Source organism: Varroa jacobsoni, unplaced genomic scaffold (assembly GCF_002532875.2).
Source record: "Varroa jacobsoni isolate VJ856 unplaced genomic scaffold, vjacob_1.0 scaffold_656, whole genome shotgun sequence".
Classification (NCBI taxonomy): Eukaryota; Metazoa; Arthropoda; class Arachnida; order Mesostigmata; family Varroidae; genus Varroa; species Varroa jacobsoni.
This window is the reverse complement of record NW_019213558.1, coordinates 88,599-228,604: the sequence shown is the minus strand read 5'-3', so window position 1 is coordinate 228,604 and position 140,006 is coordinate 88,599. Positions and strand designations below refer to the sequence as shown.

Sequence of the window (140,006 nt, the reverse complement as noted above, 5' to 3'; positions counted from 1 at the left end):
CTTTAAAGCCAATTAACTTAGTTTATATGAGTCGCGTCGGCGTTGCTGTCATTTGAAAGTCGAGATTCGACAATAGTAATGTTAAGACGCAAATGTTGGAATTTATTCAAACTTAAAATAGATCGCTTTGAAGATACGCGAAATTTCTCTAAAATTTGCTATATTACGATTTTAATAACAAAGTCATAAATGCTAATGTAAGGCAAAGAGAAATTTGTCCTATCTATGGTCAAAATAAGTTATCGGAAAGAAAAAGCTTAAAGAAGGTTCAGTCGCCCTCGTTCTGAGAGTTTACATGTAAAAGATGCTCCTCATAGTAGCCGACTAATTGCGATAATAACTGCGGAAATTGTTGCGAGAGTTGACACGCGATTGGCTATGATATTGACAAAGGCCAAGGTACTGACCACCAAACAGTCTTAAACCATTTGACGGAACAAAAAGACACTTGACATTTGGATGCCACACGAATTGACGAAAAACGATTTACTCGATCGTGTCTACCTCTACGAAACTGTACAGAAATGCAACGAGATCAAGCCATTTCTAAAGCGGTTGATTACGGGTGAATTTTAGTAGATCATATATGACAATAATGCGCAGAATGGATCATCGTCAAAGCGACGAAAGGTTTTTTAGACTGTGGCGACGCCTGGAGTGACACCAAAGGAGATGGTGTCATGTATTTAACGGCATTGACAAGGTGTCGCGCATTGTAAGCCGCTGCCGTCTAGTAAAACGATTGATTTGAATTTATACTATAACTAACAAGACTACAAGAAGTCACTGAAAAAAATAGACCAAAACTAAAAAAACTCCATATTTTCTACAATGGGAATACTAAACCACATACATTTCTAGCACCTGGCTTAAGGTTCAGTATGTTTATTGTATGACCTGTGTCTTATCGCATCAAAGTATCATCATCTGTTTCAGTATCTGCAGGACTGCTTTAGTAGTGTTAGCTAGGTTTAAATAGATAGATGCAGAAATTATCATAATTTTTTTCCTACAAGTCCTATAGTGACGAGATTACACTGTTACGAAAAAAAATTCAGAAGGTCATTGATCAAAGTGGCACATTTTCCGCATAATAATATTGTTTTAAAATATAAAAAATATTTGTTCCAATTCAGCCTTGAAAGCTCTCATAAAAACCTTTAGAGTGTACCACTTTTAATAGTTACCCCCAAATATACCAAAAGAGCACGAATTCCTAATACTCTTCTTCAGGTAAAGCAATAGAACGACAGATGAAAGAGCTACCGAAGGTGGAGTTCAAAATTAATTTGGATAAATTGGCGCAAGATACGAAATACCACAAGGGTGGCTTCGAGGCGAAAATGTCTAAACGCGAGGCTTGCCTGATTCTCGGGGTTCCTCCTACCGTCAGCAAGGCTAAACTAAAGGTAAGAAAAAGTGGAACTTACCACTTTGCTTTATTTATACGAAAATTTAGTTTCATTAGTTTTCTGATCTATCGACTGGCATCAACAGCTACGTACCTAAGCTTAAGAAAGTAAATTTTTAGTGACAATAACTAGACCCAAAGGCTTTCTAGATGATCTGCCCTGAAGTTAACTTTGCGGGTCCAACAAAGCCTCAACTTGCGTGTAAATTAGCTTTATTAACTTGTCCGTTCGTTCGTTCGTGGCATATTCAATTTCAAAGTTATTCGTTGTGATAACGTAGATCCCAGTCAAATACTGTACAATTTGATACTGTCATGAAATTTTAGCTGAAACTAATCTTTACCGTTAGGCAAGCTTGATACATAACCGGTATAATTACTAAATTAGTATTTTAATTAGCTGATTAATTCATTCATGCAAGTAAATATTCATGCAGTTAACAGCACACACATCTAGGTTCTTAGAAACCTACCCTTTGACATGGCTATCAGAGAAAATGTAAATGTCGTGTAAGATAACCATAGACGCAGTCAGGGTACGAATTGCACGCTGGACACCTCAGGCAATAGCATAACGAGAATACGTAACGATTCAGTGACCTTTATGGTGATTAACTTGAACAGCGGACCAATGTTTCTGTATCTAGTAGATCATAGTAAGTTTTTAGCTCTTTTCTAATGGCACAGTCTTTGCAATTAATAGGCTTCAACGTGCCAGAACGAATGTTTGAAGGTAGTTCCGTAGAGCCTTTTTAGAGAAAACCAGCCGTTCGGTCTTGAAGTCGTTTACTAAATTTAGTGCACATAATTAGTCCGTTTTCTTCTTGGTACCTTCTATCTGTTTCCAGTTTCGTAACTTAAGATATTTTCATATAATTACGTCTTTGATCTGGCAATCGGTTCAGGCTTTAGATAATATGCTCTAACTATTATTATCATTGTAAATATAACCGTTACCTATTGTTATTACTAATGGGATTCACCTATTTATTCCATAGAATTTTTGCTTAACTCTAATTGCCGCTGTGTTCTCTGTTTAATTATCCTCAGGAAGCCCATAAGCGGATTATGCTTCTTAACCATCCCGATCGCGGTGGCAGCCCCTATTTAGCAGCAAAAATCAACGAAGCCAAAGATCTTTTGGATAAATAAATGCCCTTCTGTAATTTTATCTAAACCGTAGAATTCTGGCATACATATACGGATAGACACACATTTAGGCAATTGCAATATTGTATAGTAACGTATAGGCAGAGAAATGTTTTAATATTAAAGTATAACCTAGTGGAAGAATATAGAAGCACAAACAGAGAAAAACTTATATATAAATAAATATTTAATAACATTACGACTACTGATTTTTACATTGTGTTAGCTGTGTATGTGAATATAGATAAGCATGGCGTGGCTTGGGTGGTTAATATAGGTTTTTTAGTGCGTTTCTGTGCGTTTTAGTGCAGCCCTGAGCATGCGGCCATCGCCGGTTCAAACTTAGGCGTTGGTAATTAGGTTCTGGGTATTTTGTATTACCGTGCCACTGGTATTAATTTTTGTTGATATTGGTTACCATGTCATATAAGTGAGGAAAAAAGCTCGGTTGAGAACAGGAAGATACGCAGGCTAGATGGCTGACACTTGGCAGTGTAAATCTATCCTTCATGGGTTCAGGCGAGGGACTGAAGTGGGCCCAGTTATGCTGTAGGGTTTAATCTTATTACTTTAATAGCCTAACTAATAATTGGCTTAACAAATGTACCATTGATACCGACGGGAAGTAAAAGATGTAACAACCAATTTGGCGAAGCAAGCACGGTGTCAACTTAGCAGGAGGACACTTTCTGGTAGGTGTATTTAGTTTTTTCAGGTTTTAGAGAATTTATTATGAAATTAATAATATTAGTATTAGCCAATTTGACAATGATGACTAGTCAGTCCAATATACGAGTTAGGCGCGTATTTCGACATATACACAAGCGCTTTGTTCAAATGATCGTTATTACATTAAATGATCGTCAGAGGCTACATTCAATAAACGAAAATTTGTATTAAAAAACCTAAAATTGGGGGTAATCTGACTACCCGTATAGCTATTCCTCTACTGTTTAGATCGAGCACATGGGCAGAATGAGAGCAACTGACAAAGAAGTATATACTCCAGCTAAATCATGATAAGCCCAAGGAAAGATTCGTGTTTCAAATTTTGCCTGACAATCCTTGCTGTTAGATCTAGATATGGCACGACAAACTGTTAATTCGCTTGAATTATACCTCGTTAATCAATCGGAGAATATTTTATAAGATTACCGTTTCTTAAACAGAAAACTTAGGCAGAATTAATGTTTACGTAAAATTTGGTATGATTTGTCTACGATGATTAATATTAATTGTGAAGTGGTCTATTCGCTTGGCTTAGTTTCAACGTATACGGAGTATACGGAGCAATCATGGTAGTCAATGATGCTGTTAAGAAGAGACATTCTATTTGCTTATACAAGTATTTACGAGCATTTAACCTTAAAAGGTTGATTCACAGATAGCAGGAATTAATTTGTTGAAATGCAAATTCTATCATATCACTCTGTATATAGCGTATGTGGTGGGACTCTAGTTATGTGTACCTTCATTTTTCTAGTAAAGGCTTGACTACTAACCTCACAAATGATGCGCTTATGTCTTAGGTGCAGCCATTTAAATAAACATGTTCTATTTGTTGTAGAATACAATCAAGATACAATCAAGTACGATAGATACATTTATAATTAGGATTAAGTCATAATAAATCTATTAAACTTTATTTTTGGCTTTGAAATGTAAATAGGCCCGAAGCCAGATGACATATATGTATAGGGTGGGACATGTGCTCGCTTGCTATTATTGGTGCTAGAAAAGAACTAATTATTTATATAATTAAAACAGCAAACCTATCATGGCGGAAAGCAGTATAGTTTTCGGTATATGGACAAAGATTAGGTATTATTAAATGTATTTACGCGGGAATAACTCCTATCAAGATTACCCTTTTTGCACAAAACTTATTTTTTTGCTCGAAATGCACTGTTCACCTGATTGCTAATTTCCAAGCGGTTTCTGAGAAATTCAAGAAGGATTTTTAAGAGGAAAACCGAAAGATCCTTAATAGAGTTTAGATTTTTTACCGAAAATGGCCTGAGAATTAATTTTCGTTACATCTGGAATTTTATCCGGAATATACAAGGCTAACGGCCGTTCGAAAGAGTAGAATTTCAACTGCTAATTGGGCCATCCACACAAGTTCTAGCGGACTATCTTTTAGAAAGTCTCTGTTCTTTTCTGCCCCTTTTAAACTTTTTAGGTCTTTGTTGTTTTGGAACCTTTGGTTTGCCTTTGGTTCTAAACTGAGAATGTGATTGCGAAAAATGATGGCTATATTGAATAGACATAACCATCAGAAATTTCACTTCTATTATATGCAAAAAAAATTCACTGACATATTTGTCTTAGGTACTGCCTCATAAGTAATTCTTGAACAAAATTTTATTGATATATATTTGTTTTTACATTTATTGACATATATATTTTATTGATTCATATTTATAGGAATTTAAATGCTCCAATCGGTATATATATATTTTTTTATTATTGCGCGATACAGCCGCTCACATGCTTGCTTTACGTTTACAAATGTATACATAAAAAATATCCACGCTATAATAATATTAGTGTTGAGAGGTTCTTGAATAAGTAAAATATATTTAAAAGCAACGTAAGTAATTTAGAACATATTAAGATCATTTTCAAAGTTTTTATATATAACGATATATATCGACGATGTATATAAATGGTTAAGCATTACTTTGTCAATCTCGATAAATTAACTCTCATAATCTTTGTTATGATTATATACCCAGAAAGTTCACTGCATTGTGTTCATGTGAAAACATGAAAACGTATAGGATATTTTTTAGTAACACCCAAGAAACAAATATCTATCACATTTAACAGAGTGGCTGTTAAGACAATATCAAAGATTGACTTAGATGATCAGCCGATACGGGCTTCGTTACTACATTCTCCCATAAGGCGATCGAACAGTGCGAAAAACGCAGATCAGCATTCATATAAGTCTACGAAGTCAATGTACAGGCCTAAATTATAAGACGGAAAGATCCCGAATCAATATTATAAGAACTTACTGAGCCGGAGTTTTGTCGGGGCGTACAGGATCAGTCGTCATTAAAATGAGAGACACACCACATATCAGAATTATATCCAGCCATTTTTATTACACTAGAGCACCTTAAATGGGGTAAAGCGCCCGCAAAAGAACGCATAATGCATTGCGTCAAGCAGGAAACACAAAGCCTTAACCGGTGCGAATGTCGACGAGCGCCCTGTTCCAAAATGAATGGCTGCTTGTAAGTTTTATATCCGGTACTGCTGTTAAGAGTGGTGTGCTGGTCTGTATAGCTTGAAACATAACTATATATATTCGATGGACGCGGAGTTAAAGGACTCCCGCATACATAAAGGACAGTTTTTCTATCTGGAAGTGTTTTAGCAGCCTTGTTCCCCTGCAAAAAATCGTCGTTCTAGTTAGTTGTTCTAGGAGCTTTCCAAAATCTGTATGGCACTGAAAGCCATTTTTTTTAGGGATCAAAATAATGCATGCTTCCATGCAGGGCATACAGATAGTGGTGTACCACTAATATAGTTGTAACTATCGACGGAGTTGTACGGAATCAACGGAGCAGATATCTTCAATTAACAGGTTATCTCTTGGTGATGGGTCATTAAGATGAAGTATGGCATAATGCACGGCTTCATTGTTGAGGGAAATAGAAGCGAAACGATTTACTACTCCATTTTTTTAATAAGCATTGCGTCTTTCGCTAAATTGTTGCATCGCCGGAATGGCAAAACTTTATGTCCAAGCTAATGTAACAATCTTTTGACAAACTATTTCGTAACAATCACAACTTATTTTAATAACAACGTGTAGTTTCTATAGGTACGTTTTTAAGTTTCCTTCATATCTCCAAATTAAAGTAAGCGAACAGAGAAGAAAGTAAGTTATCGTCACTGACCTACCTCTCTCTGATGATGGGTTCGTTTTCTAATATTGAACAGTATAGTCCAACATATCATCTCCACCAATATATGACTCGGCTCCGGTGTTCGCGTTGTATGTAGCGCTACGCTGAAAACACAACGACTTCGACAACTTTGTCTATAGAGCCGGCTACCGTTGCCTTCAATCTAGCCGTCACCAATGCTTATCTCATTATAAAGAACGTAATGGGTTATAGGGCTATTTGATAACATGTTTAAATTATCCGAAACAGTAATTTTTTATTGCAGGAAACATGTCATAATCTGAGATATTGTCTGAGAGATAATTCTCCTCTAAAAGCGGACCAAATACACACAACGGAACAATACTAACGATAAAAAATATGATGCTCTTTGGTGGTGCTATTCAACTAATAAGTAGGATGCCGATCATCGTATTGATACGCATTTCTTTTCTGATGTAATCGACATATGCCTTTTTCTTATAGAAACACGTTTGAAGGACTCCTGTAACGAATGTGGCCTTCTGAATAACCAAGGGCAGGTATCAATGTTGGCTATTTCATTTTATTGCGGTGTAGATTTCAGTGGCTATTTTCCGTATGATTACCGTCGGAAACGCCTCCCGAAGCAAAGGGGCGTCAATAAATCGCAATGCCTCGTAACTCGCTCGGCGAAACCCTTCATGGTTTTGTATTGCCGTGGTTCACTCGGATAGATTTCATTGTCACTGGTAGAAAGCTAACTAAAGCTGCAGGTCGCACCGTTCGTCGAAACGGCAGTAGTCAGTATTCCGTTTTGAAGTTTCCACAGGTAGACCGATTGGCACAGCAAAACATTTGGGGGAGTTTCACATGGGCCTTTCTTGGCTAACGCGAGCTGAATGATCGTAAGCACAGTCGGTAGAAAAGAATATCTGGAATATCTAGACGGGCTACTTCCGCTGAATAATACTATAGAAGGATAAAGATTTTATGTACAATCAATTCGATACGGCGATAAGTAGCTAGCGAATGGCTTTCGACGCCTGTGTGCAAGCGGAAAAAGGCTCATGTGTATGTGATCACATTGCTGAAGCATGTTCCAGTCCGGCTAGTTTAACCATGAGGCTTACTCTATTGATATGTCTGGATGTAGATTTTTCCCGTTACAGGTAATACTATGAAATGAAGAAAAATTCCAGCATTTTATGACGATGAATAAAACGAAAAAAAAGAGGGTTAATTACAGCTTAAATGCGACAGAGCTGAGCAGACTCTAAGCGCCGGAAATGTGTGCCGCAACGAAAAATTAGATCCCAGCGTAATCTCCTCTGTTGAAAATATATTTACTAGTGGTTGTCGTCCATTCTATGGAATTATCGAAGATGTGGCAAGTCTATCCACATTAAGGTGCCCTGCCATATCCATATCATAACCGATGGTCATATCAATTACGCGGGAAGTCTTAAGAAGTTAGCAAAGTATTAATATGTGGGCCAGGATTTAAAAATATCGCAAAGTTAATATTCCTTTTGTGAGTTAAATTGTGTGTTAAATAACACAAGAGAAAAACTAATTATAGAAGCTTCAGTAGCTTTTGCAAAAAATTAAATAAAACAGCGTGATCACAACATTCAAACTATAAATCGGCAAGCAAACAAGTTTCCGCTTTAGTACATCTGTAAAGAGAAAAAAGTAATGTAAATTCCGATTCATATATAAGTAAAGGCGATTTCAGCAAATATCCGGACCAATGTGCGTCTGTCTCACACTTCCTAATGATTCAAAAATCTCAGCTCTGTATTTCCGCTGATATTACGTTAGGTCCTTTAGGAAGTTGACCTCTACTCAACCTCGATAATATCTTTTTTTAGTTTTTAGCTTTTCCACATGTTTCAGTTACTGACGTCAAATAACACATTACCTTTATATAATATATTTCTTAATTTTTGGGTCAGTTTGGTATTTTATTGTTGTAAATCAATAAGGTCGTAGAGGTCGTAGCTCCAAAAATACGTACGATTAGACTGTCGGAGTGCTGGTCCCCGTAAACGCCTGCTAAAGTCACGACTAGAGACCGACAAGAAACTATGAGTTTTGATATATGGAGGTAATTTTGCTGATCTATAATCACCTAATAATTATATCTAAGAGTACATATCTTTACGAATATAATAGGGTATATCTTAATATCTAAGATGCGTCGTTGCCAGTCATCTACAAGTGGACATCACTGGTTTCATTGTAAAAGGAGGCGTCTCTTTAATGGCCAGGTAGTTGATTCATTTCCCTCAGATTTCCTACAAGTAACAATGTCGACAGACTGCCATTTTGAACTTAAATGTTAGTTAACACTTTGAGCGAATCCATGGAATGAGGGTGATCGTTCTCGTAGCTCTGCTCGTAGTCTGAGCTATACCATCGACCTCGAGCAATTCAAGTTCGCATAAGGCTCATTGACGTTTTTATTCAACACCATGGCGTGCACGTCTATATAGAGCGTATTCGATTGATATTATGAAGTCACACACAGTGTGAATAACAGACAGGCCCGAATTCCTGCTGCTACTGTACGAAGTTTTATAAAAACGGTGTGTTTTCAATATTACACACCACAGGCGTCACTTCGATCCCCTTGGCAACAGACTGTCGACAAACTGTGACAAACACGAGATGACATCAACCGAGGCTGGGTTCCTGAAAAAATCTGCGCTTTTCTGCTTGCTCAACACAGCTGATTCTGTTTGTGGCACGTACAAGTTGTGGGAGATCAGCGAAAAACTGCGCGATTGCTTTTTCTGAACTTTGAAACTATGCCTTCCGCAGGGGCGACCGACTGTGTGCTCAGCCGACCATTTCGTTGTTCTCGACCATATTTAAACAAGTCTTTGTAGACATTGAAGTGACAAGGTAGATTGATATAGATAGAAGCACACGGACAGATCTGACAGTCCCCTTGCCACCTACAGATTGAGCGGGGCGTTGTTAACTGAAGGGCAAACGGCAACTCAGCACGAAATAGAACCACGGAACTGCAGCAGATGGAGGTCAAATATAAGTTTGTTTTGGCCCTGTACGTACTATCTACGTTTCCTGCTGAATATTGAAAAATATTTCAACAAGTAACTACAAGGTTAAGTGAAGATCTACGGGCATAATAGAAGTTAAAAACTTGAAAAAAACGTCAAAAACTAGATGCTAAATAGTAGCTAAGCCACCAATCGTACAACGAGGGTCGATACATTTTTAATCAATGGATGGATGAATGAATGAATGAATGGTGAAATGTAGTACAGATCAACGCACAAAATATGAGTAAACTAGTATAATGTAATGATACTTTGTTGTTTTCGCTCCTTCATACCTATTTTTTTCCTGCATCATGCGGCGTGATGAACCGAATGTTCTCAAATAGCTTCGGCAAATCTTACACAGGAAATAATTTAGTAATAGTGCAGCGATTCTTTGGAAAAGCCTTTTTAATTTGTATTTTCTTGAGTTTACCTCTCTATTTTTATCAACAGTAATAATTATGGACTTTATTTACTGTTCTATGAAGTAAACATTGTACGGCGTGAACCTAAAAAAAGGTTAATGTTTTAATCTAGCCATCCGAATGGCTAAAGATTTGGAGGCATTATACTATTTTTATTTCTCAAATACTCGACGTCATGAGCTCAATCGGTCATGATTATTTCGGTTATCAAATCTCGAAATTTTCCCGTTAGTCGAATCCTTTGAACGAAGGCCTGTTTTAATTACACTAAGGTAACGATAACGTTATTGAAGGAGATTCTAATTTGAATTAGCAAAGAACAATGCAAATTACTATTGCATAGATGGAAATGGGCAACTAAGTTGGGGCATCTATTGCTCTACTTGTTCCAATTTTCTTTGCATTAAAACATTGTTTTATTGCTATAACACACTAGATGTGCTATAGATAGCGTAACAACGATAGTTTTAAAAATGACTGACATAGCAGGCCGATATTTCGGGTAGGGTGTCTTGTGAGTTACTGGACAGTCTCACCTCATAACACGCTATGCTCGATCTCACACCATAGTCTAAAGTACATGCTGGAGGAAATGACTGTTAATGAATGGAAATGAACAGATGAGCTTGTGCAAGTCGTTCTCCGTCTATACCGAAAGTTATAATACTATAGCTTCAGTAGTCTCGTCCTATATAGCGAAATTTGTCTTATTTAATACGCCCAAACGAGTGGCTTAACGGTATCCTTGCACACATTAGCTTCACGCTGTATTGCAGATATGCATACCAAGAAGGAAAATGCCATTTTATAAGTCTCAGAAAGAACTTCATCGATCTCTTAATTTGTCAAACAAAACTGACCAAATTAGCAGGCTTAGACCGACTCTTCGAACACTGAAGTCGAGTTCGTTATAGCAGAATCTTATATAAAATCCGAAAATTAAATCTAATTGACTTGTGTGATCCTTGCAACTTCATTGCTTTATATTACGGTTAAGCCTAAACGCATGCTGAATGCTGAACGTACGCTAGACTCCGTAGTTATTTCGGCAATTATGGAAATGTTTAGCCCAAATAAGAGCGTCAATCTAATGGATGGCGCGATATATGTCATATGAGTGTCCTGATTTGCAGTCCTACTCAGGGTCCACTGTGCGCTGGGATTGTGGAGGGTAGATCATGCGGTCGCTGAGTGGGAATTACCCGGTGGATTCCGTTTTTGCCAGAGGACAAGTCGCACGTGGGATTTTTTCGGCGGATAATCAGGAAATTCGACGTACCTGCTACTGGTAAGAGCTGTATGCTGCAAATGCGATAAACGTTTCAAAATGAATGATAATTTTTGTTTTTTACATGAATAGCACGATAGCTGTAAGATATTGCGTGCAATAAAATTAATGCTGACGTGAAACTTAGTTCTTTTAACGCCCATTTTCAACGAATTTGACATTTCCTTTTGATTTGCTGCAAACGGCCACCCCCTGGAAAATAGCACTAGAGGTGGATTAAATAAGTCGCTGGACGAATCGTTTATGGATTGTTTGTTTGTATTACTAAGCCAACCTCATCTGGAGTCCAAAGTATCATAAGCAAAACGCTAAAATTAGCTTGTTTCATACTTGCAATGCAAATTATAGTCGGAAGAATTGCAGCCAGAACATGGCTGTTAAAACGCCGCTCCATGTGTCCATCCATGTTCAAATATTTGCTGTGCTGTACAAACAACAAGAAGTATAATAACTGCTACGATATATGCTATTAAATTAAGAAAATTAGGATGTGGGCCGCTGTCAGACAGACCAGACCAAGCGGCCGCGTTTGTGACTTTCAACGAGATCGATTTTCTATTGGAACAACTAATTCGAAGATGATAAATGTTACCGAACGTCGTCACGGCGTATCATGTTCCGAAGGGATACGTTGATATTTCAAAAAATTAGCTATTTATTAGTACCGTAAGTATTTGAATTTGTATGATATTCCACGAAGCAATAAAAAATACAGTGAGAATATCTGGAATTAGCGGGGCCAGACAACGGACATTTTGAGATTAACTGATTCAAGTCGTGCCTGATACTGTTCGACCAATCGAACTATGCATCCGTCGTTGAATACATTACCGAAAATTAAGTAGAGCATTAAGATGATTCATGAAGTCGATATAGCTAGAACAGACAGGATCCATCTTGATATTTATTATCATTATATTGTTATATATATTACAAGCTGTTCGAACTATTGAATCCTGATCAAACCCGATCCAGCATGAATATAATATAATCCGTTATATGGTTGCAAGTTGTTGAAGTACTGATGAGTCACTTTGAATCTCTTTAGTGCATTATGTTATTTGCTACGTTTGGAAAAGTTCATTATAATGAATAATCATGGTATTACCGTGGTGATGGGGTTGTTAGCAAACTTAAACTTGTTCTAGGCCGTAATAGAAACAAAAATTATCGAATGCCTACATAGATTCATTGCGAGATCAGGGCAAAACGCCAGGTTCCATACCTGTAAAGCGGTGTCAGCTTATAGTTATTATGAATATTGATATACTAACATTTTAGGACATTGGTAAATCTGGTAAGCGCTAATGGTAAATCTGATACTTGCACAGCAAATGCATGCGGCCAGTCGCAGCTCGTCAAGTTTCCCGCCCTGCTGTAGCGCCAATGCGATTTTCAGTGCCAATGCAAAGGGTTGTGGGGAGACAAGTTTAAGGGATGCTTGGACTAGCAGAAAGCTTCACAGGGCTTTATGATACCTTGAACATGTCTTAATGAGTGGAACTGCTGGAAAAGCATTTTATATATACTCTATGTATTACATCGTAGGCTCGTAAATAATAGACAATTATATATATATATATATATATATATATATATATATATATATATATATATAATTAGACGTAACAAACATATCATGATAATAATAATGTAGAAAGCAACTTGGGTTACAATTTATCTGGGTTAGTAGCAGTTTTTTGTGCTGTTAGATCATAAATAAATAAAAAAATATGTCTGACACTGCTGTCTTCTTTCCACGTCGTTAGGAAAAGTGTTGCTCTTGAGACGGCGAAGGTTGGATTTCAAACGGATTTACGACAAACAGTATCTGACAGCGTTCGCGGGAACGGGTCTAGTGTTTTAGAGCTGGATGTCCGAATTCGAACTACAATGCACGCATCAGGCGGCCGCGTAAAGCCGACGGCCGAAAACCGTTACTTCCACTGTGAGAAAATTGGCCCAGTCCCCTCAAAAAATTTTACACAGCTAAGACAGTCGGCGCGCTATTCTGAACTACCCTAATACCTTGAATAGACGCATATAATTACTTTCGGGGCAGAAAGAAGGATTTTCACACAAGACTGGTAGCAGGAATAAAAAAAATTGTGCACGAATCATCAGGATAAGCTCAAATGGTTAAACTCGAGACAACCCTTCTCAAAATCAACAACAGCCTAAAAGATCTGGTAGGACTTGAAGAAGGTGTTTCATTAAGCTTCTGAAATATAATGGAATAATGGATCCAAAAAGAGAGACAGAAAATTAACTAGCGAGAAGTTCTAGAGAAGCAAAAAAATCGTGCAAATTACTCTGATTGTGTGACAATATTTGACTTCGCTTCAGTAAGCCGAAAACTTCAGACGAATCGAAAGTCTTTTTGCGTCCGGATCTTATTTTCTCAGAGAACGAGGTTCAGATCCGTGCATTATGGTGTAGAGGATATTCAAGAGGATTTTCAAAACAAGAGGAAGAAGAATGAAAATGAATAGACCTCCCTAATTTATCAAGGCGTTCGCCTAGTGTCAGAACAACGGAGAATGGCCAACAATGAAGAAAAAAGGTAAAAAATAGTTTTAAAAAAGAAGTCTAGTATGTTCGAAGAGCGACCAGCATTTGTAGTAAGTTGAATTAGTTTCACACACATGAGTAATAATAATAAAAATATAAGATCGTATCGGCCCGCCCATGTGACTAAAAATGGCATAGTAAGATGCGATCTCTCCGACTTCGCTGCTATTTTATTCCGATCGACAGATACGAGTGTAGTGACGATGATATTTATGAGCTCAAATAGTAGCGTCTATCATTCGATTAGTGTGCAAAATGTCCTCATTTGGTGGTCAATTTTAGAAAAACGATATGTTGCCTTTACTTCTAGAAGATCGCATAGGCTCTACTTTTCCGTTCTCTACGGATAGCTTCGAATTTCTAAGACGTTGAAGGTTTCATCTTTTCTATATTTTTAAAGCTTTATTTTTGTACAATCTACTCATTGCTTTATGCCCATAGTAAAACTTCTCCCTAATCATTTAACCGAACCTTACTTTGGCTGCGTACTAATAAGGCTACATGTAATTTGACTTTACTACTAAAGACAAGTCAGTACAAAAACGACCAAGAAATAATAAAGATGACGAAATTATTTAGACATATATATATATATATATATCTTGGTATAGATCCTATAGTTAAAAAAAGGTATTAACTACATTTAAAGTAAGCCACTTGGCTATTGAACAGAGCTTCAGCTAAGTACCTTACTAAATTGATAAGGTGACTGCTTCGAAACAGTTAAATAGTTATGGCTTAGTAGATGTTATGTAGGTTATTTTTATCTATACTTTCGCACCACTCAAATATTGCCGTACTATTCAAGAGACTCGGAGCTCATGGATAGTTCCAGATGTCAAAAAGCACTCAAATGACTGAGATCTCATCATCTGTCTCCGAACCACCTATAGTTGACAATTTTACCTGTCCTAAGAGATGTACGAAATCAGAGCATACGATTTTCTATTGCATCGAACAGCCAGCTGATTTTACAGAACGGAATAGAATGGCAACACGAAACACACGATTAGTAGAAACTAAGTAAACACGTTCGTACCCGTACGATAAAGCCAAATCAGTGCCTTTCTAGGTAAAAATTAATATTAAACCTTGTTCGTATATAGCGCTCGCGGTCACATTGTTTTCAGGTTAACTTCTTCTACCAGCTGCTGCTCTACAAATGCGTTTGTTTAAAAAGACGAATTTCTTGAGCAGTATTGAATCTTTTTTCTAATTCAGATTTTTCAGTTAAAGCAATTTTAGCAAATTATATATTGAATATTTGCGATGGAGATTATCTTCACCAAATGATGGTTAACTGTAAACAAGAAGATGAAGCTGTACAAGTCAACTGAATAGATATGCCAGATATCAATTTCCCACCAGATAACGAATGTCATTTGCTCATTAGGTGTTTATCTCGGCAAAGCAAAAATCGAAATCAGCAACTACAAGTTTCTTTAACCTAATAGTATCGATTGGAATACGAAATATTGACACAATTCAGCCATACACCCTATCTTATAATTAATAAAATATAAGTGTACCTGTTTGTCAATATGTGTTCAGTCATCACGAGAATATTTGTAAGAATTACTGACGAAGTCTAACTTAATATCAAAGCAGAACGTATTCCCTCCCCGAGATAAATGCTTGCTCTCCAGTGGAGTTGCAGAAGTAAAAGCTTTGTCTAACTGAAAATGTTCCGCCCATTACCTTATCATTGTATGTCGGCTGCATATTTGGCTTATAATTGAGGGCCGCAACGCCTTTAATACCGTTTAGTATCGTGATGCAAAATATTGATTATAGCGCAGTAAGGACTAACATTGAATTTTCGATTTGTCGAACACTGAACTTTGAACAAAATTCAACGTAGTTTTATATTAATGCCGCATGCTGATATATAACACTTCAATTATTTGATACAAATTACTAAATGTAATAAAATATATCTCTTTTTTTTCGACCTTATTAAATTTTTATTAATTTTTCCCATCTGCAAAGCAGCTACCATTATCTGACCGTTTTCTTGTACAAAAACGAATTTATTACTCGTTGGAATGAACCATATACAATTGGTATTGATGACATTTATTTCGGAAAATGATTATTAGGTACATATTTATACTTATGTCAATGTAGGTATATTTAATAAACAGGTCCTGCGAACGGCCAGAGACACAGAAGGAATATCTATTAGTGCAGGCTGTTATTTTATTCTGAACTTTCTGATAATTCTGAGACAACATAATAAAATGTACGTATATACTTTTTCTATAATCAAAACCCAGTTGGGATCGACTGAAAATATAACTTCTGTTCCAATGGATTAACCAATGTTATTAAACTAATGAATTAGTTTAAAACACTAATTTATTAGTTTATTTTAATTTAGTTTTGTCCAGTGCAAAAACTTGATGTCTTACGTAAAATTGGTTGAAACTACTTGGTAGCTTGTTCCACTGATGCACGCTTACCTTAGAAGGGGTCGTACGAATTGTTGGGTGACGCGTCACAGTCCGACCGACCTAAAGCCTCGCGTACATCATCAGTAACCTTAAAGTTGCAATTTTCAGAAATAGCACGCTACGTAAGTTGCTAAAAAGCGTATTTCCCTAAAAGTGTGAAGAACCTCGTACAACCTTAAAACCCTTCTTTCACATACAATTATCTAACATTTTGAAACGTTATGGGTTTCATGCTACCGAATTCTAACGTCAAATTATTTTGCGCAACGATAGAGGGGGCTAACAAAAATTTATAAAATCCCGATGAAGAATCTCCGTATTCACTATGTGGACTCCATATTTTGTTGAAGAAACAGCGCCGGCACATATCAAATGGTGTGTAAGGGACGCCTTGCAATGTATGGCAGCATAACGAACTGCAAAAACTTTAGAAGGCACTCAATGGAACAGTTAAAATAGAGAAGCTTAGCTAAATTGGGTAGCTAGACTCGTGATGTACTTTACCAACATTCTAGGACGAAATTTCCCCGACAACAAAATAACAGTATGGCGACGTGGCTAACTATGTTGTACTGCTATTTGATACGAGCGAGGCACCAAGATCAAAAAGAACTAGCAAACTGATCTATCCCTTAGAGAACATGCCTCTCCAAAATGGAGTCGACATTAGCGATATGGATCGTTGGCCATTTCTGGAATCAGAAATAACAATATATAAGCGTCTCTCCTACGCTTTATATTGTTATTTCTGCTCTCCTACGCCTATATATAGATAATATAGGCGTAGGAGAGCAGTAACGTTTATGCGACCTGACAGAATAGCTTCGATAACATGAAGCGAGTTCCTCAAAAGCAATGGACGTTCTGGGCACTATATGGCATATAATACGTACAAAATTGGGGTTGAAATGGAACAAGATTGCGAAACAGGCCGGATTTGTTGAAACGCACTGTGATAATTCGTATCGTAACTGGTTCTGACATAACAGAAGTTAATGGAAGTCCAACATCTTCTATCGAACACTACGTTTGAGTTAGTTAGGAAGAATCCCTTACGTCGAGCAAAAGTGTTAACTCAAAAACGCAAGTATAAATTTGGGCGATAAATAAATTTTATTTATATATATATGTACAGACGAGTTGCTTGGCTTACAATAGAATTGATCAAATGAAGTCGCCCCAACCCAGTAGTGCATTTAAAGGTTAATGTTTCATTGTTGCAATATATGCGTATGCCTGCTAAATGTTTCCTGTATTTATATTATGAACATTCCTTTAACCAAGTGCGCGTCTTTGTTTCATCATCTTGCTTCGAAGCGCGTTTGGCTTTCTTCAACAATTTCTCGGTTGTATTTGGCAATAGACACTAATTTTTCACCGACGTTTCCAGTTATTGAAAGAGTAATAGTGCAACATAGTCCAGCCTCCCTATAGTATCTTGGGTGTGCGTCTATACTTCTATTATATACACGAATTTAATTGGGCTTTTTTTCCCCCCACAAAGTGATAAATTTCCTTATGTCGAACCGCGCTCTACAATTATATCGAGTGAAAGATGCCTCAGAACAAAGCGCAAGGGGTGAGGGGTTGATAACAATATCTTCTTGTAAAAACCTGGATATGCCTGCTTCGCTAGCAAACGCATAGTGTGACACGGCTTGGACGAGCATCGAAAAAAGTATGACTTTGTTCATTTACATTTGGTTGACTTGGACGCTATGGAGTGCGACACAGCATGATGATGATGATCCAGAAAGTCATTGTTATTACTGTTTCAACCATTTTGAATTTTTTTTTTTTTTTTTTTTTGTTATCTGTTAGTTGCAGGCCTTCTTCGTATCGCCAGCCATATCATAACTGGTGTCGGAAATAGAAAAAAGTGAGTAAAAAAAAAAAGTCATCACAATTGACGTCATTGCTATAGTCATTATTATACAGTACTGAAGTCGTAATTCTATGAAAATGAAGTAGCATTGTAATGAACAGGGAGAATTAATTATTTTTTTAGAGAATTTCGGGTTTGTATTACAGTTCTTTCACGTTCGACATCTTCGACAAATATTACATCTATATCTCTCACTCAACATTAATTAGCCTATATTTCAAAAGTAGTCAACCGTATCTATAAGTGATCAGTAGTTAGGTAAGAACGTTGGATTCCTTTTAGCAAACACCCATGTCGGCCACCGCGCTTGTCATCTGAGAGACCTGATATTTGTCACAAGCAACGGCAAATATACGAAACATGATACTTGTCCTGGCCTTTACTAGTATGAGCGATCTTTTTGAAAAAGGTACAACATTATCAGACAAAATTCAACTGCTACTTAAATTACTTTCGTCTAACGAACTCTCCAAGTTCTTTCTGTTTCTAGAACAGTAGTGCGGAAGCCTTGATGCTAGGGATTTTTGTTCCAGAGTTTAGATCTTATCAGGCCTTTATACAGAAGCATGTCTAAAATTCACTACGGGGTATACTGGCGAATTTGGCAAAGTTGTACGTCGAACTCGAGTGGGCCGAATTGCATACAAAATCTTGTGGACGTCGTCAGTACACTTAGTTTGCGTTCCAATGATGTTGCCTTAGTAGAGGGGGTGATCCGTGTTCTTTGCCGACAGCTTGCCTTAACAGGGTTAACCTAAAAAGTTACCAAAATACCATACGACCGGCTGGTTAGAGTACGCATTGTACCTTCACAAAACAATTTCCAATTAATAGTATTATCACAGAAATTCAATTGCAATTAAGGAACGATTTAAACCTTTCTTTTGTTGTTGCCCCGATCTCGCAGAAACCTTACTCGCACGCATTCCTTCTTTCTAATTCGTTTTGTATTTTATTAAATATTTCGTATTTAAATTGTCCTTACTTTGTATTTAAATAAAGTCCTGTCCAATAAATGTGTCTATTTTCGAACTCATCAATTGCACGAAACAAAAAAAGAGCCCGTTTTGAAACTGAGTCGCTTTGAATAATATAATAAAATTATACCATACGTTGGTGATAATTCTTCCATCAGTATACTCAATACAATTGATATACTTTCAGTGATATTTAGTTAGTGCATAAAAAAGACTACTCTATTTATACACTATATATACTAATGAAAATTGTCAACTAATATGCTTTTATACGTAGAATTAACTTAATTAGTATTAAAACCGGTTACAAGCCAATTTCCTCTCCGTAGACTTTTCAGATGCCCGGAAGTATTAGTAACATTACTTTGTATTTATATTAAATTGCTTATCAAGTGTACTAGGTATTGAGACAGGAAAACATTAAGCTGCGTTGTATCTACTGTATTTGAACTGTACATATATATTTTTGATTATCTCTAATCGCCCAAAACATATATTGGTCGTTATCGCAGAAACGCCCTTCGCCGTCAAGACGGTAGTGAAACCTCTTATCAAGGTAAAGTAGAACGTAAACTTTTCAATTCAGACGTTGTTCAAAAATACATGCGGCTATCATAGCCATGATTTAGTCTTACTCCATGCTAGCCTTTAGACTACAAAGCACCCCACTCGAAGTACTACAACAAACAACAGGTGAGCCTAATCTGGAATGGCCGCCTGTGATAGGGAAGTGTTGATTGACATCGATTTGAGCATAGTCGTATCGCAGTTTCATCGACAACTTTTTTCGGCCGAAACAGCAGATAACTAATCATTGCGCAAAGCCAAGCGACAGGTAACAGAAATAAAAGTTGCCCCTGGTTACAGTTGCGCAGCAGCAGCAGCAGCACGATCAGGACCCAACAGAAGCAATGACAGAAACCCAAAACCGCGGGATCACTTCAGGATGAACGACAAAAGAGTAGCGGAAGATTAATGGCGCCAGCAAAAAATGGCTATCGAATATTTGTCCATAGCGTCTGTTTCTGCCGCCGCTGCTGACAGGTTTACTGCTGCTGAAGCCTTTGCTCTCCGTGAAGTCAGGTGCCGAATCTTAAGAAGTCCCATTCTGCGCTATGATATTATTCTCCAGACTGATTCGTAGTGGCGACTCACTATACTTGGTTTTTTCTGATAACGTGAGCCAGCGGCTCTGTAATGGGAACGCAATGTCGTCTGGATCGGCTCAATCGAAATCAAGTCGACAACGGCTAAGCGATGAAGAAGACCAGTGGCCAGTCGTACGTCTGCCGGTCAATTCGACTCAATCTGGTATAGCTTGTTGACTTGTTGTGGGCTGCATACTTGCTGGCTGGCTGGCTGGCTGGCTGGCTGGGTCGCTCGGTCTTTTTTCAGGCGACGGACGATCATTCGTCGTTCGGCCTGCAGAAAGAGACAGCGCCATATCATTCTCTCCCCTTGCTCCGCTGCCAGCGCCCCCTGCGGCCAAGCACACAAATAAACGGCTCAGCTAAGCCGCTGCTGGCGCAGCGGCTTAGCTGAGCCGGCAGTATCAATACTAGCAGTGGCAGCAACAGCAGCAAAAGGAACGCAGCATCGCTGCGACCACGAGAACTGGGAGCCGAACTGACGACTGAGCGTGTCGTGCCGGTCGCGGCCGATAGTGTGTGCTTCGTAGCGGCCGCAGTAACAGCATTGACAGTAGCCTGTAACGTTGGCGGCGGCGGCGGCGGCGGCGGCATCGAAGCCGCAGAACAACAAGACACGGCGACGAGGACAACGACGAACAGACAAAGGACGGCCGGAGCATATTCTCGTGGCGGTAGTGTGCTGTCAGCCAAGAGCCGCGTAGCAGCAGCAGCAGCAGCAGCCCAGAGGCGGACCTATAGAGGGGTCGGTCGGTCGTTGTCTGTTGCCACTGGACGCAGGAACGGCGGTCATAGAGCCAAGAAGCAGTCGAACACAGACAGACGGATTGCGACAGCGATAGACACATAGCAGAGGACAAGCGGCCAACAGCATTTGCATCCGCTTCCCACTTATACCGGTTGACAGGCCGGCAAATCGGCGGACAGCGGCAGGCATAGGTTCAGGCCCAGGCGCACGCAGCACACACCAGTGGCATCCCGTCGTGCCTAGCCGCAAGTGCCGCGTTGCTTCTATTTCTGCTCAAGTGAGGCACTGTATCGACCTGTCTGTGAGTATGTCTTTGTGAGTGGTGCATGTGCAGCCAAGGCGGTGGCAGCGGCCACAGAGAGTGAAATTGGGCTGGTGACCAAATCGAGTGGTCGAACAGATTCGAGCAGAGCAAAGTGGAGTGGAGCCTGCATCCTCGGTGACAGTCGCTTTCATCGTCAGTGCCGCGGAGACCACAACAACTTCTTGTTCAACGTATTCTAACAGTATTGGCAGCAGTAATCGTTTTACGTGCGGAACCGCCGTCGTGCATTAGTGCCTCTACCGCTGCTCTGACTAAAATCACCAGACTCGTATTAATCGAAGCTGGTCGACGTCTTTCATTCGCTCGCTAGTTCTCTCTCTCTCTCTCTCTCTCTCGCTCTCTTCCGCAGAAAAAAGAAGTCTTCGATCCGTTCTATTCTGTGCCGTTGCGAGTAAGCGGCGTTCATACGTCAGAGTGACGGACGGACCTCATCGCGTTCGGCCTGTTGCTGCTGGCTGGACGCAAATCAAACAAAAGTATCTAACAGCAATACAAGTGCCGTAGTGCTCCGGAGCCAGCGTAGTCCGGAGCGTCTGGAAACAGAAGGCGAAAAGTTCTCTCAATTGTCGTCCATTAACGGATTGTTGTTTACGTACGAAGATCTTCGAACCAGTCGTGAAGTCAGAGGAAATCTGTTACAAGTACACTAATTTTTAGTGGTTTTGGTGACACGAAACGACACCACAGGATCAAAAGCGAGGCCCTACTACGGACAAAGTCGACGGTGCCGCCGACATCGGCGTTGTCGTCACCCGCAGCCGTCATCCTGGCCGCTTTCGAAACGTCATTCTATAACGTTTGTTGTGTCAGCAACATCCGACCAAGTAGACGTTGCTAACCACTTTAGCCTGCTGTGGATTCTGTTGTGTTGGAAAAAAAAACGAAGACACCGGCAGAGGCAACGCCGACAGCAGCATCAGGATCGATGTATGTGTAAGTGCTACCGTCATCCCTCTTCTGTAGTTTCCTATCACGTGTACGGCAGGGACCCTATCAACGACTGACTGGCGGCCACGAAACGATTGCAGTTTCAGGCTGCAGGGAAAAGAAACAAAGTTGAACCCGACTTCTCCCCGTCTACAGGAAGAAACAGGTCTCTGCAGTGCAGGCAGACAAGTATCAACCTTTACTATTAAAAGTGATAGTGCCCCTTTAAAAAGAAAGGCGCGAACGTTGCTTGTTTAATTGCTTTTGAGAGACAGAGATCGGCACTATATGCGAGCTCTGTTTAACCAATCCCTCGAAAAAAACAAAAGAAAAGCTACCCCCTTCGCCAAGACTAACTTCAGTGAATTCACAGTGCGTGTTCGCCAAGTCATTAGTCATCGGGCAGAATCTATAGTGATACATATCTGATCATGTTCTTTTTTATTTGGTGGAAAACGCAGCAAAAGTAGGAATAGCGGGAATATATATTAAGTCGTCAGAGAACATCTTTTTGCAAACGAGGCTGTTGTCGCCGGTGGAAACAAACCGGTTCGAACAAATCTGGTGTCAAGTATACCCCCGTCACCCTCCTCGCAGCCACCTTTGAGAGTGCACTTGAACGAAATCGTAGAAGTCGCGTTGGTTTCATCAGCAACAGCGACGACGGCGGTGGCGGCGGCGGCGGCGGCGGCGGCACAAGAAGCGATTCACATAAAAAAAAAAAACATCTGATGCTTACTGTATCCTAGCTACACGCTGTCTCGGGTCGAGTTGAGAGCTGAGAGCGCGGCGGCAGGGATACGGCAACCAGACAGACAGACAAGCGGGAAGGCTGAAATAGTACCACTAGTTCTTCAGCTACTGGTGACAAAGTCAGAGATCCCGTTGTTTTTATTAGTGTGTTTGTTCGAGTGGCTTTGTGCTTTGTTTTCGGTGGTGATCAATATTATTATTGTTTGTGCTTCCTCACGTTCTTGGGTTGTCGTTGTTGTTATTGTGATAGAAGTTCTTGGTGGGAGTCTGGTTTTCGAAGTTGTTATTGTTTTTATCGTCGACGAAGGAGGCTGTCAAAGCCGAAGGCAGCCAGGCCAGTGATGGCCAGCTAAATGCTGTTGGCCCTCGAGGATCTGGTGGTTTGGCCACACATGTTGTTCGCGCATTAGTCCTTCGGAACGGAGTGACCGAGATTGTTCGGTGTGCATGGGCCCCGGCCTAACCATGGATTACAACATCAGCCGCTGCGCGCGGCATCTCTGGCTTGCGGCTTTCGTGCTGCTATTAGCCCATACCCCATTGACGCCCTCAGTGGAAATTGGTAAGTACCTATTGAGCACAACTATATACAGCTTACGATTTTCGGGTAGCTTTGAGTGCCATCAGTGTGCCGGAGCATGTCTAGGAGATCTGTTTATGCGTGTACGCATATTTGGGCGCTGCGATTTGCTCATTCGATAATTGTATGCGCTACGGAATATGTTTGAAGTTGGTTGGGGCACGAATCGTTATAAAATTCTAGACAGACAGAGAGATCGAGCCAGAAACAATGATATGTGCCTTAAATTTTATAATCACTAACCCTGCATAAGCATCTTTATCAAGTGTCAATAGGGATAACTGGCCTGCATAAAAAGCGGCAGACGAGAGCGCTATTTAAAACTGTTTTAACAGCCACAGCAGCGTACCGTTTAAGTGGCTGCATAATATTTCATAAACAGAAGCGCTACCGACCAATAGATATTTAAACACTTAGTTGAGTGGCGACTATGTATCTAAGTAAATCTGACTAAGGGCGAAATGTTCCGCCAAAGAGCGGCCATAGAATCTACAGTGTTTTTGACGAAATGGCTGTTGAATGGCAACGAAAAAAGCACCGTTTTCTAATAGTTTCCAGCTTTCCTTTATAGTTTAGCCTCTATGGTAAAAAAAAAACAAAACAAACAAATAAGCGACCATGCACTGTTTATTACCTGATTTGCTCGATTATTGTTGAACTTCTTCAAATTTGACATAAACGTCTTATAAGCTCTGAGTGACGACACCGTCCATTACTGACGACGTGAAACCGTCCGTAGTCTGGGTCGATGAAACAGCTCAGACAGATGATCAATTGTAAACAAGGACACATGTATATTCATTATTGATTGTACCGAAAACGATAAGATGTACATATGCTATCAAATATAGACTAACTTATGAAGTGCATGAGCGAACGATAAAGAGATAGTGAAGTGATACAGACAGCGTTCTGCCCTGAGAAGAGCACTCCCCAAGATGTTTATCGATATGGACTATGAGGAAATAGGAAATTCAGCAACATTTTAAAAAGTCAAAACATTAGAAGTTTCTATTTTAATAGAGAAGAAATATGAATGGCAACGCTGGCTCGAGTACTTGTAGGAGTAGGTCAAGTGAAATGGACATTATGCGAACGATGTCGTATTGCGAAAATCAAATGAGTCTGAGTTATTTGTTAAAAAAAGGCCCTATAGAAGCCGTTGCCTCCACCGGTCCAAAAGTGCCACGTTTCCTTGGGCATAGCGTGTAATCTTTACTGAACTTGGCCAAGCTGTCCAATTTCTGGAGGGCACGCATTTCCATACACTATCTTTACGGAGTAACTGCAGCATTTGCTTATGTAGTTGCGCTTAAATGAAATTTCTATTGACTTTTTCTGACTCTTCAGTAGGAGTTATTTCATCCGAAAGCTTTGATCATGACGAGCAATGCTATAGCCAAAAAAAAAAATGCTGCAACATAACGTGGTGGCAAAGAGACACAATTGTGTTCTACTAGTATAGTATACAGGCCAATTTATGCGCGGAAAGTAATATAGCACAATATGTATATATTGTACTTCAGTTTTGTCATCTTTGGTGGAAATGGAACACTGTATCTGTCTACATGTAACATTGTAGTTGTAAATTGTGCTGATCGAAGGGCGTATTTAGATCATCCGCTTGCGCTATCTGTAAGAGGACCCCTAGAAGGACACGCGAAGAAAAATGTGTCTATCGGTACGTAGCAGTCCTGCAGAAGGACAGTTTTGAAGACAATAACTGGCTGATCAATTATCGATGTAGGGAGGAAAGAACGAGGATTTCCATGACGAGTTGCAATGCTGAATGCCCGAGTGCCATCATGCGTAGTACTGCTGCTGGCGCCATCTTTGCCTGGGAACGACGTTACGACAACGGCAATAGCGGTCTGGCGACTGTGGTTGTGTTGGATCTCGGTCGTCACTGCTGCTGTTGCTGACTCTGACGGCACTACCACCACAGCCATTTTCAGGAATCGTTAGGCTAAAGATAGGCAGAGAGGCAGGGGAGTTACATGGCGAGTGGCAAGCGCCAATGAAGACGAAGAAGCTTCGACCGCTCCACCGGTTTTCGGCTTCGTAAACAAGCGAATACCAACGCCAGTGCCGTGGTGCGGGGTTGCCGGTGGATCGAGTTGTTGCGGCTGCTGGCTAGAGTGGCGTTGCTTCTGGCGTCGTTTTGGCTTCTGGTGTCGGTGTTCGGGCATTCCTTCCGTTTCCAGCAGCTCCGACTGCTCCCTATGACAAGCACTTGCATTAACAACGCGACCACGAGCGCAAGTAGTGTTGACGCTGGTGACAGCGAAATAAGCAATCGTAACGCACCAACGAGGAATGCAGTAAATGAGTGCGTCACAACCATGCAAACATGTATAGTGTATATACACACAGCTATATGTATGTATGCACGTACATGTGTACATATATATATATATATAGCAGCTAGTTGAACGACGTGCGTGGACAAAAGCACGAGCGGCTTTTCTACTGCAGCAGATAAAACACAGATGCAATATGGACGCCACCACTATGAGGAACGCATTTGCAGGTGTTGTTGTCTATAGCAGCAGCGGCAGTAGCAGTTCGCAGGAAACTCGCTTTGCTGCTGTTATCATTGGAGCGGAGCTGGTATCTGTAGTGAGCCTGCCGTACCGGTGTGCAGTTACCGGGTACTCAACTCGTTAACTGGTTGCCTCCTGCCATTCGGTTACTGCAAGCGACTATTACTCACAGTAAACGGAAAAAAACTCATCGTAGCAGTGGTAGACGAGTAATCGCCAACGACGAAGTCGATTCTATGACGATGAAAGAAGATAATGCAGATGAAAGAAGGGCAGGCAGCCACGAGTTCTTCGCCACAGGCAGAGGTAGGGAGTCGGGGGAGCGAAAACGCAACGGCGGCACCGGTTACAACAACAACAGCAGCATCGATAACAGCCCTAGTAGGAGACACCATTAGCAGAGTATCCAAGCGTACTGCACGATATCAGCGAGTAACGCCGAACTAAACCGTTTCGAAAACAGCTGCGTATCGTGTAGAAAGTGATATCCGTATTGTCTAGTTCCTACCGTCTGTAGGACAACACTGCTGCGTTGGCCATCTGAACTGAGCACCAGGTAGCTGATTGTTCCAGCCTACGAGTCATTCTCGATTCTAGGATATGGTGATTTCACTAGGGCCATATGTTCACAGGAATGAAATGTAGTGACCTCTTATCAAAAACTAGCTTTTTCATATCGCACTTGTATTGCTAATCGGCTTGTACGTGAATACTTTTTTGAGGGCCAGCCGCTGATTAGTCGATCATTTTCGAATAAGCCCCGGGGCAACAACAATTTGACCATTTAGCCATCTACATCATCGATGTAGAAACACGTGTTACTTGCCATACACCATAGGTTTTTGTTTAGTGTATACATTGTTTTCTATTCCACATAACAAGGGGTCGGCAATATGACCTGCAGTAGCGACTACTTCAAATAACGGGTCACCTCGACCTGAAGAAAATTCTAATTAAACGGATTTTTTTTTAGTTTCGAGTCGACATTGATGCCAAAAAGGTTCCTTTATATACTACAATAGGAAACAACTTTCTACGTCATTCTCGGGCCGAACTTACTGACTTGAATTTATTGTTCTTCGCTGTCTTCAATAAGCGCCACCGCTCAACATGATACATGTTGTGGCAGTTTAACATCACTGTCCACAAGCTGCTTTTGTTGTTGCGTGGCTACCTGTCAATGCGGCGTCGGGTCAGACGATTGTCTATCAGCTTTAACCGGAACCGTGTGCTACCTTTATTAAAAGCGTTCAAAGCTTCAATTACGTTCACTTCAACAACACCACCAAAATCAATGTCCAGTACTAGTATAATTTTTCGCCCGTCCGTATACGTTGATAGCCTCACTGAGAGAGCTATGGCAAAGACCGGTGCCAACTACTTGACGCCTGACACTTAAAATTGCAAAAAAGCCAAAATAATGATAGTGGATTAACATTTTGAACAAATCAATAATAGCGCATAATCAAAGTCAATGACTGCTATAAGGCATCTTTCTGTACCTCTACGGAGTGATATGTACTTGATAGTAATGCCAGCGCTACTAGTAGGGGTGTGGCTCTAAATATGAACCTCAACCAACTATAATGACGTTTGAGACTTTCACGCTGTCTGTAATTGTTCCCTCGGACGTCATATGACCTCACTGGATAAAACGGAAATACCCTTCTACCTTATTTTCGATACTCGAAAAGCTAGCGCGGCTCATTTATAATGTGTGTTGTGTATCACATCACCGAAACTCTTGAGGAAAAACGTCTGCGGGACATGGTAGCTTAGAGATATTAGTGGTATCAAAGTAAAGATTTTATACCAAATAAAAGCAGTCCCGTGAGTTTGTTGCAAATGTGAGATAAATCAAATGTTTATTGCACTAAAGACGCAATGAAAGCCGGTATAGTGCGTCCAATTCAGTGAAGTGGTTTTTCCTCTTGGATGCTGGCCTCCTACTAACGAGTGGCTAACGCCACCGCAGAACGACACTATATTTAATAGCAAGATTAACTGCAACGGGTAATTCTTCCTGTATTTAATTTATCTCGGAAGGGTTGCGAAAATTCTGCTACAGCTTACGATTGCTTAGGTGAATTTAGACATATCAAAAAAAAAGTAGACATCGCTCTCAGTGGGATACCTGGTTAACCTAAATTTCCTTCCTGATCTTTCTACTTTGACTTTGAATTAAGTCTTATTACACGTTATTGACAAATGTTTTTTCATGTGATTATCTGTTGTATAAAAATGCACTTGTTTGCTGACTTTATTTTAAAATTCTCGTTTTCGAATTTCTCACGTCTAACCTTGATGGCGCAATGAAAGCTGCCTGTAACTAAACAAGCATGGCCTAAGGGATGATATAGTTAATTAGAAAGCTGGGGAAAAAAGTAAATAATCATAGCGGAACGGCCACGTCTAGGTTCAGATAGTTTAGCAATCATTTAATGCGTGACAAATCAGCAATGATGTCGGTATTGCGGAAGTTTCTCGCGCTGTCGTTTAAACAAAGCCGTGATCCGGCCCAGTGTTTTGCAGTAGCTCTGATGTGTTATTTTCGCATCGTTTTTTCCTATTGAAATATTAATCTTTGTCGAAAATTATTATAATTAGCCTAGTTCTACTAAAGCAGTAACGAATAAGAGGAAATAGAATTTTTTCGTCATCCGTCTTCTTCTGAAGGCAAATTAACCAGTTAATGGTAATGACTGTATATTCATCAGGCACCTCGATGCATTCATCATCAACGACTCCCACTAAATTAGTTTAAAAAATCGAGGTTCTTATAATAATACATGGTCAGTTGCGCAAAAAGACGAAAAATATCTTCAGCATTAGCTCGTTAACAATAGATTGCTAGGGACAATATGTTCTACGTAGTCCATTTCTTTCTGCACCACGTTTTCCTTCAAGCATAATAACTATGATACTACACAATAACATTGCAGTAAGCCGCAGTAGACATTTTCGGCTGTTTTTCCTCGGGCCAAAACAAGCGAAATTTTCTTTCAATAATAATTGACGTTTGATTCGTACTTTAAACCTTTAAAACAAGGAAACTCATCCGCACAGCAGAGTACCAGCGAATCTTGGCTTCTTTGTTACCGTTCACAACCACATGTGGTTGGTGTACGCATTTCAGATATTTTTTCAGGTACAAATTCGGTACAAATGACGTTCTATTCGTTGTTGAACAGTCAGATCAGAGCGGCTCAATTAGCTGTTACTTAGTTTTGTACGTCATTTTTGCGAACGCCAATGGTCATCATTCGAAGCTCAGGAGTTTGGTAGGTTAGCAGTTGAGTTTGGGTTAACGCCGTCTGCCTGCTTCACTGAGTCACCTGGATGCTTCCATATAACTCATCTGTATATATGTACATATGGGTTAGCGTAAGACAATGGTGTCTAACATGTCCGTCGCGTCTAGCTACAACCTATATTGTTCGAGCGTCCCTCAAGGCTCTAACAGAAACTGGCCGTTTGACGGGGTCTTATACAGTATAATAGTGGTGCGTTTTCTGATATGTAAATAGGTTGAGTGGCATAGGCGTTCCGGGTGCTAGGGTGCCTCGCTCAAGCGCCAAAGGTGCCCCTGAACTCGCTAATGCTACACGGAGACAAAGACCCGACGGAGCGTAGAGAAAAGAGAAAGAGCGTCTTTAACGCGTCGCCGCTGCCGCTGCCGTTGCCGTTAGTTAAAAGCAACACTTTTTATATTCCGTATCTTGAGCTTTACGAATCGAGCGCGGCAGCCAGCTTAAAGCTAGGATTCTCACACAGTGCCAGGATCCAGAGTAACTCTTTGTTAGCGTTCCTAACTAGAAGTCAGGTTGATTAATTAAACAGGGAGAAAAACGCCTTCGTATACGAAACGTTAACCTTGAAGCTACTGTCATCTGGACAAACGATTTTATCGTATATCAAAGCAGATAGTAGCTGTATGGATTGCACCTGTCGTAGGATTGAAGTACAACAATGCTGAATTTACTGTTCTGTTTAATGGAACGACACAAAATTCATGCTCGCATCGCATTGTTGTACAAAAGTTGTCTGGGAACGCGTCTGTTTTTGTTTAGAATTTGTTTGTAAAAAATGGTCGCTCTTGGTCGTCATGCGGGGCGGATTTTATACTTTATTGATTGAAACATTTACAATTACACATTTTTCCTTTGCCTATTAGTGAACTGTCAGAAACTACTAATGTTGCTAAACAAATTGACTATTTTTCAGTAGAACAAACATTCTTTAATGATCGGTTGGAAAAGAGAAATGTGAGTCCATGCTGAAATCGGGGAACCTACCTTGAGCCTTGTAGCTTTGGATCGCCTCTGCATAGATCGAATCCGCGAAGAGTGAAATCCACGTGCGGACACTTGACCCAACGTGACAGAGCTATAAGACAGGTCTTCCTTTTCCAGGCGAAGACTGCTAGAAACTGACGGGGTGAACGGGCTTAGTCAAAACGTATATTAACGCAATCTTCACATAGATATTCCATATGTGTATAGGTAAAAGACAGAATTGAGGAGATTAGCACTTCGCGGAACTGCAAGTATGCACGAGTGAGAAGTTATGAAGAATAAGGCAATGGAAGACATCGGTTAACTGTGAAGCAATAAGATGTTACTTAGATAGATCCCCTTGTGCGTCGCAGTGAACGAAGGCATTCATTCCGCTATGCAAATCTGACGTTAATTTTTCCAGACGCCTTTAGGATGCTTGTCTCTATAATATATCTGTATAGCGGGAACTAGGAGTAATTAGAACTAAAAAACCTATTTATTATTTTTTTGCTAATGTCCACCTCTGAAGCACACCCTATGTGTGCCTTAGTCATAGCTTATCGATATGAAGCTGATGCTGCATGCGTTTCCTAAACATCGGTAACGTGCACCCTGGCGATGTGTTATCTAACTTCTCTATACAGATGTATCTACGGGCTCATATTGCGATAAAACTAACAGATATATTAGAACTTGTTTTATTTGCATTCCTTCTTCACGCCCGCAGAAATATCAGCGGTCCACTAGACAGATTCGATTAGCATTTATAATAACATCTACTGGCAGGCGTTCGAGTACGGGCAAACATTTGCTGCTCAATGACGCGTTCTCAATTTATTTGTCAATATATATGAATGTCTATGAATCTAAGCAGTATCTTGTCTATAGGTGAGCTGACGCAAGCTATACAAAATATATTTCTAGTAATAATAAATATCTGTAATATCAGCGAGGTACAGAAGAGATCAAAAAGCTTTTTGCTAGCCACTTCTGTAATATGGATAGATAGCTATCGTCATAGGGCTATTGTGAAGCTTACAGTACAATACAACAAATAATCATTGAGACATTGTACGTTCAAACTTCGAATGGCACCTGCCCCGTTATTACTGTAAAGTTACTTCTGTTCATTTTGCGGCACAAAAAAGTGTGCCTTTTAGCGTTGCAGTATATGATAATTTAGAATCAGAGCTAGTTACTACTGTAGTGATTTTCGATATTCTGCTTGGTTGTGTGTATATACATTTTAATAACTACTATTATCTAGTACAATAAGGACCAAAATTAATGGCAGCTACACCAGCAGCAGCAGCAGCAGCAGCAACCGCAGAGTCGTAGATCGGCCTGAACTAGATCGGCCGTTGCGCCGCTAGTCAACAATAAAATCTCTGGTAATGGTAATGCTATTGGTTATTTATTCATCGTTATCTTTCGTCGCTGGATTGATTGTAGTCATTAGTGGCATTATAATGGTCGCAGCGTCGATGACAAAGCGAAACATGTACTGGCGGTGCAGCAGCTCCTGTCTTGAAATCCTGACAACGATGGAAATGAGCCTGGTGTAGCAGACCAGTCTACTATTATGAGCGGCAATGGTTATTGCTATAAGAGTAGCAGCCTTTCGACGACAATTGGGGACCTTCCTCTTACAAATTTGGGAATGGGTTGGTAATAACGACTACCTGCAACACATTGGAGACGAGTGTATGCTTAAGGCATGCTAACCGCAAGCCGCTATGGGATATTAGAAAGAAGCAGGAATAGGCAAGCAGGCGTTTGGTTCGATCTCCATCGCTCGGATTGCTACTACTACGACTCTCCTTACTTTTTCGGATTGCCGCCAGCGAGACACTAAGGACAGTTCGACGACGGAAAAAACAAGCGTCGCGAGTGTAATCGGTCAACGCCAGCTGTCGGTCATGTGTGCTGCGGCGGCAGTAATCGGTAGCGTCAAAACCGCCCCGCCCTCTTCCTCACTGCCGCCCACAATCATCACAACTGAAGATGAATACACACGATTCAATTTCCCCTTGTCGATGCGGCGCTGGACGCACAGTTGACGCCTCTGGCGGCACTCGTTCATCGCAGATATAATATAGCACATACGTACATGTAGTCATAGGGTTTCGTTCAGAGAAATAGGAAACGACGACAACAGCCATCACCCGTGGTGGTCAGCGGTGGCTGTTGCCTCCGTGGACGGCATTACTCGGCTAGAGGATGAACAGGCAGAGAGGAAGAAGAACGACAAAGGCGACAGCAAAACGAGACAAAAAATGAGGGACGAAACAAATGGTATAATTCCGAGCGATCAACGTGGATCACTGGAGAAACAGGTCGGCAGAGAGGAACAACCGAAGGGAAACGAGAAGGCTTTGTTGCAACGTAACGTGACGCGCAGCAGCAATAGCTACCAGCGGTAATGGGACGACTTCTGGTGTCTGACGATGTCTGACAAATATTACCAGCTTACCCAGGCGGCCCTGTGCAAAGAAGCGGGTGGCACATTGGTACTGATCAGAAAGCCACAGAGCCAGTCAGCCTTTCATATCCAGTTTCATCATTAACAGTACTAGCAGATACGTGCACAAAAGTAGCGGTAGGTTCCATACCATCAGATCTGTCTCACCTGTTGATTCTTCTTGAAGCTGCACGCGGATCACGAAAGAGGGCGATACAGAGGGAAGAAGAAAAAAACTCAAATAATTTTCTGTGGTAATCCTTTAAATCGACTGTGCGCCTGTTATCGATGCTGGACCGAACGTTATAATGAGGACGGCCGAAGCGTATCCATCGACGATCTGTCGCCGACGTTCACCATCCTCGCGTCAACGTCAAACGATTTGTAAGCATCTACGGCAGAAATGACGAGGTGTCAATTTGAAACGAGGCTGTGTATGCCTATACGCAGGGAAAAACGATGCAAGCGCGAACATGTTATCTTCTCCATTGACGAAAACAGAAATACGAGTCAACGGTAAGATTTGTGCTCATTAGATTTACGCTCTGACGGCAGCGTCGACTGTCGGCTTTCTGTTTGTTATTAATAATTGGCTCGCTGCAATTATACGCATGATCCTATAGGACATTTTATACTTTTCTACACGGTCGTGATAACTAACCGTTGCCATGTGATTGTTAATTAATTGATTGTTGTCACTAGGAGCTGTAGTTCAGCCAGTTGATCAGCCAGAGTAATTTTGAGGATATGATTGTATGCTGCACTAACTAATATTATGTAATACAGTGTCATCAAAAAAATACCCACACATATCTTAAATGGACGCACAGGAAACGTAGCGTCTGACCAACTGAATAATATGGCAAAAAAAAACTAACAATGACAACAGAAGGAAGTACTGCATAAACTGATTGTTCTATATCCAATGCGTCTGGCTAAAGTAGAAGTCAAGGTTAATTTTAAAAAAAAAAAAAAAAAAACTCCTATTTATTAGAATATTAATAGAAATCCAGAGGAATTATACCACAATGGATCGGCACGAAACAGACAATCCATCTTCAGGACCGGTTGCAGTTGTTAGATGCTCGAGACTATTGATCGTACCTATAAAAGTTAAGCCCGTTAAGAATTTGAAGAAGCAATTGAAACACATAAACAGTTCGAATCACAACCAATAGCTAATGGCACAAATAAGGAAATTAATGTATATGACAAAAAAGTTGACTTGACGCCAGATCGCTAGATGAAATCTTCCGCTAGTACCTGCTTGCTTTAAGTGCGTTGTGTGTTCGTAATAATAGTAACGATTACCTATTTCGTTGGGATCGATCCTCGAACATAGAAGAACCACGATGGTGGAGCACACAGATATGGCGTTCTTTGTCAAGGGTTTCGCCACCGAACATTTCGTACAGATGGTTTGACGTATGAACGGTAGATCACGTATGAGTTAACTGATAACTCTGGCAGCAGATCACGCGTAATCGACGTAAACAAAATGCATAAAGCGTTGTAGGCTTCTGGAGGATACCTTTAGCCAATAGTAAACTTGGAACGTACGTAGGTTCTTAACAACGTACAGGAACTCTGCGCGAAAATCTGGTAGATTACTAGGGCGTGATGTCGTCTGCTGGAACCGTACGAAGCTCCACACAGTTAGTTCCATCGGCGAGTCGCAGTTGAGCGAATCGTTACCAATATACAAGACTGTGTATTGGAAATCCCGGTTTAGGATGTCGTGAATGGCGCCTATGTACACATAATATGTTTTGCTACTGCTATAACGTTTTAGTAATGACAATGGATGCCTGAGGTACGCGCTCCTTTTACCTAGTTGAACTAGCAAGTCCATATCACATGCGTAGTTTTTGAGATCCATAGTAACGCCGACTACGGCGGACTGCTTCGGCTCTCGCTAGGCGTGTATATATTGTCGTGTTACAGATTTGTCCTATTTAGACCAGGAGTATTGGGTTGAATAAACATTATATATGTAATACTAGCGGTAATTCTACCTATTCATTATGCCTATGTGCGTACACAGGTATAGATCTGTGACAATACAAACGGGGAACCGGCAAACGGCGGTTCGTGGCTTAATGCGGTTGTGGTGCGCAAACGCAGGACACGTATGTGTAAGACTCCACTGCTGCGGCGGCGGGAATGATTTAATTCAAAGAGAGAGTTCAACTTGATTTTGCTACAGCGGCCAGATTTGTCAATCTAGAAGTTTTAGGCTCGAGTGTCGTGTCAGAATTGCGTTTAGCTTTCTACTGCCGTCCTATGTCCTGCTGACAAACGGCCGTCCAGTCAGTTCCATTATTCAGGTGAAGGAAGCTCTAATGGGCAAGATGGCGGGAACAAATTGTAGAAAGAGGCATCTTCATAAATAGTAATACAAATAACGAGTGTAAAAACAATACAGCGTTCGCAAACGTGCTATCTCTTCAACCAAGTTGGCGGTTCTTCCTGTCGAACATTGGGTTTGACATGTTTCACAGTGTTCTACTGTTGGTTGACTAATGCACCAAGGACAATTTCGATATCGCAGTGCTAACAAATAACATTTTACCGTAGTATAAAACGTACAACTATTATTACCACCATTATAATTTTTATTACCAAACAAAACAGGATGCCAACGATATGGGCATTTGCATCATTTTTCATTTCTCCGAAAATACTGTTTAGCTTTTCAATTCACTAAACCTCAACGTGTTGTCCGCGTCGACGATAGCGCTTCGATGATAAGATAGCTTTTGTATATATATGGATGCCTTTTATGCAGGTGGTTTCAATATCTTCTCGTACGACTATTCTATATATAATATACTTGCAATGAGATATTGAGCTGCGGGTCATTTATAGCAAGATGGTAACGTCAACGGAGAACGAAAATTTCCCAACAAGAAGCATTTAATCATGCTTATAATACGTATATATATATATTTACGCTTCGCTTTTTTGCGCAGATTATTATTATCGATGCTACGACCAACTTGTTGTGTCTATTGCCTATTACCTAGCATCTGTATATATATATATTTTTTTTGGTTATTCTGGCTGTTCTAACAGTAGAGGAATACATAATAAATGTTCACACTAAAAAAAAACAGCTTAAATCCGCGATGCAATCATATAGTCGAGCGAATCAATGCAATACCAAGCGAGCTGCTCAACCACGAAACTTTAACATATAAGTTTCACCAATGTTAGTTCATTGCCTATCCTGGTGATTGTCTAAAGCATGGTAAGTTGCAATTCGACGCATGTAGTTCCAAGTTATTCGCTTTTTTTCGTAAGAAGCTGAATAGAGCGGAATAGAATGAGGGTCATCACAGGCCGCACCCAGGCCAATTCGATGGAAACAAAACAAACTCCGTCCCATGTACATCTAGTGCATACGTAGGATATGTTTTATAAGGTACCCTCTATAAAGAGCTACTGAAATAAGAACAAAGACGAAATTAACAAATAGAAAAAGTGGCACACATTTCGGTTACCGACGCACAGAAGCCATTTAGCTGACCTTTTAGTTTGCCTACTTGAAGTAAACGTGTCTATGCTACTCTAAGATAATGAGAACTCGGACCTCCATTAAACTACCGAGAGATAAGTTCATTTTTTTCTGTGTGACATCTAAGACGCGTACTCTACTTCACATGCAAAGACACTTTGCAGAGCTACCATTATGCTACACTAATTTTCGTCACCGTTACGAATCGGTGCTCACTAAGACGGAAAAACTTGACGGAGCTATATGATGTTGAAATTATAGCATTGTACTGCACGTCAACTAAAGATCATATTTGAAACCCCTTAAACTTTTTGAGCAATGTTGTGCTCGATTATGTTTCGTTTACAACACTATAAAATAGGCCCGATAAAGATGAAGGCGATAACGAACGTTCGATTCAACCTTCAAGTTCACTCAACGTGTCCACAAATCTCTCTTGTTCTAATATATTATAGTTTACAGAGACCGAATGGTCTCCACTAACATATCCTTGCGCTGGATAATATAAGTGTCCACTCTAATTTCCACCCGTATCAGAAGGCGACAGTGACTTCAGATTAGCACACGTCCAGCTAAGCATGATTTCTATTTTATGCTTTTCCTTCGTCACGATGTGGTGCAGCTAATGAACTATGAAATCTGTCACGTTAATCAAAATCAACAATAAAAAACAACCTCGTCAATACAAACGGTATTGCAGCAGAACAGTTAGCAGACAACAGGGCTAAGCGACGGCTGCTGTTAGGCCAAGCTACCCTGATCGTGAATTCTAAGCGATTTTCATTGAGGCCGTAATATTTGACGCCGTCAGCTCAATGGAATAATGAAAGCAAGACAACGATCGCCTTGTCAATTGGATATTACTACTGCCGGACTGATGCCGCACTGATCAGTAACGAACAGCAAAATGAGAGGGAGAGCTATAGCCCCCGCTCAACCCCGACCGCAGTGATAATTGGTAGTGCAGCATCGGCAATGGCGGTTCGGTCTGTCTTTTGCCCAGCTCCGTTGCATCCAGCCACGCGAATCATAGTATAATGCCACGAAACAAAATTCGGCTCGACCAGATGCGTTATTTACGCAGCGCTGAGGGATGCCGGCACCGATGATACGGGTGGTTAGGCGGTAATGGCAATGGCGGACCGCACTACTGAGGCTAGCACGTAAAGGGCAGCAGCGGAGCACGAGCTGCGCCGTAGTTACTATAGCCCGGACATTGCCTATGCCAAAGCTGAAATATGTTTTGATATTGTTTTCTCTTTGATAGAAACTGGAAACGGGGCTATCACTACGCCGTGATAGTTACTATTGCCTAGTTTTATTTTGTAGGTGCTTGCGGGAGCGACCTCGGTGAAGGCAGCATGTGTCTGTGGCTGAGAGCATGTGTCTATGGTAGGCATTACACAGCAGACGTAACAAATGGGTTCACACTCACATCTAATTGATCCGTAACTATAGCGGAAGTGGTAGTTCTGGTTGTGATTGACCCGTTCCATTCCGCCATTTAACTGCCCTTACAGAAACCCCAACCAACCAAGCAGACATCTAATTTTAACAACGATTCCTGGCATACAACCACCATTGTAGCTTTGCGGCAATAAGTAGATACGAGCAGACGAACCGGTGATGAAGCTGACGAAAAATTACAAAACAACAACGAAATGATAACGTCGATGCAACGACGACGAGGACAGGGTGAAGGGCCGCTCGGGAAGGCAGAGACCGAGGCATGAAAAGGCTAGAAGAGATGAAATAATACGTGTCGTATGAACGAATTCGAGCGCTGATCTTTACTGATCATCTTCCTCTATTCGACTACATTGGATTTTTTATATTTACTTCAGGTTTGCTCGTGTCTATGGTGCTGATATTTTAGTTTGGCCAGCAACAGCTGTAGAGCTGAAACTTGTCCATGCCATTGTTGTTTTCGCCGTTACTATTGTTTTTGCTATTGTTTAAGCTCAATTTGCATTGTGAGTTGATATTCCATGCCACAAGGATGCAGTGTCTGTAGCGATGCCACCATTAAATGTTTTTGGTGGCAAGCGACCCGAACCAATCTACCCAGCTACGGTAGTAGCGCGACGGTCATGATGACTTCGTTAGATGACGTAGGTCTAACTTCACAAACCGGGGGGAGGGGGAAGGGGTACTACAAATAAAAAACAAAAACCGAGGGACAGTAAAAAATCCATACGACGCCTGCAGAAATGCCGCCGGAAACGATTAACAATGTTCCGTAGGCATACCATACACGTTATTCTATACCAAGACCTGTTCGGTCCCATCGGTGAGTAAATCCCTGTTTCTTGGAAACGTCATCTTGCCATTGCAGCCAACTGCCGTCGTCGCCGGTAGCAACTCCGATGCCTTTGCCCGTCAAGAATGGCATGACTCATGCAATAGATGCTGCTGCTGCTGCTGCTGCTATTAATTTTTGCGATTGCGGCCGTCACTTCTTACCTCTTCTTCGGAGATGAGCCGCTCCGAGCGGGCCGTAGGTGTTGCTGGTTGAAGCTCAACATTGGTCCATAGCTGCTTCTGTTAGTTGGCCTTTTACCTATAATATTTCGCGCTGTCTTCGTCACTGGTTTCCAGCGAGCTCGAAACCGCCTATGACTGGTACAGCTTATCGTCGTCAGCGACGTTACTATCTGTGTTTTCCTATGGCTCTTATTCGTTGTGACGCCGCTGTTACCGTGTTTGCCGCTGATCGTAGCCATCGATATTTCCACGACCCCTGCATCTGCTGCTCGCTGTTGCAATGCTCAGCGCTGGCAGCGATTCGAGTCGCGCCCAACGTTGCTAAAAGTGGCTCGCGTTTTCCCCCATATTCCGACCACGACAACAACGGCGGTAGTAATGATGATAATGGTGGTTATATTCCACGTGCTTATCCATGACCAGTCGACGATATAGTTATAGTTGGTGTTATTCATTTACTCGTTATCATTCGCTGGTGCTGCGTCCGGCTCACACCGTTTTCTATAAGAGATAGCAAAACTAGCAGGCTATCACGCCTATGGGTTATTTGCTGCAGCTGGCGTAGGAGCTGTCTCATATTATTCTTTGACTTTTTTTCCATTTCCCTGACGTACCCGATGTATACGGCAGGATCACAAAATGCTGTGTTATCGGCGTCTCTGTAGTTATGTACTATCTTCTAATATCGTATGTTGTTAGTTTGCGCGGCCGCTATCATCAAAACGCGGGTGGAGGCGGCGGCACTGGCGCTCGTGACTGGGACGGTAGTGACGAATATCGCAGCATTGAAGGGTCGCCATTACTTCGTTTCCGAAAATAAGAAGTTCAAATCGAAGAAGAAAAAAAAAGTCCGTTATTGAAGCTTCGATTTGAGGAAACGGGGGCATTTCCCATTCTTTCATTCCATTGGACGCAAGCGTTCAGGACGCCTAATCGGCAAAGGCCGATCGCCAGAATCGATGGAATTAATTATCCAAATAGCGGACGGCTGCACCAGGGAAAGAAGTGAATAGTATAGGCGGCAACGACGGCTAGAGTGGATGCGCGTACATATGTGCATGTCCATTACGTTCTGTGTTGTTTTTATCATATAAGATATATTTGTTCTGGATATGCTACTGCTACCATAGATAACTAGAAAATGTAAAACAACGAAATAACGAAAATGCAGTCACTAGTCAACGCAGATCACGGCAAGACGCCCGTACATTGGTACCTATGGTGTTGACATCGATGAGGAGCTCGACTCGTGCTGATATCGACTTTATCAACCTGACTGATGTGAGGAAGGCAATCGCAGAACACATAGTTGAACCACATAGAGAGATGTAACAACGGGCGTTGATCGAACCGTTGCATATTGGCAGCCAGATGATGTACGACACGATCATCAGTTGCATTACGCGATACACGCAGAAGCTGCACAGATATTGGGTCCATACAAATGAGCCACACTAAACTTAAATGAATCCAATTGTTCTAAAGAACTTCTCCAATCGAATGATTTGCCTATTTTATAGAGGGTTTTTGCATTTTGACTCGCTCATAAAGTCTTAAATACTTCCTTCATCAGATCAAATACTTTACGTGTGCACATATTTACTTGCGATATATTTATGTATACATAAAAATTTCCACGTAAATATTTACTTTGTCAGTCCCGTTCGTTGTTGCTGTGTGGCCCGCGACATCGTTCGAAAGCATTTACAAACGCCCCCATTATCTCGTGCCCTCGTCAAACATTCAACGCGTGCTGTCAATGGCAAATCTCGCTTGTAATGCGGCCATTACCCGTCACGGCGTGCCGTGTCGATAGAAGTGATTTTACAATCACTGCTAACCACCAACAGCATCAGCGGCGGGTAAATGTTTCATTTAGACCTTTTAGATTCATAGACCACTTCATAAAACTGGCTAAGCAAATCATACGGACTACTTCGGTGGTAACAGCAGTGGCAGAGATGTCGCCTACGAACGGACACGACGGTGATGCTTTGTAGCCTGCATACATACCCTGACCACTCAGCAGCACGAAAGGCCTGTCCGATCTAAATGAATCATTCGCGGGTCCCTTGTGGGGCTTTGCCGCACCACTGCAGCTGTTGGCTGTTGACGTGGGCAATTATCCATCTGCGAGCATCACTTGCTTCTGCGATCATAACTCAGTCCGATTGCCTGCGCTTTGAAAAATGGACTGCACATTTTTGCCGACGTAAACTGTTTGCACCACCAGCAGCAGCTGAAAGACTCGGAGCAGAGCAAAGTATCTAAAAATTTACGTCGCGGCTAAATAGCCATACGCGGCATGTTGGGTCAGCTCAGTGCGATGCTTATGAATTGCGGTTTTGACAACAACAGTACGGGTCTCTAGTTCCGCTACTGCATATGTTATACTGCTGACTACTGCACGGAGCAGTCAGGAAACGAAAATCATATATAAGCAAAAAACCTTTCTCCTACATCGTTCCGTGTGCGACATCATGTGACGGCGCTAACGCCAGTTTTGACAAGCTGAGGTCAGGCAGTAGCAACTCCTATAATCAGGACTCGTCTCTACTATATGCTATCACGCAACTCAAATAAGAATGGAAGCAAGATACTCATCAAATGCATTTCGTTTCATTTAAATAACGTTTGTTGTGGCGGCGGGCAGGCAGCGGTTGGCGTCGACGATGTTCGACCTGAATTTGCCTGCGGCATGTCCTATACGGATAAGCCTATCGGAGTGGCATCGTACGTTTCCTAAACTGATGAACATGCTGAGATGTTAGATGACGATTCGGTCCGCAAACATTCCAGTGCAGCTCACGATAGTGTGATGCCCAGACTGGAGGAGGATATCATTAATGGCCTAGTTGTGCCTGTTACATATAGCCTTCTACCTTTTCCTTAGACGCTTGATTGTATTAGTGTAATAGTGTAGGTATGGACCTGAAAGCACGCAGTCTTCTCCATTCCGTAAGGAGTTTTCGATTGTACAACGGGCACTGCGTCTAGTTTTTCCCATTGTGGGAGGCCGTAGCAATAGGGGATTAACCTCAACCTTGCGCTATCAGGTTTTTACATGTAAATTTTACATCATCCATAAAACGCTACACCGGGTTATCGCTCGAAACGGTATAATTAATTAATAAATTTTGCATCATCATTCAATATCTGCAACCAATACTGTTATCACCGCTGCTAAACGCCATGTTACCGTAACGGCCTCACGTATAAGCCAACTAGCAAACAATTACTCTTATAGTATACAAGTTATCCAAGCTGTATATGATTCCCCTTGTGTGATATGGCATCACCACAGAGATGTGTAACCTAGAAGTTTGCCTCCGGCTTCAACTTGCGGTTTCTGTTGTTACGTCACGAAAAACAACTTTGTGAAATGGGAACACAAGCGAACGACCAAGTGAATTTTCGATAATGTGGTTACAGAGGGGATTCAGATTGAAGAAATAATGAACCACAACTATATCATCCTGGTCCCGGTTGGCATCTGTGTTGATACAATCCGCATGTCTGCCTGTTCGCCCGTCTCCCATTTACACCTGCCATCAATTATAAGGAAGTTTCACTTTGTCGCTTCAAAAAGGTCGAGCCTCAAGCAGGTCCATTTGCCATATCGATGATGTGAGCAATTGCGGGTTAGCCGATTCTTGCAAGGAAAGCAACTGGATGGGCCGTTAACAGCACAAGCTGTCTGTGAAAGCGATGGTTTGACGCCTTCATTGCTCCGTTTGGCTTGAAAACAGCCAGCGATTTCTTGCTGATGGTAGATGGTACGCTTTGCCAACCGCTGCAATGATAGAGGCACGCGCCGGCCGACATATTCGAAACTCTTCACTCGCTAATGCAGTAATTCGATTGACCCCTTCGGCATCACCTGGCGCTGCGTACGCACATGTCAATGTACAGATAGCGAGCCAAGTAAAAAGAGAAAGTCTATGACCTATAGAAAACGAGAGGAAAGCGGGACGGGGGGTTGTGGCGGAATGGGGGGGTCTAGCGGCAGATGTGCGTACACGTCGTTATCCTGATTGCTACATTCGCTTGTTTGCTGGCTGAATACCACTTTGTAAGGAAGAGATGCAGAGAAGAGCGAATTTTATAAGATGATGCGCCATAGACGGCATGAAGGAAAAACAAGGAAACGTAAATGATTGTAGTCTGAAGTGTTTGTTATATAGGGTGGTCATTGTTGTGATGTGTGGGGGTGCGGAGGCGAGACGGAGAGCGCGCCGGAGAGGAATGCATACGAAAGGAGAGACGGTTGAACATCCTGGAGCAGCGGGCAGCCCAAAACAATAAAATGTGAAAGACGAGCAATAGAAGAAATAAGGATGGATAAGACATACTGTGAGCTAAAGCATAGTATGTAGATAAATCCATCGCAGGGCCTTCCGGGTCAATGAGATGCGCAGATGCTTTACACCCTCAGTGGCCTGGTTGTAGATGGGATTCGTTAATGCGCCATTGTTTTTACTGACGCTGATGTTTAGTCGAATTTCGGGAAGAATCGATTGGGTATTCGCGTTGCCCCGCTAATCTCACTAAATTATTTTCGAAACAAGTAGTTTGTGGTTTTAAATTGATGTCTACCTACGGTCACGTCGTGTTAGATTCTCTTTGGTAACTTGGTTGATTATGCATACCTCTTGCTATCGTTGCTAATAGACATGATCGACTTACGTGATTGCGTGCGGGTTGATATAGACAGGTAACAGTCATCGGAAGTAATTGACTGAATGGCGTACCTCTATTGGTAACTTGATTATTAGAGAGATCCTACTCTTCGCTCTTTCCCCGTAGGGAAAATCTTCCGAGCTAGATGAAATAGCCGAAAATGTTTAAAAATATTTCTCGATTATAATGGGGACGAGAAGAATATAACCATTACATATCGTTCAGTCAGGTATATTTAGCATTTAGCTCAACGTATTCTAGCCGGAAAAATGGCTTCTCTATCATTACTCTTCTTAGCTGGGCTTCGTGAATCCTTCGTGTGCTTTATTACCATGTGGCCAATTTCCATCCACCCCTCTGTCTTTCTCTATATATAAAGTCTCTTTCATGCGTCGTTGATGATATAATTATACCACATCATATAATGTGTGCATATCATTATGTTATATATTTTGCACAGTGCTTGCAATTACGATTATACGGCATCAGAGAACGCTTTCGGATGTTTAGTGGACATATTGCTTGTTATATGAAGCTTTCGTTTTAATTCCGAGAATGCTTATAGTTTTAATATATTTACTTAGTTCAACATCTACTCGTTCATTAGTATTAGGATTTGTCATTTGTTCTAGCCGTAGTAATTATCTGCAACCTGACCCTCTCAGCCCGTATGGGGTACTTGAATTCCCGGTTGTTTCCGATAATAACTCAGTCAACTGACGAGCTGTGCAAAAGAACTATCATTTTTATTGTGCTACCACCTAAGGGCAGCCGATTAAAGGAGGGTTTCGGAATAAAACCTATAAGAATCTGGGAGTCTTGCAGACTCAAATGCAAGCCAGTCTGCGTATAGCAGGAAAGCAATAGCAAACATGAAGACAACTGGATGGAACTTTTTAAGACGAAATCTGTACCTGTAGAGGGTAGCATATGTAGGTGGTGATTGATGATAGTTCAATCGTAAGCGTTCCAATATATAGGAGGTATACGTACACTGTATCTGATGATTTTATTGACATACATGTATACCAACGGCTGTATGCAATACGAAATTAACGAGCGATTTAAATTAGTTGGTTTTTTTGCAGATGGAGCGTATAGACGACAGCAGCATACGCAGTCGATGTACGTAGCTCTGTATCAATCGTTTCGGTTCGGACGTAGACCAATCATAGTTATGCATGGAAATTTGATTGATGGTTGACGAAGGTGGAACGTGGGGAATTACTTGCTAATTTGAATTTTGTATAGTCACAGTAGCACCACTTAACCCTTGGCAACAACGAAAGATACTCTATCTGTTGTTAAGTCAGATTAAAGAGGTCACACAACGAATTGATCTATGGTGCTTAAAATGTGTAAACAAGATACTTCGAAAAAAAAAAACTATAATATGAAATTTCGCGTCAAAATAAATGAAATCTTAATACTGTTATATTAATTATAGGAAAGAACGTAGCCTATGATCGTAGATACTCAGACAACCGGAACTGTTCGTTGAATTTCTTGGCGTCCTGAACCAGACTCTTTCCATTTGCATGTTTCTTTGCCCCGTTATTATTTCCTTTTTTTTCCCGTTTTTTTGCGTCGTAGAATTGTTCCCTTAGACGCAATTCGTGCATATTTGCGACATAAACCCATTGTTGCTAATCAACGTTTCCTGATTGCTTCGACTACACATCATTAATCGGCAGGTTGATCGACACGCAGCCATCGAAGGGGAACTGTCCGTGTACATTAGGTCGTCACCAACATCTGTTTACTTAGCAATAATTCATTGTAACGCTGTTAACTGATTCAAAGATCAGATGCTCGTGTGAAACGAAAAACTGCTAGGCAATGGAAGCTCCCTTGGAATACGACACAGCATTTCTTATGTATTTGTTTTGTGAATTGCGCCCATGTCTCTGCATACGCTTACGCAAAAATATAATCGGATCAATAAAATATTGTTTGTCCAACGTATCGCAGGTACTTGTTTTAGTAGCGTAAGGAACATGGTCTTCATGTGAGTTCCTCTTGTATCATTCGTTTGACAGTAGTAATTTGTGATCACGCATTTAATCAACAGAATACAGGAGAACGCATAAACAATGAAATGTCATCGCGTGGCTTCATCAATGGGCGGCTGATTTGCTACGAAGCAGGCCAAACGTTATATAATTGTTATTACCGTATATTTATATATGCTTTTAGTTGACCTCACTGAGCGAGGTGGAGGCTTCGAGCAAATACATTTAGCACTGCATCATCTATATTTCTTTCCGTGACGCTGTTATGTGCGGCTACTCGATAAAATGACAGTGTTAGTAGTTGAAGAGGAGCGGCTCAAAAGATCGTTTAGGATAAACCTACAAGACTTTAGACGGGGTCGGATCTTTGCAATCTAAACTGAATATATGACCAGAAAAGAAATTGTCAATGACTTCGCCGATGAAGACGTGAAAGAATATTAGCGTATACTTACAGCGAGGTTAGCTAGCGATAATACTGATTGCTGCTACAAAGTGTATCACGATAACAGTCGCACTCCTCACGTATGTGATTTTAAACCAACATCGACAAGATCGAATACAAGTGGTGCCTAGATAAATCTTCAGCGTTGTTATTTTTTCTCCTTTTGCAACGCTTCCTAATAAGGCAAAAATCACAACGACTATTAGCCTATATTATAAAAAACACGGAACAGAGGACTATATACTTTGTATTTCGTTATGTATTTTCGTTAGCTGTTTTCGTTCGACCCTGTAACGAAAAGCATCGCAAGTCGTATAATTGTGGTTCTGCCGCCACTGAATGTTCGTTGTTATAGAAAATAAGCGTGGCAATTTATTACCAGTATAAAGGGGGCACCTCTTTTAGCGGCTACAGGACTGCTACGCCCTTAACGAACGCCTAGATGACTGCATGCATGTCATGATGCTTAGCAGATTTATAATCCCCTACATAAGACCGCCACGATTTGGTGTGATTATCATGTTGTTATAGATTTTAGCAAAACGGTTATAATAAACCCGTTGCAGTTTGGTGAGCTTTATTGAAAAACTAGTTTCACCTACAGCTCATAGAGAAATGCACGAATTTGGCCTAAACGCATAGTTGGGGCGTTGGGGAAGGCGAGGAGACGACGCTACGCTCGGAAGCCCTCTTTGTTAAGCTATATTAGTGTCGTTGTATTGAGATGATAGCATCAGACATCTTCTGTGACATAAGCTGCTGATTATTGACTAACAATAGATAGAAGGGTTTTCGTATATTTTATAAGGTCACATTGACAGAATATGACAAGGTAGAAAGAAGAACGAAGTAGCATTATTTGTTTCATTTATAAGATCTGTATATTATATTACACCGACAGCAGACATTCTATTGTGTTAAGCTAGCGGGGTAAATATAGTAACATGAAGTTGAATACTGTGACCTAGGCGACTGTTCGTGCTGGCTTCAAAGGCCTGAAAATTTCTAATCGAAAGGTAGAACGGGTTGCCGCCTTAAGTCTTGCCAAGGATGCGTCTGTTTGCGTTAATTACGGCCGTTATTTTTTCTATGTTGTAATAGATATTCGTTCTATTTCAGGTAAGTGAGTGAACTGTTGTCGAATTATAACATCTTTCGGGAATACGAACGAGGAAAGCTTTATTTGAACAAGCAAGGGTATATATTTTGATAAGACGGCTTACAACTCTGCTCAGTTGGAGGTAATCAGTTGCCGAATCTATAAATGTTATTCCTATATATAACTGCGACTGTACTCTTTATCTATTTAGTTATCAATAAGAATATGCCTATTATTTGCAATTTTTATCATTTGCTGCTATGAATGACGAGGACATCTTGATGTCGGTGTTTATTCATCACCAACTATTGTCTGTATTAGAAAATCTATTGTTATCTAAAGCCACCATGAATATTTTTCAATTTTTTTTTTTTAAATTCGAATACATCTACCAGAGATGGACTTTCATCATAGATTGAAGCTGTATGGTGAAGTCTGCGTTATGATTCGTTTGTTGCTGCGTAGCACGCCAACCCACATAAAAAGCAAACCTTTCACACACAACAGACAAAAACGGCTCCGATGTGGAAATATTTCGTATGCTTTATATATAATAGCATTGATAAAAGCATTGGCAAGGATACGTTGGGCATGTATTTGCGCAGTGGAAAAGTAAACCCAAAAATAGTTATAATCGATCGAGCTGACATTTTCGCGACGACGAAAATTCGATGAGCAGCTATTCCTTACGGTGGCATCGTCCAGGTCGCAAGCATTGCCAGGATGTCAACGAGTTTCGCTGTTGTTCATTCTGTATGGCCGCGGACGCTATTATCTGGCCGATTGGTCAGCCGGTAGAGTTCAGCGATTGTTGTACAATTATTATTATAACGACCCCTGCCCGGTCCCACTTATCGCCCATGGGTGGCTAGGGTAGACTGGAGATTGAGCGAGGAAGGGAGACGGGTAACATCGCAGGCGTTGCTCCTACGATGTTCCTAGCTCCTTCAGTGCGTAGCTTGTAAGCCAAAAAAAAAAGAAACGACTTTAAGTACGAGGGCGTGCTCACCTGCGGGAGAGAATAGGATCATTGTTGACATCAATAACGATACGACAGTGATGTTCAACGGGGAGCTGTCTGTATATATACAACGGAGAACTCTATATAGAGAAGAGAGTACAGATACCATTTGAAGTACAGGAGACATTCAATACCTGTATGAATGTCTACGTTATCCTCTTACAGATTTCCTATACTATAATATGTACTGGCATCTCAGTGGCGTCGGAGAGATAAGCGCGCAGGCGGTCATCCGACTATACGCATCGACCGCGTTGCAAAAAGCGACCAGAAGACAAAGAAACGACGATATTAGTGCCGACAGCAAATCGAATGCTTTACGCAGGCCCACTATTCGCGACTAGATCGTATCTACTCAGCTTCGATGTTGCAAAGAGAAGGGAAAGGAAGTACAAAGCCAGGACTAGTGCCACTATAATGCCGCGACGATAATGATGATGCTTGACGAGGTTCACTGAGAATGACCGAGTGTCGGGTAAAGCCAGCCGACCAACCGACCATAGCAGGAAAGACAGCGGCTAAGAGAAAAACGAATCTGAGTAGCGGTTTCCTTTTTAGCGCTGCCAATATACGAGACAATTTACTGTAGTTTTTCTTCTTACCATTGTGTACATAGGTGCAGCGATACCGTTGAGCTATAAACAGCACAAACTTAGCTATGTGTCGTCTGTCAGATAATGTTGCTACACTGTCAAAACCGACAGCAGCTCCACACAGTCCCCATTGAGAACAGTCGAATAGCAACTAATGTTTTCTACCTATAGGAAAAAAACGCTATTGAGCGTTATGAGATAGCCCCTTTTGTTATCTTTGCTCTCTCTGCCTTTGCCACTGATTTTATTTATTGATTCTCTGAGTTCGGTCCGACAGCAGACGCTTATCGCGGGAGAGGCAACGTGCTGAAACACGCCACGGCTATGATTGCTGTAACGTTTCCGCACATTGGCCCTCTTTACGTGAGCAACCCAAAACATTGGACCAAATATCTATTAAGTATAAGCTAGCAGTCTTTCCTCCCCATAATCAAACCCTCGCTGTAGTCGTTTCCTCTACGAAGGGAAAATTCTGAACTCAATTGTGTACGCAAAAGATTTCAGAGTCGGTCTAAAGAGGTATAGTTCAACCAGAAATAACTGGAAAGAAATCGGCCAGAAAGCCACGATGACGCTTTTATGCATCGACAGCAACCACGAACAGACTACAAAAGCAAACCTAAGTCTATTAGGAAAATAACTTAAAGAGAAGAGCCGAAGACGTATACACAAGGACGCGCGATATTCGCTTAGCATATCACGTAAGAGTACAATTCATAAGCATGAAAGTGTTTACTGTGCATTATGAATAGTTGTCTGATATGCCTGTATCTGCTCTCTAGGCCCAACTTTTTCATGATAAGCCTATGCGCTCACACTAATGGATTAGTCAGATGGCTCCTTGGTTCCCGTCCGTTTGGATCCGTTCCATTCAAGCAGGCTTTGACGTGCTGCTGATCTTATGATGATGACGTTCTCTACGTGGGCGCCAACCCGCGTATTCATCGTCTGCGTATGATTATCCTCATCACCACTTCTATGCGCGTACGTCGCCTCCGGTACGATTACCCACTGCTACTACTACAACTGCATTGTGTCTTTTTTGCCATAGCTTTCCCATTCGCCAGTGCTCCTTCGGGACGAACCCTGACGCGGTAGGCCTGACACGGTCGCCGGACGCTTGCCACTGGTGGCAGCGCCGTGGGCGGGCAATACGTTTGTTTACAGCGGCCAATGGCCAGCTGACGCGTGCGGTGCGGTGCATTGAGCCGACGCTTGGAGCAACAAAGGGAGCTAAGAGCAAGCTCATCTCGCATTTTGCTTGTGGCGTGTTCCGTTTTACGAAACGTGGCGTTTTCCTTGGTAACAACAAAGCAACGAACTGCTTACCTTTACGCCCCTGCCCACGACTGCGTCGCAGCGTTTGCCTACGATGCGGTTCTAGGAGGCTTGTTGGGTGGTCTGTGCAGTGTCGGCGAAATTAAGCAGACGTTGTATAATCATCGTTTGTGTAAGTGCGAAGAAATAGTTTGAATTTGTAATGATAGAGAGATGCTTAGATGTAGACAGTGCGTGTGAGTGTATTCTAGTTAGCTAGGCGTCTTCGAGAAAATTTTAGATGCGATATAAGCAGATATACCTTTTCAAGGGACTCGAGCGATTCTCTTTCAGTATTTAGTAGGCCTCCGGTTCAAAGGGAAATGCTGATCGCCGTGTTAATAATGCATTAGCAATCATAAAGGCAACAGCTCCTAATCGCTCGTGGGTAAACGACCAATCACACTACAAGAATATGCAGGCTGGAGTTGATGATGCCCCATATGCGTCACTGGAAAGTCATCATTACCAAAAGAAAGATTCGCAGCATAGAAAGTCGTAGCAGTATTGGTGATACCATGAAAAGTGTTTCAGTCTTTCTTGGAAATGCAGCTGACCGCCAATCCAGTGTTCATCACGTGCCTGAACTACATGTTTCTTTTTATCTAAACACAATAACCAGCCCATTGAATATAAAACCAGACATCGCATCGATCGTCGATGAAAGAGTATATGATAAGCCGTAAAAAAAATTAAAAGTAAAATTAGGAGACATTTTTCGCTATAATAACATGTGACATTCGGTTTTATCTACATAAAACGCAATTTCATATTTAGTTCGTATCCTAGAAAGCCGTATGCGGCTGGATACGACGTACCCTGAAGTGTAGACTACTTCTAGCTGAAGCATGGCTTCCGCTGAATCGTATAGTAAACAAATAGGTTGCTTCTTCTTGTTTCAATCCGCGGAACATATACATAAGTCCAAATTTAGCTATAGATATGATCGCTACAGATGAGAAAAACTGACACATGTAAACATCAATAGTAAAAATAACAAAAAGGCAAGCACACTTCCTTTGTTTGGGAATTGCGAAACTTCTGCATGTCTACTCGTCATTTCGAAACCAGCCAGCCAGCCAGCCAGCCAGCCAGCCAGCCAGCCAGCCAGCCAGCCACCTCGTTCACGCCCGTGGGGCGACGAGGACCGCACCACCTTTAGCGACGTACACAGCACCAGTCATTTCTAATGACAATACTAGGCGTAGAATCGCAATTGCCTGAGACAGACGCAAGCTGTTCTGCTTTCCCTGCTTGCTTGTATTTCAGGGCACAGTTGAATGCTGGCCTGAATTCGGTGCCATCCCAATACACCCCTCAACAAACACGCCGCTGACGTGACTGCTTTGACCTCGGCTTAACCCCTCATCAACGATTGCTACCTTGTTTTGAGTGTGCGAATATGAACTAGTGTCGATGTGTGGGGCAAAGAAATCTCGACGGAACTCTCACGATCACCGTTGCTGTGTTCTCCATTTCTAGCTGGTCTGTCTCGTAGTTCCCCTCGCTCCAGATACTCAAGCTGACAGACGCAGAAACAATAAGACCGCGGACGTCGATGTGTATAGAATTAATAATAGCTGCAGCAATCGGTACCCTGCCGGTCGTACTGCAGTAGTGTCAATATCTCTATGAGGCTTGCCTCTGTTGTTTTCTTTTTTGCCCAATTTGTATCGAGGGGCACCGTCGTTATCCCCTTCTTGTCGCATTCCACCCGCTGCTAACAAATCCTACAGCGAATGGCGATCCTGTGCCAGTTACCAACGCTGTAGCGAAAAAAAAAGCAGATCCCCGATTTCTATAATGTGTACGAGTGATCGCGCACGAGCTAGCGGGCAACTAGTAGCTAGGCGGTAGAGTATCGACCGCAGACCGTTGTCAGCATGTCTGGTCACGACACTAGGCTTAATTAAGTGGCTCTATTTAGCAATTTATTTATTACTACTGCTACTAGCACGACTGGAACTACGGCCATAAATATTACCACTACGACTAGGAATAAAAGTCATAATAATACAATGGTTAGTCGTCCACTGAGCGCTTCCTACCACCGTCCAGCCATTCGCGGTAGGCGTCGCTCATGCGCCAACGTCGCGGCTGTAGCAAGCACATAGCGACGATTCAAGCCTCGCAGCAAGACCGACTGAGTCGAGTTGCTCGTCGCTCACTCTGTAGCTGCTAGGAACCGCTGGGGATCTATCCTGCCGTTGCGCCGGTACATACGAAGAAACAGCGGGCGACATCGATGCCGGGACGGGAACGATGCTGCTGGCGGTGATGGTACCGATTCACAATAACAGCATTAGCGAGAGTGATGTCGGTTGTCACAGACGAGTATTTGCGTTTTTGTACTCTGCTGGGATTCCTGTGCTGGTCGATAGGTGCCTATGTAGATATTTTTGATAAGGATGCTATCGTGTTACTATAATGTGTATTGACATGCTTATTATTCTTTCCTTTTTTTTTTTTTTTTGTATGCATATGCATAAACAGAGAGATGAAAACTGAGCTGTGTGTTAGTAGCTTTTTTCTTTGCAAGAATGCCGTTTTTATCACAGTGGCTAATATTCTATTATTATGAACCGCTTTTTTATTGTAATAAAGGATGCACTAGTAACAACATGATGCCTTAAGATAACGAGTTATCTGAGAGATGATTTTTGATAGCTTCGTAATTATCTAAAAACTGATCTTGGTTTTGGTTAGCGTGACGTGCGAGCATGAGCATGAGCGTGCAGCATGCACCATCGTATCGATTATTTGCAAGTATGCGTAGAAGAGTATAAAATTTCCTCTCAAGTGCTTTCTAATTAATGTATTCTTCGCTGGTATCTGATATCTTTGATGAAAAACAGTTTGACGAAAAGGCAAGACATAACCATAATGTAAAATTACGATATTTAGAGTTGATATTGTACGTGGATATAGTGGTAAACTTTTGTCTGGTTGCGCTATCCTATTAGAGTGGTAGCAGTAGTAATGACATGCGAGTAGTAGTAGTAGTAGTAATAATAATATGCTGAAGCTAGCACTACTTCGTTAATTGCCTCGACCTCAGGACGTGACACAGATACTTCGTTTCCCTTCATCAGACTCGAGCGCGGTTCAACACTTCGAACAATTAGTGTAAAAAAGACAATCCGAGTACCACGACTAAATTCCTTAAATCTTTATATTGTATATACGAGGCCAGTGTGCAGTTATGCAGTTCTTCTCACGACACGTGGTCTTATCTCTAGCAACCTATGAAAGTTGGATCGTCTGCTAGGTTTCAAAATCAAAAAAGAAAGCCTACCAAATAATACGATCCTCTGCTAGTACGGTTACATTAGCCGGATAACGATTACGCCTGTGGTTATCAGTGTTCAATTAGCTATTGTCAAGACCGCTAGTGATGTCGTCAGAATTAAGGTCCTATGACAGTTCTTCTATCAACAGTAATAGCAATGATGATGCTCGTGGAAAGAGTAAATTAACGCCGAAAGAAGGCAACCAAAATAGGATAAAGGTAGATCAAACGAGGGATCAAATACAAGTTATTCTTCTTGTCGCGGTTCTTCTTTTGTTATTTTCTTGTTCAATGCATCAGTGCTTGCAAAAGGAGAGACCATTGATGCCAGGCGTTTGCCATTTTCTCCTCCTTTCGCTGTTGTGACATTGCTATCGAATTTGATCGCGCTTTGTCCGGCCCCGTCTTTCTCCGTGCCCCACACGAACGTTTGCTGTATTCCGCACAACGGTGTTTGCTACAAGGAGCCCGTATTCAAGTCCCTATAGCCCCCCTGTCTGTTTCTTTCTTGTTGTCCTGTCTGCAGGTTCGTACAGTGCAAAGTCACAAAATTAAAAAATTCGTTGTAGTTTAGTTGTTGGGTCGGTCTACATTTGACCCAGTCGCCCAACATCGATGATGATAGTGATGTTGATGTTTATTTAGCTGCTATTGTTGATGGCAATGTAAGTTAAGGTGTTGCCATGTAAATGTTGTACTCTAACCTGTTACCCATAATGTGAGTTTCTAAATGACCACAGGTTCCGATAATTCTAAAGCAGAGGGGAATCTTTAGCAAACGAAACGGTCAATAGGCAAATTAGGATAAGAGACGATGAATGAAAACGGAGAGTATCAATAGAAATATAGCAACTGCCTAGAAATCGATGGATATTAGAGTTACGGCCGTCAGAGGCAAGCTGCCAAGTCGATGCTACTTCTGCTCAAAAGCTTTGCCAAAGAGGCCTTTTTTGCCTCTCACTAAATTAATTCGATCGCGGTAACGACAAAAGGCAACAACGATATTCAGGACCTATTGCTTAAACATTTTGTCTCCCTTTGCCTTATTTTACCTTGGTTGTGTAACGAATTAGCCGTGACAATGGTAACATGGCGTCAATTAGCGGTGACAGAAAATCCGACGCCTCTCCGTCCTTGGAAACCTCACTGGATCAATCGCTCTCTGATCTTCTACGCTTCGAATCAGGAAATCAAGTATATAGCGTTGGCTATGGTAGCAAAGAATTGCCATTGAAAAACTACACATGGAAGGGAACGAAGAGAAACTATTGTATAAGGTTGCTTGTCCGAAAGAAGTCTGATGTAAGCATTATTGTAACGATGGATTTGGCCGAGTTTTCAGAGTTTTGTTCACTCATCCTCGGATGTTTTAGTTCGTTTTTTGCTCGGAGTCTTTTTTTGGGTTAGAAAGCGCAGAAAAAATTAGCAGTCGATTAGTTCGTTGTGACTGATCCATCTGATTAATCAGGAGATTTCGAGGAAGCTAAAACTGCAGACTCTTTTCACTGTTTTCGTTACCTTAGAAAATACGGCATGATCAAAATTCCACTCCTCTGTACTAATAAGAAAGAGTAGGTGTCACCAGAAGTACAGCTACTCTTTCCTATCCTGCATTTGCTTAACCGTCTCGTCCATTGTGCTCAGAGTATGTCCTATGTAGAATGGGTCTACTGTGCGCCCATTTTAGGGCGATCGGAAATGCGGAGATCTCCACTCGGAGATGTCTCCGTAAATGGATGTCTGCTGGAAATTTATTCGAAGTGGATGCCAAACTATACAGTGATGCAGCTCCATACATACCTCTCGATTTAATCGATATACTGTACCTTTTATTGATTTGATCTATATACGCTTATGGACTGTTTGATATTGCAAGACCCTACTTTGCGACTTTTTTTTGTTTGGTTGAAAGAACGGTCATTTCCCTGCTTTGTCAACGCGCTAACACATGTTGGTGCGGTGCATTAGGCGGAGAAGCTGCTGATGGAGCGTTTGGTGAGGGTCCCGTGGTGTGATATGTACGCACCAGCTGGTTTGTTAAGGAGCTTTTGTTCGTCTTCATTCCGGTTTAATTTTTTTTTTTTCATTTAGACCATTCAGACCTGAAGCGTTAAAATAGTTCGTTAATCTCGCTAGAAAACCATCGGCCGTTTTACCAGTCTTGAAAACGTAATCTTCCTATTGAGTTTTTGGATCTGAGGGTAAATTTAATTGAAGGTCGTGCGATTCAGAAATTGTCATCTAAATTATTTCGACTGGGTTTTCCATGTACTCTTCTGTGTATAGGCGAAATCTTCCTAGAAGCATTTTAAGCACGCTACTCTTTGTCAAGAACGAATGTCGAATAAGCGTTTCTACGTTGTTTTTACCTTGTAAATATAGGCCTTTCGTTATAATTGCCTTAGCTACACACGCTGAGTTACGTACGCTAACCCGACGTGCCTTCTCGCCGCAAGATTGTATCTTAGATGGTGGCTCATTTTCTGCTTTAGACAATGCTCTGTTAACAGGATTTTGCTTTTGGATCTATCTAGACAAACAACAAGAAGCAGATTCTTCTCTGAGTAAACGGCCTACGCGATTGCCTTATAGTTTAGTTCTTACGTAGTCGGCAGTTACCGCGTAAGGAGAAAGCGTGGGGAGCGTCAAAAGCTGTAACGCTTTAAATCACTCAGTTTGCTAGTTCAGAGGGATTGGATGGCAGGTCGAATTGCAGAACGGCAATCGTGGATCAGTGATATCATGCCCAGGTACCGTCAGTATTGACCAGTTCAAAATATCAACATGCATACAGATTATGCGCTCGTTAGGCTTGCGCTACACACATGTTGTTCTGAGACAGACTAATTGACAGCGAATCAGGCGTAGATCTCTGAACATTTATTTAAAACACATGTTATACTGGGCTATTTGGAATTGTCTGATCAATTTCCCCGCATCATCAGGCTAAAACCAATGGCACCTTTTCGTTCATTTGTGCATAGTAACTTATCTATCCGTTCCGCGTTCTGCTAGCTATCAAATTGGAAACGCTAACAAGCCACTGCTCCTGCTGTGTTTATGACAGTTCATTGTTGCAGCCGAAAAGGACGACTCGCGGTCTTCATGCTCTGTGGCAAATTTCGGTTTTTAAATGTATTACTTGTTGTTTATATGCAGTTCGATCAACGAAAACGTCGTATATCTTTAATTGTTTATATCCTATAGATATGGGTTGATCAGCTGGAAGGAGGTATCATTTGACGAAAGTGCTATGCTTTGGTCGTTCCTGTTAAGACAGGCTGATCTTACTTAAGGCTTACTGGACCTTCACAGAAATTATGCGAATTATTTTATCACAGCAAAAAAGAGGCTTTCACCTTTTAGCCCTATACGTTAGAAGATTCATAGGGACGATGTATCATCGTTGAAACCCAGAGGAAAATTGAAACAAGTTAGACAATTGTTATGGGGGAATGGTTAAGAATTTTCAAGTATGATGATAATTATACTGTTACAGTAAATACTCCTAGCGCAATCTTTGATTCTCATAGGACTTATTCATCGGTGACATCTTCAATAGAGCGATGGTCTATACGTTCCTCTCAGGTGATGAAACAGGTAGGCAGCGGCGATGACGAAAACAGCAGGATAATTAAACACAGCATGGAGATACTAGCGACATGATCAAGTAAGCGAATCTTTATCGAAATGTTTGTATTTAAAAATTCAACTTTTGCCAGCTCTGGCTCTATGAAGAATTCTGTTATGCCTTGCAGCGCCACTATTTATGCATATTCGCGGGTGACGCTTGAATGGCACGTCACTTTGGTGCCTATTTTGTCATGCTTGTGTAGAGTACATAACACCCGGATATTTTCAGCCACTCCTGGACCTGTTTCCTTCGCACGTTACTCGAGTTATTGATAAATATTCGATACCGATGGTGGGTAAAGAGGAATGCTTAGTTCACATCATTGTTCTCCGTCCATTGTATTTTAATAAATTTCTCATTGTATCCCAGACCCAGATCGCAATACAATTCGGAAGTGAGCTTCGTTGTCGTTACTGATTTTGGAACATACAAACACATGAGATTTACCTTGAGTGTCAACCCGAGAAATATCGCGATAGCTCGCTGTTGCCAAGCTATCTGTGGCTATTACCCACAGAACGACAATTTTCGATCAACCTTCCCGATGTGGCCAATCTTTCTGTCTGGTTGAATTTGTTACTTACTCTAGTTAATGGTTGACACTGGGATTGCAAAACAATGGCTAGAATTAATTGCGCTATAATTCTTACGTGTACAACTGTATTTCTATTGCTGCTACTATTGTCCCCTGCTTGCATGCTGAGGAAATATGATTTCCAGTTCCTTCTACGAGGCCCACTCGAGTGAGTTCAATGGCGGACGCCAGCATTCGAGGTAGCTTCGCATATAGTGTGCGTATGTGTGTCAATTACTTCGTGATGGCCTGTAACGGCGCCATTGTTTACTGTCCAGTCAAAATGGCTGAAGTGGCACGTGGCAGGAATCGCTTCAAAACTTTTTCATACGTCATTAATGTATACTCAAGTGAAGTCCACGGGCGTGCACCCGCTCATTTGCGCTCATAGCGCTTAGACCGAAGCGTTACGTGTCGATACAAGCGAGCGAAGTCGCTGTTGACTTTGTACTTCTATTTGCCGATATTCGTTAATTATCTATTCGTGGTTAGCTCGTGTAATATATTCGTACGTAACGCGAAAAAAAGGATCCATTTAGTCATCGATTCTTTTCAGCGTATTGTTCGACATAGAAGGGCTCAATCATACTGTGTCGATAGGCCTGTCTCTGTCGTTGTTGTTCATTCTATAGTATTGTGCCGGCGTGGCCTGAACGATACAATTTTTGTTACGCATCCATCTGGCGACTGGCCTGTGGCGCGTAGCTGTGGAACGGCTCGGTTAAGATTAGCAGGTAATAGCCGACCGCTCTCCTAGTTATTAGGGCGCCAATTATTGCAATTCGCTCTAGTATATTTAAAAATCTCTTTACGTTGACGATTATTGTAATTAAGGAAGCGTTCATTGTATCCTTGTTCGATTGGCGCTGCTGTTGCTAGTGGCGCCTTGTGCTGTCTCTATCGTACGACGTTGCGTTGCCATAGAAACATCATTCGTTGGTGTGCCTATGCGTAATTTCCGGTCGATCTTAGTTGTGAGATTATTGTTGAGTGTACAGTTCTATAATAGCAGGCTGCGGAACGTTTTGCAAACTCTGTCATACACATTATCACTAAATGACGCTAAGATCCTATTAAAAGCCGTTCGTCATGTATTCGAGCTTTTTGCTCGCGATTTTTTTCGCTATTGCGCAATATTTTCATTTTGGCTACGGAAAAGAGAGGAAGTGGACGGTAGTACAGGTTACCAAACTTCGATTCGGAATCTGAACGAGCGAAACAAACTGTAGTCAAAGGTTTTGGCAGAATACGGATGCCAAGCTCGAAGTCCGTTCACTATTGCCTAAGGCAAGCCAAATGAGTTGCGAGACCTTAATGACGCTCCAATCTGTCGCTGGCATGAGCGATCATCGATTGCGTCGTGCTGAAGACGACCAAGAGTCAACACTATACGCATACATGCAGCAAGCTCAACGCAGTGAAGTTCCTCGAATTTCACCAGTCGCTCTGTTGCCTGCAAGCTTGTACGGCTAAACGTACATAAGAGGCCTATTCAAGACAAGAGCCTGTTTTACTGGCCGATCGCACTATTATCAGCAATAGGTGTTGACTGAGACAGGGACTAATTGTGCAGACTCATTTCAGCGCAAATAGCTATACTGGTTGGAGCATTTCAGAAGCTTTTTAGTGGAAAGATCGTTTTTCTAACGAGAGAAAATGTCTTGACGGTTTTCGCAAGCATCGCGTGTATCTATGGGGAGCTCCATCAGTGAAAGCACAGCGTTGTCCACTAAGAGAAATCCACAATAAATACAATTTTATCTCGTGGAGTACGTAACTAGATTGTTTCAATTGTTTAATCAGTTTGGTAGCTTTAATTGATTTGTTAGCCTTTTACCGTATGAACTTTTTTGACCAATGTTATCAGCGCTGAAGTTTATGATCTGTACAGCTGTCTGGCAATTGCAGATTTGCTCTGATACAAATCATAGCTAGGGGCGAACATAGTAAAAAATTAATCTATACTATACGCACGTACATACATGTGCTGTGCATAGCTGTACATCGTATACAATAGCACCATGTCGGTCCATCGCTGACTCATCAGGCTGCCGCTTGAAAAGTACTACCTGTAATAGTAACACGATTTTAAACGAAACCCAGTACAAAAATAAATGTCCGATCAGTGAAATGGTTGAGTGGCTACGTTCCGTAAAACTAAAACGGCTCCGAACGCGCCATTATTCTGCCAATGAAACGACAGAAAGCAGATAAGTTGATTGAACATTGCCAATGCATACATACATAAATGCATTTATTTTGGTATCATCGCAATTTCCTTTGGCTAGCCCATACGTCAGAGGTGCGTATTGGCTACTTTTAGAACAGAATATTATTTATACGTGAATGGAAGCGTCTAAAGTCGTCAGACATAACTTCCTTGAAATAAGGAAAGAAATACAACTGTTTGGGTAGACTGGAGAGATAATGATACCAGCAGAAGACGGATCGTATATAAATAAGTGAATCACTTCGTCATATCCTAAGAAGCGTGTATATCAAAGGATGGCGGACTAGGTAACAACGTGGCTAGACCAGAGCGACTGCTTCAGCTAAAGCATAGTCGATAGTTTAAGCAATCATCAACAACAGCAGTCAGCTCAGTACTATAACTAAGTTTTACGTTTATGGCGTCTCGTCGCCGGCCTCGAGACTCGGCCATACTTCAGCGCATTGCTTATCGATGGCTCGGTGTCATTGGCTACGCAGTTACTTAGCTCTGAGGCACAACATCACACGACGCAACTCTTTCGCCAGCAGAAAGAAAACGATGTTGGATGATGATTGTCGCCGTGAAGTTTTCTCTTATTACGTCTCGATCAGAGCGCCATGGTCAGTCGGCGTTCCCAAACGTTACTACTGCCACCATTACCAGCGTCTCAAAAACAACGGCCGGGAAAGAACACATTGAGCGTCAATTGATAAAAACCTTCATCAGACACAACGACAACAACGAGTATTCAAAGTCCACTGTTGATGACGAGGCTGCTTTGCCGCTGCCGTCGTTGATTGCGACGATTCTGTGGCTTCCCTCGTAGCAGCAAACCCTCACGCCGCCCAGACCAGTGACAGCCTGTCGCGCTTTACACTTGCGCTCCCACAGAGCTACAAAAGGCAAACAGAAGGAGCATTTACCGGCGGACGAAAAAAAGGCCAGAAGAACCACTGTGCAGTTTTAAAGAGTCGAGGAACAAAAGAAGGAACCTGTGCTAGTGGCGGAAAGTAAGAAGAATGACAGAAAAATATCCCTGTCTGTCCTGCTCTGCCACTATTACCAGCCGCACAAACTTCCCTTTACTCCGTTTCTTCTTCTCGGTCTTCGCATTCGACTTCTGCTGCGTACTGCCATCTGTTTCTCTGCCCTGCTGCTGCAGCTGCTGTTATTCGCAGCATATCGTTCGTGCTGCTGCTGCCGCTGCCGTTGCTGCTATTTCTACTTCACACTAGCTGCTCCTGCTTTTGGCCTATCGCCTTTTGGCTCTGCGACCTCGGCATCTCCGCGGAAACGTAGTCAACGAGCTGGGAAAGATAGGGAAATTGGAGTTTCGCTGCAGGGAGTTGTCTGTGACGTTGCGCTGCAACAGCGATACGGCGCTGTGCTGTGAGACGGTGGGGGTCGCATAGATGGTCAACATGACCACTAGCGTTGCATCGAACGCACGAGGCATATGGTGGATTTCAGGAATCGTCCTATTGCCTCCATCGCGTTGGTTGTACGATCACTAGACTAGTTACGATTTCTTTTTTCTGATGTGGTCGCTCACAGCGCCGGAGCCGTTGCGGCCGCTGCCGCTGCTATCTGACTGTCAGACAGACAGATAGACAGTGACCCAGTGGCACATCAACACTCACGAGGGAAACAGCTCTCAACAGCAGAAGCCAGATGAGCGTCGTTTAATGCAGGTAAAGCACAAAGCAGTATGGTATGGACAACAAACATAATACCGCTGAAGCCAACGAACGGACTGCTGAAAACTGAGGCCTACAAAGGGGAAACGGTAAAGCGTGTGGAAGAAGCGTTTCACTTAAAATAAAAAAATCAAAAACCAGCAAAGAGTCGGCTTTCTATTTGGTTATTGTTAGACAAGCATTAGCACGGCTATATGTTTTCTATATTTCAACGACCAAAGATAAACAAATGTCTACGGATACTTGAATAAGAACCGATTGCACATTAGCCGATAGATGTCTTATCCACCTATTGACATTGGCTCTTTCTACCAGCCAGGAGAACGTAGATAACGGTCCTGTGGTAGCGGTTTTTTAACGTAATATGTGCCAAGCGTGTATTGGGCTGAGCCCGCCATTTAGTCATAAGGGGCTGCAAAGAGTCAAAAATATCTAGATATTTCATACTTGATCTAATAAATCGAAGAAGTTATATATTGAAGCATACTATATATATTTTTTTGATAGATATGCTATAAAACCATTGACCTCTACGAGATATTCTACCCCAAACATTTGCTTTACATGACATTCCGGCTCTGGATTTGCCATCAGTATGCGATAGATCACTTCTAAGTATTAGCTCCGTTCAGGTCTCAACCAGTTGCTCCTTTTATAACCAGCTTTTTTTTGGCAAGAAGATCCTAAAGGTGCTATTACGTTATCCTTATGATTATAGCTAGAATTTGATTGAAAGTAATGGCAGCAGCACCGTTCTGTTCTTCAGTTAGTGTGATATTGCATTATATACCAACATTGAGTGTGATACACAATGGACGACATATTAGTGGGCGGTATGAGGGGCGTTTGAGACGCCTCTGCTCAGCGAGTCTGGAACAACCTGTTATTCTGACAAGCGAATCAATCTGTTGTCTATACCACTTTTAAAGACAGTAGTATTCGTATGGGGGCGTGAGCTTTGCGATGATGTCGCAGCTGAATGGCGTTGAGATTGGAAGGAAACTATAATACATGCAGTACGCACATCCTAAATCCCGATAGGCCTAATTATATGTATTTTCGGATTTATGGTCCGCTCGTCAACGTCCAGTCATGTTTGCATAATATGTACATATCATTAGTAAGGTAAAATATGTGGATGAAATACCGATCATTTGGATTTACACAGGCGGCTTTTTACATTTTTGACTAATCTCGACCATTTTATCATTGCACGTTTAAATTTAATAATAATAATAATAATTATTATTTTAAACAAGGTTTACATCTAAGTACAAACGAACAAAATGGCCGAAATCGGACGAATGATAGCGTTCTTAATAGCGGGCCGGATCGACACAGAGCCACCAAAGGTGCTGTGTAGTGCTAGTGTTTTTTTTACGAAATTCATTAGCGCGCACTAAGTCAAGTAATAAGGACAAGTTTATTCTCAGAGCTGAAAAAATTCATCATCATATTAACCAAGCGAAAACGGTTGTCTCCCATGGGTCAGCGGTGCTCAATTAGCAGATTACATACCTTTTTACTCTATGAAATGGCATATATTCTATTTGAAGAATTCAGCGTTTTGCGATGAAGCGAGCTTTCGTGATACGTCGAACAGGGTCCGCGCTTCTATTGTTGCATCTAATATACAGGTTGGACAAGCCAGAGTTTTTTCTTCTTTATTCTTGGACGCTAATGATACGTTGAGGTTCTTTCAGTGGCGAGCTGTTTTTTCAACTGGACCTCTACTAGTTTTGCTATTGATTCTGGACTAGTTTCATATAGACCCACGCTGCCCCCGTATTCAGCGAATAGTTCGAACTCTATACTCGACTGGATAAAATTATCCATAGTACTATTACGTAACAATATCGTCTGTAATGGCTTGTTCCGCCTAGAATGAAATTGCCTAGAATTAAATCCGCAAGCATCTGTCGTTGATGGCGATAGAAAGAAAGGGAGAACGCGTACAAACGGATGTTACCAAACCGCAAAAGTTACTTTTACTTGCTAATACTGTCCCCCTTTTGAGAAAACCGTAAATACATCGCCGTCATTTTTACTGTTATTGTTATTAAAACCCACGATCGTATTCTGTTTCGATTGTCTGCCCTATGAATGCGTACTAGAATGTTATCAAATGTAGTCTATAGAAGGAAGACTATGAAATAACGAAAATTTTATGTCGATAATTTAAAAACCTTCGCCCCCAGCAAGACAGTAACTGCTTCGCGTCAAACCCAGTCGTAAGTTTTCAGGGTAGTCCGCTTGTAGCCCCCTCTGCATATATTAGTACTATGAAGCTAGATAAATCGATCAAACTCGTCACTATCGCTGTGAAACAGATTATAGCAACTAAATGTAAAAAAACAAACGAATAAGAAGCATTTACATCGTGCAGGTATGCCTACGCGTGCTTTCCGTTTGAGTGCGAAAAACAAGGAATAATATAGTATTCAAAAACTAGAACCGATCATTGAATTTTACTGAAGAATGAGAGCAGATACACAACATGTTAGCATGTCTACACGAGGATGGGCATACTCGCTCTAGCTAGTTTAGCTGCTAACATGTAGCCCTATTAGTGTAGTTGCCGCAAAGTAGTATACCCGAGCAGACATATCATTCACAAGGTTGTTATTCAACAGTTGTCTAACGTAATACGCCGAAGTTCATTCGTGTGGCTCGTTAAATATCAGAGATCCGTGTTGGGCGTAAGTGACGTTTGATTAACGACCGGCATCTTCGAAAATAAGCACACCTTTAATAAAATTACTATTTTTATTATTATGCGCAAGTCGGAGCTTCTCGCAACCCCTGACGCCGACGTAGTTTGCATCATTTTTCCTGTTCTTCTGGCGAATTATGATGTGTGCGCCAGGGGGCCTGGTGACTCAGATGGGTTCGTTTTTAGCGTTGTCATCTTGCTACTTCCACTGGAACTGTTTGTCGCCGCCAAAGTTCGAGAAGCCGGAATAGGTTCTCGACTCACGTTCGACGACAGAACAAAACTGGCAACAACGGCATTGGAGTGCTTTGGTTGACTGTAACAAAAAGACGTTAGCCAACGCGTTTCGTTGGCTGGTGATGGCGACCCGATATGGATCACGTTATGCAGTCAAGCCGCCGCTGTCACTGTAGTCATCAACGACGCTGCTTCAAAGCGGATAGCTTCGGCGAAGCTCTTGATGACTCGATACGAACCCGACCGCACCATACAGCCAAGCGATAGTAAAGAAAATCGACACACAACTGCAAAGGTTGCCGGAAGCCAGATACAAATTTAACCACGCTTCTATGCAAAACGATACAAGTCCGCACTGTTATGTATGTGTGTCTCTGACATGGTGAGACACAAGACCTATCGAGCTACCGTTAGGCTTCTACTACGACAGATTGGCCCACGTCGTAAACCATTGAAGCTTGCAAGGATTAGCAATAGACTTCCATGACGCCGCAGGTGACGCACTAGAGCTTGAACATGCTGCTGTCAAGCAACCAGCCGACGTGGATGACCGAACGATTCGCTAAGAGTTATGTTAACCAGACCGAAGAGCTTCGGAACGAACGAGCGCGTATTTGTAAAAATCGGTTTGAAGAAATAACCAAATCGTTAGAGGAAGTAACCGAAATGGAGGTCCGACGAATGGTCAAAATGGTTCCCGTAATCTGGACAAAAGCCGAAACGGATTCCGGGCCGGGGTTTTGTGGAACTGCACAAAGTCATTGTTCGTCCTTCTAAGAAGACAACGCAAGATTCTTTTTTTGTGTGTGTATATGATAAATACTCAAACAGGTAACGTAATCATAGCGGGAAGGCTGAGTATGCAGATTATGTGAGCTTTTCAAGGTACCATACATTGTTGTTATATAGCACAAGTATCATTGAAAGGTAAAAATCCATCATCAGGTACAAATCTTATATCGACAAAAACACGTACATTGTAGTAAGCTAACACATAAAAAATCATAAAGAAACATCTACACATAGCAGACTTGTTGTAAAAATGAGAATCGTTATTCAACCTCTGATGTCTTCCAACGAAAACCAAAAAGCTTTGATAAAGTAACGCTTTTTATCCACCGTGTCAGAGCTGCAGTTGCGCCCCTACTGACCGACACTATACGTTAACTAGCTGACACTGTTAGTTACATGGTAGTGGTGATGGCACTAGTTACATGGTACCATTGAGATTAACCGAAAAGTCTCGTACAATCGCCAAACTCCGACCGGTTGGGCCTCTTCTCTCTGCAACAGCGTCAATGTATTGTTAAGGTGTAACTACGCGGCTGAGAGAAGGTAATCGAGCGCAGTACGATCAGTCGCAAAGACTAGCGGAGAGGTTCGAAAACGGGTTAGGACTGACAGCATCCGTATATTTGTCTGTTCACTCGAAAATGTTAGCGCAACATAGGCGTCGCGGTGATAGGGCAGACTGATATGAAAGATCTAGGTTGTGGCAGATCGTAGCTTTTTGGCCACGATTGATTGCATGTTGCATTGCAGCCAGCAGTATCACAAAAGGAACAGAGGACAGCTGATATGTGAAAGGTAAACGAAATAACCAAACCCGACGAAGTCAACAGGGGATAGCCAGGGTCGTATTTGTCGTAGACGAAAATACTGAGTATTTGTAATAATGCAAAACATAGCCTTGTTCATGTCATTGGTGGCATTACGCTTATCGTGCATTTCTTCCTGGAGATAACCGATCTTGAATGTTATTTTGAGCGTTCTGTGATAGCGGGGACAATGATAAGAAATTCAGGAGAGTCTGCAATGTCAGTGCTGGGACGCATTGTGCTATAGTGTATAATTGATTTGGTTGAATATATAGTAGAAATTTTCCTTCATTTTAGATGGTTTTTATTTGTCTGTTACTGGTTACTCTTATTAACTATTTCTATGAATAAGCGACTACCACTTTAAAAATGTAGGACCGCTGGCATTTAGGCCAATCGATATCTGTTGTCAATCAATTTATTTGTCGTTTTTACTTTGTCCGCGGTTGAGGTTTTATTTATAATGTAAATTTAGTTTAGAATGCTTAGAGAATGTGCGAGGAAAGGATCACAACGATACGATGGAACACAGGCAATCTATGTTTACTCCATTCGTTTGGCATAATGATAACTTGAACGAAAACCGGAGAGTTGTCTCGTACCCGTCGCTGATGAAGCAATTAACATGAGTTATGGCAGAAAAGCAACGTTTGAGAGAATCCGTGAGATTCTCGCGAACTACAACAAGAAGGGTTGACCATTCTGTGACTTTATGTTGAAGAACACACAAAGTACTAGTTAGCTTGCAATAGACGTTTCCGCACGTTGCACAGACGACCCGAACTTACTGTCTAGTGAGAACGATGAACAGCTACGCTATCCGTTTAACTTTGTAGACTTCGAAACGATGCGAGATAGGCCGCTCTCTGATCTAAACTTCATCTCTCAGCCCGTACCCCGCAGACGGTCTCAGTTTTGCTTGTATAGCTAGGTAAACGCTCTTGGCTATATGTACACATCCCGCTTCATGAATTGGCTAGCCTGATCTTAACGTTACGCTTATGAGACGCACAAACCAGCTAGTTCTATTCGACAGAACAACAGCATCGAAGTATCTAATAAGAAACGCTCCTTGTATCCCTTCCATTTATTTCTAGTTAGCAAGATATGTAATGTATAGTCATAGGTCACCAAAGGCCTTTAGCGAATGGCCTTGAGCGGTATTTAGCGAATCTGCTTTAACTCATTCCTTGTGTTGTATTATTTCTATCCATACTGAAAAACTGAAGAGAACCTGTTTGGCCTTATGCCATCCATAGAAGTACTTCACGTAATTCTAGAATAAAAAAGAACAACAACTGACGTAGAAGACTACTGGTAGTACCTGTATAGCACTTGCAGCTAAACTTCACATATATGAATTTATTTATGTTATATTAATTTATATATATTATGTTACTTACTATTACATTGTGATTAGTAACGGTTATTACCACTTCCTTGTTAGTGTGTAGCGCACGATCTTAGAATATAGCGATCAATAGTATTCCGATGACTGCCTTATTCATTGGCATTTATTATCAACGTTATTGGCGTCAACGCGTCCGCGACGCAAAAACACAGGGGGCTTTTCATTGCATCACGCGGCAGAATTTTGTTCATGAGAACGAAACGTTCCGTATATGAACCGTTGCTGGCATTTCTGAAAGGATGGCACTCATAGGCCCACATTATATATGTATATATACGTCCTAATTGCTGTTGCTGTTCCTAGACAAATAGCATTCCTGTTAGTTTACCGGTTGACTGATGACCTGAGAGCGGCGTTACAGGAAACGTAAGTCTTGCGTTTCACGTTACTTGTTAGATGTTACCATGATACAGTAATAACAGTGGACGTTTTTACGATGACTCAGAGCCAAAGAAGTTTTTACTGTAGATCTGTTACAACTTTTCGATTCGGATAATTGAGCCGTTTGCAGCTCTACAGGATGCTTGAGAAGGACGTATAATACGTATTCTGCCTAGGCACACTTATTTTGAATAATAACGCAATGGTTAGTTTATGCACTTTTACGGTATGCGCATAGTTGCGGAGATGTTTTTTTTTTCTAGGAAGAGACGACTTCGAGCAAAGGTATTGATATCAAATTCAAATGGTTATAATACGTTGTCGTCTCGAACAACCCGCATTATGGTGTGCATATGCTTAGCACGTATATGCATGTATATATCGTTAAGCTGGCTTATCAACTTCAGCAAGAACTGGATGAAGTTTACCGTAGAAGTCAGCATACAGCCATGAATGATTGGTATACATGCAGTACAATCAGTGACACTGATTCGTTAGCTATGACAGGTGGTGATCGAGAAATTGTTCGCTCAAGGATTACGCCTACTGTTACGCTGCCCCCAGCATCGATCCCGTGGAAAGTTTCTGCATAAGGCTACGATGGTGACCTTCGCTACGTCAAACAGCCACCTGTTTACTAAGAACATTAAAATTAATATTCGACTTCGTAGTAGATAAAATTGTTGCTGCGAACGTTCATTGTCTCTTTTCCTCGAAGGTTTTGCGAGTTCCGTAGGCGCCGTATGCATACAGGGCTCTATGATTAGTTTACAAATTCGGCAACAGTTAAAAGAAATCGGTACAAACGCTCTTGCTAATACTAGGTGTGCGTGTGACATATGTCGCCAGCCAGACAATCAAGAGTAATAGTGAAGCAGAGCTATCTTTGTGCGATGCCTGGACAGATACAGCGAAGCCTATTTCGTCTTCTTCTCGTATCATTCGTCGTTTGCTGCTGCAGTGACAGGAAATAACACCTGTGTCAATGATCTTGGACGTATGGGCGGCATTCTCTAATGCTGGGAGACTGAAATTTACGTTTTTCATAATTTATGCCGTCGCCGTCGCCGCTCTTGTTGTTAGTTCAATAGCTGTCTACTCGTGCTAATTTTTTCTGAGTCTGATTTAGCGCAACGAGGTGCTGCCCGTTCATTTCGTTGTTTTTTATTATTTCGTACTCTTGAAACCCTGCACACCAGATGTCGCTGAACTCCAAGATGGCGCCAAGATGAACCCATATTAACGTTCAGTACGCGAGACCATGTTAGCCAAGTTTAACAAATCGTCGTATGGGCAGGTAACTAACTGTACAGCTGAAAGTAGAAACATAATCTGTAAAAAAAAAAGAGAGCGATTAGTTCTCAAAATGTTAAGAATATTACGTAAGATACAGTTATATAGAGTCGTACTAGTGATGGTGGCTTTATTAATAACGTGACCAAAAATAACATCATATTCATTTTTCATCTTTGTGTTGTGTTTTCAGGTAAGTTTGTGTCCCGATACGTCCCGCTGAGCAGACACCCGTGCTCAATCCAGTCTCGTTAGCGAGTTGATTCCATTTGAGATTGTATTAATGGAATACCTAAGAAGAGCACCATAGCCACGTACACGACCCCTATATATATATAGGTCTAAAAGATGTAAACAAAATAGTATTATAAAAACGTTTTTATTAACTGCGACGGCAGGAGTGGGAGCTCAATCTATGAAATTCTAACTATTTTCAGAGATACATCAAGAGTAAAGATTTTTAAATGGATTGTTTCGTCGTTCTTGGACATAATATGGTTTTTATTTTTCTATGTCGCCTAGCTGACACTGGAAGTGCACGTTTCCTTTGTGTGCCAGAAGATCTACATGGAGACCACATCCTGAACAAATTCTCCAAAGATCCTTGGAACACTATCTATAGCTACAGGCACCATTTAAAGATGGAATCGATAGTGGCTATAAGCTTTAGAAGATTAGTGCAGAGCCGAATGATAGCGATGCAATGTTGCTCTCTTCATTATCGGCAATGTTAATCTTCGTTTCTCCTCTTCTTATCAATTGCTTCACTGAGTCTAAAGCACAGATTTTTAGTGTGTAACATGAAGTGGCAGCATTTTTGCATTGTGTTTATACTTACGTTTCACACTTTGAGTATTTGGACGCAGCTTCTTCTGTCCCGTTTGCAATACCTTCCAATACCTCTAGTGATTTCGCTTCTCTCCCAAGCTTCGTTGCACATAAGCGCCGTGGTCCGTTGACAGAACAAAGGATACAATTTGTGGACACGGAATACAGTTTTGCCTGAGTTTTGCGATATAAAGAATAAAAAGGAACTTTATATACGTCAGTTGAACTTAGCGAAAGCATAAGCAAAATATATTCCGAATGCTACTGTATCGCTGCCTGTTCTCGTTCGGGGCGAAGAGCTGTCTACGGCACGACCCACTTTCAGCCCGGCCAAACGTCGTAGCATCAAAGTTTTCAACGCGTATACATACTACCCATCGCTAGTCAGTAATAATGAACGACAGTGCTCACGTCGGGCTGCAAAAGAAACGGCGTAAATTCTATCAGCCACTCTGTCTGCTATACTTTCTGCTGCTGTTGTTTTAGTTTCTCTTTAATGTAGCCATTCGATGCGAATAGTTCTATTGTAAATTTTAATCGACTCGTATCCCGTGTTTCTGGAGCGGTTCCACGGAACACTATTTTGGGCGAACGAGAAACGACCTTTTCCAGCGCCGAAAAAGAACTCCCCAACAGCTTCGAGCGAGGCGTTCGACATAATGATGACAAAGGTCATAAGAATGCGACCGTTGGGGTTGCGCAAGCATTGCTTGCTCGCAACCGCCGGTTATTTATGAACGTAATTTTTGCTATACTCTGATTGTCCATTAAATGATTTAATTGGGATGTATCGTTCATGGTCTGCATGCGAGAATAGAATGTTAAAAAAGGCTTCTAGTAGTTTGGTAAAATGAGAAATTTCAAAATTGAGAAGATGCTTTCAGTAAATGTCTATCTTTTATCGTTCGGAGGAATGTACATGCCAAACTGTGATGCCCAGAAAATTACCAATAGTTTCAGCCTGACTGACTGACTGACTGACATTGCATGATAACGTTGCACCGGCGTTGCTCGTTACTGATTTGACGAAAGCCTGCTCAATCAGACGGGGATTACAGTGAAATGTGTCACTTACTAATACTGATGAGCTTACTCAGGTGCTCACTTAAATCAAGCGCCATCAACCGAAAGTAAAACCATACATCGGAACGCTAGTAGAACCGTTCTACCTGAATCTTGCGGGAGTTTGCCATTTTGTTGGTGCCGGCGTCATTTGCATTGCGTTCTCAATGGCGTCGTTCTACCGCTCGACCCTTTATCTGTTCCTCATTCATGTGTGCAACATACTGAACAAGCATTTTAGCTATAATTGTTTCCTATAGTCGTTCTCATAAGAACACTTTATATTCTTTATGTGCGCGTAAATGATTGGGACAATCATTCGTTACTGTTCATTACTACATTCGTGGTTCAGGTTCTTTATGATGTTGAACCATAGCTCAACGTCATCTGTCCCACAGGCGATCGATGCTATAACCGTTACAGCGAGGGGTTTTGTGAGTGTGGCCCCCATCCATTTGTCCTCGTAATGTCTGCTTATACGATTATGGAACGGTGGTCACTGATGTTCAACTGCGACTCGAATTAAATGATGGCACCACTATGAATGACTAACTGGCTAGATGGATAAGCTATTGGCTAGTGATGACTCCGCTGATGTTACAGTTCAGCTCGCCGGAAGGCCTTTGTCAACGAAATCGCCGCGGTATCCCCCTACGAACCGGCCAACTTCATATTGGCTCAACTGGTGCCTTGCTTTACCTTCGCCATCAGCGCCAGCAGAATCATCATCGCCATTATTGACTCTAATACGCCGTTACCGCAACTGTGATTTATTATGATTACAAAATCATTCACCTCATCATCAGCATCAGCATCAGCAGTCGCCGTAGATTCTCGTCATCATGATTTCAATGATCATTTTGACATTTCGGGGTTTGGCCTTGCGAAAACTTGCGCTTACGGGTTGGGTTGGCAGTGCCACGCTGTTTTCACGCTTTTACCGAAGTAACAGGATCATGAACTGACGATGGCTATCGATAACGACGTAATGGTTATAACTAAAAGTATATTTTCGAAGCAAATATAGAATTTCGTGACAAATAGCTTTATCTATTTTTGGAAAATGATAACGCCAATCAATGATTCTCTAGATTTATATTGACTTCTTAGTATTTTATTGACAGTGGACGTGATGTCCTGGTCTGAAACTTAGCATAAAATTGCCCCCTGATTAAAACAGACAATAGCTTTTATGATTGATAATAACTATTGAATTGCTGATGGTGATACTAACAACGAGTATTAATAATGCAGCATGATTGCGTGTAACTGGGGCTTCAGTTGGAAGAAGGGTGATTAGATCTTTATTACAATGAAGTGTCATACGTACTATGGATAAAAACCCAAGACCCCAACGGCAAAAAATAAAAGCCCAGCGCATACGACTGTGGCAATAATTGCCGACCTGCAAATAGACGCTAATCGCTCGTAACCCGTAACGATCTAAGTTGCTACAGCCTGCTGCTACCAGCTTCAACTGTAACGTACCTTGTGGTCGGAATTAGACAATGACGACAGCGATATCACGTATTTTTATAGGTGACGATGAAGTGGACGTCAGGTTGCATTGTCATTTCGCACCACCGCGTAACAGTTGACGCAAAGGCCTGAAAGGGACGAACCAGAAAAATAGCGGATTATAATTATGTACATCTTCCTAGTCATGTGACGATTAGAAATCCCTTCAGATAATGAATTCGCTATCGACATTTTGTACTAAAAAAGTTTCGCGTTTTACGTTCGATATCGCCATTTTCCATTCGATCAATACGGCCAACTCCCAACACGGAACAAAGCCCGTTTACGTCCGGATTCGAACCCATACCACCACGCATCGTTGAAGTCAAACAAGCTATCCACCATAACAACACCCTACTTCAGCTGCAATTTTTACGACTCAAACCAAGTAGGTGTGACTTCGCATCGGATGTATACATCAGAGGAATAGGCCTAGTCGAGAAAACGCTCGAGGCAAAATAGAATAAAAGGACTCAGCTAACCGACGCAAGCCCGAAGAACAACAGATCGAACGTTCAGAATGAAGAGTCTAGTCTTTAGCTGCCTGTTCGTAAAACAATGTTCGCAGAGCACGAGTAAAGGCATTTAATCAAATGCTTAAGCTAATAGATAGGTTTGTGTTCCTTCTAACCACAATAAACGACACCTGTGAATCTTTAATCTTGGATATTTCCTTCTATTCTTGCATATTGCTGTGCTGCAATCATATAACTAGAAATATTTTTGTGTTATACATCTAGTACCTAAGGCTTTAAGCACAATTTCAGTCAGGAGTCGTGTAACTAACTAGTAAAAACCTTCTTTACGATGACTACAACTACGAAATAAAAAGAACACGTTTTTGCTGCTCAGCACATTTGATAGGTATTAGGATTGATCTCGATTTTTAACGAGTGCCAAAAATCAACCCTAGCGTTGCCATTGCTGCTCTACTTGCAAGAAGAAAGACAAGGGGCCGGCCACGCTTGTAAATGCGTTGGTGAGCTTTTTTTTTTTGCTGTTACTTTGTTGATGAAAACGCTTCGCCGAAGCTTGGATTTTTCGGGTTTGACGAGGGGTGACGATCGGCGCCATCTTGACTCGTCTACGCACACCAACAGCGTTCCAGACGGGGTCCAACCCGCGTCGGCGGTGCATGCGACCGACTGCCGCGGTAGCGTTCGTACCAAGACACTATCGGTCAGCGCAGTTCTATGCTAAGAGAGTGTAGCAGTAGAGACGAAGCGCAGACCGTTTGTTTCTTTGCTTGTTGGAAATCTGTGCCAAATTCTTTTTCCCTTGCGGTTGCTGAGGTAGCAGTGGCCGTTGCCGCTGTCGATTGGCTCAACGACGAGCGGCCAGCCAACCGACCGACCGACACGCCCCTTTCTTGGTCAGAACGCAAAGCCAGAGATAGAAAGAAAAACCCTTTTGCTTGAAACAAATTTCCACGCACACGTCGTTCCGAAAGCAGACCGACGCCATATGTAGACGAGAGTTTGAGGTGTAGAGCCATTGCGCCGGCGTGCCTGTGTGCAGGCGGATGCGAGTCAAATTCGCGACTGGTGGAAAGACTGGTGATAACAGTAAGGAGGGCGTCATATGGGTACCCATGGACAATAGAAAATAATTACAGGATAGACAGACAGAGAACGAATTGATTAATCTGTGCGATGGCAAATGATAAAAATTATTTTGAGCTATCTGGACACGCACGTAATGATAATGATTTTCAGTAACAGACAGTAATGCTTATAAATGGCCCGTACGTTTGTATCGAACTCTTTTGCGTTGTACTCGTCTAACTCTGATAGCTCTGAACGTGTCCAACATTCGCAGCTCCTCTATATAGTTCAAACATATTGTGGTTCTTTAAACACTGTTCGATATTGGTCTCCCGTCTTTGAGAATATATCGATTTGCCAAGAGAATATGTATAGTATAAATCGAGCGAAATACACGCTGCTAACAGTACGGCGACGAATGTAATTGTATTGCGACCTACCGCTACCTTCAACACAAATATTACCTAAAATCCGAACCTAAAATTGTCATCTTCCTCTCCCCTCTCAAAACTGAACGAACATTGTATTTAATTGCCCCGTTGACAACTATGCATCAGTTCTCTTTGACGAAAACTCGCAGAAATGTCAGCTTTAACAAGAGCCCGTCCAGCACAGCAAAAAAGACGGCGTCTTTCCTACACGACGCTCTGCCAAGTAGTAACCTAACCGAAGTAGTTGACGCGGACATGTCAATGAAAGGCAACTCGATCTAAGAGGTGAAAGTGCTTAGATGAACGTACGAATCGATGGAAAAAGGCTCTTCTATAACCTGTACAGAGGGACGTTGCTAAAGCAAAACGGAAAAGCAATCGCTATCTTAATAGTCAACGAGGACCAGCAGCCGCACTGACTAACAAGAGCCCCAGCAGCGATAACAGCAACGGCGGCGGAGTACACCGCCGGCATCGAAAACAGCAGGACCATGAAACACACGTATGCGGGCATATGTTGCTACTGTATCGTGATTTTGTTCTTCTGCTATTTCTTTAGTACTTGTCGGTTGTACCAAAGCTAACGGGGGCGCTAACGCTCACGTTGGCGCTGACGCTGCCGCCTCTGTCATCAATCCAATACAGCGGTGGTTGTTAGCTGCTGTTAGCGGCAATTGTATGATAGCAGAGTCTTTGCGTCTCTTGAACCAGCATCCATCTACTACTGGTTCCGTTGTGTAGCTGAATAGCTGGAGAGTTGTTTTAGGAGCGCGCCCTGTTTACGACCGTTAGTGGAGACGGTATACTATTCTGGCGGGCTGACCTATCTCTCTGTCCGCTTCTCCAGAACGGTAAGCACAATCGTCACTGCTGCCATTGCCATAGCATTTCGACTACTACAGCTACGTCAATGCAACGCTACCACTACTTGATCGTTCGTCATCACCTTCAACTCGACTTCATTCTCTTCTCGTCTACCATTGTCTAACTTGCTAGCGGTGACAGCAAGTCCTTTGGAACAGCTGTAGCAGCTGCCATCACCATTTAATTCTGTTTCTGCCGTTCGTGGCGCTTCTGTTGGTACGGTGACTGTCCGTTATTATTGTTGTTATTTCCTCGTGGAACCTCGACGTGGAGTTTTGTCGACTTTTCGTTCATCTATCCATCTGTACGGCCATCGGTCCATCGTCGGCGTCAACGTCAAAGTCAGTCGCTGACGCCATCGGCACCATGATAGCGTCTAACATCGGTCGTCCGGTAGATGGTGGAAATTTGGGTCAGCAGAAGACGAAAAGCTGGGGGAAGGGGTTAGGGCCAAGGCTTCACCGATGGACGCAATGTTGCTTGTGTTAGCAGACGGTTACATTGATCGTGCTACGCGGTCGTGTGGCGTTAGCGATCGTGGGGTCGGATAGACGATGAAGAAAAAGGTGAAGATTCAACGGCAGTAGCAGTGGTAGTAACTACGACTGCAGCTCTGACAGAAAATAAGATTAATAATAATGATTATGAGAAAAAGGATCGTGTAGTGCCAGCAGTGGCAGTGGTGAAGCCACGAGTGATGATTCTGCTGCTGTTGCGTCGATGAAACCAATCATAAAAATAGGAATGATAATAATAATAATAATAACTACGTAAAGTGGAATGAAAACGAAAATGAAGTGTTTTTCGATGTTATTGCGATTGTTGCTGTTACTGTTGTTGTTGCCATTGCTGTGAGTGCTGTCGTGTTTGATGTGGTTGAGCGGCCACAGCGGCGGGGCCGACTTACCTGGCCGATTCCCGTCTTGGTGGTGACTCGCTCTTTGCGATGCTGCCTAGCTACGACTTTCGTAGATGGGGAGCCCCAGTGATACCGAGTGGTCATCTGAACTATCAACGCCATAAACTATTATACATGGTCACCAGTGACCACAAAGCGAAACCCGAGGTCAAAGGCCGGAGGTGAACTGGATGAGAGTGATAGCGTAGACAAGAAAAGCGGCCAGCAGCAGCAGCAACAATAGCAACAAAGTAATAATAACTCGGATTGGCATATTTTGTGCAACTTATGCTGTTTTTACCTCCTGTCTGTTATTTCTCGCTTTCTGTCGCTCATTACCAAGCATTATTGTTGTTATTGTGTTGGTTAATACCTCTACGAATCGAAACACTAAGCAGATGTAGGCAAGCCATGTTATTTACGCGGTGTCATGGAAGCGAGGACGTGGTGGTCTCCCGGAATCACGTATGAAGAAAGGCAGAAGGAGATGACGAGTCACCTGACAAGTTAGGACAATGAGTCGGTCGATAAACTGCTGTACGCAATCCATTTATCGTCTGCTTATTAGGCTCTTGGTTATAATGGGCTCATTCAATAATCAACCGACAGTTCGCCTAAATTTCTATATCGCGGAGACCGTGTGTAACTGAAAATATAGATGGAAAAGGTCCTCGTGTATCATCCTATTGTTCGATAAACTGTATGCACACACTGATTGGCGAGTGGTACCTCTCGGAGTGGGTGGTTCCTTTTCGCTATTTGGTTTAAAGCAAATAGCACTTGAAATATAAAGATAACTTAATAAGATGTAGGCGTCAACCTTCAGGAAATAATGCTGCATTACTATCTTAGATACTTGTTCAAAATATCGTAAAAAAACTCTTGTAACCTGTCCCAAAACAAAAATGTATTTCGACCAGTTCCTTTGTTTTGTCCCGTTTACAAACGGTAATAATTAAGATTAATGAGGTAATAAGTACTGAACAAGGTCCAATTGGTAAAAACTACTATCGCTTTCATAAAATTTGGCGTAACGATTGAGGGCATTACGAAAGCCAATTCAGCGACAAATGAAAATGAAGATTTCACTTGGTTGACATGTATCTTTTTTCGGGCAAAATTGTCGTCTGATATTTTGTAGACTTGCACAGTTGCTTACCTTTTTTTTTGTTTTCTTTTTTTGCAATGCTGCGTGGTACTATTATCAAGCATTGATGCAAATACTGGGATTAAATGCAGGAAATGAGGCATACCCTAATCGACGGAAGCAGTTTATCAAGGAGTAGGGTTGTCTCTATTATGGATAATAAGAAACAATTTGCGATTAGCAAAATTAGCCCTATACAATGCGGTCGATTAGAAGCTGAATCGTATGGTAATCTGAAGTGGTGAACAAGGCGGGTTCACTAGGACCACTATGGCCATTACTGCCGTTTTACAAAACAGGCAACTTTTTGCTTTTCCACACGCGAAACGACGTTATAGACAGCGCCTGAGTTTAACGTACCGTAAATGATTTAATTATTGTGGAAAGTATCAACACTAATCTAAATCCGACACTCATTCTACATCAGTCAACAGTGTATTGTGGTACACTATGGAAAAAACAACAACAAAGAAGAAAAGAACAATATTCCTGTGCTAAATCGTCCATTGTCGCTAGTAAACGTTACGTCATTATCATAGAAAGCGATATAAGTGATATAAATTCGCATGGACTGGAATTATAAATTACGACATCTACTGTGATGTTCCGGGTCCATTTACTGTGATCGTCTCGTGCCGTAGCCGTCGTGCACAGTCGATTCCTTTTACGTAACGCTGCCTAAATCTTCTGTGGAACATCACATTCTATGTCGAATTGTTTTACGCTTTCTTTAGTTAAGAACAGATGTCCTTTTGTGCGATTGAGCTAGTTGAATACGACATCTCAAGTTCCCTCTGACCATCTGAACAGTGTTATACAGCAAAAAATCTCCGAATAGGCGCAGACTTCAAGATCCCGCTAACGGTGAATGTACGCCCAAACCAAAATCAACTAGGACATAGCCCGAATAGAACAATGGCCTAAGCCGACGAAACGCAAAACAATACCACGTATATATACCAAACGATTAATTAGCGATTTCCCCGGCAGGTTTTAGTTTTACAACGTAGTTGATAAACGCCAAAATAGATGAATCACATTTGGTGCCACAGAGTCGTTTAGGGACACGCAAAAGTTACCGGAGACGCGACCAACCAATCGGTTTGTCTTGATTCAATCATCATTGGCGCATCGCACCTATTTTGAAATATCGCCATTGTTGACCACTGCAATTGTCCAAGCCAGTTCGATATTGCCAACTTTGCCGTGTCAGTATTATCTTACGGTTGAAACGGTTACAGCATTCAAAGAGCTTTGGCAGTATTCACAAACGTAACAATGATTTGACCGTTAAATTTCCAGCCTTTCCAGCACTGTTGTCCCGTCGGTTCGTTCAGGACAGGCCATTGTCATATATTGCAGCAACTATTTGAAATTTGTTCCCGTCTACCTCACCAGCCCTGCAGCCTCCTCTGTGACGCTCTCAGTTCCTGTCATAGACCTGTTGTCCGTATGACACTACTATTGCTATACTTCGGTCGAATGGCCCTTAACTTTTCTTCGCGGTTTCAGAACGAATAGTTTTAGTGGCAGGCAGCAAACCAGTGAGTGTCTACGTCTTTTCACGATACACTAAATAGGCTCTTTTCGATTTCATAGCAACTTTGCAGCGAAGTGTCTTTAGTTAAGATAGTAATAACAATACAAATCGTGAAAAAAAAAGTAATTAATAAGAATAATAAAAATAATGAGAGCTTTTTAGCCTCACTTGCACGTTTAGCTCTTAGTGTCACCGCGGTTACCATCTCTCTCCCACCTTCTGGCCGTAAATAATCTCGGTGCCGTTCGATGGCGTCTGGGTTCGGTAAGTCGTCCTGGCTGATGGCAGCAAACTTTGCTACAATGTGTCACAAAAGCGGCGAAGACTGGGCCGACTCTTGGAGGAGTCATCTCATCACAATGGCAATCGCGATCGTGGGTCAAAAAACGTATGCAACTGGGCCTGGTTCCGACTACAATTACACCCGCCCATAAGTCTCTCTTTCTCTTTGCTTCAAATGGCAACTCGATGTCCATTCTTCGCTGACATTTCTACTGCTGTTGGCCTGGTTGTTGTTACCAATGTTATTGTTGTTGTAGTCATTGTTGCGGCTGCTGCAGCTACTACCGAATGACTGCGGAGGTGAGTACAGCATTTCCCTTCGAAAGGAAGACTCAGGCTCGGTTGATGGTGGCTCGCAGATGCATAATGGCGATACCTTGATTTGAACGAAGCCACAGAGTGTTGTCGACGAAGGTCGATGTCACAACATGACCACCTGTTATTAATTGGCATTTAAATGATAATCGCTGGCCATTAGGTGAGCAATCGTCTTTTATTTGTTTACTTAATGCTACTTTCAATAAATGTTTGATTGTTCGTGGAAAACTAGGTGGGAGACGAATCCCAAAACGGAATACAGGAGGAAACCTTTGAAAAGAGATGCCCTGGCAGTCGGCACGGATTTGAAACTGTTTCTTGGTTGGCGTTCTTTGTAGCACTACGACAGTTGCCAGAGTAGACAGCTGCCCCTGAAGTACTAGCAGAAGAAGTTTATCGAATACACAGCGTTAAAATACACAGCGAGAAATTTCGTTATTAAAAAAAAACCTGTGATTTATAAAAAAAAGACCTGTAAAGCGTACCACAAGACGTGCACGCAAACACATTACGATAGGTGGAAAAGCTATCATCCGACGAAACAACGGAGAACAGCCGTGTGCATACGGATTTTGAACTCGCTTGTCCTGTACTAGTAGAATTTGTGGTGACATAGTATTGATATAAGTATAAAAAGGTCACAGTGATTAGCTAGATACGCAGACGTAGGGCAAGGTATGTAAGGTATATATTCCACGCGGATGCAGTACCTACAAGTGCAAGTGACTGCTTGAATAATTTTTAATTCGCAACTCAAGGCCTATCTAATGCTTTTTTTTTTTATTCTACCGAGATATATGTGTAGATATTTTTCTATCCTAATATAGATAAATTCTAGGAAACCTGTACATAAGTGAGAGCTCGCAGGACGGGTCAAAATAAACAGATGTTCTCAGACGATTTTTATTATTATGACGAGCAAATCATCATAATAAGAGCAGTAATTATACATCGATTAATTGGTATTGTATCCGTCAAATGTTTCCTCTGTCATAACTCGCACTGTTTGTCTATAAAATAAGGTAAACCGAATTTCGAGTATATAATGTACATAATCGGTTTCGTCATTCTGTCACCGCTAAGTTAAATTGTTAGATAAAAATAATGTTTCACGCGTTTTGAGTTCAGTATTTAAATCGGTAAGTATTACTTCAGATAGCTGGCCCGTGCTAGTACGGAACAAAATGTGTCTATGTCCGGATCGAACGTGTTCCTGAGTTCAGTAGATAAAACCTACCTGCGCTACCACGGTAATATATGCATATAGTAATGGCGTACTTAACTGAAGTGCGATATTATCCGTATGCTAGAGGACGGGATTGGTTTTTTTCAGCATGCCAACACTCATGTAAAAGTAACAGCCTTTTAAAGAAAGGGCAGACTTTTTCTATTTACCTAATTACGGTAGCATCACACTGACTAGCGAAATGCTTGTTAGAAACACCGAGAGTTCTGAGTCCGCTCGATCAACCGCTCAATCCAAAAGTACCCCAATGGAATTTTCCACCTTACTTCGCTGTAATACTTCGATGAAATCATTCGACCATTACTCCTGTGGTCGACATCATCATCAACATCCTACCACCCTGCCACCGAAACATTGGCACTTGTTTTTCATTTCCTCTTGATCTTGACGATTTTGTAATTGCTTTCCACCTTCTGTTTATGCAAATTCATCTGCGATAACCCTGTCCTCGTTGTTTTTACTTTTGCTATCGCTGTCCGCAAGCATGATTGTGTGCCCACACTCGATTCCTTATTTTACGTTTGTGCTGTTCCTGCATCATTAGTTATGCCTCTGGGGCAGCGTCTGCGGCCGGTTCACAGCGCCACAAGAGACGAAAGGTGACTGACTTTACTTCGTCATCGCTGTCGTCGTCATCATTGCAATCTCGTATTTCCTAGTATACGTATATGTTGTTATATTGAAACGTCACTGCAGTAGTGCTCCCGGTGGCCGACACACTGGCAGGCAGAAACAGCATCAATGATCCCAGTAGCAGATTTTACCAGGAACTGTTGTCCTGTCAATGCTGTTTACCGCACGCGTATGTCTGTGTTCACCTAGGATATCATCCTATGCCTCGCCGCACGAACGGCGATACTCAGGTGTACGATTGACTAGACCTCGCACCGGACATGATAATAAGGTTCGTGCATGAGGCAACATGTACTGTTGAGTCTTGCGGCTGAGGACGCCGTTGAGTAATAGCACCTGCGCCCTTACTAGTCTAAAGCTGAGGTTACAGCTTCAGTTCAACTACAGGGAAATCAGAGCAGGTGCACGGTAAATTGTACGTATTCGTTTAGCGCTCAGCCGACGAGGAAAATGGCGCAAAATCAATTCCCCATCTCCGACGCGCCTAATTAAACGTAGATTGCTATAGCTGTCCCACGAAGAGCATGGTATCGCTCAAGGGCTATAGTATCTTGCGGCGGCGATGCAGAACCCTTCGACTAGGCTGCTACTTTGTCCATTTCTGATGGAGTGATTATAAAATGATATTGATCACTTCGAAAGCAATATAATATTTATAATAAATATACGAATTATCTTGTCCTGTGGGAATAAATAAGAAAAATATACACAGGCAAGAAAATAACCAATGGACAGAAAGACACGAAAGTAGCCGATAGATGAAATAGGGCAACAGCTATTGTACGACGCCTTGAATCAGGCAGAACAGCGGAGTCGATGGAACTGAATGCGCAATGTTAGTATACTCGGAATAGATTTTTTTCTATTTTTTACCAAAAGAATTATAAGTGGCAACAGTAACAACAGCGACCAGATCTTGGCAAGCTAACGGGAACTGTGGTGATCAGCGTGTACGTGTCGGCCTCAGAGTAAACATTGTGGTCACGAAATCGGCCCGTTTGGTAACAATGGCCAACGACCAATCCGTTTTCGGGTTGTCCAAGCAATGTACGATTACTATGCACCGATCTGATGAAATAGCATGGGTTAGCATCAGGAAAAAGGGAAATAAGCGCTAGAAAGAAAGACAATGTCAGTTGACCCTTCATGCTTCCGTATGATACGTAACATTTACGTCCTCCGTCTGTTTGTAGCCTACCAACAAGCATGCTCAGATTACTCGTTGTTGAAAGGTTGCGTTGTAAAATTTAGGGGTAAGCTAGCCCCTTAAAGTACAACAATGATAATCAATTACAATAGTCAACGTATCGAAAATAATTCACGCGTATGTCTGTTAAGTGTCCTGCTAATTTCTTATGAGATTATTGTTATGTCGGTTATCTCTAATTGCATTATGTTCTATCTTTTAGAGGAGCCCAAGATGGGTCGATCGAACGGATGCGCAGCGGACCACTTTCGCTGTACCGATGGCAAATGTATACCGCAGAGATGGGTGTGCGATCATCAGCAGGACTGTGACGACGGGATTGATGAGCACCAGGGCTGTCCGCCACCGAAATGCGGAACTGACCAATTTGCTTGTAGTAAGTAGCATAACAAAGCATTAACGGACGTTGATTGAAGAAAGTTTGATAATGTGACTGAATTAGATATAAATAATATATTTTTTAATTCGAATTTAAGATTATACCTTTATGTTTTAATGCTTATAGGTTGAAAACATGCTTTTTTTATTATTACCAAAATGTATTTAGCTGCAGTGAAGTCCGACGTCTTGTAGGTCCGCAATAGAAGCACAGACAGGTTTTGCATTCGTGCTTTTTTGTGGGTTACATCGCACAGAGGACTCAATCCTGTGGGAACTTTATTTTCGCGTTTAAGCTCAATCGACGTGCGAGGAGGCTCGTTCACGTGCGTTATACTGAGAGTCATATTGAGGAGCTATTTTAGGCACGTATTTATTAAAGAACACGTGTTGCCACACCAGCCTACGATTAAAGCTAGTACAAAATATAATAACTTCGAAATTGTGTATCACTCCCATGGACTGAGCCATCGATAGAGGGACATACCTCGGCCATAACCTCGCGTGAAGCGAACGAAATCACTGTAGATTTTTGGGAAAAAACGACAACGCGTGCATTACCACCGCATTATGACCGCTCACAGTTGTCGGAACTTGTCTTTCGTTCTCATAAATCTTGTGGAGCTGGAACACCTTAGAGTAGATTCTGAACCCAGATAACTATTTAACGGGACACAAATGCTGCCCCTTTAAATATGAATAGTTTGCTGTCATTTACGTTTCTGTTCAGTGAGCTTCAATGGCTGTTGTTAGACTGTAATTAGTAAGTGCAAGTTATGAAAAAAAAATGCATAAATTGGACTGCTCTCAATTTTTCTTTTGGCTGTGTGACGCGGATGTCTTAAAATAGAAAAACGACTTAGCTGCCTATAACAGTTATGGTATACATAAGTTTATTCAAGGGCCTTAAAAACAAGCTTTAGGAAACGGTTTCTATATAATGCTATATTATTACGACGGATGAAACAATAGTTCATATTTAAGAATATAGCGCGACTCGTATAGGTTTATTGCGCCTATAGGGCTCTCTGACAATATCTTGCTTGTTATAGACTCTAGTCATGGAAGAGACGCAATAAACACGAATCTATGTCAAAACATATCTATCTGCATGACTCCTATATACCGCGATTTATCTAGGAAGGTACGAGATTCTTAACCTTGTATTGCCGTCGTATCATTGTTCGTTACTGCTGTGCCTACTCAATGGCATAACCCAACACAATACCCGGAATCATTAAGAAGAATTAGGCACTATTGAAACTGCATACACTGATACAGCGTTCACTCAGGTAACATTATGTGTATTATGATTCGCTCCTGATCCTTTTCAGCCGTGAGCTTTTCCCTTTCTGCATGACTGGCGTAATGTTTTGCTATTCACGCAACCGAGCGACGGACAAACAGGTCTGCTTGTCAGCGCGTACCTATGCATGTCCGATCATTAGCTAATTTGATATAATTGCACACCTGTCCATTGATACGTTTACTATAATAGACAAACAAAACTAAGGAAAAAAGTCATCCAGCGCGAGTTTGATCTAATACAAGCCAGTGTTTTTGATCTAACTAAGGAAGCGCGGCTATTAATAATCGTTGTTACTAAGTTGTACCACTATAATGGTATATACGACCACCGGTACCTACCTACCTACCTACCTACCTACCTACCTATCTGGGTTCATTCGTAGCCCCTGGCATTAACAAATGCCATACCAGTAGAAATAAAATTGTAGGCAATACCAACCAAAGTTCCAGCTGGCAATTGGCAGAGCAAACTTGGTGATGTTAATAGCTGCAGCGTCAGTACAAGGGCTGCTTGATCTTCAGACGGCAGCCCGACACTTCTTTAGCGACACGCTGTCACGTTACGTTTACCCGTCCCTGTTTTATAAGGCGTTCACGGCCAGTCGATCATCATCCTAACGTTATTTAGCACAATGAACAAGTGGCTCTTTGTGTGATATAACATACAAGTGAAGACAGCGGCTCCCAGTTGAATTGAATCGTGTTATCTTTGTTTGATGATTAATTGTCGATACATTCAGCGATCGTTTTAGCTTTGCTGGAGACGTACGTTTCAACTTGCCGTCTCGCGTGTTGCATTGTTCGTTGTTTTTATGGCATTATATTCTACTGGAGAAAGGAACAACAGGCAGTTGGTAAATGATTAGTTCATAAAGGATGAAATACGAAAGTATGTCTCTATGATGACAACCTTGACTTAGGACATCCGATCGCCTAAGGTCTTGGTAGAGGAGGATTTGTGTATAAAAATTCTATTATATATTATGGACATATGGAGCTTGCGGGCTACGAGGCCGAACGAGCGCATTTCATGGCTTCCCGTGGTAGTGATGTCTGACAGACCCGAGAGTCAAACGTTAAAGGGCACCCCAGGCCGAGAATCGGCCAAAGACCAACAACCAGCTAACTACAAACGAATGTATTACGTATCGCCTAGTAAAACAGTTGACTACAGTGTAACGTCTTCGCATTTGTATATATGTATGCTAGCTTAGAAGCGGCTATCTAGGTTCTGCAAGTAAACGTCAGTCTTTTGTAGGCCATTTATGGGCTTTTTTTTTTTTAAAAATTTTACATTGATTCCACAAATAGCACTATTTATCTGGTAACACATTTCGCAGAGAATAATTAGTTATTTACGTATACAGCTGCTTCGTAAAAACGAACAATATAAGCTCTTCCGAAGAGGACAGTACACCTATAAGTACCGAAAAGAAGCTTTGATCGATCCTCCCCACAGTTTATAGTGCATGAACGTATAATATTGTAAAATATAGCCCCTCTGTTTGTGCTTAATGATGTCGATGCAAGACATCTGTATCGATACGTAACGTAGATCAACGAACGCATAAATATATCTCCTGCTACTTTTTCTTGACAAGTTATACTTCGCTTGTCTTGCTTCCACAGTCGGCAATAGCCTTACCGAGCAGTAATGGGCTAATAAAACGGCATAAATAATCATAACTATTTCTTGTTGTTACACTATTCCATTCCAAACAAATAAAATAACATTGGCAGCTAACGTCTCTGAACCCATAGCGCAGAGCATACGCTTTCAATCTGACTGCTATCGGTGGTCACCAAACATAGTGCATTCATTATTGATCATTATCATCATTCGAAACGTTCGTGTAGCTAAAAGCTACGAGCCAATGCTGGATGATAACAGCGTTACGCAAAAAGAAAGTCACTTAATTGTATTGTCTGACTTAATAATCAAGCTACTACGGCGGGCGGCTGAGCTAAGCTAAGCTAAGCTAAGCTGCTCGGTTCATACGCAGAATTGTTTACGAGTAATACTTAATTCTAGAGGTGGAAATTGAGGAATAGCGCTCTGTCTGACTAAGTTTATGATTATGACGTTTTTTTTTTTTTTAGCTGATGTTTCTTTTCTATAAGGCAATGTAGCTTTTATGAAAATTCCCTTCTCGAATAACTGGAAACGTCGTTTCAGACGTTCAGGCATCAAAATACGGTCTGAGTTATAGCTATAGCAGTAACTGATTTTCTTGTCGCACAGGTACATATAAGTTCAACAGTTCTTACTGCCTGCCGAAAAATTACGCATGCGATAGGATAGTCGACTGCATGGATGGCTCAGATGAACGGGACTGCGATTATAGGGAATGTCTTCCTGAAGACCATCGCTGTGGGACCGGACCTCATGTTGTGTGTATATCTGGCAAGGAAAAGTGTGACGGGTACATCGACTGTCGAGACGAAAGCGACGAGGACGGATGCGCCACCAATTCAACCAAATGCCCGTAAGTGTTATACTATTTCGTCGAATGAAAGGATAGGACATTAAGATTGTTGTAATGCCCAAGATATTGGCAATGCTCAGAAAAATCGACTGGGATCGATAATAGAAAACAATGGATCTACTGTGAGGTCTTCTATAAGCTTCTCTATAAAAATCTTTCTTTCTTGTAGCTTTATTTATCGACAACTGATTCAGTTATTTACTCCTTTAAGAAAAACTAAATAAAAAAATATTGTCAATTTATCGGACCAATGTATATACTAGTGGAGACTATGTGGGCATAGCAACAAAGCAATTTGGACCTTATTTCTAGAGATCATCCCCCTCTTCGGTTAATTTTTATGTACACGAACATTTTTATGTTTGAAATAGCTCAGTTGTCTACATAACGAGAAAAAAAAAACACTGCTCTTTTACAAATCAAAAACGTTCAGGTACAAAGTAATAATTAGACCAAAAATAATACCTTGTGAATAGCAAAATTACTTTTCAGTCAAATGAGCTCATATAGGAGCAGCGCCTAATCGTGGCAATCACTGGCAACCAAGGATAGAATTTGCACATTACCCATGGCCTCTGCCACGCAATTTTTTACCTAAGATGGATCGATGCCATCGTTCTTGAATCTATTGTTTACCACAGAGTAAACATTCGGTTCTAGTCGTGGTTGTCAAGACCAATAGCTATGTCGGCGTGCAGTCGCGATTCGTTCAAACCACCCGTTCCATTGTTAATCCACTTCGACGTATTCTAAGCACGAGCGGGTTTAGCTCTGTTATTGGTTTGCCGCTTAATCACCATGACTCTTCCTTCGACGGCGCACAGATAAGCTTCAAGGGCGCTTTATTGCGCGGCGTAATACTATTTCTCTTAAAATCAGCAGGCGGAGGCCATCAGCAAGCTTGCCGTGGATAAAGGTCTGTAATGGGGACAAACTTCTGAGGGAATATGGAGGGCACGAAAACCCATGCGGTGTAAGCTCAACGCACGTACCGGGTAGCGGTTATCGGATTTTATAGTACAGACGACGGTCACCATGCAATAGACAAGAAGATATATCACGAATACACGGTCCCCGAAGGCGGCAGATTTGACGGTTCATTTGAGAGCTATCTATCTTTAACGCTGCTTTAGGTGAACACCCGTTATTGCTAACGGGTTGATAGTAACCTATGTTTCTAGGTCAATAGAATTTTGTTGTTGTCGTTAATAATATATTTGTTATCTTCTAAATGTTATTATATAAACTTGATGCCCATCTCTTCACTAACGAAACATCATTTTCATGGCAGAGGTCACATGCATCCTGTTACTGTGTAGCCCGGTTTCAACAATTTCATCTGAATATATTCTATATAGTCGGATAATGTTGTTAGTGATACTTTCGATCCGGTAATGGCTGGAACAGTCTCAAGGTCATTCGAGTGCCAGTTTTCCAATAAAATTTACTTTGTGCAAGTACGACAAAGGCAGCATATAGTGACGTCACCTGACCCGTGCACTATAATACAACTACGTTCTTAAAGTAGGTGAACGTTTTTCTGTCGACAAGAAGGGTCGGTTACGTTAAGTTCTTTCTTGTCGGTTCAGCGCTGAGATTTGTTTTTCTCGCCATTCTTTTGACGCCACACCGAATCGTTGACCTGACCGCTTCGATCATTTACGTACTGTTCGAGGAAACCGGTTTCCGACGTTGTGGATTCAGGCCATTATTTTAGCAACGCTTTGTTTGGTACTAAATAATAATAATAGATAGTACTATCCCTTGGCAAAGGGTAGTTACAATTTAGCAATTCTGACGAAACGTGTGTAAGTTTCCGTATTTTTAGTAAATATCTCACATGTTTTTAGAAAGCCCTGACGTAAACAGTGAATTGGACTGAAGGCGAGCCTATAATTCTGCTGTTCACTTCTTTCTATATATATATATATATATATATATTTCTCAACCAGAAAATTCAATAAGTCTCAGGAAACATTCACGGTACCAGTTGGCCGCACATAATTATTATTGCACGAGCTCATCTTCCCTTGAGAATTCCCAGCTGAATCTATATGATGAACACAAACAATGAACTATTCTAGTAGCTGGCTGAATTAATAGCTCTTGTCGTTATGGGATTAGCTATTATGAGCTAGATATCGAGAGAGATTATCTTGTGCCTCCATGGAAAGATATGCGGGTTTAAAAATTACCCCTCTCCTTGTTATAGGCTAACGTTATTCCGTTGCGATGACGGCACAAAGTGCATTGGGCGAATACTCCTCTGTGATCACCACAACGACTGCTTGGATGGCTCGGACGAACGAAACTGCACATATCCGGCATGTGCGCCAGGTATAAACATGTACACTAAGGCATTTATAAAATGTACGGTGAATCTTGCAGAAACACTTTAACGATCAGTGGCAGAGGTTAACCTAATAACGACCAATATATATTACATAAACGGCATCAGAGGTACGTTCACAGGAGCTCTGCTGTGCTGTCCCACGTTCAAAAATAGGTCTCTTGGAGGGAGGCTAGGTACCTTCGTTTGGCTAAACTGGATTTGTATTTTTTTTTTCGCTTACAGGCCAATTCCGCTGCGCAAATCACCAATGTATGCCCGAACGATGGCGTTGTGATGGTCATAACGATTGTAAAGATAAAAGCGACGAACTTAATTGCAGTAAGTACACAACTACCCCGATCACGAGATGACCATCACTGACAAATGATGATTTTTCCAGTTATATGTCATCGACTGTTATTCATTGTTGCATTCTCGTTCTACGTACGTTTTTGATTCTAGCCATAAAGCCTCTTCGAAAATCGGCCCTGAAAACATAAGCGATGGTTTTCTAAACCATGTCGCTTACTTGCAAAATTATTTTTTCAAAAACTTTCGTAGGGTATTATAGTACTAAAAACAGAAATAGTGATCAATCGCTAATAATAACGACTGCAAAGAACGGTTGTTGAAAATAAACACTGACGCATGGCACTTACTGTTAGCATTCGTATAGGGTATGAGCTATTCTTGTAACTTGTAATCTATTAGAAAATAGATCCTTTTCGCCTGTTTCATCTATTTGGACAACTGTTATTTCCAAGTAAACTGAATTACGGAATACATTTTAGACTGAGTTACTCACTGGTAGAATAATTATGTAATAATAAAAACAAGAACGGCCATTCGTTCGAGGCCAGTAGGGTGTCCCAATTGCTCGCAGCGTACGGCTTGTACTCTAGTGTTTTCCACCTGTAGCTTGAAGATCAGCTGCGAAAAGCTGCTTTTCGAAGACGTTGCATAGCATATTGAATTCGGGCGAGTAATAACCGCATTTTCATTTCCCGACAAACTCTGTGATTTTGTGTGACATGCATGACGGATAGCCGTTAGAGATTTAAGTTTTACTAATATGTATAGAGATATACATGTAATACAGGGCACGAAAAAAAGCAGGGTTACAGCAGGGTATAGTCGGTTTGCATTTGAAGAAGAAATAGGCTTTTAATTAGGAAAACGGTAACTTTCGGATAATGCTTGAATTGCCAATCCACTTTTCCGTCCATCCCCATTTCCACCCTGACTGCAAACCTATTACTTCCCCTATCGTTATGCTTACGTCACTCCCAACTAAATTAAGCGTATCTCTGACCCATCCTGTTTGCTCTCTTAACCGTACAGCCTTGTTAGCATCGCAGAGGCTGACTTCTTGGCTAGCCTGTATAGAAATTTTGTCGCCATATGATACATGAGTTGTCTAGGAGAATCAGTGTGCTTTATACAGTTTTGCATAAAAGAAAACGCTAAAACGGTCCAATATCTTTAAAAATTCCTCTGTGAGTGTCTTTGTACTGGCAGATCTAAAATCAGACTTAAAGCCAACCGCCTCAAGCGATGAATCTTTCTAATTGTTAGTCATGCACTGAAGCCTTATGCTGCTCCCGGATGTTTTCACTTTCATTATGTCTCTTCACTCTGTATCACTGACGTCGTTTTCGTTCGGCGTACATTTTTCTTCATCCGTACCTTCTGTGGCTATTGAAGTTACTCTTGACCTTGATTCCGTCTCGGCCAGGCAGAACCGGACGTAATAAAGTCGACTGGGCTAATTCGTTACCGGCGGTAAATCAGAGGCACAGATGCAAAGACATGCTTGCCGGTCGTCATCGGCGTTGACTTCACTCCCGCAAAGTGAAATAGAAATAAAAATATTTCATTTTCGAATCTCGGAGACACGATTTCAAATGTTCGCATTTTGTTGTAGAATTATATCAGCATTTATGGCGTTGGTTCTTTTGTTTTATGTTTTCTGCTATTGCCGTGCGGCAGAAAATGGATAGTTGATCGACTCGATCTGGGCGTATTGGGGTCGATAATAAAGGTGGGGGAAAACATTGCATATGTGGGTTGTAACCAGTCTTTGCCGCTCGTCCACTAATAATAATACGCGCCTGACTGCACTAGCAGAACTTGATGTTTCTTTTTTACGTTCAGCGTCATATTTTTCTTTACACTCCGTAGCTATGAGCAACGTACATTCTCAATGTACGGGATGTTTTAAAAGAGGGCGGTATTTCGTTTTTGCTATCCATTATATGCATCGATAGTATTCGTTGATATATGTAAATACAGCCTTTGTGCTTGGTCGATAATTACTTGTGATTGGTCGTTACCTAAAGGTAGTTTTCTAGTAGCAGAACAGTTCCCTATGCCGGACTACACTCCATTAACCACGTGCCTATCGTGAAGGAGGAAATCAATTATGCGTGTGTGTATGTACGTGATGTTGGGCTATGATAATTTCCAGCAGGGCTTATATTGAGTAAACGATATAACGAGTTGCTCTTGTGTTTGCTATAGGTTAATTAAATGAAGGAAAAAATCTAGTGTTATTACTGTCATATGTTACTACGAGCGATTACCGTGGAGAAATTGCACTTCAGACGAAGAGTGTTTTCTTTTCTGTTCTAATGATGTTCTTGCCTTTCGTTGAACTTGGCAACCGAAGAGGGAACGAATAGGGAATAAGGGTAGTCATATCTAGCAAGTCGAACTTACCGACGCGACGTTTGCAGACGGAAGTGTTTCATTTACCAAACAGCGTTAGTTTCTAACAGACCTGATCATTTTTTATTTAGAATAATTAGTTAATTTTTGTTGTACAATTTCTCCTTGCGTCTATTGCGCAGCGGAGAATTTGGACGCTTTGGAAATTACCTGGCAGGATGATGAGGTCCTACAGAGGTCTCGAAGGGATGTCACTAACATACCTACCCATATTACCATCCCATCGGGTCGAGCTACGCCGCGACCCTGGTGGTATAGGCGCAACAATCACAGGAACAGGCAATGGAAAGGTATCCATTTGACTGCCGTACCGTCACCTGCTCGAATGCATAAGAATGAATGCAAGCAATAAGGCTAAATGAGGAATTCGGTAACCTTCCACTTACTGCGTTAAACGCATGAACCTTGAAGATCATGGCCGTGAAGGTTTCGCTATGAGAAGAATTATTATTTTGGCGGCTACGTAATTCTACGAGACTTTCCTCAATACTTCAAACAAAATGGTGGTGGTCTTGTTTTGAATGCCAGTCTCTCAATCATCTCTTAAAACTTTACTGGTGCCTATGAGAATAAAACGGGAATCTGTTGCTAAGTTGCCATTTTTTTTAGCTACCTTATTAGTCGAATAACTCTGAAAATTGTTCGAATGCAGAACATGATTCGTGGGATGGCAACACGATCTGGCTATGAATCATTAGGTACTTTGCACCTAACGGCTTCGGTAGAGTTACGACTGATGGACGAATTGACGCGATTCCAATTAATTGAAAACCCTTTTGCTACTCTATGCTGACTTCACACGCTCAGATCGCGGATGCTAGCAAACATTGACTCACTGCCTTGTCTTCTTTCATTTGACACACCGCTTTACCAAACCCACGTCTATGCGCATTTAAGCACAATCATCATTTCGTAAGTGATCGAAAGATGGCTGTAACGTATCCCGAGATACTTTCCTATATCATACGGTTTCTAGCAGGCGAAAAGTACGGGACTCTCGTTTTGATTGCTTATTGTATTGCAACAAAGATTGTTTCCAGCTAGACACTATAAAAGCGCCATTTTTATTAGCTTGCTCATTTCCTCTAACTAAATATCTCACTACATCGAACCAATAATCTAGGCCACGTATCTAATTAATAGTAAAAGTTTTATACGCGATCAGTGTACAGCACGAGGAGGAGGAGGAGGAGGAGGAGGAGGAGGATACATTTTACATATGCATATATATATATATATATATATATATATATATATATATATATATATATGAAAGTTTTGTACATCGGCACGACTTCAAGGAAGTTACGTTATCTAGCGGCTATAGGTTCACATAGATAAAGACAACGTACAACCCACTCAGCCGAAGCCTTTGTGGCACTGCCCTTCAATCAGTTTTGATCGTTACAAAGACTAGGGAAGCAAGCGTAACTAGCCTACATAAACCTATCGTTCAATGCATCTACAGTCCGTTATTAGCCAGACTAATCGTTATGTGACGCCAGACGCACACACACCACATTAAAGACTGAGACGGCTCATTTTGATAGAAGCATGCATGTTTTTTTCTATACAATTTCGCCATACAGCGATAATCAATTGATCGTTAAGTCGTCGTCGTCGTCGTCGTCGTCTCTCGGTCGACGATGGTCGATTTCTTGATTATCGCCGAATCGCTTTTTAGCATCATACTGCACCAAATGCGTTTTGTCCAACGCGCATTGCCTCTTTTCTCTGTCCCGCAATTCTCGCTTCCTGATCGCTTACAGGTCAACAGACGTGTCCGGAAAATAAGTGGCTGTGTCCTGAAGAGAAGAAATGCATAGACAGATCAAAGATCTGCGACCGGGTTAAGGACTGTCAGGACGAAGCTGATGAGAAGCAGAACTGCAGTAAGTTTGTTGTTGCCCACCGTTGTATAACGTTGTTACATTAGACCATTTAACGATATCGTCGACGATTCGTTTAATCAGTACGAACCTTATTTCGCCTTTATTTCTACGTGTGTTTTCCGAAAACGCTCGTGCGGTTCATCAGCACGAAGCTTAATCGTTACTTTTACATTTTTCTTTGCATCTACCGCATGCCGCGAACAGCTAGAACAGGACGAAAACAACAACGTCGTCTTGATGGAAGAACGATTCGAATTTTCCAACATTTTGCCACTGTTAAATCAGCTATCTACCGATACCGACTCTATAAGCCATGAGGACGCTCGATAGATTCAGCCTTTCGACCCAAGACACTGTGTAAATCTTACGCGGTTCACTGCTTTTTTCCTTTTCATAATAATACTGAAGAGTGACCCCTGAGTCAGCGTTGCTGTCGAGAATAGAATGTAGCCTAGTACCTTTGTTCGCTTGTGCGCTATTTAGTGCTACAAAAATACTTCACTACATTGGTGCAAACAGGCCACTAACGGAGTGCTAATGGCCGCTAACGTGAGAAAAACAAGCGAACGAGGATGTTTTAGGTGATGAGGGGATGAGCTTTACTCAGGAGAAGCACAGACCTATATATGTATGTATACAATATATAAAAGTATCTCTCAAATCAAATACTTAAAAACGGTAATGGAGCTGACTATGATTAAGCAACCGTAATAGTTGCTAGAGTAGTAAATCTTGTAACAACAGAGCTTACCGGAGAAGCTTATACTATTTCCTCGGACCATAAGTCCTTTGAAGCTGTGTCAGCGAGAGTGGTAGTAAATGTTCATTCGATAAGTTCCGCTTTATTTTAAGTACCTATATGATATATGTGTCTCGCTATCGCAACTATCCTAATTGTAAAAGCATTAGGGAAAACGAGAAGAAGGTGGAGTAATGCCAATTTATCGCGTACCAGGACAAGCTCTTGCATGACGCGGATTCGTGGGAGGAATGGCGGCAATAGGTAGAATTGTTTCGTTATTGTAAAAAATCATAACACGGTAAATCAAGCACCAGCACTTTTACTGAGAGGTGTGAATTGAATTCACATGATATTTATCCAAGACGTGCGGATTAAAGACCGCCTATTTTTTTGTTTCGTCATACAATAATCCGTAAGAGAACATGCAAGAGACTGCTACACGCAGATAGCAAAGAAACAGCTTCATCTAACGAATGTTGGCTACATAAATTTTTGTCAATTTTTCTTACAATCGTAGTTGAAATTAGATGGGTGCAAAGGTAAAATTCAAATATAACACTTTATCATCAATCGTAAGATCTAATGTTTCACTGTATTTGAAGATTTCTAGAAACTGTGAGTATAAATCTATGTTTCAATTTATATGCTGCTTATATATATATAGATATATATATATATATATATATATTTAGCTTTAGTAAGTGTGAGTACAATAGAGGTTGGTCACGACACCCTTTCTGCAACACAAGATTACGATCCGAAATTTTGACACACATATACGCCTTTTACCTTGGCCTATATGTCCTAGGATATGTGGTACAATTGGCACGGAGGTGAGTGCCTATTTGACGGTATTGCATGGGCTCAGGTGATTGTTTGCATACAGAAGAACTTTTCATTTCGCTAACATCTGCAATCAAAAGCCGTTTTTTCCTCGATTTTACTGAGGCCATGTCGCTGTTTGGGGGGCCGCGTAGTACGTGTGATCTTTTGATCTTAATACAGTGAATTTCTTTAGGAAACGCAATCCGACTAATTTTTATTTACTTGCGTTTGGTGACCAGCGTCAATGCTATGCCAGAGCTTATCGTGTGCCCAGGGATGTCGAGCTTCGTTACATGGAGGCGAATGCTTCTGTCTACAGGGTCTCAAAATCAACCCAGCTGATAACCGATCATGTATTGGCAAGTATTCTACAGATTGTTTAAGCTACCTTCAAGGTTCTGGAATTTTCTCTCACAAGTTGTGTCTCTGTAGCAAGCTACTCCTCCAACGATATACCTTCATTTTACCAAATTCTCTATTGACTACTACCTTCTCTGCTTCTGCAGACCTAAACGAGTGCGAAGAATGGGGTTATTGCGATCAACTATGCACGAATTTTCACCAAGGTTTCAACTGTTCGTGCAAGGCTGGTTATGAGCTTCAAGATAAGGTCACATGTAAGGCCGTGGACTCTCTAACGATGCGCCTGATCTTCGCTAGACAAGCTGTTATTTATGAGCTCAATCCTATCGATAAGTCGCTCCAAGAGCTAAGCATGACCGCCGGCCAAGTTGGTGGACTCGATTTTCATTACGGACGTCGCGAAATCTTTTGGACGATGCTGGAGAATCGAACTATCCATTCGCTTCGGTTGGGCGATGACGAAGGTGACAAGAAACAGGAGCGCTCTCCTGTGCTTGTACCTTTCGCGTGGAATCCAGTGGCCATTGCGGTTGATTGGGTTTCTAACAAGCTCTACGTGGCTGATAATCTCGGCCAGAAAATCGATGTCATGCAATTCGATGGACTCAATCACGCGATTGTACTTTCAAGAAATCTCACGAACCTTCAGGATATCGCTGTTGACCCGTCGGCCGGGTATGTTAAATTTTTAGCACATCTCTCGCATAGCCTACTTTAGCCGACGTTCTTAGCGGATTTTCGTAGTTGTCACGGTCTGAAGGCAATATACCAACTTACTATTATAAGTACCCGTCGAATACACATTTTATATTACTTACATAGTATAGAATACAACGAAGTGAACTGATTGTGTCACCTTTGACAATTACAGATACATGTTCTTCAGTGACGGCGACCATCTCGAGCGAGCCGATCTGGATGGCTTCAACCGTCGGATCATTGTTACGTCTTTGTTTCGTGTCAACGGTCTCACACTAGATAGGATCAAAAAACTGGTCATTTGGTGCGACTCTCAGCTCGACGAGATCGTCGCTGTTGATTACGACGGCAATAGGAAGCATACGATTCTTCGTGGCTCAACCAAGGTGCCATCGGCGAATAAGATGACGCTTTTCGAAAATAAGATTTATTGGACCGATGCTACTAAGCAGGGCATTCTTTCAACTCATCTTTTCCGAAATAATGACACCACCGAAATTATGTATCAGGATCGATTTATTATCAAAGAGCCGGGGGTGATTAAAGCTTACCATAAGGTAATGCAGCCCATGGTTGACAATCCGTGCAAGTTCAACAAAGGAGGCTGTCAGCATATGTGTATTGTCGTACGAGGAACTGGCGCCGGTAACTACTCTCTCGGCTATAAGTGCGTCTGTAACACCGGCTATGAGTTGACTAACGACGGGCGTAACTGCAAAAAGGTCGACACATTTCTTCTCTATTCGCAGCAAAAATCCGTTCGTGGAACACTGATGGATCTCCGAAGTGATGCTTTCTCCGACGCTATGATTCCGATTGCGAGCAAATCAGCTCGCTTTGTCGGAATCGACTTCGATGCCCACGAGGAGTTCATCTACACATCAGATGTCATTCTGGACGTGATCGCCAGGGTGAAACCAGATGGGACCAGCAAGGAAAACGTGTTAGCCGCACAGCACGAAGGTGTTGAAGGAATCGCCCTTGATTGGGTGACCAAGAACCTCTACTTTGTGGATTCTCGCAAAGGTACCCTGGCAGTGATAAATACAAGGGATACACAGCAACGAAAAGTTCTTATGCGAGATTTGCGAAGACCGCGAGCTATTGTCGTTCATCCCAATAAGGGCTACATCTTCTACTCAGTGTGGGATCGACCAGCAAACATTTCACGGGCCTATCTCGATGGGACGAACCAGCAGGTTGTCCGAGGAACTTCGCTAGGCTGGCCTAACGGGTTAGCCATTGATTTCGAGAACGACCGTCTCTATTGGTGTGACGCGCTTCTAGATCATATCCAGCACTCAAATCTAGATGGTTCCGATGTTCAGACAGTGAATACCACCATGTTGCAGTTAAAGCATACCTTCTCGATTACCATTTTCAAAGAGTGGATGTACGTGACTGACTGGCGTATTGAGGCTATTGCTAAGGTGCACAAAACTACTGGGGTGACGGGTAAAGTCCTTCCACTTCCAGAGGATGGAGCGCGTCTCTTTTGTATCAAGGTTTATTCGAAGGAGAATCAGTATATCGAACCCCAACATCCGTGTCTCACTAATAATGGCGGGTGTGAAAAATTCTGCTTTGGCGTAATATCAGCTAGTGGAGGACTTCAAGCCACTTGCGGATGTCCCACTGGCCAGGTTCTTGATGACGACCAGAAAAAATGCAAAGGAGACCCTAAAGCTGAGCCCAGCCCGAAAGCATGCCCGAACTCGTGGGATTTCACCTGCGACAACCAACGATGTATCCCCAAGAACTGGGTTTGCGATGGAGATGACGATTGCCTTGATGGATCTGACGAACATCAGAACTGCAAGCGGAATACCTGCAGTGCCCGGGAATTCCAGTGCAACTCAGGCCGCTGCGTCGCGCTGTCGTTCAAATGCGACGGCGATAACGACTGTGGTGACGGCTCAGATGAGCAGGGATGCGCCAATGCGACATGTAACTCAAACGAATTCGCTTGCGAAAACGGTCGCTGCGTGCCTCAGAGCTGGAAGTGCGATTCGGAGAACGATTGCGGAGACGGATCAGATGAAGGAGAGTTCTGCACGGACAAAACCTGTTCGACGACTCAATTTGCTTGCCAGTCTGGTACTTGCATCCCAAAGAACTGGGTGTGTGACGGAGACGCTGACTGTGTAGATAAGGACGACGAGAAAAGCTGTCCGCCGGCCGTCTGTACCGTGAGTCAGTTTGCGTGCGAAAACAAACGCCAGTGTATACATGATAGTTACAGGTGTGATGGAATAGGTGACTGTTCGGATAATTCAGATGAGAAGAATTGTCCGTCACGTTCGCCGAACGAATGTGACGAAAAATCATTTCAGTGCAAGTCACCCAGAATCTGTATTCCACTTGGTTGGAGATGCGATGGTCATAAGGACTGTGATGATGGCAGTGACGAACCCGACACGTGTCCGCGAGGTGTCTGCCCGCAGAATCATTTCAAATGCGATAACGGACGATGCATCTACAAGTCGTGGGTGTGCGATGGCAATAACGATTGCGGTGATGGCTCGGATGAGCACGAGAGGCACGCCTGTGTACAGAAGCCTCTGATCTGCCCCTACTATCAGTGGGCATGCCCTAACGTAACTGACCGATGCATCAATGTTACACTGGTCTGTGACGGTAAGCCTGATTGCCCCGATGGTTTGGATGAGGGTCCAGGTTGTCTGAACGGCATGTGCTCCCCGGAAAAAGTTGGATGCACTCATAACTGTACCATGACTCCGGCAGGCCCGGAGTGTACATGCCCGAAAGGTGAACGGCTAAATGATACAACAACGTGTGTCGACCTCGACGAGTGCACGGACATTGTTGGAGCCTGCTCGCAGCACTGCTTCAACAACAAGGGATCGTACACATGTAAATGCGATGAGGGTTACATACAGGACCCGGGTGACCAGCATAGGTGTAAAGCACAGGATAGAAGTCAGGCGTACCTCGTCATCTCTAATAGAAGATCGATTTTGGTGGGCAGTCTCGACACGTCCAGCTTAGAACGGGTGCCTGTTAAAGTCGATAATGTTGTCGCTACCGCGTCGTACATGAGGAATAACACGATATTTTGGTTCGATATGAATGCCAAAAAGATCTTTAAACTGATGAAAGGTGGCGAGCCGTTAACGGTCATATCCAGTGGGCTCGATCTTATCGAGGGTCTTTCTGTGGACTGGGTTGCGAACAACCTATACTGGGTAGATTCGAAATTGAAGACGATCGAAGTGTCTAATCTGGAAGGAAAGAACCATATAGTTTTGATTAACAATAACATTAGCCAACCTCGAGGGCTGTCGATAGATCCTCGTCAGGGTGCACGCATTATGTTCTTCTCGGATTGGGGAGAGAATCCAAGGATTGAAAGTGTTGGCCTTGATGGATCCATGCGTCGTACGATCATTGACACTCGCATCTTCTGGCCAAACGGGCTAACGCTAGATTTACCCAATAGGAGGGTTTACTTTGCTGACTCAAAACTCGACTACATTGACTTTTGCAACTACGATGGCACCGGAAGACAACAGATTCTTGCGCATAATCACTATTTGTTACATCCGCATAGTTTAACGGTGTTCGAGGACACATTGTACTGGACTGATCGCCAACTTAATAGGGTGCTGTCATGCGACAAATTCCGCGGCAAGAATCAGACCGTCGTAAGTCATTTAGTAAGCCAGCCACTTGGCATTCACGTAAATCATCCAATTTTACAACCAACATCTAGTAATCCATGTGCTAATGCGCCGTGCACACATCTGTGTCTGCTGTCGCCGTCCGCGAGTAAGGCATACGCCTGTAAATGTCCTCCAGGTTATACATTGGATAGAAGCTCGACGAACGGTGTATGTATACCAGTAGACAAGCCGTTCTTGATGGTGCTGCGTGGTAGTCAACTTGTCGATATGACTCTAGAGGCAGGCAAGTCGAATGCTGGTCAAATGTCGCCGATTATTGGCTTGGATCGGGCGAGAGACTTCGATTTCGACCAGCAAGAGGACAATGTTTACATTGTAAAAGCACTTGATGATGATAAAGAGAATGGAACCCTATCCAAGATCAATCTGAGGGCATCCAATGTGACCAAATTCCTTCCGGACGGTTTTGTCGGTGCGCCTTACACTGTGGCCGTTGACTGGATTGGCCGTAACCTGTACGTGGGCAATCGAAAAGCGTCAAACATTGAAATTGTCTCGCTCGGAGCGAACAGCTATCGGCGCGTCATCATTTCCAACGACGGCAACAATACAGGTGTTGGAAAACCACAGGCGATTGCCCTTGACCCTATTGTTGGCAAGCTGTTCTGGTTAGATAGCGGAAGCATTGGTGTATCTACAAAGATTGGTTATGCTACAATGGACGGCGAAGTACGTGGTATCGTTTTAGACAGCAACTTACGCAACATCGAGTCACTTACAATAGATCCGACGACACAGCGTATCTATTTCTCACAGAGCTTTCCCGGTATTATTGAAAGTGTTAGCTATACGGGGACAGATCGGCGGACAGTGTTTAACAACGCGCTCCGCATTGATAAACCACAATCGATCGGATTTTACCATCAGCGAATATATTTTCTTGATTCGGCCCACGAGAAAGTGTCATTCATTGACCTTCAGAATGGCAACACCGAGACGGTGATCGAAGACAATCTCAGCGGGTTACAATCGCTCAAAGTCTACGGTAAACGCGCTGAAGTCCCTGACCATCCTTGCCTGATTCGAAATGGAGGTTGCTTTCATATCTGTGTACCTTTTAACGGCACAGCTCGCAAATGCCTTTGCGGTGTTGGCTTCAAGCTTCGGGGTGATACGCTGTGCATTCCGTACAACGAGTTCCTCGTCTACTCCGAACTGGAGAAGGCAAGTGCTGTTGATATCGAAGGCTCGAATGAAGCAATGCCACCAATCGCGGGTCCAGGCCACAACATATTGCACCTCGATATGCTGTACGAAGACAAACGCATCTATTGGATAGAGTTCAATCAAGGACCCCGTAACGGTATCTTTGCGATCCGACAAAATGGAACAGACCAACAACATATAATTAAGGACGGTATCGGAAGCAACGGAATTCGAGGGCTAGCAGTTGATTGGGTCAACCGTAAGTAGTGGATACTTTACTATGCTTCTTTTATAGCACACTGTTATTGGATCGTTCTAATTACATTTGATTTTCCAAGTTCATTATAACGTTACGAACAGGTATATGTAATAATAACGCAATACGAAAATAATATTTTCAGGCATGTTGTACTTTACGAACGTGTTTCCTCACGAGAACTTTATCGAAGTGTCACAGCTGAACGGCGAAAATCGTATGGTGTTGCTAAAGACAACAACGGATTCCCCGCGTGAACTCGCTGTTGATCCAATTAAACGCTATCTTTACTGGACTGACTCTGGGCAGTATCCAAAGATCGAGCGCGCCTTTATGGACTGCACAAATCGCACGTCGCTTGTCGTTACCGGAATTGCCGCTCCCCGAGACCTGACTGTCGATATCGCGACTAACGACATCTACTGGGTGGACTCGAAAATCGACGCGCTACAAGCTTGTGCCTTTGATGGCAGTAATCGCCGTACAATTGTTAACGGACTACCCAATCCTATGGGGGTGGCCATTTACGGCGACGACGTGTTTTGGGCTGATCGCAATTTGCGTACAATCTTTAAAATTAACAAGAATCGCAAAAACGACATACCTAAAAAGGTCAAGTTGGATCTAAACATGCTGCGTGACGTGATGGTCTATTACGACAATAACCAATATCACTCTAACTCGCCATGTGCGGGGGCTGGGTGTGCGCAGCTCTGCTTTCCGTTACCGACGCAAATCAATGGAAAGGACTTCCGCTGCGCATGCGCATCAGGCCAACTCGATGAATCCGGCCTAGGCTGCTCCACCGTCAAGACTTACCTCGTCTTCTCCACGCGAAAAGAGATACGCTCAATGTTCCTAGATCCACAGCGAACATCGCTGCCATTCCAGCCAAAAGGCAACTTGACCAACCTTGTTGGCATGGACTTCGACTACGCCAATCATCGAATGTACTTTACGAAGATTCGCCCTGATGGGGCCATTTTCTGGATGGATCCGGAAAATCCTGACCAAAAAGTAAATGTCGTTCTAAACAAAACCGTCAACCCTGAGGGTATCGCTTTCGATTGGACACATAAAAAGATCTACTTCGCTGACTCAGCAAATCGCAGCATCTACGCAATGAACACTGACGGAACGAATATTGTCATGATAGCTAACGTCGAACGACCTCGAGCTATCGTCCTTGATCCATGCGATGGGTATATGTACTACACGGACTGGGGTCGTTATGGTCACACCGGCAAAATCTTCCGTGCCACGATGGCAGGCAACAACAAAACCGCCATTGTCTCATCGAATCTAACACAGCCGAGTGGGCTAGCGATCGACTACGATGACCGAAAATTGTACTGGACTGACGCGCTACGCGAGAAAATTGAACGAGCCAACCTCGACGGTACCGATAGAGAAGAACTGATCTCCGCGACAATCTACCCGTTCGCCATAACCGTTCACGGCCCATACATTTATTGGACTGACCTTCAGCTTCGGGGTGTTTACCGAGCAGAGAAACATACCGGAGCAGGAATGCAAGAAATAGCTAAACGTCTCGAAGAATCCCCGCGTGACATTCACGTGTACGCGCCGGAACGACAGAAGTGCAACAAGACCGTGTGTGAGCTGAACAACGGCGGTTGCGCCCAGTCCTGCCACCCTGGACCGAACGGGCCTGAGTGTCTTTGCGAGAGCAATATGAAAATCGCCAACCAAGGTAAAATGTGCGTTCCTGAGAACGTTACGTGTGACCCATCGAAGTTTGCCTGTGCCAATGGAAAATGCATTGATCGACGGTATACCTGCGATTCAGACGACGACTGTGGCGATCGTTCAGACGAGAACCCTAAATATTGCGCGGTGCGTACGTGCTCCCCGACGGAATTCCGTTGCGCTAATGAACGCTGTCTCCAGCTCCGATGGAGGTGCGATCACGAAAACGATTGTGGAGATAACAGTGACGAAGTTGATTGCAAATATCCCGAATGTTCCGGGGATGAGTTCACCTGTGCGAACTTCAAATGTATTCCCAATAATCAGGTGTGTGACGGCCGGGACGATTGTAAAGATGGCAATGCTACAGATGAATCGCATTCGCATTGTCCAAACAATCGCACCTGTCCTGGCCAACAGGTCAAATGCGCAACAACAAACATCTGTGCTGAACCCTTTTGGCTCTGTGATGGAGATGACGACTGCGGAGACAACTCTGACGAGATATCGACACTCTGCTCGCAAAGAAGTTGTCCTGCCAACAGTTTTCGCTGCACTAACCACAGGTATCATACGCAAACTATAGCACTTAGCCAGCGAATCGGTATTCGATTGGAAGACTAACTTCCAATGTATGTGTAAGTTATAGCAAAGAGTGCGTCGTCAAATGGTAACGATCGAAGTACAGAGTTCACTTTCGATCCAGCCCAGCGATCGTTCGTGCGTAAATTAATCTAAAAAAAAAGTTAACGACCTTTGATATTTTTCTATTAGCCTATATTCTATTATATCAGTGTCCAAAAAAGAGCTTCAATCCGATAGTTTTCTGCCCTTTTGATGATTTGTATCGTATTGGTTGTTTTTTTTTGCCATGCAGATGCATCCCAGCCAACTGGCATTGCGACGGCGACAACGACTGTGGTGATGGCGCTGACGAACCGGCTGAGTATTGCAAGTCTGAAAAACGTACGTGCTTTGGTGATTTGTTTACGTGCGATAACGGCAACTGTATACCTCGAACGTATCTGTGCGACGGCGACGATGACTGCCTCGATCGGTCAGATGAAGACGCTCGACACCAGTGTAATTCACGCGAATGCGATCCCGAAAAAGAGTTTACCTGCACGAAAAATAAAATGTGGAATCGCCCAACGTGCATACCGAAACGTTGGGTGTGCGATGGTGATCCGGATTGCGTTGATGGTGCGGACGAGGACAAATCACTTAACTGTCCCGTACCGGAGCCGTGTAGCGAAAATCAATTCCGCTGCCAGAACAGTCGATGCATCAATAAGGATTGGTCAGTACAATAGATTTCAAGTAATAGCTGGCTGCTTGTCTTTGCTGTACGAAAGGTATAACTGCTGCGTAAAGGGTCCCTGATAATCGGGACGAAAATTACAGACAAAAAAAAAAACTAGCCATAGTGAGTATGCTAGAAAGGATCTGTAAAGTTACGCTTTTAGCTTTCGGATGCAGAGATTGATTGCTTCCAATATGAGATAGCAAAAGAGAGAGAAGTAAATGGACACCCGACAAATAGCCCAGGTTCGTGCTGGGATTCGAGCTCGTGCACGATCATCACTTCTCAGTAGCACTTTAAGTTCGTTACGGTTTTATTGGAGACTCGTTGAAAAAACAGTCGCCTTTTCCTATTTGTTCTATTCAGGTATTGTGATCACGACAATGACTGTGGCGACGGATCTGACGAGCCGAAAGAATGCAAGTTCCGATCGTGTACCTCTGATGAGTTTACCTGCAGAAACTCAAAATGTATTCGCAAAAATTACGTTTGTGATGGCGAAGACGATTGCGGTGATCGTTCCGATGAGCTGAGTAAGTAAAATCGTGCAAGCATCCCATAGATTACATGTTAGCTGGCAAGTTGAAAGCAACGACAGCGTAAATTCGTATCATCGAGAATAACTCTTTATTCATAGACGAGGCAAACGTCGTGCGACGCCAGTTTCGCTAATAGTTTACTATCGAACTCTGCCAGAGATTAATTTCTCGTGATCAGAATTCAAGTCCTGATTTTATCTAATTATTCTCGAGTGTTTATATCTACACAGCGATCTCACTGTTATTTTGTCTGATTGTAGAATGTGCTAACAATTCGACATGCGACGAAGACACTCAGTACAAATGTCGAACAGGTGACCAATGTATACCGCTTACGAAGGTCTGCGATAAAACGCGTGACTGTCGAGATGGTTCCGATGAGTCGATGCGTTGCGGCATCAACGAATGTGCCACCCCCGAAAGTAACGGCTGTGAGCATATGTGTGTTGATACACTGCTTGCTTACCGTTGTCAGTGCAATCCCGGCTATAAGCTCATGCCTGACGGTAAACTATGCACCGACATAGATGAATGTTCCGAGCAATTGGCGGTATGCTCTCAGAGCTGTGTTAATACACCCGGATCGTTCTTTTGCAAATGTAACGATCGCTACTATGGTCGTGAGCCGGATGGCCACAAATGCAAGCGTTTACAGACGAAACCGGAGCCATGGGTTATATTTTCGAATCGATATTACCTGCGCAACGCCTCGATTGATGGGACGCAATACAACCTTGTCAAGATGGATCTTCGAAATGCGGTAGCCATTGACTTCGACGTCAAAGAGGAGCGAATTTATTATGCCGATGTTGGTAATAAAACCATTCATCGCATGTTTGTCAACGGAACAGGCGAAGAGGTCGTGGTAAAGTACGATGTACACGGCCTGGAAGGTATGGCCGTTGATTGGGTTACACGTAAACTGTATTGGCTGGACAGAACGAGCAAACAACTGTTCGTATCGCACCTAAACGGCACCTCGAGAAAGGTGTTGCTTCCGCGAGGCATCTCTGATCCTCGAGCAGTTGTTGTCCATCCAGGTATCGGATGTTTGTTCTTTACGGACTGGGGTCATCATGCGTTCATCGCTCGACTCGGTATGGACGGTTCAAACTTCACTCGGCTGGTAACCTATGCAGACAAGCTCGTTTGGCCTAATGCACTTACCGTGGACTATTTCTCCGACAAGATCTTCTGGGCCGATGCTCACCTCGACTATATCGAGTACGCGGACTTCGAGGGCAAAAATCGCCACACGGTTCTTTCGGGCCAGAAGGTGCCACACGTGTTCGCACTGTCGATCTTTGACGACTGGCTCTTTTGGACAGACTGGAACATGAAAGGCATCTATAGAGCGCACAAGTTTACCGGAGAAGGCCTTCAGGTCCTCCGCAACACGTCGCATCGACCGTACGATATTCACGTGTACCATCCTCTGCGTCAACTGCCGTACAGCAATCCATGCGAAGTGAATAATGGTCAATGTTCGCATCTCTGTCTGCTATCGCCGAATCCTGCCGGCATCAAGTTTCCAGCTGAGCACCGTTGCGCCTGTCCCGAAGACTTTGTCTTGATGCCAAACAATCGGACGTGCATCGCAAACTGCACGATCAGCCAACACCGTTGTAAAGGCCTTGACGATGAGAAGTGTATACCGCTGTACTGGAAATGTGACGGTGAAAAAGACTGTTCAGACGGCACCGACGAGGATGGCTGCCCGCCGTTCAAATGCAAAAAGGGTCAGTTTCAATGTCCCTCAACGACGGATACCGTATGTGTGTCACGGATCAAGGTCTGTGACGGACAAAGAGACTGTCCCGACGGTTATGACGAGAATAATTGTAAACTACCTTGCGGAGAAAACAGCTTCAAGTGTGAGGCCACCGGCAAATGCGTACCTTCCTCTTGGCAATGTGATGGCGATAACGACTGTTCAGATGGATCTGACGAAAATACAGCCATCTGCAACCATGGACAATGCGACCCCGAAACCCAGTTTAAATGTAAGCACATGCAAGCCTTTTTACTTTAGTGGAAAAACCTATTTGAAATTTATAATTGTTCAACGCTTTACGTACTATCGTATACTTTATACGCATCAAATTATTGTGTAATAACATTCTATGCCAGGTGACAACGGCAAATGTATTCCGAAACTTTGGTATTGCGATTTTGACAACGATTGTGGCGATGATTCGGATGAACCAGCTCATCGATGTCGAAACCAAAACTGTACCGTCGGCTGGCAGAAATGTCCATCTCCAAACAACTATCGCTGCGTTCCGTCCTGGCTATTCTGTGACGGAAAAGATGACTGTCGGTAAGTGGAAGCCATACACATTAAACGCACTGAATCCATTTGATAATAGCCGGCTCCTGGACGTTTATAACGGACATAAATTCCGTCGCCATCACCCCTTTCGTTTTTCCGCCAAAGACAATAGCTACAATCCTCGATCATCTTATCATTTGCCATTGTTCTACAGGGACAATTCGGATGAAACGAACCCCGAGGCGTGTCCTCAGTGCCATCCCACTGGCGACTTCAAATGTGGCAATGGCCGTTGTATACCGCTGCGATGGCGGTGCGATTTCGAGGATGACTGTGGCGACGGTTCCGATGAAGAGGCATCCCTCTGCGAAGATCTCTATCGGGATTGTTCTGAAAGCGAATTTCAATGCGCTAACAAACGATGCATCCCACGTAAGTGGCGGTGTGACCACGACACGGACTGTGACGACGGCTCTGATGAACAAAACTGTGGCGATCACAAATGTCGACCCGATCAATTTCAGTGTGCGAGTGGCCATTGTATCGCTGCCAGCCTCGTTTGTGACGGTAACAAGGACTGTCGGGATGTTTCAGACGAACGTAATTGTCCGCCGCGGTATCCCAACGGAAGACACTGTTCACCTAATCAGTTCCAGTGCAATAACACCGTCTGCATCAAGCCAGATTATGTCTGTGATCGGGATGACGACTGTGGTGATTCGTCGGATGAGACTGAAGCCACCTGTCAACAACACGAGTGCGATGTGACGAGGAAGTTCCAATGCACCAATCGTGCCTGCGTCATGCTATGGCAACTTTGTGATGGCAAAGATGACTGCGGGGACGGATCTGATGAAAATTCGTTTCAACTCTGCGATCGACTTCGAGGACCGCTGGTCTGTGCGGCTGGCAAATTTAAGTGTGCAGGCGGTCGCCACTGCATAGAGAACAGCAAGGTCAGTTAATAGACATCGAGGAGTTATTATTATTCAATTACTTTAATCCTAGAAAATTATCATTTCGTTCAGATTTGAAAAGCAGTCCGCGGTCAGAACAGTATGATATATTTAGAAACTACTGTATACAGGTATAATTGAGGCAATCTAAAATCCTACAAAACCTAGAAACTCTGTATAATACATTTTTATGCGCGTTCTGTTTACAGGTGTGTGACCATAATCTCGATTGCGATGACCACTCTGACGAACTTGGATGTCGTAAGTTCCATCTTCTGTTACTTACATTTAACTAGCAACTTAAGTTGTGTTCTAAAACTGATCGAGCCTTACATCGCTACACAGCTGACCAATATCTGTTGACGATTAGCTTGAATAGGAGCATTACGACTCGGCATATATGTATTACCGTTATTATATGTACATATATATATATATATAACTACAAGCATGCCTATAATTTACAGAGGTGGGTGAATGCAATAAGCAGACAAAGGGCGGCTGTGAACATAACTGCACCTCGTTGAGCGCAAATTCAAGACACGACTATCTATGTACATGTCCTAGTGGCTACCGCATAAATGCTACCAATACGAAAATTTGCGAAGATATCGATGAGTGCTCCACTTTTGATCACTACTGCTCACAGCTCTGTCATAATCTCGAGGGCAGCTATGGCTGTACCTGCAGGAAAGGGTAAGAAGCAGGCAAAATCAAAGCAATCGTCCCAATGTGGGCTTAAGGACGTGCCTAGAATATTGTATTGACTATTCATCCTATTACGCGCAGGACGTATTCAGACGGACATCATGATGATGATGAGATCTTCGTTCGCTTAGTTCGTTTTGCTTAAAGATAGAGGCCGAACATGTACGACTGAGTTAGATTGCAAAAGTCCATCCTCTAACGCTGACTAAAATATTTATTAATATTCCAATTGACTATTTATTCCGAATCTAATAGATTCGAACGCGTCCACATGGAGTGTCATCCGAAGAACGGCGCCCCACCTGTTATAATGTATACGAGTGAACGCTCAATCCGCTTGGTTATTCAGTCCGCAGAGTCACATAAACAGATCGATTTGGTGGCTGACCAGGGACGTATAGAGGGGCTCGACTATGACCCAGTGGAGAAGTTCGTTTATTGGGTGGATCGATCTGATAAATCAGTTAAACGAGCGATCATTCCAGATCTAGAAAGGGATCCGGAAAAACTTGGCGCGCAATATCCGCAGGATTTGCAGTTAAGTGGTAAGTTTCAGCGGAAGTTAATTATATTTTATAATGAATAAATAAGCGTACGATAGACATATTTTTATTTAATACAATATTGATTGCTGCAGTACCTTGCTTCTTGTATTAATTAGTTGATTTCGTTCAGACATTTATAAATACACATTTTGGAGCCACGGCTTGTAATATTTGTCCGTTGGTGAAAAACGGTAAAATTATGTTCGCTCTGTAATCGTGGTCTAGGCTTGAACAAACCCACGGCCGTGGCAGTTGACTGGGTTGCCCACAACCTTTACCTCATGGATCAGGAATCTTTCGAAAACCGAGCACCCAAAGGACGCTTGATGGTCGCCACACTTGACGGAAGATACCGACGAACTCTACACGACCTCGACATCGAGGCTCCGACGTCAGTGGCACTTGATCCTGAAAGTGGAGTTCTATTTTGGACAGATATCGGCATCAATCCTAAAGTACGAATCAGTGCTAAAGAGCTGAACTTTTGTCTCCTCTTTAACAAACCTCTCATACTTTCTTTCCCAAGCTTGTTCTTCGCTAACCCAGTGTTATTTACGGCTTCCTTTCAAAGCATGGAAACCTTAACCTGCCACAGTTAAGAACGTACTCATGATTGCCTGAGGATCTACGTCATGTAATATGATTTAAAAATTGGCTCGCTTACTTCGCTTTAGATCGAAACATCGTGGATGGACGGCAGCCGGCGTCAAACGCTATTCAAATCTCGCCTGGCAGCTCCCGCAAGTATCACGATCGATTACCTCGCCGGCGATAAAAGGATCTACTGGGCCGACCATAAACTTAACACGATCGAAACCGCCAAACCTGATGGGTCTAATCGGGTTGTTGTTATTAAAAACGGTAGATACACCCTAGCAAGATTTTTCTTGTTTTCAACGTGCAACCAAGTAATGGAATATTGATATAAATCCTATGATAACTTGGCCATTGAGCCTATAAAATAATAGAACGCTCTGTGAACACGAAAATGAATTAGTAGCGATAATAGTAGATAGAAATTCGATCAATATTAACTTATGCACAAACAAACGGTGCTAGTTGGACAGGCAAAATCTCGATAAAAAACGAAAACCGGTACTTCCTTTGTCTCGTTGGCCTACAGATGTCGCCCATCCAATTGGCCTAGAGGTATTCGGCGATTCTTTTTATTGGGTCAACTGGAAGGACAAGGATCGTGGCGATATCTTCCGAATGAATAAGTTCGGCCGCGGAGTCCGAGTTCTGGTGCGCGGCGGTCTCGAGTTCGCGAGTGCCCTACGAATATATCAGGTAAGTATATTCGGTAGTGATTAATTGCAAATTAATTAGCTTTTTCAATTGTTATTCTGTATTTACTAAACTTCAAGGGCCTTCGGATGTTATTGTTTGGACAAAAGGCTTTAAAACGTTTTCTAGTCTACTAATAAATATGGTGCGTATCTTTTTTTACTTAACATAACAACTTTAAGCTGAGGCCGTTGATGATTACCGGTAAAAGTGCAATTTTGCCAACTATTTCATTATGGCTAACATAATATGTATATATAAACATATGTATGTTATTTGCAGGACGTCAAATACAACACATCGATTGAGAACAGATGCGCTTCCGCCGGGTGCAGTCATACCTGTCTGCTCGTACCTCGGGGCTATCGCTGCTCATGTCCAGACGGAATTTCCAATAAAAACCTGAACTTACAGAAGTGTGATGCTGCCTTTGAGCAGCCAAAAGCAGCTCCGTATAGGTGAGAACTATTGGATGTAATCAAGGTCTTTCCTGCTTCCCTATACAGAATCAGGGCTCCTAGCTTTGTAATGAATTTGATTAGGTTGCGTCGACTGGGGTAGCGGTGAAAAAATGGTTAATGTCTATTTTAATGCTTGTATTAGGTGTCCTTGTCTGAACGGAGGCATGTGTACGTCGGTCTCTAGGGACAACGCGGTCTGCAAATGCTCCGAAGACTTTGAGGGAACGCACTGCGAGAACTTCGTCGCTAAAACGCGGTTAATTGCCACCAATAACAACAGTATGTGTACAAATTTGTAGGATCGTATATTTTTATGTAAACATTAACTTCGTGTCGGTATTTATTATATGTACGTACTTTTTTTTCACAGTAATACTTAAAATGAAGAAATCAGTAGAAGACCTCTGTGTCTTCTACTGATTTCTCCAAAGGCTATTACGGTAGAATTTGAATTAGGAAACATATCGGCATATATCGAACAATAGCATATAATCGGTGTAGTCAATTTGATGCAATTCCAGTCTGTCAAGGAGTATGGTACTTAGGTACGCTATTGCTAGCACCAATGTAACGAAACTAGAATTCCTCATGCGTTAACAACCTTATGCAATTAAAGCTTCAACGAATCGAAGTTCTTGCGTCTATGGACAGAAACACACCTCTGTTAACAAATTTCAATGACTCTTATACAACTTCAGATATCGCTGCGATCATGACCCCAATCATTATCGTCCTTATTTTAATGGTCGGAGGCGCCGCATTATTTGTTGCATTCCGCAAGACGCAATTGTAAGTACTTGTTTAAGCTTACTACTGAATTTTGTCCTTATATATATATATATATATATATATAGTATTTTTTAATTTACTTTGATCAAGAATTTCAATTGTCTCCATTGCTGCTACCGTGATGTACTTCTGCGTTGCATCTACGTAAAACGTAATATAGCCAGTTCGCTGTCGTAAAAACTGCAGTGGGCAAAGTTCCCCAATGATAACATAGTGATGCGTAAATAAATAGTTGCTGGGCGGCAGATACCTAAATAAGATTATTTCAACAATAGAAAATATACATGATTTAGTTTTAACACGAAATCATTTCAATGTTGAATGTCAAGAGCTAGGGGTTCGTCTCGAGGATCATCAGGACTCGTGGCATGTTGTAGGCGAATAGAACAGAAAATAATACAGTTGCTACGACTTAACTGTTCTCGTCATTTCAGTAAAACTGCCAACGGTTACGGGGGTAACCCGAGCGTGTCTTTCGGTGGTGGAGGCGTTGACTTCTCATCACACTTTATGCGGTCGGCCAGAAATGAACCCAATGGAGTGAGTAGCACTTGTATCATATAACTAAATGTTGATAGCCACCATCATTTACAGAAAATACAATAAGAATAAACACTTAAGAAAAATAATTTACACGAAAAAAATAAGATAGCAGAGAAGTTGTTTTACTAATTTTGCCTTAACAAACATGCTATAGAATAAATTGCTTGTTACCAAGTAATATCGTACATTAGCGCAAAGCCCTTAGTTTTGAAGGACTAGACGTTTGGCTTGGGAATTTAAAAGCTGCTGCTGCCTCAAGCCCGCCGATGATGATGATGATGATATATATGACGCTAATGACGGGAGTGATTGGACAGAAAAAACATCCTCGAACAGAAACGAAGACAGCCGATAGTTTCAGTTCAAGTTATGAGTGCCTTTGCCTGGCTGACAAACTTACGCTCGAAACCTTATTTACCGTTGCCGCTGTTACTATTTTTATACAGGATCCAATCGACGGAGGTGAATTCAATCTCGGCGATGTCAAACAGCCCACAGATTTCGCCAACCCAATGTACGACGCGCTGGGCACGGTGCCAGGTGACGGAAAGCCACTTGTCGAGGATGTTTCCGGTATTGCGATATCTGGGTCGGGCACATCGGGCTCAGCGATCCTGACGCCGTCCGTAATTACGCAGATGAGCAGTCCTCAGCTGAAGTTCAAGAAAAAAGCGCTCAATCCAACGTCAAAGGACACCGACAAAGATACGGCCATGTTGGTCGAGGAAGATGCTTCCGAGGCTTAGAGCCTCGGCGCAAAACAAACAGTTAGCAAATCGAAAAAAAACCAACTACACCAACGAAACCGAGTAGAAAATCAGCTCCGCATCGTCGTTAAAGCAACCAGCATCTACCGGCGTAGATATAAAAATGGATGTAGAATTGATTAGAACAGTCTAAAATAACGCTTTCATAGATTACGATCGGCGGATTTCGTTTTTGAAACTATAAGCTAGAAAACAACATCGGGATTGGGAGTCTATATGACAACGAGGTTGCTAATCACAGTTGTAAAGGTATGGAACCGTATTAAATCGAATGTAAAATAGGCTGAAATCGTAAAAATAAACAGCGATCAAATATGGACACTACATGTGGGTTGGGTTGTTGCATGGAAGATGATCAGCCCGTAGCTATGGGCGATGACACTTTAGAATTAGATTAATGTCCACAAGTAAACGTGTGATAGGACAATAGAAATGCTGGCGATCAGTTAGATGGTGGGATGAAATTGACGATGGCTTGTATCGACCTGGGGTCGATCGACCAGGACAACGGGCACACATGAACCGAGATAGATTATGATTGATTCGTCACATTCGAGTCATACGAAGTCATTCTACAAGGAAAATAACAGGATGCAATCAACAAGTGGCAATATACAACAAAGCAAAGCTTGAGCCAAGTTAGAAGTAACGTAATGCGAATAAGATCACTGTATAAATATAATATCGAATCCCTATATTATTTTGTTGCAGGCAAGTTAATGATGCAATGTAGCTTGCTACCTATATAATAACTGGTCTGTTAGGAGATGACGAACTAAAAGAAGTTTACGTCTTGGCACCATCGGAGTTGGGTGGCTGGAGCAACACAGGGTGAAATAGACGATATGAAAGGTCGAACGAAGTACTACCGTTAAGAAAGATACACATCCGTGCATAAGCGTACATAACACAGCCCAGAAGGACGAACGAGTTACAACGGACGGGGCAAACCCACCAACGCCGTGCTACCGTTGACGAAAATTATATTAACAAAAAGGTGTTACATTTAAATGAACTTGAGAAACGTAACGTGACCTATACATTTGCAGAAAAAGAGATCTATTGTGAACAGGTTTGAAACGATTTTTTTTTTTACCTCCCCTGTTAGCGTTTGTATTAGAATAATTCGTATCTATTACCATTATTAATCGAAGAAATTCGACAATACGAGACGGTACGAGAAAATGTGCATTCCAATTATCGCGCCATAGGAAAAACAGCGGTGACGGTGCTGGTGGCAGTTGCTGGCCCCGCGGCCGTCGCCGGTATCGGTATGGTGTTATCCAGCAACCGGTGCAGAATTCGCATTCCCATGGGGTAGCCAGAAATGACTGTGTGCTGCGATATAGGTTGGGATGAACGCTGGAAGGCGTTTCACTATCTGTGGTTGGTAGACTTGGCGAACGGAAGAGATAGAAGCGTTCTTTGAAGTCTCTGTGTGTAAATAGCAAACAAAGATTAATAATTTTAGCTAAAATAGAATAGATGATAAAGGACGACTATGATAATGTGGGAGAGAGCGTATACTGGAACGGAGACGAGAGATATATATGTATTAGGCGCCATGTCTTCCTCGAACAAACCACATACCGTATCTATATATCGATGAAAGTATTGCTATCAGGTATGAGTCGATACCGGACACTGCAGAACTAGATGAAAAGCGAGCGTTTATATTTAACTTTATTTGGCGAATTTTTTTTCTGAGGACGGGCGTTGCACTTGGAGTCATTTATTACTTCAGTCACACACACACACACACACACACACACACATAAATTACCCAAAGTTATTAAAATGCATATTTGGGTGGAGAAATGACGAAAACTACAGAGGAAATCGATACGGTTTCTTTGCTAGAACAACAATTGATAACACGAAGTTCGGTAGCGTTTAAGCCGGAAGCGACAACGTAGGATGTTCTAGATGCTTACTTCGTATGTAGAGTTCCACCAAGATAAAATCTTCTAGTAGGCGATGAAGCTCTAAATTATCGTAAGTAATGAGTAACTTAGGCTAACGGACGTATGAAGCTCTATGAATGAAGCAATCGTCTAAAATAACGATATCTAAAACGAAGCATTTATTGAAAATGATTTTTTATGTGTGTATTTATTGTGTTTAAAAGTGGATTTTTGTTGTCATTTAGACAAAAAGGGCAAACGGCAATAACAATTTGCATACAAAAAAATCTCAACACTCAACAATATGCCACCAACGAAAATTCATTCCCGCGCGATCATTTGACTGATTCCTTCAAGACGAAATATTACTTTTATTATTATTATTATTATTAGAAGATGATGAATGGATAAACACATGAATCTTTACTGTACAGAATATGCACTCGTGGAGATAATGCGAATGCGGAACACACACAAAGGGTAACGAAAAACAAATTTTACCGTAACTTTAACTATAGTTATATTTTTATTATTATTTAGAACTTCAAGAGTAGTCCCGCTCTTGATGAGAGGGAGGCCTGTGATTGCTAATGTTGTATTAAGAATGTACTAGAACGAAAAAAACAAACAGAAAATAAAGCAAATCGATAGGAGAACATTGCCAGAGGATTCTGGCTTGTCCTCTTAATAATGAAGCAGAATAAATGCGAAAAGACCAAGTTGAATGATCAATAAAGGAAGCTATCGTGATTTCAAAACGAAAGAAATTTTCATATGAAATTAGTTCAGTAATTAGGGCAGCGGTAGTTTATCAGGGAGATTATTAATAATAATAGAATACCTAATTATCATCTTGAAAAAAATAAATTGTAACAAATACTCTTCTCCTCCGAAGAGACTCCCGTAAAATTTGCTTTTCACTAGTTTATACAACTTGGCAATTAGTTATGGAAATTTTAGCTGATTTTTGGCTGGCATAATCTAAAAAATGAGGTGAGATTAAATTTCCGTGTCTTCAGCTAGCTCGATTTTGAAAATTTCGACGGCGAGAAACTTGAAAGGTAGGGAACACGCACAGAATATCCTAGAAGACTCGTTTCGAGTCTTTTTTTAGGATATAAGGACAAAGCTTGGCTGGAAGGCGTTCATCCATTGCACCCTAGCTTTTGAGTTTTTCTTTTTTTTTGAATTGAAACTATTTATAAAGACTTATAGACGAAAATGCACGGGTGCTTGGCCCAAGTGGCACTTTTTCGCTAAGGACATACGTTCAATTAAAGCAATTTGATAATTTTATTTGCAACAACGACTCCCACATATTTTGCATAAATTCGCAATGTTATTTGAATTTATCTCTTGTGTACATCGATCTTTCGTTGTACCGTCTAGTAACAAATGGTCAGACATTGATTTGTACGCATGCCCGACCCGAAAGAGCATTTTGCTGCTTATTTCATTCATGGAAACCGCGAAAGCTTCGCACGACTTCTCGCTTCACGTACGATCGCGACGTGGTTCGGCCGCCTGCAGTCAGAGTATGATAAAACATTAGATTACAGTTAATCTGTGGGTTGGTGCTGGGAACTGGGTCGAAGGCCAACTTAAGTTTTCAGTTCAATTTTTAACTTGGCTAGGCTAAAGTTCAGGTGTTAGTAAGCCGTAAATCTCAGAACTAGTACTCACTGTGATCCATCACAACAGTCATTTTATCTGATGTATAAGCCAATGCTGCGTCTGAATAGGCAAAGGCTATTAGACCAATCATAACGTTAGCCCTGATATCTTTTTCTGGTGTCATTGATATTTAGCTCAGGGAATTAAGCCTAACAAAGCTAAACTTTGCCATATAGTGTTGAGGATTTCATTTTTGAGATTTGATATTTCATATCTATGGCTACATCGCAGGCTAATATAGTGAAATTAATAAAAATTTTCGATAGGATGCTCAAAGCAGACGCACAAGTGAAAATTACATATACCGCGTATTATCATATACAATTAAATATCTTGCCTGTCGGCGACGATGTGTCACGGAGCCTCTTACTCTGCAGCTGCGTCTTCTTTTGGATTTTGATCTTCGAGGTCTTCGTTTTCTGGCACTTTTGGGCTTTTTCTTTGAAACGGAGAGCCTGGGGTCCAGTTGATTTACTGGGTCAGCGGCATTTAGATACGGGTTAATCATTGCGATCTTATTTTGCGGTGGACTAATCTGCGGTAATTTCATATGCTTCAAGCCTTTAACCAACGCCTAAATGCACACGAGATTAAAGACGAAATGAATAGAAAACTCAAATACCCACTCTGATGCTGTCGATCAGACATTAGGCACATGTTTCTTATGGCTTGTGTCAATTACGCTAAATATCTTACGACACCGCTACATGTAGAAACAAAGGAGAAAACATGACAGAAACGACTTTGTCGCTAGAGCCTCGTGTAGTCACAGCTAAGACCAGTTTTTCCAAAGCAACTTGCAATCCTACGCGCGTTGGGCCTGGAAACGGCTGTTTTAAGGATAATTAGACTATTGACGCTCAAGGTTACCTTCACAGGGTTTCTTAAGTTCGCTGGTAGGCTTTTAAATAGGGATTAAGGTTATCTTTTTACGCAGTCCTTTTGGTTTGAGGGAAGGGGCTAAATGCTGCTGCGCCGATTCTTATTTGGTTTTCCCGAACGATAATCATTATAAGCTTTAGAATTTTTGTACGGATTTTTCACCTGCCGGAAACTTCAGAAATGCTCTGATTCGGTTGCCGCCTTGGAATCCATGAATACGACGACTAGCAGTAGCGTCCGTTTTGGCAATGGGCCCTCGATTACGGCTAGCAAAAAAACCGACTAAGGCCTGTCTTTGTTAAGAAGACTAGCAGTTTGTAACAAACACTCTTCTTTACAATATTCCGTCCTGAGGCCGGCAGGTCACGGTTATTCTAATTTTTTGAATGGCCTGTGGTCCTATATTATCTAAGAAAACTATGGAAAAGGGCTTACAAGGAGAGTTTGCCACCCTAAACACTCCAATCTGGCTGATTATGTTTCCGACGTTCCTAGAAATACCAGGTTCGCAGGACAATGGAGCGACAGGATACGTGCTTATGGATACACTTACATTATAGCCTAGTCAAGCATTAAGAATTTTCGATGATTCCAAAGAACTAAAAAGAGCGTGTATCCGTTTTTATGGCACTTAAAAAAATGTTCGATGATACGCTAAACATGAAAAGAGTCGCACTTGTAAGATGCCATAAATAGAATCTTAGCCAAAGACTGCGTTTTTTCTCGCGAAAACCTATCGGAAACATTGGGTAGCCAACGATGGATTGACAACAAAATATCTTTTGTCTATGACGTCCCGTTTCGGAAAAAACCAAAAAATGTTGGGTCTTGACCCGACCAAAAAAGCAACATGCGACTGCGAGTAATTCCGCTGCTTTGGAACTGCACGCGGTGTCAGCCATCAGTACAAAGCAAGCCAACATTGGGCATGCAGTTGTCCAAGTTCTTCTTGTTGATTCAAAAAGAAAAGCCGACATCGACAATTGTAGACCTTTATTTGTCTCTAAATATGGTTTATGTACCTAACAGATGTTGGTTCGTTTCAGGGTGGAGCGCATATAAACGTCTCTGAACCGACGTTCGTTGAGTCAGATTATTTTTACTGCAAACAGAAAAGCGTGCTAGAATATTTTTGTAACTTCAGTTTAACATCGACTGGGGCCTAGTCAGTAGTAGAGCTCTATCTCATTAACTAAAACCGTATAACCAACATTTTCTAAATACGCCGAAATGGGAATTATACAAGACAGGCCATATGTTCAGGCAACGGAGCGAAGTTCTAAAAATGGACGCACTTAAACAGCTCTGCATTTTTTTTTTAGCGTGCGTGCGTACATCTATGTATGGTTTGTGAATTGTTTGATATTTTTTTTATACCGAAAAGTTAAATCAGCTATCTATTTCTGAACTACTCGAACGATCCTAGTTCATTAATGAACCAAGATAATCAATTAGTTTCTGTTTTATCGCTCAGCGGACTGAAAATGAGGGTGTTTGCTCAAAACATGGACACTCCATTTTACCTCAATGTAGCAACGTACACGTTATTTGTGCCATTCATAAAGATACGCATGACCGCTCTAGGGACGACAAAAAACAAAACCGGCCTAGTAACAAATAGTACTTTCGGCCTAAAGAGGCCTAGGGCGTTTTCTCTTTCTTTCAGCTGCCTAGCAAAATTTTACGACAAGCTATAACAAGACAGTACTGAAAAAAGGTCATTTCCTTTTGAATTCTTCGATATGACCGGCTCATTTGTACAAAACAGTCTCTCGTATCGCCCTATCTAATGGGGGCCATTTTTTTTTAACGCTTCAAAGTTGATTACCTTGAGAATCAGTTTTAGGCTACGGAAAGTAAATTATCCTTAAATAAAATTCTGGTCTGAATTTTCCCTCCGGAAATAAGGGTTTGATATATTCTGCTAATCTTACTCCGTTTTGTCGCATCTGCCTCTATTAATTGGGGGGGGGGGGGGGGGGGGGGAAGGTGTCGCCCTACAAACCTGTGTATTTTTGTCAAAATACTCAAATATTGAAGCTCTTAAATAGTTCGATATCGGTGAGGAAAACACAATATAACGAAGGTATGGAACAATGATGACACGTTTGCCGTTAAGTTCAATGGTGGAACGTTTATATACCCCAAAAGAAATAGTGGAAATGTATAGGTTTTTTTTAGAAATTCCGTTAAAAATTTATAATTATACGGCGTTTCAGTTAAAATTTTACAAGTTTTACCCGTTCCATCTTGTACTGACAACTTTACAACCATCTTCTCGTTAAACATTTGTGCAGCAAAAAAAAAACTCAAGCTACTGAACCGTTAAAGTAGAATCTGTTGTCTCCGGTGATACCCTTAGTAAATATTTTACACGTGACTTAGTAACACTGCCTTGAGTATGAATACAGTACACACAATTAACTTGATTATAACTATAGTCGAATTAAAAGTGTCTGGTATTTCGCATATATTCAAATAAAGAAAAGGAACTAAACACCGATGCCCCCGTTCCCGAAAGATAATTAATCTACATTTGTTTTGCATTACATTACATTACTATCTAATATACAGAACCTTGACAGTCCCTTTTCTCTAACATGGTTTTGGCGGCAGTATTATGTAAATTGTTTTATGTTTGCATAACGAAACATTAACTTATGTTCGCACTTTTCTTGCTTGGTGTAAGTAAGTCCGTCAACGGACGAAAACGAACGTTTTTAGGAGTTCCTAGTAGTCTTGTTGTGAATATTTAACTACCGTCCCCGTAAACATTGATAATGATCAATGAAGAATGATCTTCACTTATCTGTTACCGTGCTTCATATTACAGTTTGGCTGCTTTAGGTCAAATCGTTTCAACGGTCCAGTGTGAAATGCAAATAAGCCTTAATGATGATGGCGATAGTGGCCATGACGATACGAACCAAGATGTCGTACTCTTTGCTGGGTTCAGTTGATGTAGCGGAAGACTTTTCCGAAGCGACGCTTTTTGTCGTAATATTTACGCTCGCTCTTTTTATCTAGAACAATTCAATTAAGTTTCTCTATTATTATTATTATCAAGCATATCAGTTCAAACATTAGAGGTAGATAGACATGCAATACGAGCCTGATCGGTGCGACCCAATTTTGGTTTTCGTCCATTTTGGATTTCGTAACTTTGGAATGTTATCAATCCCACAATATATTCTTGTGCTATGTGAACTTACTATCATTTCTAAATTTACGCATAAAAATCACATACTTAGTATTGCCGTTATTACTTGCTATATATATTTACGAAACATCGTCATTCGAAGGGCTACAGTAATAGTCAACGCTTGGATGTCGAAAATCCAGAACATACTCTGGTAGTCAAATGGTGCACTACATAAGCTTACGGGACATCGGTGGTACGCGATCGAGACCTCGAACCTATTAACAGAGAGAAGATGTCTCGTATTCACCCGTGTCAGAATTGTCAATTTCAACCTCTTTGGTTAGTTACGTACAGTGATCGTGCCGTTCCATTCCAAATGAATAGAATTAGACTGGCAAAGTAAATAGGAATTGGAATCACTGCACTGGATGTATATGGACAGGAGTGGGGGTGCAATACTGCTTAGCAATTGCTTTGGGCGAAGCTAAATAGGTCCAACGCACAATGACGTAGCTCCTGTCATATTTCACTCTGTATTTCGGCATTTAGGAAGTGAAGTATGATGCGTTTATGGACTCAATGGCAGCGACGGTAATTTCGGTACATTTTAATGGATTTAACATCCCAAGTTTATTGTGCAGAGGATAGAGTAAGCATCAGAATTGACGGGTCATCCTTGAATACCTGTATATGTATTGAAGCCTAAAAAGTAGTACTCACTAAATACTCGGAGAGCGTTACGGAATATTGCCAAGCGATCAAATCAAGATCGATTTAACTTGCTCCGAAGCTAACAGCGAATGGATAATGATTTTGCACGTCGACTGATAGTTTTTTTTCTGCGTAATTAAAACAAAGCATAGAGATCCGCCGAACCGTATCTGAAGTCGATACAGTGAAGATAATGTAATATGCACCGGAGATGCTAATGCATTTGTGTTATTCCCGAATGTAGGGAAGATCCTGCCGACAGAATTTCAGGGGGAAAACAGAATAGAAAGATAGCCGCAAACGCATTGTCGAATCCCTTCAAATTCAGGACATAACAATTCAGCTAGCATGGAACACTTGAATTGAAGATCAGATTGTAACCTTTGTTTGATAAAAAAAAGAACAAAGCGCTTTCTAAACTTGGACCTCGGCTAGATATGGCCTCATGATGTCGATTGCGAACGCTCACTTTCTCCACCACACGACTTTGGTTGCTAGGATAGCCCAATGTCACCACCAAGAGATCCACTTATGGTAGCATGCAATGAAGACGCAATTCAGCTGAGCTGCCATTAGAACCGTCGCTCGTAAAAATGCTCTGTCGAACGTAGTCGTATCAGCGATTCCTCCGTTAAAGAGCATAAACGTCGAATACATATGTGGCGTTATGTTTCTGAGGGCCTGGATTAAAACGAATATGCATAGTACTGCATACAATTAAATGACTAAGCTTAAGCATCTTTAGCATTAGAGTTTTTACCTTAATCAGGTCGTGTGCCGAAGACTCCATAAATGCATCATACTTCACTTCCTAAATGCCTTGAGTTGGCCTAGATATTTCCTTCCGAGGTTGCAAAGCCGTAGGATCCAGTAAGTTCAGCTTGCGCCAATAAAGGATTGATATGGTGCCTTCTGAATAAAGAAAATATTTTTACGCACCACCAAAAAAGAGATACTATATTCCCATTTTGTCAAGGCTCTCCTATAGGGTTTAGGATGGCTATAGTTTACTTGGCTTATGCACTGTATGCGTATCATGGGGTTTATATATGAGCATACTTCGATATATGAGGCTTCGTTTAACTGGTGAACATTAAATGTCCTGCCGTCATCAGAGTACCTACCACCTGCCTTTCTTCAAAAATGTTAGGAAAATTGTTTTACTGGACGATAAGGACCCATTAGATTTACGTATTAGCCACTTTATTGTTTCACGTTTAATGTCAATATTAATACCACGAATGTCTAAAAATATATGGACATTTTGCCTTTTTTTTTGTTTTATGTCTGGAATAATCGCATTGCTCCCAGAGGTATGTTAGCTAAATAACTCGGTAATAGCTTTTTTTTTTTTTGTGGCGATTCCCCTATTGGACTGAGCTACTAAAAGCACAAAACCGCTTTTATAACTACTCTGTACGATAGAGACCGTTTCAAAGAAATGGACCATGGTATGATTTTCCTTATGTATGGTCTTAGCTGCTTGAAATGAAGGCTTGAATGTAAGCGAGGTGGCTTAGCTTCACAGATGTTTAGTACCGCAAGAGCTTGTCTGCACTAGTAGATCTTATGGACTCGACCATAGGACCTACGGGAAGTGCAAAGGTCCCGGAAAGTTCAATAGCACTTTACTGTTAGGGATTCTAGGCACGCTTTTACATCGGACAACAAGTTTCTTCCAACGAAATGGAAGCACTGTGGCTTGCGGTTGACCAAGTCCCACAATGGTATGTGGCGGGACGCTGTCTTATTGAAAGAACTTGCTTTAACATGTTAAATTTTCTTCACTACTATAATATTCTATGCAATATGTGAGACGAAATAAATTACCGACGAAACGTGCGGCGCCAGTCAACCTCACTTTAAACTTTTCCGTTAAAATTAACTTAATTTGCTCGAAGTAACCTGAGAAGTTTAAAATCACTTCAGATGTTGAATTTAGCTAAGCTTATGGAAACTTACGCATGGATAGTAAAATGCGGTTTGGAATAAATACGAAACCGCACGAAAAACCGTGCGTAAAAAAACGAAAGGGGTTCAGAAGTACTCTCAGAGTAACGGTGGGAAATTTCGGGCAAGCGTATTCTCATCACAGCTTAAATGCAAAGCAGAGTCAGGGCGGCAGCGGCCCGTATCGATGCTCGTTTTTCTTATAATTAAACGATAATTAATCGGGCTCCATTAACTGAAGGCACGCCGAAATGGCATAAAATCTCAGAATCTGACGTACGCATCGGTCTATGGCTCAACCGCAACTTTATGCAAACGTTTTATTAATGTAGTAACGACGGTTGTGTACCCGCGCGTTCAAATTCATTAATACTGCGAGAAGATACGTAAAATAATCGTCATTTATTTTTACTGAAATAATTAAAAATAGCCGATTGTCTAAAATTTTACGGAATTACCTTGCTCGATTCGTAATTGCTACAACGACGATGAATCTCAAGTAAATTTTAATGTCAGAACAGCTTATTCGCTGTTGTTTCCAAGGAACGTGCCAAGAGATACCCAATTAGAAACTATACATTTTCGTCTGTATTGCTCAGACAGTCTGGAGTGAATTATCTGGTTGTTTTTGAATAACATTCCCATTGTAACGTGTTTGCTTGTTAATTATAGGGGCACGTTATGATAATCTAAACTAGAATCTGGAGGCACAAACCAAACAACCGACTGAATTCCTAACGGCTTAATACTGGACGTAAAACACGGAACACTTAAGTTTCTTTAATAGCACAGTCAGACAAATCTCAGTGGCCCATGTATGAAAGAACGACATTTTGAAGGCGTGTTTTGCTGGGAGTGGGGAGTGGGAAGTATCTCTTCGAAAGTGGCTCAAGAAAACTGCGACGAACTCAAATTAAGTGCTTTTTTTTTAATCGAAGATGTCGCTTTATCACTCTGCACCCCTTTATTGAGTAAATTTCAGCTATAAAATCCTCGTACTCATTATCTGGCCGGTTCCGGCCCAGCATGTGCTAACGGTGTGCTGGGCGCCTGCTCATCCCGAAGTGCAGCACGTTCTAGGCTGTTACTATAGGATGAACTCAAACATCCTTTATCACCTGGTCGCGCAAGTACGGTAGAAGCGGAGGCCCCTGGAAGGGGGATTTTTAAGGAAAAAGACCCCCGAGCAATGTTGGAAACGGGGCATACAATACTGGGTTGATCAGGTATGTAGCCTCGATAGGGTAAGCAGATTCAAATTCCTCTATGGAGTTCTGTTTGATGCTGTGGTGCTGCGCCCTTAAGTCGCTGATTGTCGTAGGGACCTGAGTACGAGCTCGTTCGCGCGCAGTATACTAATGGAAATGGAATTACCCATTCTTCCAAATAAGCCAGAATTGTGCCGCATCGTTAACCTCTATAATGGCGAAGACATGGGTGCGTGTCTGCGTATATGCTTTAAACATTCAAGGTGAAAAAAAATTCTATTGTCTTTGAAATGGGCAGGCAGCACCCGCTGTTGCTATTGGTTTACTGAACGCTTTAAAAAAATGCGTCCCCCGTATACCTTAGTAGTCTGATTACAGTGCTTCGCAAAGATAAAGCGATCATCGTTACGCTTGAGGAATCAAATTATAATTTCGACATAACACTGTAAAGTAAACAGGATATCTTTCTGCTGTAAATGCGTAATATATGAACTATTTCCGCTGAAAAAAAAATGTATTGAGAAAGAAAAAAGTAAAAAGAAAGAAAAAAAAAGTAAAAGAAAGAAAGAAAAGAACTTGCGCCGATACACGACTGATCGTTTTCTAATAATAAAGAGGGTAAATCACAACGCATCGTACCGTTTACGTGGCTCTCTGTTTTGAGTGGTCTCGCTACAAACACTGAATCCTCTCAGCATTAATACGAATTAAAGCCTAGTACCTAGGCTAGCTAGGGGCCACAGACAAGCCCCTAGCTATAATATAGCTAGGGGCTTGTCTGTGGCACGATGAAAACCAATGTGGACAAAAAAAAACTTTATTTTATTGATAATGTATAGATTCGAATAGCACCGAACAATCATTGATTAAAACCAAATCAGGTAATATTATAAAGGTTGTGTTAGCTTTGTTTTTTTTTATAAAGTTAATATTTCAGGGTGCTGGAGCCTCTTCAGTGTCAAACCATCGCTCGTCGTTGATGGCGTGTACTTATGATTTCTTCGATGGCCAACAGCAACATGAGAAACGCGACCGACCAGCGGATCTCAGAAAAAATGTGTTTTGGAATAGCTGTCAAGGCATGGTGTTCTATTTGTAGCGTCTGCTCGCTAGCGAGGTCGACAGTAGAATACAATCATTTGTGTTCGTTTTTCAGAAATAATAACCTAGTTCCTTAGATTACGACGGCTGATTGTTTCAATAGGCTGTTGAAACCTTTGAACCGTTAGCTACGTACTATTCGAGCAGGAAAAATTAGCCAGTAGCTTTTAGCTGTAGGATCATAACCCTGCTTACCATTAAGTTCACCGATAGCACTAAGTGTTTAATGTTGCGAACACATTTTCCAGAGTTTACGAAAACTTTGTTAGATACTGAATGTACCGTATAGTAATAGATATATATATCTATATATATGTACCAATCATGAAAGAACAGAGGTGTACTTGCAACTGTGAGAAAATAGCAATACGTACTGGGCTAGAAGTGTGTGGGCTCGGAGGGCCTGGTTGCTGTAAAGCAAAATTACAGTGAAGTCAGAAATTTGCACATTCGGTTATCGAGTAACCGGTTCTTCATAGATAAGCAAGTAACAGAATGTACGTAAAAACGTTCGAAAAATTTTATACCGAAGTAATAATAGTAAAAATAATCAACAAAAGGTCTTAATCTTACCAGCAGCCCATGTTGATATATTCCTTTTGATTGACTCCATAAAGTAGCAGTTTCTATCGCGCAAAGCGTTCTATTTTCTCAGTAGCGAGATGTTTTCTAGAGTCGATCAAGCTTAATTGTTTTATAAAACGCAAGTAAGACAAAAGTTGAGAAAAACGTCGCATGTGATATAAATGCACATGTCGGTAGTCGAAATGTGTAGGAAATACGGTCGAAGCACATTTTCTCTAGTCTTAGGACGAAGTTTGATTAATTCGGAACCAAGTCTTCTGCCGTATAATCGGACATCAAGGTACCTAAGTCAGCTTACATCTAGTTTTCATGCAGCTGCGTATTTGAAAGATCTCAATAAAAATAAAGTAGCTTAATTATGGCTTCAGCAAAATATGGATTAAATTGGGTCTTTTCTTCCGTGTCGTTTGCAAACGACAAAAGTTGATCTCCGACGTTCAAGACAGATAAGTTGAACTTTTTTTTCTTCACAATTTGTGGTTTGATGGCACAATATGCCCGTTTATATGCCACCTATTTCTGCTTCATAGGTCTGTACTCTGATTTTCATTTGCATAATTCAAAGTATTCTATATTGAAAAATAGTTACGTATCTGAGTGCGCTGAGCTTTTAAAATCTCGTGAACAGAAAATTTCGTGTTCGAAATCGTTCGAATCCTTTGAATAACAAAAGCATTTTGAAGAGTGTAGTTTGTGTTGACAGAACTTATCAACTTCCCTGATATAGGACAATGCTCGACTTAGGGAACTTTGGGTCGTAAAACACTTCCCTTTATCCTGTGTTATAACATGCCTTTTTGTACATATACGTATACATCCAATGAAGTTGTCTTCATTCTATCAAATACACACATCGTCTTTTTCTCCTTGTTCACTGGATGAGCCTGCTGAAGAGCTGTCCTCATCCTCTGATAACGGGTTTACTTCCATTGACCGCGTATTGGCGACTTCACGACCGTGCAAGTCAGAACAAGGTCAGAATCGCAACGTCGAACGATACCTCTACACAAACGCAAGTCTACCGAAAACTATAAACACCGGGATATTTTAATTTAAAGGTATTCGCCTCGAGAGTACTGTAATTTAATCCTCACTTCTTTGTGAAACGTCTATTTCACCTGCTCTACCTTGACTACTTCAAATATTGAACCTCAACGATTTTTTGTTTCGTTATCGTAATAGAACGACATGGTTGCGTTGTCATAGGTTTCCTGTCCCTAAATTCGTGAGCTCGACTGAAAAGTTCTCCATTTGGGTTGCGCAAGGACGACCTCACTCAAGCTTGAGCGGTATCTGAGAGAGTGTATTGCTTGCGTCTTAAGTAAACTTCTGGCGTAATGAACGTATTTTACTTAATGATGGCAAAGACGTAGTAGTGGGGATAAGTGGACTGTAGGAGCTCCATCACCAACAGTTATCATCTAAGGACGCTCAAACGCGTTTAGGTAACCTAACGAGCTTAATGGATGACATGCCTGCTAATGATAGGGGCACATTGTGATATAGGTTTGAACGTGGGCATAAACACGGTTCGTTTTACGCTAAGAGCCAGCTCTCTGTTGGGGTGCCTAAACGCGATACCGGGCGTAAAACTCGAAACATATAGGTAAAGTAACGAGCGTCGCCGATGAGAAGCGTTGTTAACTAAGCAAAGCCACATGGGACGCATAGTAGGGAAGTCAATGTTATGATTTACAAACCATTAAGTTTTGAACAATAAGTTTGAGAAATCGAATCGTTTTAGTACCTATAATAAATTTGTTAACTAAAGAATAAAACTGTGGCCAACTTTGTTTTAAGGATAACCGTACCGCACAAGCACCGTTTAGGCTAAAGCGATACTCTAGGATTTATAGAGAACCATAAGGAAAAGAAATCATATGAACATGGCGTTAGGTAGCCCCTTAGGTTAAGCATTATAAAACGCAGATGCTACTCTAACATAAAGAAAAGTGTCTACACATACTCTGAAATCGTAAATACGCGTCCATTTGTAGGGAAGTTATCACATTGGAACTTTACAAAGTATTTACCCAGTTCTTGCTTTTTGCCAAGGCTTCTTCTAGATAATTTGAAAAGTCTGCTAAGCTTGACTAAAGCGGCTTTTCATCTACTTTCTGTTCTGTGGGTCAGAAACCCGAAGCTAGTAGAAGTAGTTAATATTTGGCGGACGGATAATTATAAAGATCTGTGTCATTTCTAGCGGACTTCAGCTATTTTCCAATGCAGACAAGCATTTTAGTAATGCTCCAAAGATTGGTAGAAGGGAACGTCCTGTTGGATTTCTCTGCCTGCTCTCTAATTTGAATAAAAGAAACGTTTCCAGTTTTAGGTCTGGTACAGCTTTAGTCAAGCACTGTTCAGACCGAACTGCTGGGCTCTTTCAACAAGGAGTGAATCGTCGTTATGCCCGCTTTGAAACCCGTTAATAGCACAACATTACGGTATCCAACGAAGCGGTAGGATGCCGATACAAGCAGCCATCTACCTTTAACATAAATAAATCAATTTTACAAACCAGCCCTGACCTGCCTATATTTTGTGCACGATAGTTATGAAAACGCGTTAAAAAAGATTCCGGCCACGTATAGCCTTGCGAAAAGTTGAAGTAGTGCAGATGCCTGCGGAAACTTAAAGCGAACCCCGTTTAATAAAAGTTATTTTACTTACTGGATACAGATGTTTCAGTACCCCTCAGATCTTCATAAGAGAAAAATCTTGAGAAGAATGCGCACGCAAAAGCATTGCACGCCTACAGCTTGCGAGCATTAATTGCGACTAGATACTTACCGGCGGATAGACATGTTCTGAAGATATGTAACGATTATAGAATCATGCCATTGCTGTTGCCATTGTGACGTAAGGAAGCATATAGAAGTTCATTTCGTCTCCGAGTACAATCTATAATTATTGTAATTTATCCTTAAATGCCCAATTATCTAGATTTTAAACATAAATGGCCTACGTGCAACGTGGCGCGCCTCATAACCTTAAGGTCACGGGTCATTTTGAAAAGACTTGGTTTATGCCCACTCAACCTCCACATGTGTCCTTTCTGTATTACAGCCATATCGGTAGCCATCGAGTGTTCCCTGATAAATTTATTAAAGCATTGCATCTGCGTGTGTTCGTCAGTTAACTTCTTTGAAAAATAAATTAACGTACAGTTTGCTAACACTCATCAACCACATCTTTTAAAGTAATAACATACGTTATTGCGTTCTTATTAAAGGCAGCCTCTAAAAAACTCCTTCAAACGAACATTACCTGGTATAAATTTATTCAACAACAACGGTTAACTGCATAAAAACTCTTGATTGTGCTCGCCTCCGTACATTCAATACCGTTGTCTCTTATTTTCACTATAGCGTTTCATTCCTCAGAAATTCGTTTAGGCAAAGACCACTGTCACTTTGAATCCGGTAAAGCTGCGACAGTGCAGCGCGTTTCCTTTGCGAATAGTATGAAAAGCCAAAGGAACTGCAACAGGTTTCTGCATACAAAGGAGTTACAATATAGGCTTGGATATTAAAATGGTGGCATGGAGAAAGCTGAATGAAAAAAAAACACGCGAATATATTCTACATATTGAAAATATCTATCATCATGCAGCCACAAGAGGGTCGGTTCATTCTATCAACGAAGCCTTATACAACTTACATCTAATTAAAAATCATTTGCGAGTAGTTTCGAGCAGGTAACATACAATAGGCAAGGGGTGTCTGATGGTCATTTAACCAAAGATAGACCCTCGAAAGAAAATGGTACATCTTGAGTCAAAAGTTATTCAAATTATTTTTTATTCAATTAACTTAATTAAATTAACAAATTATTCAATTTGTTTAGTATCACGCGACGAGGTGGCCGAGTGGTTAAGGCGTTGGACTGCTAATCCAATGGGCTCTGCCCGCGTGGGTTCGAATCCCATCTTCGTCGATATGTATATTTTATCTCGTATTCCACATTTCTTGCTAAACGTCACACAGAAACCAAACTCTGCGCGCAAGAATTGAACAACTTACCATATCTAATGGGACGAAGCTTGCCTGAGTGAGGTTGACCGTGTGAGTGTACTTGACTAAATGAAATAAATCCTCGGTTAACCCTTATTCAAGAGGATAGGAGAAAAAAGTTGGCATGCTTATTTCCAACTTTCTCATTTTATTCCAGTGAAAGCCAATGATGGGCTGGGTTCGACAGAAGCATCACAATAAATCTGAAAATTTATTCCCGAACGGCTAGTGCATGTTTTTAGTTCAGAGCTGAATTCAGTCCGTTCAGTTTGGTCAGCTGAATTAAGCTGCCGGCGCTTATTTGCGTCGTCAAACTAAGTACCCATTCCTTTAATTCTTGTTAGCCCTAACGTAGTTTAAGCACTCCTCGTGAGTACTCGAGAACATCTGCGACTGATCCAACTGGGTACCAAAAAGCCAGTAAAAGCTGATGGAAATCGGTAGCCAGTGACAGCATGTAAATCTACAGTAAATTGACTAATTTCTTTTTTTGCCAATGCTGGTAACGCCGGGCCTGCTCCTCCTCCCTTTCTCTTTCCCAAAAATCTGACTTATCTACCGAAAACCTGCTGTCCAGCTCGAGAGAAATTCTGAGCTTCGCCTTGACATGGGTCTAGCAACGATAATACGTCTAACGTATATTCGGACGACAGATCAACTGAGTTGTCTCCTCTTTTAAAATGTACGGAATACTGCCTCAGAACGCTGTCGCTACGGAGATGCTCATAACACAATGCGAACATTTTAATCAATGGCTTTTCTGTTTGAGCGTGCCATTGATGTGACGGTATGCAAATTGACGTATGTAACTGATAACTAATCAATCGGCAGTAAAAAGGTCACCCACGGATTCGTTCATTGATTTGCTAACCTCCTAGTATTAGGCAATGATTTCCAGAATTATTACAGTAAGGTTCTGAGTGATTAACGCTCTCCATATCGTTAGACGTAGTCATTTAAATGCAGCCCACAGCAGCAGCACAAGCTGCTAGTAGCGAGGCTCATTACTATGCAGCAAGTAACGCCGGTCTGAGTCGGAGGTATGAAGCGGTATCGCGCCCACCTGCCCTAGCTTTCACTTGCTATACCTCTACCAGCTATTCGTGCCACACCAGAGTAGCATCGAAGGATTGGAGACATTGCGATGCGTCCTGCTGCTTAATGGAAAGTTGGTTCGCCTTTTATTTCTTTGAGCTTTTATACGTCGAGACTCTCACGCGCCGTTTGTAGTAGTCCCAACCTGCGCTTCTGTCTTCACTTAGAATCAAGCGATGATGATATGGAATGGAGAAAAAGGGGTAACTCATAAATGATCGAGACTTAATAAGCGAGATGAGGAGCACTTGGCTCGGGATGAGGAACGAGAATAATAGCTTGCGATAGCAAAAACTATTTGCTTTTTTTGGATCGTTAGATGCCTCCAAACACATGTTGCTTTGATACCATCAATCCGCTCAAAATTCACTAAATTAATTCGTATCAGAGCAATCAAGCTGTTAGTATAGCCTTCTTCAAGTAGTTTTTAAACCAAACAGAAATAAGCTCAAAGGGACACACACCTTTCATAGATACACATGTATTGATAAGGAGTACAGGGCAATAATAGGCAATTTTTCTCTTTTATTGGGACAAACACCGGTCTTGAAAATGCATATTTTCCAAGTGACCTCTAGGAAAATTAATGAACCCTACGATATCCTTGTATATCTCATATATTGACCCAAGCTCCTAAAAGATTTGCATACTGCTATGTATAGATTTTGCATATGTAGTTTTTTGAGACAGCTTAAACAGTACCTAGCAAGCCGCACTGCTATAGCGAGTACTCTTGTTTTGTTCAACCGTCACATCCATTGAGTTCCTTGGCCTACTGACCTAGCCATTGTTGCTATGCCTGGAATTGTAGACAGCGCTTGAAAAAAATTTTTTTGACTTCTGCGCAGTTTTACCTATCTTATTCTAGCCCGACATCCTTTGCCAGTTTTCATGTCCGAAGATTAACGAAGTTCTGGACGTTGACAATACTTAATGGTTAGTATTATCAAGATAGCAAGCTTTCGCACACACATACACGTATGTATTCGTAAATATGTACTTCGGCATTGATTCTTTCAAGGCGGCTTAACAAACCCTTAACAAGCTGCAGCAGGTAGCAATAGCCATCTACATAGCTTGCAGTGAGACGCTATGAAGCTAATTCATCTTCCTTATCTGCGCGCAATGCACACAGACATGCGCCTTCTCAGCCACCATACAAGTACTTCCGTTTGGGTCTTTATACTTACATGGTTTAATGTTAAATGATGCATGTCAAAGATCACTTTTTACTCAGATCCAAATTATCAGTGCTATAACATGTCAGTTCTAACCGTATTTTTGCGACAGTCATCGCTGTTTTGTTTCAACTGCGTCTATCAGAAAAATACTCGATATCTTCATTGGCCGCTTGGGGTGCCGATACAACTTTCCTCTCCGCCCCACAGTAATAGAAGAATGTTTGACACGATGCTCACATTGACGCTCAAGTGCTATCTTATTGCTTACAACTCATGTACGAGTACTTTCTTCAAGTTTCGTTCCTTGTTACTACGTCGAAGAAGGTGTCAGAAACAGCAGCGAAGCGCCCCAGTACTAGGCACATTTTACCCACCCTCTAGTGGCTTTTCCCGATTCGGGCTAACTTTGATTCTTGCCTTATTGCGCTGCCCGTCTATGCAAGGTTTTCTCCTTTTTAATTAACGTTTCCTGTCGATCGGTTCTTCTTCTGCCACTGTCTGAAGAGTTCGAACCCTTTCAGTATTAATAAACAAAGGTGCGACGTAATATAAGTGGGTAATGCGCGTTCCCTGAGTACGTTGCCATAACAACCATAATTAACAGGCTTGCTGTCACGCTGGTTCAAATCTCCATGTTGACAAAAGTGATTGCCAGAGATTAATAAGCCGGAAAATAAAGTTAATAGCTGCTTTTGTGCATAGCTGCTATGCTATTTCAAAGGCGCGCTAGAAAAAGCTCAGATAAGTTCAGCGAAAGCGAACACGATTAGATTCTCAGTGCGGTGTCTACCAACTCCTTGACGCTTTATCTTAACAACCCGATTTCAGGGACTTGTGCGCATGGAAAAGAGAGCTAAGGGCGGCGAAAAACTGCCAGCAGCGACTGTAGCCATCGTAACATAGCAGCCTGCTTCCTTTATGGAAAAAACCCAAAGGTAAAGCACAACACAGCCTGGGCTAAGTAACAAGATTATATACAAAGATACATGTACACTATGAGGCGTATATGCTGTTCTTGACCTGTTTTTCACAGCATCCCATATTTTCCCGTCGTCATAGGTAACGCTGTTTATGACAACAAAATTACAGCCCCAGCGAAAGCAGCAGAAACAGTAGCATCACTTGCAGTGATAGAATATGCCATATGGCGGTCGTGTCGGCTTGACGAAAAAAGCAGCTGGTCTCTCTGTAGCAGAATACGCAATTTGATTATATGTTTTACGTCTAAAATGCACACAGATGAAAATGAAAGTCGGTCTGGCGCATTGCTAAAGCGAACGAAAGTGTAAATAAACGAGTAAAGAACTAGAGATTGTGCGAATGAGAAAAATGCACAGACATTGCGGAATACGGGCGGTGTGAAGCGGTGGTTTGAGGGGGCGATGGAACGAACATGATGGCAGTACTAGGAAATTGAAACGAGACCACCGTAGACGTCCCGACTGCTGTAGCATTAAGCGAAATGCAATGTAAACCCTAGAGGTTTTGCTCATCCTGCCATGTATGTATCTCAGTAAGAAGTGACAACGATTATGAGCAATAGATACCTGTACAAAAGACATCATAAACTCGTACGGCGTCTTTTTTTTTTTTTGCTTTATATACATATTCGTTTTTCTTGAAATTTAACCGTTTTGTGTTCTTTCAATATACAGCTGTTTATATTCATTTAGATATATGTGTGTTCTGATATGGACAACGTTTAGCCTTTTAACGTATGACCCACTATCGATGACTTCCGGCAACAGTAGGTGAAACGATTTCCTCTTTGGTCCATTCTGTATGGCAGGCGTCGAATACTCGATAAAACTCTAAACTACAGCATTGGTCTCCATTCAGCAACGTTCCCATCTTGTCCTTATCCACATATATAAATGACACTAGCAACCGTAAACAAACTATGTGTGATTGTGCCAAAGGCCCCGAAAGATGTTGCTGGGATCAAAAGAACAGGCAGTAGCAGATACGTAGTATGACTAGCGCTGTCGAAGTGATTCTACTTTCTCGTGGCAGGAGTGCTGCAAGGTTCTGCGGGGTGTCCACATTGCTTATAGGTCTCTCTGCTTCAAATTAATGCTTTGTACCTGTTGTGGGTACGTAGCCTTCGCAAAGACGTGAGAGTTGGTATTCATGCCCACTGCGCATTAGAACGAAATCGATGCTAGATTGAGTGCTCGGGCGATGTGTATTTCCCAGGGGGAGCACAATACTTTATCCTGCAGTCTACTGTGCCCTGCCCTCTTCTCCTATAAAAGTTTATATAGGTAAGGCCACTTGTATTACGACTCAGCAAATTCAAGACGGCCACAGGATGACGATTATGGGGTTCTACAGCATTCCCTCGTTTCCTCGACTACTAATAATTAACTACTCGCAAATCACGAGATTGTTCGGGGATGTCAATGCGTTCCATCAGTTGAACATTTTTTGATAACATTCCACGAGTTTTTAATGGCTGGGTTTGAGGGTGCATCGTTGAAGGTCAAGCATGCTATGATTGTACGGCCTATTGCTCATCAATAAATGACGACTATTGACACTAATACGTAACCGTGCACCTATTCGTTTACGAAACTCAAAAACACAATCTTTGTAATAATGACCTTGGGACTCGTATGTTATTAATTATTATTTTAATCGTTATAACGTATCGTTTTACCTGTATTTAATCTTTGTGGATAGATTAATAGATACATCGTTTCAAATGGCTTGATAACTTAGATACAATCACATAAAAGGTAACTTTGCAAAATGAGGTAGAGCTCACGCGATCTGATGGGAATTTTTAATAAGTCTGTTTGAAAAATAAAAGCTCGTAATTTTTTTAAGCTCGTAAATTGCTTTTTATTTTTACAAAAAACTTGTGCTGATTATCATCGTGTACACGCCGATTCATTCACTATTGTAAGCACCTGTAAATATTGTAGAGAAACGCATAGCAAAAGGATCACAGAAGATATATACTACCTGCTTATCGTGCATATCAGCACAAAGACAAAGACAAAAACTAAGGCCAAGATGATTGTCGCGGTATATTTTCTACAGCTAAAAGTATCAAAGTTCTGGGACAGATTCAGCACAGCGTTCATTGAGCACATGTTCTTACCCCCCACGCTAATCTTCGTACGCACACTTATCAGTCATCGAGCGAAGGTCGCCCTTACGATTGCACACGATTTCAGCGACTTATATTTATCCGCTTACATTGAGTCCCGCCGCCGCTTTCTGCCGGCATATTCGGTCGGTGATTTCTCGTTTCCCATTCCTCTGGAAGTTATAATCATTATGTCAAGAGGCCACGCCAGCCAATCAAGCAAAGAAATTAAATTTGCGAGTAGCGAACAAAACCTATTTCGAGTGAGCCGCAAGTAGGCGTTGCCCATGTGGGATTACGAAAAGATAGCTTATAAGAGGATTGCATTCGCATGGGCATAGCATAGGGGCGGGCAAAGTTGCTCCGACCGGCCGTCGTATGGTCCTTAAGCGATTTTCTGAGCGGTATAGTACAATAATTGGATATTTATATCAGGCATTTCCAGAAGAACCCGGGAACCCACGAGTAGGAAACTGATGAGTTGAGAATAAAAACAATACATTCAGGGCATGGAAAAACCTCCCTTCAGAATGAGGGGGTGTAACGTTCGAGCGCAGTTTGCTTATCCAAATAATACGAGTTACCCGGCTAACATGGTTGTCGTTGACGGTGCGACGTTTCTCGCCATTATGTAATCACTAAAGCTACCTTTCAGCAAATAAATGTAATAATGTAGGCTGTATATTTCGTCATGGGGCTTGATTCCATTTTTGCACGGACATATAGACCGCTGAACGGAAAACATCCCAAACTGAGAATATCCGAATGAGGATATTTTTATGTGTTGAGATTGCTTTGTTGGCTAATAGGCACAGGAAGGTTGGCCAAATTGAGACCAGAGAACAACTAGGGCTTTTTAAAGCACGAGGCAATTGAGTCAAAATTTAGATTTAATTGAACCTGAACTGCGACGTGTCTCTATTAGTTAGACCCACATTTGTTTAGTGTGACCATGTTAAGACAACTTTTGCTTGTGTGAGATAATCGATAGCATTTGCAGCATTTCTACTTGTTCAAGTGTCGCGTCATTCATATTATTGTACAAAATGGCCATTGAAGCCAGTAGTAGCAAGAACCGCTTATTCGAGCTGCGTTCATCATAGAATAGGACAGCTTCTCGATCGACCTGAGTCAGTATGCGCTAAGGAAAAAGATTTGATGCTTATTTTTCGACATAGGCTTTCAACGGAACAAACAAACTCGATTGTAAAGACATGTTGGCTAAGAAGGACAGCTGTGGAATCCTACGGTGTTAGGCGGTGTAAGGCCGGCTGGTGTCCTTCAATAATCCTGCTAGGTGTCATTATACATGTGCTTGAGCACAACAGTTCTATCAAATGAAGGACATTATTATTACATTATTATCCATAACTTGTTTCGCAGTTCGACAGAATGAATGCAGCCGAAATACAATAGATTCGCTCATAGCCAGCAGCTGTGTAACACTGTTTTATTTGCAACGGGAAATCGACACTTTTTCGGCTATCTAGCTGTAGTTATCAACTTAACAGATTTATTAATGCAGAGTTTTATGCAACGACTGGTTGAAGGACGCAGCAAAGGCAGATTTGGCTTGCCGAAAAAGAAATTGGTCCACATTTGCCGACAAAAATAGCACTAGATTATACTCGACCAGTTTCCTTCAATATTTTACAACAACTTAACATGAACGCAATAGGCCCTCAAACTAGTTCGCCGCACGGCGCTGCATTTCCCTCGATTATCCTGATTCTCATTAAGTACATGCCAAAGATCTAATATAAATATTATAAGCAATAATAATAAGTTTTGTATTTTGTATTCTAATACGGTAAAGTTTATGTTTTCGTCGGCAGAAAACGTATGTTTTTGCGCTAGCGACTTGAAGTTTTACGGGGTGCCTGCCAGCATTATCGACCAGCTGACGCAGTTCATGAATCAAGTTTGTGGCATTAGCCGCTACGTTTGCCTCCGGTTGTAAATTATGGCCATGAGCAAACTAGCTTTTAACCTAAAAACTATTAACTTAAAGACTATTAAGTTGCGCCTAGGAATAACTGAAGGAATGTATTTTGTTATTTCTATCATATGTTAGATCGTGCAAAAAGCCAAAGGGCAGGCCCTGATGCAGATCCACGCGAATGTTGTTATTACATATGCAATATATATATATATATATATATATATATATATATTACAGAATCTAAACTCGAGACAGAGACAAAAAATTACTTTTTAGAAAAAATAATTTCCTATGCATTTGCTGTACAGTGTCACTGCACAGTGACACTATGGCAGCTTTGGCTGCCAATTTATCCACTTCGAAACGACACTTCATTAAGGAATCATTACAAAAGCACATGATCACAGAAGCGGTATGTATGGCCAAATGTCTTTCTATTATAAAATTTTGATAAGTGTTGTATTCGCCGAAGTTCTGTCGGGTTTCTTATATAGCTTTCCTAAGCTTCAGGATATTTTTTCATTCGTGACTTGCTTCAAGCCCTGCTTGCGGTCGTCAGTAGTGGATTGAACGTACCCTGCTGTCGTGTATAACCTTCGCTAATCTAATCATATTTAGTTATATTCTTTAGTGAGGTCAGTGAAAAGTAAAGCGTTTCAGCTGTTCATGTTATGTTTCACGCTTTTGATATGAACCTTGTGCATGGCAAACTCTAGCTAGAAAGCATTTGCCTTCATTAAGACGGCTCTTCGGAGCAGAAACCTTTTTACTGATCTCATAGGTCTTTTTCGCTCTGCGATGACGGTCAAAGCGCTAGATCCAGTCGATCGTCCTCTTTGAATTGTCAAGCTCCTGTCCGAACGTTTTTCGAGGACATCAATTTTCCTTCTAAGTATCACAATAGCTCATTCTGTCTTCATTTGCAATTATCAACAAGTCCTCTATTCAGGCCCAGACTATGTGAATGGAAGTGATTTGAATGCACACGACCAACGTCTCTCGTTGAGGCACATTGGCCTTGTCGGTAACCAACAACCCCAAGTCTTTCTTCTATGAAAACACCTGTCAGTTCTTCGACTGCTATTACAGACATGAGTGTCCATCGACGCTTAAGCCTCTTTGCTTGTTCTTAGTGCAAATACGTCGTCTTTCAGCTCATTTTTTCGGCTCGATTTCTTTGCGGCTGCTACGCAAGACGCGTTATGCTTTTGTCGACTACTGGAAGATCCTATGATGATACGTTGGCGTTTTAATGCAAATTACTTGAGCAACGAGAGCTACTAAGAGACTAATACCGATAACCGTTTGTTAATATGAGCTCAGATCATAGATACTAGTAATACTCTGCCATTGCATCATAGTAAAAGCCGCTTATGAGTATCTGCCTCGCGTATCATCGCTAACGTGACGGAATCCAATTTTAGAAGACATGCTTTGCATCACGCCAATGTAATAATATTAAACAGAGGAATAACGGTCATATCGGTCATTGTCACTTTCGCGTACGGCCAGGTATCATCTGTGGTTTACATAGTAGCCCAATCTAATCACGTAAATGGATTCATGGCCGCGAATGTGTTACAAGACACGTAAGAAAATTGTGTTAGGTAAGTACGTACTCTCGTGTGGATCTTTCAAGTAGCACAAGCATTTTTAAGGGCCTCATAACAAATTGTTTAGTGATTATTCCGTTTAGGCTATGCGACTTGTTCTGCATTTGTGCCGTTCGGTCCATCGTCTATGATATACTGAATGCGGAAATCATCTACAGTGGTGCAAAGGGTCGTTCTATGCAAAAAGGCCTATGACGAAGTATCTCTCAAGATACTCTTTCAGTGTCTTAAATTCCTGTTTCAACTCGTTCGATTCATGGTTCTAGGATAACTTCTGAACAGCCAAATCACTGACTACTAAGGAATTAAGGCGAAAATCTTTAATTTTCTACCATATACAAAACTTCTTAATCGTTCACTGTTCTTTTTCTGGCCTCTGCCAAAGGTTCGTTCTAACCCCCGTAAGGCAAAGAAAAGACTATATAGGAAGAAGATGATTTGCGATTTGATACTCATTGTTCCATTCAGTTCTTAGCATCTACATCTAATACGGAACATCTCTAAGAGCGAACTAGAAGACTGAGACCAGCAGAAAAATGGCCAGCTATAAGCGAGCTGATCAAATTGGTAAAATA

At 41.8% G+C, this 140,006-nt stretch overlaps 3 protein-coding genes, 1 long non-coding RNA gene and 1 other non-coding gene across 10 annotated transcripts in view; 4 read left to right on the top strand and 1 right to left on the bottom strand.

Moving 5' to 3' along the window:
* Positions 1-2,759, top strand: part of LOC111262372 (mitochondrial import inner membrane translocase subunit TIM14) — a 3,650-nt gene extending 891 nt beyond the window's left edge. For both annotated transcript variants that reach the window (XM_022836588.2, XM_022836589.2), the window contains exons 2-3: positions 1,234-1,409; positions 2,462-2,759. In XM_022836588.2, the coding sequence (XP_022692323.1) occupies positions 1,234-1,409; positions 2,462-2,563 (278 nt within the window). In that variant the 3' untranslated portion in view covers positions 2,564-2,759. The remainder of the gene's footprint in view (positions 1-1,233; positions 1,410-2,461) is intronic.
* Positions 2,760-20,640: 17,881 nt separating this feature from the next.
* On the top strand, positions 20,641-115,976 carry mgl (low-density lipoprotein receptor-related protein megalin). 3 transcript variants are annotated; one of them, XR_002681581.2, is made up of 28 exons: positions 20,641-23,574; positions 82,801-82,974; positions 86,527-86,770; positions 88,983-89,107; positions 89,346-89,441; positions 91,952-92,119; positions 93,599-93,721; positions 95,528-95,647; positions 95,795-96,326; positions 96,523-101,459; positions 101,602-103,732; positions 104,044-104,466; positions 104,836-105,002; positions 105,269-107,011; positions 107,139-107,328; positions 107,495-108,236; positions 108,446-108,497; positions 108,704-108,932; positions 109,200-109,489; positions 109,715-109,944; positions 110,164-110,350; positions 110,613-110,779; positions 111,059-111,234; positions 111,380-111,516; positions 111,936-112,026; positions 112,461-112,566; positions 113,016-113,585; positions 114,048-115,976. XR_002681581.2 is itself a non-coding variant. In XM_022836585.2 (27 exons), exons 1-27 carry the CDS (start codon positions 23,460-23,462, stop codon positions 113,313-113,315), a joined length of 13,995 nt encoding a protein of 4,664 aa, XP_022692320.1. In that variant the 5' UTR covers positions 20,641-23,459; the 3' UTR covers positions 113,316-115,976. The 3 variants fall into 3 exon arrangements, 2 of the variants coding, with proteins under 2 accessions (XP_022692320.1, XP_022692321.1); XM_022836585.2 differs by having other exon boundaries at positions 113,016-115,976; XM_022836586.2 differs by lacking the exon at positions 91,952-92,119 and having other exon boundaries at positions 113,016-115,976.
* Positions 49,768-73,148, top strand: LOC111262369 (uncharacterized). Its single transcript, XR_015311899.1, has 2 exons — positions 49,768-50,174; positions 69,274-73,148. It is a non-coding gene; the product is annotated as an uncharacterized LOC111262369 (long non-coding RNA).
* A 538-nt stretch (positions 115,977-116,514) lies between the features above and the next one.
* On the bottom strand, positions 116,515-127,974 carry LOC111262360 (uncharacterized). 3 transcript variants are annotated; one of them, XM_086969080.1, is made up of 7 exons: positions 127,346-127,967; positions 126,482-126,592; positions 126,283-126,318; positions 122,410-122,561; positions 120,724-120,819; positions 117,252-117,488; positions 116,515-116,764 (listed from the first exon to the last, which is right to left on the bottom strand). In XM_086969080.1, the coding sequence occupies exons 4-7, from the start codon at positions 122,437-122,439 to the stop codon at positions 116,735-116,737; spliced, it is 393 nt and encodes a 130-aa protein (XP_086825206.1). In that variant the 5' UTR covers positions 122,440-122,561; positions 126,283-126,318; positions 126,482-126,592; positions 127,346-127,967; the 3' UTR covers positions 116,515-116,734. The 3 variants fall into 3 exon arrangements, with proteins under 3 accessions (XP_086825206.1, XP_022692296.1, XP_022692298.1); XM_022836561.2 differs by lacking the exons at positions 122,410-122,561; positions 126,482-126,592 and having other exon boundaries at positions 127,346-127,966; XM_022836563.2 differs by lacking the exons at positions 120,724-120,819; positions 122,410-122,561; positions 126,482-126,592 and having other exon boundaries at positions 127,346-127,974.
* A 2,373-nt stretch (positions 127,975-130,347) lies between these two features.
* On the top strand, positions 130,348-130,429 carry TRNAS-GCU (transfer RNA serine (anticodon GCU)). Its single transcript has one exon. It is a non-coding gene; the product is annotated as a tRNA-Ser (tRNA).
* The last annotated feature ends 9,577 nt before the right edge of the window (positions 130,430-140,006 follow it).

Excerpts from the sequence above, each read along its gene's own strand:
- mgl (XM_022836585.2), top strand. The coding sequence starts at position 23,460 with ATGGGCCCCGGCCTAACCATGGATTACAACATCAGCCGCTGCGCGCGG. Across the intron at positions 111,517-111,935 it reads AATTGCCACCAATAACAACA|ATATCGCTGCGATCATGACC; the intron begins GTATGTGTACAA and ends ATACAACTTCAG. Across the intron at positions 112,027-112,460 it reads GCATTCCGCAAGACGCAATT|TAAAACTGCCAACGGTTACG; the intron begins GTAAGTACTTGT and ends TCGTCATTTCAG.
- LOC111262360 (XM_022836561.2), bottom strand. The coding sequence starts at position 127,423 with ATGGAAGTAAACCCGTTATCAGAGGATGAGGACAGCTCTTCAGCAGGC. Across the intron at positions 126,319-127,345 it reads AACAAGGAGAAAAAGACGAT|CAACCAGGCCCTCCGAGCCC; the intron begins GTGTGTATTTGA and ends TTTGCTTTACAG. Across the intron at positions 120,820-126,282 it reads GCCCACACACTTCTAGCCCA|ATAAAAAGAGCGAGCGTAAA; the intron begins GTACGTATTGCT and ends GAATTGTTCTAG.